A 140,597-nucleotide genomic window follows, 5' to 3' on the forward strand; every position below is an offset into this window, starting at 1 on the left:
AGACAGAGAGAGAGACAGAGACAGAGAGAGACAGAGACAGAGAGAGACAGAGAGAGAGAGAGACAGAGACAGAGAGAGACAGAGAGACAGACAGAGTTTCCTGGTACTGAGAAGGTAAGTAACTTGCCCCTGGTCACACAGCTAATGTGTCAGAAACAGGATTTGGACCCATGTCTTCCAACACCAATGTTGGCCCTCTACCAGCTAAACTAAGAACTGGCTCATTTACAAATTTACATACTTTATACATTTATATACTTCAAATTTTATATTTAGTCAGTCTAAGATTGCTGACTATTTTAGCAACCATACTACGTTGTTGACTCACATTGAATTTATAATCCACTAAGCAGTTGTTGTTCAGTCACTTTTTCAGTCCTGTCCAACTCTTCATGACCCTATTTGGGATTTTCTTGGCAAAAAGGCTGGAGTGGTTTACCATTTCCTTCTTCAGCTCATTTTACAGATGAGGAAACTGAGGTAAATGGAGTTAAAGGCCTTGCCCAGGGTCACACAGCTAGGAAGTATCTAGGATCAGATTTGGACTTAGGAAGATGAGTTTTCCTAACTCTAGGTCCAGCACTCTATCCACTGTGCCCCCTAGCTGCCTTCAATCCACTAAGACCCCTAAGTTTTTCACAAGCAGTGCTGGCAATTCAAGTGTGTGACACTGGATGAGTGACAAATTCTATCTGCCTCAGTTTTCTCAACTATGAAATGAGGATCATAACGGCACCTTCTTTCTGGGGCTGTTGTAAGGATCAAATGAAATACTTGTAAAGTGCTTAGCTCAGTAGCAGGCATGCAGTAGGTGCTTAATATGCTTGTGTTTCTCTCTCCCCCTCTCTCATCCCTTCTTATGCAATTTTTTTAAACCAAAATGCAGAACTTTACATTCATCTCTATCCATCTCCCCATCATTAGCACATCCGGATCTTTTAAAATCTTGATGCCACTGTCTCTCCCAGCTTTGTGCCATCCCCAGACTTGATATGGATGCCATTGCTTTGATCTCAGACCACTGATGTAATGTCAACTAGGGCAAAGAAGAGGACAGACCATGTTCTGTTAATGCCTCCGCCAAAGTCTTACCAGCCCCTGCCTTTCTCACTTCCTACTTAAAGTTCCTGCTTCTGCCCTGGGCACAGTCCCTTTCAACAGAAAAACTGCACAGTTCAGTACTTGGCTTCTAACTGCACATTTTCCCCCTCTTAAAGTTTGCCAGGAAAACTAGAAATAGCATCTGGCACTGGCTGGATCCCAGAACTTTTTTATTTTTCCCAGAATGCTTACCCTCCCCTGTCTTCACATAGGCTTAAAATTGCCTAAGTCTTTGAACTGGATGTTACCAAATGACTTTTATTTTATTATAACATTATTATTAGCAACATTATTACTAATATGAGGTCTTCAACCTTCAAAAGATTTGATTTCACTGGGTCTTCTTCCTGAACTAACAGAGATCACAAATCCCTCCAAGTCCCCCCTCATAGTGAATATTCTTTATGAGCAGCTGTGCCCCCCCCCCAAAAAAAAATCAGCGTATGGTACAGGGAAAAAGAATAGTCAGAGGACCTGGGTTCCAAATCCAACTCTATCATATTCTACCTATATGACTGAGCCTCAATTTCCTTAACTGTATGATGAGGAGACTGGATTAGATGGCATCTAAGGTAGCTTCCAGTTCAACATCCTCCAGAGTAGATAAGACACAGGATTTAGAGTCAGAAAGGTCTGGGTTTGAATACTTTCTCAGACACTAACTAACTGTATGACTGTGGATAATCTTCATCTATAAAATATGAATAGTAATAGAACTCACCTCCTTGGGCTGTTGTGAGAATCCAATAAACACCTGGCATGTCCTAAAGTACTATAGAAATGCTTGCCACTATTACATCTATGGTCCTCACTATCATGGTTCAGTCATATTTGACTCTGTGACCCCATTTGGGGTTTTCTGGGCAAAGATACTGGAATGGTTTGCCATTTTCTTCTCCAGCTCATTCGACAGATGAGGAAACTGGGGACACCAGGTTAAGGGATTTGCCCAGGGTCACACAGCTAGGAAGTGTCTGAGGCCACATTTGAACTCAGGAAGATGGCCACATGTGACCTCTGCATCCACTGGGCCAACTAACTGCCTCTATCTGTGATTCTATGAACCCTTAATGAAGAGCATCTCTAAAATTAGCTAGGCAGTCCTCAGAGAAAAAACACCGAGCCCACCACCATATCCAAATGTAACACTACTTGGAAGAATCAACCAAAGCTTATTCTCCACTGGCAAAACCTTCAAGAGTCGAGGGTTCTCTCCATGCCTCATGGAGACGTTGGAGAAGGACTTCATTGGAAGACCATCATTTTTTATTTGTGAGAATAAATAGCATGATAATTCCCAAACAACGTAGGCATTAATGCCTTTGTCTCTTAAAAAATTGGGATGAGTTTCTCTATCAGAAATTTTGTCAGGGAATAACCTTGACCCTTAGTGGGGGAACAGGAAGACTCTGAAGTCAGCAAAATTCACAGAGAGAGTCCTGGACGTTTGTGGATTAGCACATCTCTATCCTCTGAGAATACAGGTCTAGTTTATAAGACACAGAGCTGTGATTATCTTCTGCCTCCCTGCTGGGTAATAGTATAACTAACACTCTGTCCTCTTGTCCTGCTTTTTTGTGGCTTATCTCTTTTCCTTCTAATTTAGACTTCTATCTCCAACATCTCACCCCATCCCTTATTCACTACATGTTCTAATAAAATAATTTATTCTGTACTTCCCTGGACATGGAAGAAGACACTGGTGGTACAATGTAGGGAAATGTTCTTTAAGAGTTCCATCTATACATTGATTAAGTGAGGAGAGGGGAGGGAAGGAAGACAGCTGGGCTGATTCCTGGAACCTAAGTGGCTGCCCCTTCTCCCCTTAGGCTCAGGAGACCATTAAGAAGAAAAAAACACAGAAGGCTGGTGAAACACCCCTGTGCAGGGTTAATGCACTGGATAGGGTCTAAAGGGTAACTGGGCCCACTTGCCCCTCCTGCCTCCTTGAAATTCCCACTACTGAGTCATTCCTTTGCTTTAAGGAATTGGCCTTCTTAGACCATCATTTAAAATGCACATTTCCTGGAATGACAATACAGTAACATTTATTAACTTGCCATCTTACAAGGCAGTGGTGGAATTGGGGCAGCTAGGGGTTGCAGTGGATAGAGTGCTGGGCCTGGAGTAAGGAAGGCTCATCTTCCTGAGTTAAAATCTGGTCTCAGACACTTAGCAACTGTGTGACCCTGGGCAAGTCACTTAACCCTGTTTGCTCAGTTTCCTCACCTATAAAATGAGCTGGAGAAGGAAATGGGAAACCACTCCAGTATCTTTGCCAAGAAAAATAGGGTCATGAAGACTGAGACAGGACTGCAAAAACGATTGAACAAGATGTGGTATAACAGTGTAAAGAGTGCTGGACCTGAAGTCTGGAGAGAGATGAGATCAAATGCGTTTTCTGATACTTACTAGTTTTATAATCAGGAGCAAGTTCTTTACTTTGCCTCAGTTTCCTCATATGTAAAATGAAAGGATTGGATAAATACTAGACTCAGGAGAGAGCTGAATCCTATTCACTAGTTCTGTGAAAATAGCAAGTCATTTAACCAGTTCTGAGCCTTAGTTCCCCAAAAGAGAAGAGGAAGAGGGAGGGGGAGAGGCTGACTTTCATATTTCAGAGCTGAGGCAGAGCAATTTTCCCTTGTGTTACAGGACTAATATCTACCATCATATGCACAATAGGGGTTAGACCCACCCCTCCTCCTTCCCTCCCATGACAAGGATTAAAGAGACAAAGCTGTCCAAAATTCTCATTGACCCCCATTTCCCTAACTCAGCTTCCTAGTCACCTAAGAGCATAAAAAATTCCACCCAAGTTTAGTATCTACAACTTGGATTCCTGAAGACCATAAGAGTCACCATAGTCTGCCCTGAAGATATCTCTCCATATGGTCAGGAGAGGAGCACATCCCAAGAAGCTTAAGAACCACCTTATTCTCTTTGCTCATCCTCATTGTGTTAGGACAAAGTCTGGTTAACTTCAAAGACTCTCCAGTGCCCCATTTTGTCTCAGCGTTGCCTAAGAGAGTCCTGGTGTTGCCTAAGAGAGTCCAATACCTTGACTCTGGGCTATGTCACAGGGCTGTTGGAAGCCTCTCCCTGCATTCTGTGGGTTTTTAACTTCTGGCACCAAGGAGGGTAGGAATCGCTAGCACTAACCTGTGGTTTACTTGTCTTGGGATCAAAGCTAGTATTTTCTAAGAGTGAATGTTGGTATTTAGGGTTATCTGTTCCCATTCCTTTCTTCTCTCTATTTTCATTTGTTTTTCCTCCTCCCTCCGCCCTCTTTTCCTCATACTCACCTTTCCTTCTTGGTCTTTGCCTCTTCTTTCCCTCCTGTATTTCTATTTTTTCTTAACACTTTCAAAAGTCAATTTTCAGCCACTTTGGAATTTTAAGTTTTTTTTTAAGTTTTGGAAAATTAAGTTTTAAAATGTACATAACAAAGCCTAACATAATTTCTGAGTGACCATGAAGTGATTGGCAGCAGAGCCAGAGCTAGCCTGAGATGGGCAGGCCTTTATCTATGGCACCAGCATCGATGGAGGCATGATTTCTTTCTTTTGGCAGAGCATCAGCTGCCAGACCAATTCTCTGCCTCCCCCCCCCCCCCCCCGTCCTGAGGTTGCCATTTCCCATGTTCACAGCCATCCTGCCCAACCCACAGCACCTACCTTGCTGTAAAGGTAGATGCCCTGATGGAAAAGCCCTGCCTGGCCTGGGTATCCGAGTCACATGCCACATCAATCAGGTTGGGATGGGAGACAGCTCTCCAGTGAAAGTATTGTGTACTAACCAACAACCGTCCTCCTTCCTTCCCCCAACACCCACTTCTCAAGGCCTGAGCCCTTCTGGCTCCTGTGTTCTCTGTTCTACATTTCCACTGTGCCCTCTGGAACCTTCCTTATGTCTCCTTCTAAATCCTTCCTGATTTCCAACTTCTCCATTTCTGTTGAGAGCTTCTCAATTCTTCCACCCTCAGCCTGGGTGACTTCTCCCAGAACCTCCATTTTAAAAGGGCACCTAAATCTCATTTCTTACCCAGCTAGAATCCGATGTCCTTTTCCATGCCCCACAGATAGCTTCCTCTTCCCCACTGCCCCATTTAAGCTTCACTTAAGGTGTTGTCTTCCCCAATTAGAATGTGAGCTCCTTGGGGGCAGGAACCATCTTTCTTTTACCTATATTTGTATTCTTGGCACAGTGCCTGACACACAGGAAGTGCTTAATAAATGCTTGTTGACTGATTAGACTGAGGCCCTCAATCTCACTTCAATTCTTCACTCTCCCTCACTCTTTGGAACCAATCAGTTGCCCAGTCTCCTTAATTTCATCTCCACAATATTTCCCACATCCATCAGCTTCTCTCCAGTCACATCATCCCCATCCCAGTCCAGTCCCAATTGCCTTCTTATTGGGTTTCCTGCCTCCAGACTCTCCCCTCTCCAATCTACCTTCTACACAGCTACCAAAGTGATATCCCTAAAGCATCAGTCTGGCAATGCAGCTCATCCTTCTTTCTTGAAGAGGACCGATGACATCACGAGGGGGAAGTCTTCACTTTTGCGTCAATTAGACTTGAGTTAGACAGAACTGTACAAAGTCATCAGCCTCATTCTCCCCTTGAGAGCTGTGGGAGTTCAGTGATAAGACAAAGGTCAGAATCTTCCTTCCTATTCTGATCATATACCTTGTGCTATTTCTATATGTAAATCATATACTGAAGCCTGCTTTCCCTCTACCATGTTTCACTATCATCCTTTAGGTCATCTGGAATTGTGATTGTTTAGGACTCCAATATTCCATAACTCATGGTCATATAGAAAAATAATGGTATACAAGAGATGGGCTCTTTTTCAATTGGGGTAGGGATATGGCATAACAGAAAATAAAAAATTCATTGAAGCATTTAAAAGAAAATGCAAAGAAGGGAGAGAAAGAAGTTCAGAAGGAAACACAGACAAGTTGGACAGTTTTGAAAGTAGCATAAGAAGACTATCCAAAAAAATTTTAAATCATGCTATATGTAATAGGGCATTGCAAAATTACAATTTCATCATTTTCTACCTACTGTATGCAAGTGCTTTTGAGGAGTGATTGTTAAATATAGAATAAAAAATTTGCTCATAAAAACAGACATCATTTTGGCTCATTCTCAGCTCCTTAAAAACAAGACTGACTTCTCATGCGCTGGGCAGGATCAATAATAATTCACAAAGTCATTTGCCTTCTCCCAAAGCAGTCCATAAAGTAAAATTTTTTTTAAAAATTTAAGATCAATGTTTAAGAAAAAGCACCTACCCATCCCCCTCAAAACATAACTTCTAGCCACATTAAAGAAAGAGATTTAACTCAAAATCAGTTATAAACCACTTTCACAATTCAGGGATCCCTTCAGATCTTTACTACTTTGTGCTAAAAAGAGGTTCCCTATCTTTGCCTTAAAAACTGTTTTGTATTTAAGGAATTTCACAGTCTGTTTGAGCACTTCTGCTTCTCAGCATCACCACTTGGATAATGGAGACCATGTGTACCATATTTTATGATCATACACAATGCATTCATTGAACAGACATTTACAAATGCTGTCTGTGTTCAAAACTCACATAAACTGATCTACAAAATACCATGGAGGAGGATGTGTGCAAATGATAAGCACACATACTTCATAAAACAACGAAATGCAATGAAAGTCAAAATAAATCCACAGAAAGGTTGGGACAAGCCTACGTCATTTTGAAAACATTCACAGGGTGTTCCTGTAATAATCTACTTTCATTATGAGGGATAATAAATCACCAGATTTGTATCCTAACACCTTGGCCCCCAGTGTTGAAATGATACTTAAGGAAAGGAAGAGTGACTGGATCAGACCACGCTTTGAGAATTCATGCTAAAGGCAATACAATTTTGAAAGCTCTGTTGTTGTTGTTGAGGTGTTTCAGTTGTGTACAACTCTTTGTGACCCCACGTGGAGTTTTCTTGGCAAAGTTAATAGAGTAGTTTGCCATTTCCTTCTCCAACTCATTTTATAGATGAGGTATCTGAGGCAAACAGAGTTAAGTGACTTGCCCAGAGTCACACAACTAGTAAATGTCTGAGGCCAGGTTTGAACTCAGGAAGATGAGTCTTTCTGACTCCACAAAAGGATCATTCTACAAAATATTTCAGAGAGGACAAGATATAGAATACAAAAATAATGGGAAAAATCAACAGTTATTACTCCCAAAAGGTGGGGGAAAGAACATCAAAAACTATCATACCCACTTTCTCCTCTTTGTAAATTTTCTAAAAAAATAATCTGCACACATATCAAGGGCGTCCTTGATGAAAATGTGAGATAGGAATTGGCAGGCTTTCCCAAACAGATAAAGGGGCTCGTTATGGGCTGTTTCCTATAACAGCAAGCATGCTCATACATCCAGGATGGCCTGCTAGCACAGGTTCTTAGGTCTGCTTTTCTAAAAGGAAAGAAACCATTGAGAGGTCAACGATCTTCTTTAATCGCATATACCACCAGAGAAAATACTAACAAAGAAGTAAAGACCAACAGACAGGGCTTCTAACTGTCTGACCATAAGCAATACATATATGGCAGATCAACAGACAGATCCAGCTGTCTGACCATTACATATATACATAAATACATACATAGTTACCAAAGACAGAAGCACCAACATCTGGGTTTTCAAAGCCAGGGAGCTCCTTAACGGTCACCCAGAGTCTCATCTGGCACTTGAACCTTCTTCTAAAGAGTAAGCCTCAAGGCATGACCAAGTGCCTCATTAATTAACAAAAGGTGTGAGCCTTTCTATAAAACAAGCCTCCCCTAATTAAGCTTCCCTTAATGGGCTCCGTCTCAAATCTAATAATGGGCAGGGAAGATCTTTAACTTTCATTATGATCAGTATGGGAGCTTTGATTTTCTCTGTTTCTGACCTGGGCTGGTCATCCTTCAGCTACTTGGTAGCCCACAGCTGTTGAGAAGTTAACCATATTAGTGATGGATGCAGTAGAGAAAACCCTCTGCTTAGCTTCCTGCAATTCAGGACTCCCAAGCTCAAGAGATCCACCAACCTCAGCCTCCCTGGTAGTTGGGATTACAGGAATGAAGGGGAAGGAAGGGATTAAGCATTTATTTGGACCTAGTAGGCAGCTAAGTGGTACAGTGGATAGAGAACTGGGCTTGGAATCAAGAAGATTCAATATCATGAATTCAAATCTGGCCAGACACTTACCAACTATATGAACCTGGGAAAGTCACTTAACCCTGTTTTCCTCAGTTTCCTCATCTGTAAAATGAGCTGGAGAAGGAAATGACAAACCACTCCAGTGTCTTTGCCAAGAAAACCCCAGATGGGGTCCTGAATAGTCAGATATGACTGAAGCAACTGAATATCAACAATAGCACTTACCCTGTGAGGCAGTTGTTGTAATTACCCTATTTTACAGTAGAGGAAACTGAGGCAAGCAGAAATTCACCACCTGCCCAAGATAACTCAGCTAGTAAGCCTAGATTTGAATTCAGACCTTCCTCAATTTAGACCTAGCCTTCTATCCTACCTAGATGCCTCTCACCAAGACCAGCAAAAGATCACATCTTTCTAGTCATACAAGTGATAGAAGGGGACTCTCTGCTGCTTAATAAAGAAAAAAATCCTCAGTAAAGCAAAAGCAGATATTGATACAAATAGGCAAATGTGTGCCATCAATTCAAAGTTTTAGTAAGTGATGGAATTTCATAACAACCCTGCCTTAGGGGAATGCACGCTGGCAAGAGCAAACATAAACACTGAGCTCCCAGCACAGAAGGCCACTCTGACCTTAGATACAGAGGTATGAGGGAATAACAAATCAGCCGCAGGGTTACAGAAAAAAAGATCTGCCAAAAGTCAGCCTTGTCTGAATGCTCACAGCACCAGTCACCACCGGTAGACCTTGAGAAATTCTAGTTTTCTACCTGAACGTTGAGGCAAAGGTGTCTTGAAGGCAGAGGCCTTGGGTGGAGAGCCCAGACAAAGCAAAGACCTGACTGAAAGCACAGCTTGAGAACCCAGAACTGTGTGAGTCTGTCCTCTGGCTGCCAAAGGAAAACATTAAGGATACCTTCACAAAAGGACATTTATGGGCTGTGAAATCCATAGAAAGAAATCGCATGTTTCAATTTTTGGACTCCACTCTGCATCATCCCTGCCCCCCTCCCTGCCCCCAGCCTTGTCTTCCTTCTGATTGGAGGGCAAGAGGGTCGGAATACCAAACTCTGCCCAATGTCTTCCTTTATAGAGGGCAGAAACTAGAATGGGGTTGGCACTCTAGGTCCTCAATTGCAACCTGTTGGCTGACTCTTGAGGATCTATAGGGCTCCTCACCCCTAAACTAGACTTTCGGGCTCACTGTGTTTACTGCCTTCCCTGTTTTAACTCCACTGAACAAAATGCCCCTTGGGGTCCCTCCCTTTTCCTGACTCTTTCATGTGTCTTCCCCCATTAAATTCCTTGAGGGCAGGGGCTATCTTTCTTTTTATTGATTGTGCCCCCAGAATTTTAGCACAGTGCCTGGAACATGATCAGTCGTTCAGTCATGTCCAGCTCTTTGTGACCCCATGAACCCTGTCCACGAGATTGTCTTGGCAAAGATACTGGAGTGCTTTTCCATTGCCTTCTCCAGTGGATTAAGGAAAACATAAGCTAAGGATCTGCTCCGGGGTCACATACCTTGTAAGTGTCTGGGGTCAAATTTGAACCCAAGTCTCTCCAATTCCAGGCCCAGTGATTGATTCACTGAGCCACCTAGCTGCCTCACCTGCCACACAGGAGGTGCTTAATATGTCTATTTCATTGAACTGGATTCCTTTTTAGACTGTCCTTTTAGGGTTAGGGGTAGATAATTGAGGTGAATGGCTAATAAGAGATAATTACTGTAATGTACTTTGCAGCTAACTAGAATTATTTGTGAGGAACAGGATGGTATAGATAGAGAAAAGAACCCTGGACTTGAAAACAGAGGACCTAAGTTTGACATACTTCCTGCACTTACTAGTGGGGCTTGACCACTGACCATTCTGTACCTTGGTTTCCTGGTATGTAAAATGTACCTCTAATTTCAAAAGATTGTAAGGAAAATGTTTTGTAAATCATAGTGTTACTTAAAAATAAACTATAAGGATGGAAAAATTAATAAAAATATAAGCTCCTCAAGGGTAAGAAGTGTCTAACTTTGAGGTTTTGTCTCTAGACCCCAGCACAGTGATTTGCCCAGTTAAATACTGAATATTCTCCTCCAGACTCCAACCCCAAATCTCTGCCCTATTACCCCTATGGAATGCTCCACCTGGATTTCTTGTCCCTGAGACACAAATTCAACCCTTCTTCCACCTGCCTTAAATACTTTCTAACTTACTTAGGGATTCTGCAAAACTTAAGCTGCCTCATACCCAGTCCCCTTGAATCTGTTCCTCAAAAGAGAACTTTTTTTCAGTTGTGTCTGACTCTTCATAACCCCATTTGGATGGGGTTTCCTTGGCAAAGATTGTTTGGAGTTGTTTGCCATTTCCTTCTCTGGTTCATTTTATAGATGAGGAAATGGAGGCAAACAGGGTGAAATGACTTGCTCAGGGTCACACAGCTTGTAAGTGTCTGAGGTCACCTTTGAACTCTTCAGAATAAATCTTCCTGATTTCCATCTCAGAACTTTATCCACTAGCTGCCCCCTAAAAGAGAACTCTCAGTCATCAGTGAAATGACAATAAAGTCACAGAATCAAAGCAGCACCTTATTGGAATTCTTTACACACAGAAAAACCCAGCATGCTGTAAAACTGACCCCTGGCATCCGCTCTCCAAGCACTGAGGACTTTCTAATTTGACCAGTTCATCTCCCTTTAGCATCTTTGCTCAAGCCTTCACCAAGTCTTCAAATCCCAGATCAATTTCCACCTACTCCATCCAGTCCTCCTTGACTGACTCCAGCTGGACATGATCTCTCCTTCCTAAGAACTCTCAGGAGCATCTCCTTTGGACCTTTGTCTTATGCTCTAATTCATGTTGGAGTTATTTGTGTTCATGATATCTCCCCAATGGATGATACTTGTGTATAGGTCATCTCCCCTTCTCCACTCCAGACTCCTTGAAGGAAACAACTCTGTTTATAATCTATAGCGTGTTACTTGTGCATAGTAGGTGATCAACATTTTTTAACTGAGCATTTGTTTATGTGGCTCAAGGGGAAGATGTCATACATGAGTGATCCCTACTAGAGAGGTCAAGTGAACAAGAAGAGAGATCTCCTCCCAAGTGGAAAAGGACAAGATGAAGGAAATCTGAATCCTGGGCATTCCCTTAGAGAAGATCTAGCCAATTAAAGAATGTTATGCCCAGCATAAGATGGACCTACCAAAAGAGAAAATAGAATAGTATGCCTCCCAGTCTAGAAGTTCAAGCATGACTTAGTCATCCATCCTGCACGTGCTGCTTTAGACAAGCTACATTAAGCTCATCTTGTAGCCCACGTTCATCAATAGATATTGGTCAACTGTTTACTTCCCATTGTATGGTACAGACCTGAAATTAACAAGTTTCTCTTTCTGTCATTCAGAAGTGAGTAGAAATCCTCTCTGGCTTTGGGCTTGTTCCTGCACATGTGCCTGCATGGATACACACATACACACACACACACACACACACACACACACAGAGTACATACAGAAGGTGGCATTTCCCAAGTTAATTTGACCATAAAATATTTCCTAGGCTTAAAATACATTGATGGAATTCATAACATACTTGAGATTAAGAAAAGAGGTCAGCAGAATTCTGGAACAAATTGCTGGAAATCAGACTGTCAACAGTCTGTCATATGCAGAGTTTGGGGACTTTCTAACATTAATTTTCCTGTATGAGTATAACAGAGGTTTGGCACATAGCTAGATCACCTAAGATAATGGCACCCATGAGGGAGAGCTACTTCTGGGAGGAGATGTACCTATCACATAGTTAAGAGCAGCCTCCATCTTAGGTGATCTGGGCATGTGCCAAGCCCTCATTGCCTAATATTTTAGAGGGGAAAAAAGTCAGTAGACTTAATATTTTCTCATGGGAGCCCTATTTCATACTGCATACAATACTAAGCTTTTACAGACCACTGTTTGGGAAATCCTGCTCCAGAGATTTTCTTTCTTCCTTTCCTATATGTATACATATGTCATAGAAAATTTGATGTGTTCCATTTTCTGACCTGAGCTATTCCAGTCTTCCTTAGGCAACTTGGTTTCCCCCACCCCCCACTCACCCATTCCTAGTATCTCACCATATTTATGTATGACAAACAGTATAGACACTGTTTGGCATGGTCCACTTGAAGCTCAGAACTGTTCAGCTTAAGAGATCCACCAGTCTCAGCCATCCTAACAGGGATGGCAGGCTATGGAGATTTTCCACCCTAGGAACTAGGTGGAAGGTTCATTCTGAACACAGATTTCACTTCCCACACCTCATTTTTAGTCTTGCCTCCTAGTTTTCTAGAAATCCAGATTATAGGGAATTTATTCTTACCTACTATGTAAAATGTAACTATTCTTAATTAGATGGGTTACATATGTGTGTATGTATATGTACTATCCCAGAAGAAAAAAATCAAAACCTTATGGATTCCTGAGAAAAGAGCATGTGAGGTACCCCAAGCACTTGGAAGGATGGGACGACCCTGTTTCTAGAGACTGATTGCTCTGTGGCTCTTCTGGGAAGGCATCTAATAAGAAAAAGCATTAGCAATGTCTGGAAAGTGAGATTGAGGTTATACGTGTAGTTATACACATAGCTGCTTTTCTTAAGGAAGCTTTACAAAGGTGAAACCTCAAAGAGGATTCCCTATTCCGTTGCTCTATTCCCCAGGTCCCACAGTCCTGATGTGTTAAATTGTGATCTGCCTTCTCCAAAGACTTGGAAAAGGAACAATCAAGTGATTTGGGTGTTTGAGAGTTCGTGCTGAGTAATGGTAGGCGAAGCCCCAATTACCCACAGACTCATGTTACCAAAATGACAAAAATAGCATCGTATTCACTGAAAACCTTGAGCAGAAGCCCAGGGAAGGTTCAAATTACGTCATTATAGCAAAATTTTACTTGCATTTTCACAAATGTCTCAAATAGCCTGAATGAACAGAACACTGAGTCCCCAAGAGATAATCACATCTGGGCCCTAGGGTTAGAAGTATTTTGGGGTGGGGGAGTAGTCTCTTACACCTTTAGAGCTCACATGCAAGTAGAAGCAGCTCCGTTAGTTACAGAAGAACCTTCAAGGCAGACATGGAGAATTTGTTTTGCCCTAACTCTGGACTTTCTTATCTTCTGCAGCTATAACATGTGGCTTCCCAGTTCTCAGCACTCCGGCTCCTGGTATCTTGTATAGGCCTTTAACGGATTCTGTTGGCATCCCAGTTCAGGTCCTACCATAGTTCTCCCTTAGAATTGGATGATCTCTGGGTGTCCAAAGATCCCTTTGGACCGCTAGGTTTCTCAGCCAGAATTCAAGTTCCAACCAACCAGTTAGTTACTTGTTCTCACAAATCTAAGCTAGTCGATTAGACCTCTCAACTCCCAGACTCATGGCAGTTCTCTTTCTTAAATAAGATTAGTTGGAAGCTAAGAGTAATATCTTACAGTAGTGTTTCTCAAACTTTTTGGTTCTAGGACTTTCACACTCTTAAAAATGATTGAGGACTTCCTCAAAGATCTTTTGTTTATGTGGATTATATCTATCAATATTTATAGATTAGAAATTAAACCAACCTTGTGGGTGTGTTATTATCATTTTATTTTCATTATTATTTATTATTATTTACAATATTGTATTATTATTATAAAAACAGTTTTGACCTCTTGGACTCCCTGAAAGTGTCTTGGGGACTCCCCAAATTTCTCCAGGACACATTTTAAGAACCACGGTATGACAAAAATGGAATACTACCAGTTAGACTTCCAGGAAGAGAGGGTAGAAGAAAACATTTGAGACTGACAGGTATTGAACAGGACCAGTGGGAAGAATGCTGGTTTGGGATGCAAAAGACCTGAGTTCAAATCCCAGTTCAAAAATTTAGTCTGGAATATCAACAAAATCACTTTCCCTCTCTAGGTCTCATTTGTAAAAATGAGGATATTGGCTAGAAAGCCTTTAAGTTCCACCCCCTCCCCCCCCCCCCAAAGCACTATGAGACTATAACACCAGATCTTCTGCCTTGACTTCATCTCTCCAGGTCCCACTCCTGCACTTTTATTTATGCAACCGTAGAATATCCTCCCCACCTGGACCACATCTCCAGTTGTAGGAATCTATATCCCTTCATTTCAATCAGGTAGTTACATGGAGTAGGATAGAAAGCTAGCCCTAAAACCAAGACCTGGATTCATGTCCTAGCTCTGATACATGGGACTCGGAACAAATGACTTAACTTCTGAGTATGCCAGGCAATTTTCTAAGACTCCATTTTTCAGAGAACGGGCTTGACCTGCATTGATGGAAGGAGCTATCTCATCTGAGAGCTGTGTACAAAATCACAGGCCCAGGCCCTATTCTAGCTCTGTTGGTTAAATCCTATCCATTTTTCAAAGTTCAGATCAAATGCAAATTCCTCTACGAGCCATCTCTGATCTCCCCGTAAGAAGCTCTACTCACAGCAGCTTTTGTTTGTCTCTCACGAACACATCCTATAAGAAGTGACACTGAAAACTCACTGTGTGAACTTTGGACCCCCGGGCCTCACCTCTACGGTTCTCTGGGAAACCTCTTTTCCCATTCTGTCTCTAAAAAACCTATTCCTTTTTCCCCCTGGACTCCGTGCCTCCTCCATACACTTATTGGTTTTTCATATATAAATATTTTCGTCGGTTTCTGTTTTTGGTAAAATAGACTCTTTTGGGGCAGAAACTTTGCCTTATCCCTGTATCTCCTCCCCCACTCCCTCTCCCATGACATCCAGCACCACGTATTGCATATAGTAGGTGCTCAATAAGTGTTGAATATTTGTTGAAGGAAGCAGCTAAATTTCACCTACTTCCTATCTCTCCAGGGCTACCCTGCCCTAGTCTCACCTCTCCCCATAAGGCTCACAGACCAGACACTCCAAGTCTATCTACTCTATACAAAGCCATAAGAAAACAGCTCTAGGCAGGGGACTTGACTGAAGTTTCCATCGAAGTATTCCTCACTTTCGTCCCTAACTGAAGCTCAGTGCTCAGAGGAGAGCAGTGAACAGACTCTCAGTTGTTCCATGAGCTAAGCCACCACCTGCATGTAGAAATCATGAAATAAGTCATATTGTGAAAAGTCCATGTTGTTTTTACAATTTCAGTTCACTGAGTAATGTTAAGTGCCTCCAGTGAGATATAAAGCCCTGCAGTCAGTAAATACTATATAGTAGGCAAGACTCCTTTGGGATAATAGGAATAGAGAGCTGAAATATACAGATGTGAAAGACTGAGGCAGTTGGGTGGTGGAATGGTGGTGGAGCCTTGGACTTTGGGACGGGGAATTTTGTTATTATTCAGTAATATCAGTTATGTTAGATTCTTCATGGCCCCAGTTGGAGTTTTCTCAGCAAAGGTACTAGAATGAATGGCCTTTGCCTTCTCCAACTCATTTTACAGATGAAGAAATTGAGGCAAACAGGGTTTAGTGACTTGTTCAGGGACACACAGCTAGTTAAATGTCTAAGGCCACATTTGAACTCAGGTCTTCCTGACTCTAAGCCTGGAACTCTATCCAACATGTTACCTAGCTGACCATATTGGAACAGGGAGACAAAAGTTCAAATCTTGCCTCAGACTTTTTGCTAGCTGTGGAAAAAGTAATAATAATACAGCTAGCATTTATATAGCACTTTAAGGTTTGCGAAGCTCTTTCCAAATAATACATCTTACTACCCTCACGACAATCCTGGGAGATAGTTGCTATTACTACCTCCACTTTTCAGAGGAAGAATCTGAGTCAGAGAGAACATCAGTGACTTCTCCAGGATTGTATGGCTACTAAAGATCTGAGGCAGGATTAGAATTTATATCTTCCTTAGCCTAAATCTAGGGCTCTTATCTACCGTGCTTCTGAGATCTAGGCAAGACCTTCATCTTTGGTTTCTTCATCTGTGAAATGGGAACAATTATCAAATCCATCTCCCAGAGTTGTTGTGAGGTCAAATAAGAAAATCTCTATAAATTATTTTGCAAATCTTAAAGCCATATAAATGTTGGCTGAAATCCATCAGTGGAAAGGCAGGTTAGAAGACCACAACAGCAAAAAAAAGGGAAATGTAGCAATGTTTGTTCACAAAGGTTATTTGAGTATTGAAAAGAAATTAAATATACATGTGTATATTATAGGGATCTTATTTTTGTTCATTTTAAAGCATAATAATGACAGCCCTGTGTAATGTCTTTCTTTGGTGATGGTTAGTTTTTAGGGTGGTGGTCAAGAGTCTCTGAGCCAAAAGATCTAAATTCACAAACGGCTTGCTGTAGAATCTTGTTTTGTTTTGTCTTGTTCTTATTTTACTAATTTCATTATTTTTAGTGTTCTACAATCACTACCATATAACTTAGATTTTTTTTCCCTACCTACCACACACCTCCCCCCTCCCTCCCCAAGATGGCATATAATTCTATATAGGATCTACACATACATTCCTATAAAATACATTTTCACTACAGTCATGCTGTGTAGAAGAACTAAAATGAATGGGAGAAATCATATAAAAAACCAAAACATAATGCACACACAAAAAATGATCTGCTACATTCTGCGATTGACTTCTATAGTTCTTTCTCTGGATGTGGAGGGCATTTTTGCTGCATTGTCTTGAACAATTACTTAATCCCTTGGGACAGAAGTCAGATTGGAGGAGGTCCAAGAGAGCGTTGGCACAGTACGGAACTGAATCAGGCCATGGGGATGAGTGAGGAACTCTAGGAACAGGAAAGTGATAGAGTAGGGGATAGAAGGAGTGGAGGCGTCCAAGGAGGTGCATTTGGAGAATCTGGGCACTGACAGAAAGGAAACAGTGAGGAATGAGTGATTGGAGGCAAGGGAAAACAAAAGAAGGAGGAAAAGAAAGGAAGAGTTCAGTCAAACCACCAGGTTGTAACTTAGTCACTAAACTGTAAATTCCATAGAGCTGGCGGAGAGCTTAAGAGGTCATCTAGTCCAATGCCTTCATTTCCCACAGGTGAAGTGGCTTTCCAAAGGTCCTTTGTCTCCACATTTAGCACTCTTTCCACTGCATCTTACTTTAAACTCTTCAAAGATCTTCTCTTATGCAACTTTGTATCAATCAAACATTGCAGCACAGCTTCTTACACATGGTAGGTACATCTCCCATATTCTTGAAAAATCCTCCCTTGATCTCACCAGCCCCAGCTTATTGACCCATATTTCTCCATGCTTTTGTTGCTAAATTCTTCAAGGAAGCTATCTATACTTGGTGCCCCTATTTTCCTTCCTCTCACTCTGTTCTTAAGTCTCTGCAGTCTGGTTTCCAAACTCACCATTCGACTGAAATTGCTGTCTCCACAATTTTGTTACTGTTGTCCAATTGGTTTTTTTTTCCAGCTCCCCATTTGGAGTTTTCTTGGCAAAGATACGCAAACGATTTGCCATTTCCTTATCCAGCTCATATAATAAATGAAGAAATTGAGGCAAACAGGGTTAAGTAACTTGCCAGAAGTCACACACCTATTAAGTGTCTGAAGTCAAATTTGAACACAGGAAAACTCATCTTGCTGACTTTAGACCCAGCACGCTATCCACTGTGCCCCCTCGCTGCCCAAAATTATGAGGTACTTCCCAGTTGCTAAATCTAATGACTTTTTCTCAGTCTTCATCCTTCTAGGCTTCTCTGCAGCCTTGGGCACTGCTGATCCACCCCTTCTCCCGGATGTTCTCTTCTTTCTGGGTTTTTGTATTTCTGCTTTCCCTTTATTCTCCTCCTACCTTTCTGGTGGTGCCTTCTTAGTCTCCCTTTGCTGAATCAGCAAGTCAGGTCTACTAATGGTGGATGTCTACCAGAGCGTTTTCCTAGGCTTTCTTCCTTCCACCCTTAACGCTATTTTGCTTGGTGATCTCATCAGCTCTCAATAGATTCAATTAGCATTTCTATGCAAATGGTTCTTAGATCTCTTTATCCAAACCCTAGCTTCTCTCCTGACTTCCTTCAAGTCCCAGCCAAAACCCCATCTTCTACGAAAAACCTTTCGGGATTCCTGTTAATGCCTTCCCTCTGTTATTAATTCCTACAATATCTTGTGTTAATCGTCCTGTATACAAGATATACTAATATCCTGTATATGATTGTACATGGTTGTGTTTTTGTTTTCTCCCCCATTAAACCACAGGCTCCTTGAAAGTAGGGATTGTCTTTTGCTTTCCTTTGGATTCCTATAATTTAGCAGACTACCTAGAATACACTAGGTGCTTAATAAATGCTTACCAACTGACTGTCATTATTTTTCATAATCTAACAAATACCTGTTCTGTCATTATAGACATTCTATAACAACAGACCTCTAAATATCCATAAAAACTCAACCAGTGAACTATATTGGGCCCAGAGCATTATCAAAGACCAAAGTGCTGCCTAAAACCATCCAGACGCAAGATCTACTCATAAACACTGAAGAACAATATTTTTAACAGGTGTCACCATATCAAATGCCCATAATGCCCAAACTCCATGGGGGGAGCTTTCAAAATATACAGACCTAGCATAAGAAATTAAAATCATGTGAGAAGAGAGCTGGATACATATCGTGCCTGTCATCCTGTTTATTACTGGCGTTGTACTGAGGATGCTTCAGCAAGCCTGCTGAGGATGAGCTCCTATCCTAATACTTTGATTCAACCTCAAGAAATAATCATTTTTTTCACCTGCACAATAGTTCACAAAACATTAAATATAAAAGAATAACTGTCATTTGGCAACTTATCCCAGGACTGTTTCTGTCTGAACTCCATGAAAAACATTCAAACAAAATAACAACAACCAAAATTCACCATTAACTAGTACTTCCAGGTTGGAAAGGTTCTTTCCCTGAGTTATTTCATTTGGTGAGACAAAAAGGAAGCAAGACATCTGCGTTCTTTGCCTGGATTTGGTCTGATTGAAAGAAATGAAATCACAGTTATGCACAGCTAAATCCCAGGCAACTAACTCTGTCTTGGTAACTGATTCATTCCGGATGCCCTATAGATTTTAGGAAGCCATAAGATTTCATGCAGAAGCAGACAAAACTACAAGTGCTACCTCTAAAATAAAGATGTCGGACTAGAAGAGGCTGTGGAGTTGTAGAAAGTGTACTGGATTTGGAGCCATGCGATGTCATTTCCAATCCTGACCTTACATAAGTCACTAACTTCTCTGGGGTTAGTTTCCCCCACTGCAAAATGAAAAGATTAGACTGGATGCCCTATAAGGTCCTTGATAGAATGCAATGTATGATCCTCTTATTAAGTGGTAAGTCCCTTCTAGGGTTAAATGACATGATCAAAAATGGTAGACACTACCACATTCGCCCTCATTTGAGTGAGCTCACATAGGGTTGTCACAATATCCCTTAGAAGAATGACTTTGAAGCCTTCTTTTTAACTGGTGGGGGAGATAGAACTAAGAATATTCCTTCAAGTTGAATGTTCTATTATGAGTATCCTATTATTGAGAATAAGTGAATAAAAGACATTAATTATAGGTCGGGATCCAAAAAGAAAATAGAGCAGAAAACAGATCTCAATAACAGAAATGAACACCCACACATAACACAGACAGAAACCCATTGGATATGAGTTCAGCATGACTGTATTCATCACTTTCCCAGCTGAGAAAATCCATTTTGGATCAAGAGTTTCAGTCTTGGAAGGAACCTCAGAAGCCAACTTTTTCAACCCATGCCTGAAAAAAACCCATAAATTTCAACCCAACCTATACTTGAAAAAACAGATACATTTCAACATGCATCACCCAAACTTTGCTTGCAGACCTCCATGAGGGAGAACTCACTACCTACAGAAGCCCCCCATTCCATTCTAGTTCTAATTGTTGGGAAGGTTTTTCCTTCCATCAAATTTAAATCTGTCTCTTAGCAATTTTTCTAGCTCTCTAACTTAGTCATGTGAATCTCCTCACACCCACCCCCAACCTGCACCTTCCTCTTCTAATAAATGAATACAAAAGCATTCATGAAGGGTTTACTATGTAGGTATAAAGGCAGATAGAAAGACCTGAAGTTACTGTGGATGACAAGACCAGGAGCTCCTTAGGTTAGTTAATGTGGTTGGTTGGATGACAGTGCCAAGGTTCTGGAGAGCAGAGGCAAGACAAATAGTAGGTCCTCCATCTTGCCAGCAGGAACAGAGTTGGTGGCTACTATCTCATCCAAGCCATGTGAACAGTGAAGCAGTGTGTTCTGGGCGACCCAGGCTGGACAAGAGAGCAAGGGGAAGAAAAAGGGTCATAGGTTTTCTGGTGGTAGCAGGTTCAAATGGAACTAACTTTTTCTAGCTCCCCTTCCAACCAAAATTTTCTGTCTTACTCTCCAACCTAAGTCCCTCAAACTTGTAGCCCCTTAACTCCCCAAGATTTTTAACACCCAGAAAATATTCTCGACTCTACTGAACATCCAATTCCAATAAATCATTCTTAATTCTCAGTGATTGAGAAAAAAAACCATCTTTGTTTACAGGAAAGACTTCTACCCCTCTCCAAATCCTCTCACCTCTGCCGAAGTAGCATTTCCAACCCTGATAGTGAAACATATCTTTGGTAAACTCTTTCATCCCTGCCTTCTCAACTCATTAATTCTGTCTAGCGTCTTAGATGTTAATTAAGTCCCTTTACATCAGATACTACATCTGTAATCTTTTGTGTGTCATGGATCCCTTTGGAGCTCTAGTAAAGCCTATGCACTTCTTCTCAAAAAAAATGTTTTAAAATTCATAGAATAAAATACACAGGATTATAACACTGGATTTCAAATTGGTTTTCTTTGTATTTGTATTTCTATGTCTTATATGTTATGCATTTAAAAACATTTTCATATACATAAACATTATATATATAGTATACATGTATATTGCATGTGTAATATATAAAGACATCTGCACACAAATATGCATATATGTACATATATGTGTATATATTAAAATATGTACATATATGTTCATGGAACATAGGTTAAGAATATCTGCTTTACATCTTCAACCCCTCCCATTTAGTAAAGTCCTCCTAGCCCATCCTGTCCTCCATTCCAACAAAACTTTCTTTATGTCCTTCACTATTTCCCAGAACTTAGCCCCTCTAGTCAGGCTTTTAAAAGATTTCAAATCTGATCACTTTAATTCCTCTCCATGTTTGGCAGTGACCAGGATATAAAAGGATAGTTAGGGATGCCATGCCACTTTCTAATAAGTAATTCCTTCATTCACCTAATAGTTAAGATGGAGACTAAAAAGATAACCAACTGTAGCAAATTCTTCATATCCTCAATGTGATTTGACCAACGAAAACATTGGTACGCACAGAAAACACCAGCTCATTTTGTATTCACTTCTATTTTTATTGTGCTCTGCTATTGTTTAATAATAAGGGGGAGGAGAATATGCCTGAGCCCTCATCTGCAGCCAGAATTTTTTATTACTAGGGTCTGAAAAAACAGAATAAGCTTTAATTTCTTCCAATTTTATTTCAACTTTGCCAGTGGACATCTGTGCTTGTGGGCTTGAAGTTGAAATACATGATTAACACTTTCCAGGCTTTACTTTGGGTAATTTCTGTGACAGTGAGGAGAAAAAGTTCCAAGTGCATATTAACTGCTCCGTGTTAGTCCTTTCCAGATTCCACCTAACAGAAACACTTTCCATTTATTTAGAGACCCAGAAGCTACGTGGCTTCGGTGCATAGAATGCTGAACCCGGAGTCAAGAAGACCCAGATTCTAATCCAGGTTCCGAGGCTTCCTGGTTGTGTGACTCTAGGCAGTCATTAAACCTCTGTCTTCAATTTCCTCATCTATGAAGTGGGGATAATAATAGCACCTACCTCACGGGACTATGAGGCTAAAATTCGATAATAACTGTAAGGCACGTCACTATCAAAGTAAGGGTGTAGTATGCTGGGAAATGTTTAATAACTGGCTCTCCAGAAAAAAAAAATTGTACCCAGAACACACTTTGAAATTTACATTAAAAATTTTCTATATTACTTTCTCAGGTCTAGAAAATCAACAAAACTCCAAATCAGAGCGTCATCTGTAATGTTTGCCTACTTCCGAGGCGTGAATGCTCACACTCAAAATTTAACAATCCACTCTTATGAGCCTCTGGAACTAACTCCAGCATCATCCTCATTGTATCTCTCCTAATGCTCAAACAAAATTTGTTTCTATGAAACTTCCAGTCATTGCTTATAGTTCTGCCTTCTGAAGTCAATTAAAATATATGTAATATCTCTTCCATGAAACATGACTGCCCTCTCAGCTGCCATTGTTGACAATAATGTACCTGTTGCACAAACACTGGAAAAAGATACGGTGGAAAGACGTCTGGGTCTAGGGTCAGAGCACCTGGCTCCAAATCCTGTCTTTTATTCTACCTCTGCACACTTGGAAAAAATCACTTTGTTTCCTTGGTTCTCAGTCTGTCAAATGAGGGAGTTGTGTTAGAGGGCCTCGGTGGTCCCTTACGGCTCCAGATCTAGGATCATGAAGACAACCACCATATATCCCTTTACGTCTCTTCTTCTCCAGGTTAGGCAGCTCCAATTCTTTGAGCAAGTCCTCTTTTCTTATAACTTGGAATTTCCACTGCCAACAGCCTAGTCCCCATTATCTGGACACGGTCCAGATTGTCAATAACCTTTCAAAAATATGGTGCCCAGCACAGAAGGTAACAATCCCAGTGTGGCATGACCAGACCTCTCTAACTTCTGTCTTTCTAGATATGACATTTCTATTAATGCAGACTCTGACGGCATTACTTCTTTTTTTGAGGCAATCAGGGTTAAGTGATTTGCCCAAGGTCACACAGCTAGTAAATGTCTGAGGCCAGATTTGAACTCGGGTCCTCCTGAGTCCAAGGCTAGTGCTCTATCCACTGTGCCACCTAACTGCCCTGATGTCATTACTTTTTAAGGCTGCCATGATCCAGTACCGACTCATATTGAACTCTGAGTGCATGAAGGCAGACTTACAAAGGGTTCAATGGGACATCCAGCTAAGCCAGTGATGATGAGTCAAGCTGATTGTCTGCACAGCTTCCCCAAATCCTGAACAAGAGCACATTATATATCTACAGTCCATTAATCATCCCCTTTCAGCAAACTCCTGCTCTCGTTTAGGATTTAGAGGATATTTAGTTGAACTCCTCTTTTTACAGATAGAAAAATGTAGTTCTACAGAAGTTAAGTACCCAAGGTCACACAGGGAGCAGGGCTGTGAAGCCAGTGTTTGAACTCAGTTTATATAAGTAGAACTTGGGTGCAGAAGCTAAGTGAGAGAGCCTGCTTCTCCACTGTTCTCCAAAACAATAAGGGAGGGAAGGAGGGAAGGAGGGAAGGAGGGAAGGAAGGAAGGAAGGAAGGAAGGAAGGAAGGAAGGAAGGAAGGAAGGAAGGAAGGAAGGAAGGAAGGGAGGGAGGGAAGGAGGGAGGAAGGGAAGGAAGAAGGAAGGGAGAGAGGAAAGGAGGGAGGAAGGAAAGAAGGAAGGAAGGGAGGGAGGGAGGGAGGATTTATTAAGTCAAAATGTGTCAGGCACTTTGCTAAACTTCCTTTCAAATAGAGGAGGACAGCACACAAAAGAGAGCTGAAAAGGAGGGGAGGAGAAACACTGGCTGAGGGCAAGGTTTTAAATTCCAGAAGCCAGATCCTGGGCAAAAAGGGAATGAAAGCTGGCAAGGAGCTCACCAATGGGAGAAGGGGACAGGCCTTACAAAGAGATGCTCCCTGCAGAAAAGGCCTTAGGGATGGTTGGACGTTCCAGGGTGAGGGGCCCTAGGGGCCAAAAGAAGTTCCAGGATGAGACAGCATGGTTTGGAAATCTGAGAGGCAGGAACAGGGCCCAGAGGGTCATGGATAGAGAGGCTTCTTTCATTCAAAATCCTCCCGGACTTGAGGCCTGCAGAGGCAGTGATTTTCTTTGTCACAAGTCAGTCCTTTTATGCCTTGCTTGCTGAGAAGTGCACTCAGTGACTGAAGACCTCCCAGAAATTTAAGCCTATTTTCCCCAGTGCTGCTTTCCTGGGCCTTCTAGGCCAGCTAGCCCTTCAGCCCCACCCTTCCTAGCCTTCTACCTTAGAAGCACCAAAAACCATGCCAGGCTTATCCCAGGGACTTTTGCAAGCTGGGGGCCAAATGGTGGAGGACTTCTCAGTCTTACCAGCTGCTGTCTGTCTACAGATTCAAAACCGAAGCCCCAGGCTCCAAAATTCATACTAGGAAGATTGTTAACAGCCTACTCTAAATTTCACAGTTGTAACCACACCCATAATTTTGTTGTCACTCTCCGCCTAGAAGCCTTCAGGCTGATGTTTTATTACCCACTTCAAACTTCCCTGAATCTCTATCACCCTTGAATGCAGACCTCCACCCTTGCCACCTTTCTGAGACCTTTGTCTTGTCCCCCAATAGTCCACCACAGGGACTGCCCAAGGGGTGGGAGGGCGCTGTCCAGCATTCACAGGCCATCCACTAAGCTTCCCCAACAGGCAGTCTATCTTTTCTTTTTCCTGGTCATACATTCCTTCGATGACATCTTTTGCACAGCTTCTCCCACACAATTCTTTATTCATAATATACTGCAGTTTATTCATGCCTACTACACATCCTTTGATTGAGCTGTAGCTATAATACTTCAGAGACTGTGATATTCCAGGGCTCCCAGCCACACAAAATAAATGAAAGAATATTGTTGTTTTGGAAAAAATAAGCTTTGAAGCATGATTCTTGTCTCTTGGAAGAGAGATAATGGACTGTGGGTATAAAATGAGACAGGCATTTTCAGACATGACAAATATGTGAATTTAAGAAAAAGATATGTATCTGTCTCCCTCCTTTTCAGAATTGGGGAGGAGCACTTGGACTGTTACCTTCCTCTATCTGGTGCTTCTGCTGAGTGAACGACTTTTCTCTTTCTTTTTTTAATCTGATTTAGAGGATGGCTCTCTGGGCAGGTTGGGGAGAGGGACATATTGGGAAATGAAGGAGTCCTCACTTCAGTTGCTGTTGTGAGGGAAATGTCGTTGTTGTTTGGCCTCCACTCTAGAAGAGGACCATGACATCAGGTGATACCACGACATGCAAGTGAACTGGATTTAAGTGAGGGGCGGCTGTGCAAAGTCATCAGCCTCACTTTTGCCTCCAGAGCCATCTGGGTCCATCAGGAAAACTGGAGATAGCCCTGCTTGAGGGAAATAATTTACCTGCAGAAGAACCTAGATATACTACCTGTATGACCCTGGGCAAGTCACTTAACCTCTTTGTGTCCTAGTCAGTTAACTGTCTAATCCTATAAATTGCAGATAAGGGGCTGACCTGCTTTGGTATTGGGAGTTAGTCACAAGAACTCTTTCTATATCAATAAAATCACTGGTCCAGTTCCTATCCCCACTGAGTCCCCATCCTGAAGAAACTAGAATTAGACAACGTCTTTAACATACAAATTGACCAAGTATTGGAAATGTTAAAAAATAAATAAGACCTAAAATTAAAAGCAAGAATGGTGTAAGTTGTGTCCCATTGTTTGTATGAAGTGAGGAAATGACAAGTCTATCGAAAATAATGTCTCTTGGGAGTCCCACCTCATCTGAGGGTCACTGAGACACAAGGGCTAGGAACGTAAGGTGACAATTCCTTATAAAGAGAATAGATTCCAGGTGACTACATGGAGGAGGGAAGGAAGGAAAGAAAGGAGGGAATTATAATGATTATTTCTTGAAGAGAGCTGTCCCAGGTAAAAGTCAATCAATGGGTGAGTGAAAGAAGCAATTCTTAAACTGTACTCTTATCTGGTCAAGGTGGAGAAGAGTTGTTTTTTTCAAAGGGGGAGCTAGAATAAACTACTGTGCTTCAGCTCAATTCTTTTAAAAGCAGGTGTTAACAATCATAATTTCAGATAAGGCATTAGCAGACGTAGATGCCATCTATCTCTATGAAGTCTTCCTACCATGAGTTCACTCTGAGACTAATTCTACACCACAGGAGCTTCACTCCTTGCTTTCCCTTCACCAGAAAAGTGTGCCTTTGGGCCTCACCTAGCTGGATCAGCCTGCCACGCCACTTCAACCTGCCTGATGTCATGGTCCTCTTCAAGACCGAAGGACAAACAACAAATTACCCAGTTTACCCACAAAGTTGGTATGGTGCCCTTTACTTCATTAACCCCCCTTTTCCAGCACAGTTTGATGTGTTGTCTTCTCCACCCTCCACCATTAAAATGTAAGTTCACTGACTGTCTTACTTTCTTTTATATGTACTCCCTCCTCAAGAGAACAGGAAAAATGAATAATGCTTAAAGAAACAAGATAATGAAATGATGTTAATATTAAATATGTATGCATTGAATACATAGCAAAAGTTAACTAAAATATAAAAAGATCTATGGTAAGGAACTAATAACTAGAGGTGATTCACATTTCTCTTTCAGAGCTTGACAGCTAACAAAGAAAAAATAAGAAGAAAATTACAGGTGAACAGAATGTTGGAAAAACTGGATATGACACATTTTTTGAAACTATTGAATGGGAATCTTAGAAAGAAGATGTATCATTCAGGCTAATATTAGACTTTTATCAAAAATGATCAAGGACTATGGCATGAAGAACTCATTTTCAAATTTCTGCAGAAGAGGAGAAATCTTAAATTCATCTTTTATAGATCATAATACAATAAGAATTGTAATCAACAAACAAAAAAAGAAACCTAAAAGGAGACTAAAAATCAACATTCTAAACAACAACTGAGCCAAAGACCACATCATAGGAACAATTAAAATTATATTAGAAAACAAAGAATAAAACAATATCACTTATAAATATTTACACAAAAATATTAAATAAAATACAAAGGGATTAAGGCAACATATCCCAAAAATTTTTCATTATGATCAAGTTGGATTTATGTCCAAAATTCAAAGACGGTGTTTTTGTACCCTAATGCCTCATACTGCCTTAATAGAAGCTAAATGTTTATTTAATTTAATTGACCATTAGGAAAACAATTAGCATAATAATTCATGTCAGCAAAAATGTTTAAAAAAACAACATAATCATATCAACAGATCACTAAAAAGATTTTGGTAAAATACAATACTAATTCACATTTTAAAAAAAGTACTAGAAAACATAGGAAGGAAATGAACTTTCCTTAATGTGATTTTTCAAAAGAGCCAGCATTATTTGTAATGGAGAAACACTAGAAATTTTCCCAGTAAGATCAGGAATGGGGCAAGGATTCCCATTGTCACCATTATTATTTGATATGGGGTGGGGGTGGGGAAGTTCTAGTTCTAGGTCTAAATATTGGCAAAGAAGAGGCAAAAGTATCTCTTTTTTCAAACTGTATGATGACTTGCTTTGAAACACTTAGAGAATCAATAAAAATGTTCAATAAAAAAAGATAGATGACCTATCAGATTTATGAATAGGAAAAGAGTTTATGAATAAACAAGAGATAGAGTTCATTATGAGATGTAAAATGGATAATTTTGATTACATTAAATTTAAAAGGTTTGTACATATAAAACAAATATAGTCAAGATGACAAAGAAAGCAGAAAATTGGAGGGGGAAGGGGAATCCTACAGTTTCTCAGATACAGACATCCTATCTCAAATAAATAGAGAATTTTGTCATACTTATAAGAATATGAGTCCCCAACTGATAGATGGTCAAAGAATATGAACAGGTAGTTTTTGGATAAAGAAATCAACGCTACATGTAAAATGTGCTAATGTACTTTAAAACAACTTTAAGATACCATCTCATACTATCAGACTGACTAAAATGATAGAAGGGGAAAATGCAGATGATGGAGGAGATGTGGAAAAATTGGGACATTAATACACTGTTGGGGAAACTGAACTGATTCGATCATTTTGGAGAGTAATCTGGAATGATAAAGAGTTATAAAACTGTCTATATACCCTTTTAACCCAGCAATACCACTATTAGGTCTGTTTTCCAAAGTGATCAGGGCAAAAGGAAAAAACCTACATCTTCGAAAATATTTATAGCAGCTCTCTTTGTGGTGGCAAAGAACTGGAAACTGGGGAATGGTTGAACAAATTGTGGCATACGATTGCGATGGAATACTACTATTCTATCAGAAATGATAAGCAGATTGATTTTAGGACTAACATAGAGTTAGTTACTCCAGAAATAACATACAGTGAAATGAACAAGGATCAAAAGAACATTGTATTATACTAGCAGCAATATCGTTAGAGGAGCAAGTGAATGACTAGGCTATTCTGAGTTACATGATATTCAAATCAACTTTCTATATAAAGGACCCATGAAAGGAAATGTCATCCACCTCCAGAGAAAGAACTGTTATATGGAACTATATATAGTATACTTTCACATATACATCTGTGTCAAATGTTGGCCTCCAGTATGGATTTGGGAGGGAGGGAAGGAGGGAAACAGATTAGAATTCAAAGAAAAAAAATACAATAAATACTTTAAAAAGAAAAAAGATAGCTTTAACAAAGTAGCAGGGTATTAAAGGATCTATAAAACCCATCCATATTATGTGTGTTACTAACAAAAACTCATACTTGGTTGGATCAGATCCAACAGAGGCAAGGAACTTGCAAGACTTAGACCAGGAGGGCAGTACTCCACCTTTGTCCTAGGTCAGATTGATTTGAGTTCACTGAAAGCTTGCAGGTCCTGCATTCAGCACCCCAAGAAAGCAATAGTAGTTCCCAAGAGGACCCAAAAAAGGACCAAGTATGGCCTGAGCATTCCTTCCAAAAGGACAAAAGTTTGGCCCTAACATGAAGAAGGAAGTTAGGAAGTAAGGCTGCAAGAACAACAAACAAATCCACAAGAATAGAGAATCCCACCATCCGGAGCTATTTTTATAACAAAGACACTCAGGACTCCTTGAAAATTAGGATGGGCCAAATAGAAGTTAATGACTCCATGAGACAGCAAACAATATTCAAATAAAGCCAAAAGACTAAAAATAGTAAGTACATAAGGTATGTCATATAAAAAAATAACTGACCTTGAAAATAGATCAAGGAGAGATCATTTAAGAGTCCTCATACAACCATGACCCAACATAGAAGCTAGATATCATATTTCAAAATATGCCCAGATCTCTTAGAACAAGAGTATAAAGTGAAAGCAGAAAGAATTCCCTGGTCACCTCTCGAAATACTACATGGTACCAAAAAAACTTGAAAAGTTGTCAGTTTTTAACCCAAATAGATATTAGCTGCTATCCACCAAAATATATTCCTATCAAAGTTTATCAATAATTAATACTCTGGCTCTTTGTCCTGACATTTTTAAAAAGTTTATTGATGATTCCAAAGGACTCATGATGAAAAATACTATCCACTGGAGCCAAGATGGTAGAGTAGAAAGATACAAATATGCTAGCTCCAAGCCCACAGTCCATAAATTACCTGTAAAGAAGAACTCCCAACAAATTCTGGAGCAGCAGAAGCCACAGAACAGTGGAGGGGAGGAGATTTCTGTTCCAGAGAGCCCTGAAAAACCAACATGAAAGGTCCCTCACGCACCGGACCTGGAGCAGAGCCCAGCCCTGCCTTGGCCGAACGGCACTGAGAGGAGCAGATCCGAACAGGCTTCAGGAACAGAATCTCCAGTGGCCACCATGCAGGTCCCTCCACCCACAGGTGACAAGGGTTGGTGAGAGAGTCTTTTTGGGTGGCCAACAGGGAAGTGGGGTGTCTCCATGGCTCAGGCCCTCTCGGGAGGCAGCAGCGGTGGCAGCAGCAGACAAGGGCTCCCAAAGGAGGCAGGAGCTTGGATCCATTGTTAAAGGTCTCTGCATAAACCCCCTGAGGGAACTGAGTCCCGTGTGGCAGCTCTGCCCCCACCTGAGCACCTGAACTTAATCTCACACTGAATAGCAGCCCCGCCCCTGCCAAAGCCCTGAGGCTGGGAAGCAGCATTTGAATCTCAGACCCCAAGTGCTGGCTGGGCAGATCTGGAGGCCAGGTGGGTGTGGAAAGGAAACTCAGAAGTCAAGTCACTGGCTGGGAAAATGCCCAGAAAAGGGGAAAAAAAATAAGACCATAAAGGTTACTTTATTGGTGAACAGATATCTCCTCCCTTCCTTTCTGATGAGGAAGAACAATGCTTACCATCAGGGAAAGACGTAGAAATCAAGGCTTCTGTATCCCAAACATCCAAAAGAAATATTCCATGGGCTCAGGCCATGGAAGAGGTCAAAAAGAATATTGAAAATCAAGTTAGAGAGATGGAGGAAAAACTGGGAAGAGAAATGAGAGAGATGCAAGTAAAGCATGAAAAGCAGGTCAACACCTTGCTAAAGGAGACCCAAAAAAATGCTGAAGAAAATAACACCCTGAAAAATAGGCTAACTCAATTGGCAAAAGAGGTCCAAAAAACCAATGAGGAGAAGAATGCTTTAAAAAGCAGAATTAGCCAAATGGAAAAGGAGGTTCAAAAGCTCACTGAAGAAAATAGTTCTTTCAAATTAGGATGGAACAGATGGAGGCTAATGACTTTATGAGAAACCAAGAAATCACAAAACAAAACCAAAAGAATGAAAAAATGGAAGATAATATATGGAAGATAATATCTCACTGGAAAAACAACTGACCTGGAAAATAGATTCAGGAGAGACAATTTAAAAATTATGGGACTACCTGAAAGCCATGATCAAAAAAAGAGCCTACGCATCATCTTTCATGAAATTATCAAGAAAAACTGCCCTGAGATTCTAGAACCAGAGGGCAAAATAAGTTTTCAAGGAATCCACCTATCACCACCTGAAAGAGATCCAAAAAGAGAAACTCCTAGGAACACTGTGGCCAAATTCCAGAGTTCCCTGGTCAAGGAGAAAATATTTCAAGCAGCTAGAAAGAAACAATTCAAGTACTGTGGAAATACAATCAGGATAACACAAGATCTAGCAGCTTCTACCTTAAGGGATCATAGGGCATGGAATAGGATATTCCAGAAGTCAAAGGAACTAGGACTAAAACCAAGAATCACCTACCCAGCAAAACTGAGTATAATACTTCAGGGGAAAAAATGGTCTTTCAATGAAATAGAGGACTTTCAAGCATTATTGATGAAAAGACCAGAGCTGAAAACAAAATTTGACTTTCAAACACAAGAATGAAGAGAAGCATGAAAAGGTAAACAGCAAAGAGAAGTCATAAGGGACTTACTAAAGTTGAACTGTTTACATTCCTACATGGAAAGACAATATTTGTAACTCTTGAAACTTTTCAGTACCTGGGCAGTGGGTGGGATTACATACACACACACACACACACACACACACACACACACACATAGCACAGAATGAATTGAATAGGATGGGATCATATCTTCAAAAAATGAAATCAAACAGTGAAAGAGAAATATATTGGGAGGAGAAAGGGAGAAATGGAATGGGGCAAATTATCTCTCATAAAAGAGGCAAGCAAAAGACTTTTTAGTAGAGGGAAAAAGAGGGGAGGTGAGAGAAAAACATGAAGTTTACTTTCATCACATTCTACTAAAGGAAGGAATACAATGCACACTCATTTTGGTATGAAAACCTTTCTTACAATACAGGAAAGTGGGGGAGAAGGGGTTAAGCAGGGTTGGGGGGGATGATGGAAGGGAGGGCAATGGGAGGAGGGAGCAATTTGAAGTCAACACTTGGGGAGGGACAGGATCAAAAGAGAGAATAGAAGCAATGGGGGGCAGGATAGGATGGAGGGAAATATAGTTAGTCTTACACAACATGACTATTATGGAAGTCATTTGCAAAACTACACAGATATGACCTATATGGAATTGCTTGCCTTCCAAAGGGAATGGGTGAAGAGGGAGGGATGAAGAGAAGTTGGAACTCAAAGTTTTAGGAACAACTGTTGAGTATTGTTCTTGCACACAACTAGGAAATAAGAAATACAGATAATGGGGTATAGAAAGTTACCTGGCCCTACAGGACAAAAGAGAAGATGGGGACAAGGGAAGGGAGGGATGATAGAAGAGAGGGCAGATTGGTGATAGGGGCAATTAGAATGCTTGGTGTTCTGGGGTGGGGGAAGGGGACAAATGGGGAGAAAATTTGGAACCCAAAATGTTGTGAAAATGAATGTTAAAAGTTAAATAAATTAATTTTTTAAAAAATGCTATCCACCTCCAAAGAAAGAACTGATGGAGTTGGAATGCAGATTGAAACATACTATTTTTCACTTATTTTTTCCTGGGTTTTTTTCCCTTTGTGTCTATGTCTTCTGTCACAACATGACTAATATGGTAATATGCTTTGCATGGTTGAACATCTGTAACCTATATCAAATTGCTTACTGTCTCAGGGAGGGGAGAGTTGAGAGGGGGAGAGAGAAAAATTGCAATTCAAAAAAAATTTTTAAATAAATGTTAAAAATGGTTTTTACATGTAACTGGGGAAAAATATTATTTGAAAAAAGTTTTTTTGATGTCCTTTTTGTCTTTCATGCCCCAGTCATTTCCTGCAATAATTTCCACTTCAGCACTCCTTCTTCATAACAAAGAAAAATAGCTAGCCAAAACCAGAAGACACAGCAACTACATCTGATAGTGCATACAGCATTCAGTTCCTGTAAACCCCCTCACTCCCCATCTCTCTACCCAGAGATCAGAAGTATACTTCAACTGAGACTCCATCCCAGAGTTTAAAATTCTGGGAAACCTCTTTAGTTAGCTCACTTCTGAGGCATGTAGCTGCCTTCTGTGTTAGAAAATGATGACTCCTAGTAGCACTGAAACATAAACATTTATTCATAATCAAACTCAGTAACAAAACAGAAAGAAATCAGTTGAGCACAATTTTATTTCCCTCCATCTCCCCCAGAGCAGTTTGAATCTCAGTTCTCTCCAAACAGACACTACTGATAGCAGCAGTGGAACTCTAGGCAAAGTCTCTTGTTGGAGGACTGGGGAGAGAGAAGTTTAGTGAAGACTTCAGCATCTCTGTGTCGACATGGTCATTTGGCATCAGTTCTCCTTTGGTAGTCCTTCTCAATTTTGGAACGATGATGAAGCTTCCTCTTCAATTTGACTACCTCCCTGGCCTCAGTTTAGCAAGTGGCTCCAGCACGTCTGTCATACCTTGATTCCACTTTCCTCCATTTCCTCCCCTAGCCTCTTGCTTGGTGCCTCCTCGCCATGTGCCTTCATGCCAAAGTGCTTTTGGAGCTAAGCAAAAGCAATTCACTCACAATGAGAGCTGCATTCAAACAAATTAAAGGGTTAATTAAAATTAAACTAAAATTAAAAGATTAAAAGGAAAGCAGAAAACTGGGGAGAAATTTTACAGCAAGTTTCTCTGACAAAAGCCCCATTTCTCGAATACGTAGAGAACTGTGCAATGTGATTCATTAGGACCCCCACTCTATTTTAAACAGCATTAATGTTTGCTATTTTACATAAATCATAAGGGATAACTAGATAAGATAGGTGCTTATTGTAAGCCTTTATAGTGGGTCTTAAACTTTAGTGTAAACTACTTGTTTGCCAGCCATGAATCTCCCTGGCACAACCACAAGAATGCTAACAAAGATATCTCCATCCTGCTCTACTCAAATTCCAGGTCCCAAACCAGCATGGACAGGATGCCCTGATTCTTTGGAAAGTCCTCCAACTATTTTTGTACCTCTAGACCACCTTTTCTTGCCCAACATGAGCAGGTGACCATCTTATAACTACTTGGTCACTGGGTATGACTCTTCCATTATCCATCTCAATTTTTGGCCCTCAAGAGCAAAGTCTATCAACCAATGAGATTCTGTATTTTACCATGCCTCTTTTGCATATTTGGGTATCAAAGCCTGTAAAAACAAGACCCAGGGGACCAGGGGCATCTTAGATTGTGAGGAAGATCTGAGATTCAGTTTATTAGAGGGGACCATAAACTCTTTAATCAAGTGCCATTGACTCAGAGCTTTGCCTCAGTTTCTTTTATTATAGGTTGGACAATTTTAAAACTCCACAGAACTGAGTCAAACTTAACAGAAATAAGAGCCATTCCTCAATCGATAAATGGTCAAATGGACAGTTTTCAGATGAAGAAGCTATCTATAGTTATATAGTTATAGTTATATATAAAAAATGTTCTAAATCACTATTGATTAGAGAAATCCAAATTAAAATCACTCTGAGGTACCATCTATCAGATTGACTAATATTACTGAAAAGGAAAATGATAAATATTGGAGGGAATGTGGGAAAGTTAGTACACTAATGTACTGTTGGTGGAGTTATGAACTGATCTAACCATTCTGGAGAGCAATTTGGAATTATGTCCAAAGAGCTATGAAACTACCAGATCTGTATCCCAGAGAGATTTAAAAAAAAAAAAAAGGAAAAAGACCTATATGTGGTTGTAAGGAATTGGAAATTGAAAGGATTCCCATCAATTGGGAATGGCTAAACAAATTGTGGTATATGGCTGTGGTGAAATACTATTGTGCTATAAAAAATGATGCTCAGAATGCTTTCAGAAAAATCAGGAAAGGCTTACATGAACTGACGCAAAGTGAAGCAAGCAGAACCAGGAGAACATTGTACACAGTAACAACAATACTGTATGATGATCAACTATGGATGACTTAGCTCTTTTCAACAATAAAATAATCTGAGACAATTGTGAAGGACTCACAATGAAAATGCTATCCACCTCTGGAGAAAGAATTGATAGAATCTGAATACAGATTGAAATTTCCTTTTTAAAAAAATTTTATTTTTCTTGGAGCTTTTTTTGGGGGGGAGGAGGGTTCTGTTTTCTTTCACAACATGACTAACATGGAAATACATTGTACATGACTGCACATTTATAGCCTATATCAAATTGCTTGCCTTCTCAGTGTAGAGAAAGGGTGGGAGGAAATTTGAAACTCAATTTTTTTTATGTTAAAAATTGCTTTTACATGTAATTAAAAAAAATAAAAGATTTTTTTTTAAAAAAAAGAGAGAAAATTGTATTGATTCTTGCAGGCAATTCCAATGATGTCTAGGATTTCTCCCAAAGGCTACATGGACCAGAGTGAGTGATGAGGCAACCAGGTTTGGTTTGGTTTGGTTTGTTATTCTCCCCAGCTCTACAGGGTTCAAATCCCTCACCTGGCATTGTTCTTTTCCCTCACTGTTAACTAGAGTATGATGAAAGGTGCAGTGAAAAGAACTCTAAATTTCAACTCAGAAGACCTCAGTATGTTCAAAGCCTTGCTAGGTCACTTATTATCTCTGTGATTCTGAGGAAGTCACTCTCTTCACCTTTAGAATGAGATGGTTGAAGTCAATGACCTTTGAGAGTCCTTTCAGCTCTAAATCTCTTTATTACTAAGACAATGTCTTTGCATTTCTTCATAGGGTAGTACCCAGTGCCTTCTCTCAAAGTCTCTTCAAATACAAATGGCATAAGAGGGACCACCCTTTCACCATGCTTTTTCCTTCCCCCCTTGGGAAAATCCACACATCCAACCATCATGCCACCACAATCCTGTCATTTGGGGATTGTATAGCCATACCTCCTACTATACTTCAATTTGTTTTAAAAGGTTTGTGGCATATAAGCTCTTTAGAAAATCATTTCTGGAAATCTCTCTGTGTAAAATCAGTTGTGAGCTCAGTTTATGGTCAGAGTCAACCTCAGGTAAGTAGTGAAAAGTCATCACTTGCCAATAAAGTTATAGACAGAAGAAAGAACAGAAAATTAAAGGATTTCTCAATGCATTAAAAAAAAAATTTAAAAAGATGAAGAATCTTTCCCAAATGGGAAGGAACCTAGTTCTTCCTTTTTCCTCCTCCTGCTTCTCCTCCTTGTCCTCCTCCTCCTTCCACTCATTGTTCCCGCCACCTCCTTTTTCTCCTCCTCCTTCTCTTCCTCCTTTTTTCCACTTCTCCATGAAATCAAGCAGTCCAAGGGAACAGTTTGTACTTTCTATCTGACTTGGAACTAGGAGCCAGATTTAAAGTTCAGGGTATTCCTTTGATCAGAGACATTCGTAAGAATCTCAATGGGGTAGTTAAAGGAGCAAGCAACAGGGACCTGGGCAACTCGGTTTATTATGAGACCATGCCTGCGATAGGCTGGGGAAAAGAAAGGAACTGGACTCTGAGGCGTGAATCAGTGTGATTCAGTGCGATTTGATGAAGAAAAATTTAAGAATTAGACAAAGGGGCACCAAATCATACCTTAAGCATTTATTTATTCCTCTAAAATTTATTGCTCTAAAAATATGGTTTTTGAGTTGTGTGCTTAGTGTTCAAATTAGTTGTGTAGAGCTGTTTATTCCTAGCTGTCTTAACAGCTATGTTGTTGATAATTAAAGGTTAGAAGTTTCTGAGTTGTAAACAGAAGTTCAGCCAAAGCATATCCTCTGTAACTGGTCCCCAAAGCCCCATGCCTTAGCTGGAGGATCCAGTTTTCAAGGGTGAATAAATCTCTTGAGGTTTAAGTTTGAAAATCTAGAGTAAATCAACCGCATAAAGTGTCAGAACACCAGGAAAATATTCTGCTCCAGTCTCCATATGTTGAAACACAAAACATGAATGTCGGGTCCTAAGGGAGAAAAGGGCATCAGGGCTTTAGGATAAAACAGAGACTCCTCCATCTTGCCATGAAGGTATTCTGCCATCCAACCCCAGTTTCCCTTTCCAGCCTTTATTTCATGTCATTCCCCTTCACGCATTCTGTTTTCCAGCCAAATTGGATTACTGTCTCTCTGACTTAACCAGCTACCTCCTACCTCCATATATGTGTGCAGGATATCCCCCATTCCTAAAACTGATTCCCACTACACTTTCCCCTTTCAGAATCTTTGTGTTCCACCTTTCCTCAGACATCCTCTCTGAAACCTTCCCAATGTCTTCTCTCCCCCATGAACATGATCTCTCCCTCCTCCAGTTTCTCTAGAGCACTTTGTTTGGATCTTTACATTCTACCTTATATTATACTCATCGGTATATCCATCATACACCCACCCCAGGACAATCTTTGATAACTTAGAGATCGGCTCATAGATCAAGTGCCACAAAGGCCCTCAGACAAGTACTAGCTCTTATATGGTGGGGAATTATTTTTTAATTAAAATTATTTTTTATTTTTTTATTATTTTAATTAAAATTTCTTAAATTTAATTAACAAATTTAAAATTTTAATTAATAAGTTATAATAAATATAATTACATTTGTTATTATTATAAATAAATTAAATTTAAAATTAATCAACATTATTTTTTAATTTTCATATTCCTAGATCAATTCTTCTCCTCTTTTATATCATGGTTCTGTTTGTTGAAACCTATGGACTCCTTCTCAGAATGTTTACTGTTTATATTCCTAGTTGAAGGAAATGCTAATTTTCAGTTAGAGCTTAGTGAAAACAAGAGATGCAATTTATTTTCTCATCCCAGTTCACACACACACACACACACACACACACACACACACACACACACACACACACACCCCACCACCACCACCACCACCACCACCAAGGAGTCCATAAGACCCCAGGTTAATAAACTCTGCTCTGTTTTTAAACGGTTTCTTCCCCTGTAGTGGGTGGTCAGTATAATTCCGGTCACATTCTAGCAACAACTAAGCAATAACTACCAATAGCTAAAAAATAGTTCTCTTCATCTCCTACCAGCCTGGCTTTAATTGGGAGAGGGATTGGACCAGTGGTTTTATTTATACAGGGAATTTCCAGACCAGGAGTCTCCCTCTACCAAGGCAGACTGGCACCTTCTCTGTAACTTTCAGTCTTAAAAAATTGCCGGGAGACACTGACAGGTTAAGGGGTCACCCAGCCAACACATATCAGAGATGGGACTTGAACTCAGATCTTAATTTCAAGGCCAGATCTATTGATCACTATCCCAAGCTGCTTCTTAATGGCTAATAACTAACCAATATTTATATAGCACCTAATGTGCCAAGCACTGTGCTAAGCTCTCTATAATTACCTCATTTGATCCTCACAGCTCTGGGAGGTATAAGTGGTATTATTATCCCCATTTTACAGATGAAGAAATTGAAGCAAACAGAGGTTAAGTGATTTGTCCAGAGTCCAGAACTACTAAGTGCCTGAGGTCAAATTTGAACTCAGGTCTTTCTGACTCAGGCACAGCTGGGTGGTTCAGTAGATAGAGGGCCAGGCCTGGAGTCAAGAAGACCTGAGTTCAGATTTGACCTCAGATACTTAACTGTGACCTGAGCAACTCACTTACCCCTGTTTGCCTCAGTTTCCTCATTTGTAAAATAAGCTGAAGTATGACAGACCAATTTAGTATCTCTGCTAAGAAAAATCCAAATGGGATCCTGAAGAGTCAGACGCAACTGAGCAATGCCATACACACGCTGTGCTTCCTGACCCAGGCAGCACTCCATGCACTGTACCGCCTAGCTCTTCTTGGAATTTAATGAAAATGCGTGCATTTTAGGTGCTCAAATCTATTTCACTAATTGGCTTCTATTACTTCAGTTTACAAAACCAGTATATATGTTGCTTGAACCTGATACTATTTTAAGTTTCATGAGAGAAAAAAACAAACGTAAATTAATATTTGGAGCCAAGAAGGCTGACATTTCTTTTAACTCAACCACGAATCTCAGAAAATATTCTCAAATTGAGCACTCAGAAGCTCCAGGGAGTCTCCCTTGGCATTTTCTGCCAAGGAATATGCTCTTTGGAAGGAAAGAAATAGAAATCTTTTCCTGGGAATCAGCCTGCCAGAGACAGCTAGATGGCAGAGTGGACAGAGCACTGCATGTGGAGTCCGGATGAAGCTAAGCCTCAGACATTGTGACCCTGGGTAAGTCACTTAATATCAGCCTCAGTTTCTCCATTTTTAAATAGAGAGGAACACAATCCTTACCTTTCAGAGTTGTTTCAAGAATCAAATGAGATGTAGTAAAATGCTTTGCGCACCTTAAAGCACTATTCAAGTATGAACGGTAACTACCGTTATTACTCCTGTGATGCCATCGAGGATGGAATCCCCTAGCCTTTCCCCGTCCTCACTTTCAGCCACTCTTTGCTATTCAGAGCTCGCAATCACCTACTCCTGGCAATTATCTTCTCCTCTCTATGACTTCTATGACAGTGGTATCCCTCCTAATTCTCTGACTGATCCACAATATAGTGGAGAGAGTCAGAGGGGAGTCAGAGGGGCTGGATTCAAATGTGACTCTAGTTGGCTTCCTGTGAGAACATGGAGGAGTCGTAACAATCTGGGCCTCAGGATCCTCATCTGGGAAAGGAGGGGTTTGGACTAGGTAGTTTCCAAAGTGCCTTACAGCTTTAACTAGATTTTTTCCTGTTGTTATTTTTTTTTTTAATTTCTCTTTCTCTGCCATTGAAATGACCTCTGTAACCTCCATTTCTTGCTAAAGGAATAATTCCCAGGGAAGCTCAAAACCATGAGTCACGCTGTCCGAGTAAGACCAGCAGCGATGGCCCAAAGCCCCTTTGCCACCTGCTGGAGAGTTGAAATATCAACTTGCAGCCAATTCCCCAGGTGTTCCTCTCAGCATGAGTCAGGGCCAGTTCAGAACCTTGACCTAGATCAGTTCCGAGCTCCTCACTCCCTCAGTCCTTGGCTGCTTCTGTTCAGCCCAGATAAGAACCCTCTAAAAACCTACAAGCGTACTGTCTGGGGTGCCTCTTTCCATCTGAGGCCCCAGTATCCTGTGCCCAAATCCACTGGGACCCAAGACCTAGGCCCTCGAAGACCTGACCTGTTTTTATCTCCCCCAACTACCTTTCTTATGCCCTAGATAAAGCTGGCTTGCGGTAGGTCATGTTTCACATCTTCTTGTACTGTACTCTTGGTATCCTGAACCTTAAAAACCTGTATCAAGAGCCTCATGCCACATGGGGGTACATGACCCTCGCCTTTTGGTGAGCTTACTCACTCCCCCAACTTTATCACTTGTATTTCTTTCTCCCAAATGTATATCACTAGCAAAGACCTCCCTAGCACTCTAGTTCTAGATTTCCAGCTGCCTGTGGGACACTTGGATATCCCGTCATTACTTTAAACTCAGAATATTCAAAACTGAACTAATCCTCTTGCTCCATTCCCAACTCTCCCATTTCTGTTGATATCCAATTGTCTGATTCTTCTCATAACTCCCAACCTAGAAAACTTGGAGTCATTTTTTACCCCTTTCTGATCTACGGGGCAGATTTCACCAGCTTGCCCTTAAAGAGAGCTGAACTAAGCCAGAGCCCTTTATCACTACCCATCACTGGAGAGATACTAAATTTAGATCCCAGCGTCAGTTAAGGAAGCTAAATGAGGAAATGAAACTTCAGAAATGGTCAAAGAACTTCAGTAGTCAGGGCCCAGAGCATATAAGTGAATATGAGGGAATTAACTGAAATGGTCAGCTCTTCCAGAAACTCTAGAGTAACACCCCCCCCCAAAAAAAAAAAAAAGAAAATAGCAAGTGAATGAAGGAAGGAATGTCAAAGCACATTTATTAAGTACCTACTGCGTACTAGGCACTGTGCTAAGTGTTAAGGATACCAAGAAAGACTTGAGTCCCCACTCTCCATTTAACGCAGGAGAAAACATGATTGTAACCGTGTATAAACAAGTGATATACAAAATATATTAGAGATTATCAACAGAGGGAAGGTACTGTTAAGACAAATCAAGAAAGGCTGGGATTTTATCCAGGACTTAAAGGAAACCAGGAGGCAGAGACAAAGAAGGAACAAGTTCTAGTCATTCATAAATGGAAAGTTAGACCAGTGTCACTGGATAGTAGAGTATGCAGGAGAGCGAGCTGTAAGGTATAAAGATGGAGGCAGGGGTCTGCGTATAAAGAGCTATAAAGAAAGGGTCTGATCCTGGAGATGATGGGGGCCCTTAGAGTTTATTGAGTAGGGAGAGAAACATGGTCAGACTGCACTTTGAGAATTTCACTATGAATTAATGAACGAATGAATGTTGATTTTATACACTTTAATTAGATTCCAGGAGAAAAGCAAGACAGTCCCTGTTTCAAGGAGCTCATATTTTATTAGAGGGAGATAATGCGCAAAGGAAGTTTCTGCCCATTGTTAAATTTTCTGTGTGAGCATTTACACATTGAAAACTGACAAACGCTACAAGTCAGGGTTGATCCATTGTTTTGTTGATTGTCTAGACTTAAGAAAGTGACGGAGGATATTTTAATAAGGCAGATTAGGCTTAGAAGTGTGCTGTGAGTACTTGTTTTTGAGTTGGAAAGCCGGTTGATAAATATTTACCAGCAGATCTCTAAGTGCAGCTCAGCAGTCCTTAGGGTAAAGCCGCAAGACAGATAGATGGTAATGTATCTTTTGTGTCATTTCCGTTGTTTCTGATGAACCATCTGATGGTGCCAGGGACTTTGAAAGAAATGACACCAAACAAACTGACTTCAGTATTTGGATAGCTCTGTGGTTTCATTAGTATGGGAATACGTGACTGCACAGACTCCAAAGTCTGGTAGAAAGGGAAGGAGAAACCTCAGTACTCTGTGCCTATACACCATGGTGGGATGAGTCAGACAAGCATCTTCTCATAGCCTCCTTCCTCTATTTCCTTCTTCTTTCTGGCTTCCCCAATCCTCCTTTTAAAAGTCTAGCTCTAGCCTAAGATGATATCTCTATGTCATGTGCCCGTCTGTATTCTCCAAAGACACACAAAACTTTCCTGGTTCCAAAGCATGGGAGCTGGGGCAGTTGTCCAGGTGGATTAATTCAATGGGCTGCTCATCCACTTACATGTCACCATAATAAAAATTAACATTTATATAGCACCTTAAGATTTGCAAAATGCTTTTAAAATATCTTACTTGATCCTTATATCAACCCTGGAAGTTAGGTGCTATTATTTTCCTCATTTTACAGAAGAGGAAACTGAGGTGGACAGAATTTAAGTGATTTGCCCAAAGTCCCATAGCTATATTTAAACTCTGATCTAGTATGGCTCTACCCACTGAGTGACCCTGTCTGGACAATTAATGGTTTTAATTACATTTTTTCCATGATAGAAACTTTTTAAATTACTTTTTTATTTTTCCATGACAAAAACTTAAACAAAACTCCTCCCTTTGCTGTAGGTTTTACTGAGATGCTTACTCTAGGGTTCATTGCTTGATGAAAATAATATAGTATTCTCAGCAAATAAGAGCACCAGGACACCCTTGACACCAATAGGAAATCTTTCTTGTGCTTAGACTCTGCAGAAAATCTTCCTTTATACCTGAAAACATCTTTGCTATTTCTCAGTCCTCTTTACTTCATGATACCTATGTACCATTTGACACTGTTGACCACCCCGTCTTCCTGGACACTCTTTCCTCCCTGAGTTTTTCTGACACTTCTGTCACCTAGCTCTCCTACCTGTCTATTGAACTCTTCATTCTTTTTAAGATCATCACCCATGTCTTACCCTTTATGTACGGGTACATTTCAGGAATCTATCAGGAGTCCTTTACTCATGAACCCTTTCTATCCTTTGCTTATTTCATTACTTCTCATGGATTAAACTATAATCTCTGTTCAGATGACTCATAAATCTATATGTCTAATGTATATATATGTATATATACATATAATATTACTTCTTTCCTGAGCTCCAGCCCTCCATCTCCAAATACCTGTCAAACATTTCCATTTGAATTTTCCAGAAGAATCTCAAACTAAACACTTCTAAAGCAGAACTCATTTTCTTTGTCCTTCACTTTTCTGTTTTTGTCAAAAGTACTATCATCCTTGATAAACCTTGGGTTTGATTTAAATTTGATTTAACAGAAGAAAGACAAATTACCAGTATCAAAAATGAAAATGGTAAACTCACCTCCAATGAGGAGGAAATTAAAACAATAATTAGAAATTAATTTGCCCAACGGTATGCCCATAACTTTGACAATCTAAATGAGACAGATGAATATTTTAAGAAATATAAATTGCCCAAGAGTACTATCATCCTCCCAGTCACCCAGTTTCCTACCTTAGGTATCATGCTAGAGTGTTCACTCTTACTTACTCCTCATATCCAATCAGTTGGCAAGTTGTGTTATGTTTGTTTGTTATGTCTGCCTACAGAACATATCTTTCATCTGTCCCTTCTTCTCCATATACTCGGCCACTATTCATTCAGACCCTCATGACATCTGGACCACATAATAATAATAAGTTTCCTTACCATTACCATCATCTCCTCCCTTACCATTCAGCTGCCAAACTAACATTTCCAAAAGGTAGATTTAATCTGTTATTGTCTTGCTCGAGAAGTTCTAAAAGCTTTTTATTGCTTCTAAAATAAAATTCAAATTTACAAAATTACAAATTCCTCTGTTTGACATTTCAAGTGTTTCACAAGCTAGCACGAATCTATCCCTCTAGGCTAAACATATTCATCTTCTTCTATGATCCCTCCGAAGTGACCTACTTGCTCACAAAATTCTCTCCCACCACTATACCTTTCCACACACTGTTCACCTTGCTTAAAATGTTGTCTTTCCTCACCTTTACCTTTTCAAATCTCTAGCTCTCTGAGAAGTTCAGTTCACATGCCACCTCCCATAAGAGACTTTTCTTGACTCTTCCTTTTAATGCTTTCTGAAATTGCTTTGTTTTTCTTTCATAAAAATTTTTGCATTTACATATTGGTGGACATTTTAATTCCCCTCAGCATAATATAAGTTCTTTGTTTGTTTTTCTATTTGCATCCCCAACACAGTTACTGGAAGATAGTAGGTGTTTAATAAATGTTTTGTTAAAGTTTGGACATGGAGAAGAAGTGAGAAAAAGTACTCATCTGCTTTCTCTGCATAGATGGAGGACTAAGAGTCTTCACAGAAAAAAATCCCCTTAAGCAAAGGATTTGTTCTATAAAACTTGGCGTCAGTCAAAAGGTCCCACCCAAAGATCTAGAAGGCCACATGTGGCCTTGAGGCCACAGGTTCCCTACCCCTGGAACCAATACATACATTCTCAGCTCTGTAGGTGGATTGGTTAATTCTGCTTTTCTCTTTTCTTTTTTCATTCTTTGTTAAAAGAGATAATTAGGTAGGATAAAGGGAGGAATATATTATTAAGTGAAGGTAATGTAAAAACAAAAGATATTAAAATTTTAAAAAATAAATATTTATTTAATTGAATATACCAGAAGTATACCTTCCTCAGCTATTAAAAAAAAAAAAAAGGATTGTGTTAGATGTCCTTTAAAATCCCTTCCTGTTCTATGCATAATCCTGTGATCGCTCAGAACACAATACACGATAGGCAGTGAGGACTGGATATATGGTAGGTTGGAAAGAATGTTAAGATGATTGGGTGCTAGTTTTGTTTGCTCACTGGTGAGTAGCATTATTTCCTATGGGCTTGTGTGCGAGTTCTGTCTATTTTCAGTAATTTATAAATAAAATGGTTCACGTTTGGAACCTTGTGAGTCTGTGAGTTGTTAAGGAGAGTAGATGATTATATTGGGGGGAGGGGTGGAAATAATAACAGAAACTGAAGTTCCCCGATCACCGGAGTTAGGGGCAGCTAGCCACAAAAATGAGAAGTCCTCAACATTTCCAAAGCCCTTCACGACAGGAGGGAGCCCCAAAATCATGGTATGGTATGTACAGCAAAGGCAACAGTAGTTAGAGCCTCTCAAGTTATTTAACCTAAGAGGCCAATGCTGCATGCATAAACATAAAAGCTAGCTTTGATGGAACACAAAGTAAAAAAAAAAATGTGCTTTGTCAAATCATGTCTCCCAATTGTTGATTCATAGATGTTTACTATAGAAACATAACATGGTTTCTACTTCCTCTTTTTGTGTGTGACATTCACTGGAATACATAATAGACATCTAAATACTTGCTGAATGATTAAGAAAATCTTATTACAGTGAAAGATTCCATTTACGGAAGGCATCTCATACTTTAGTGGATGGTCAGTACCAGTATTTTGGTGATCTGATGATAATTCCCCATAATATATAATGCCAAAGAACTAAGGCTTTTCTTGGAACCTCTGTATGTATTACATCTATTTCTAAATAAAATACCTGACAGTATGCTGTTTTTACTCTGGGCAGAAAGAAGAGAGAGAAGATCTGAACTCTAGCTCTTCAAAGTTCCACCCATTTTATGTGAAGCCTTAATTAACCTGGTCTCTTCCTTCCCAAACAAATCAATTAATTACCCCTCCTTTCCTCCCTTTCATCTAATTTCCTCATGGAGTAAAAACATAGCTCTCAAGACAAATCAAAAGTTTGAGAGGAAATTGAGTAAAGGATGAAAAGAGAGGCATGGCACTTCTAAAATTCCCTGATTGAGTTCAGAGTACTTATTTGAGCACCAGCTCTGTTCTACCCCCTGTAGATTGGGAGGAAGGAATCAAATGGGTCTTTCCCAAAAGAAAGCTACTTAGAACCATTTAAAACCATTAGGGCCATTAGCTCTGGCTTGAGCTAAGTACACTACCTAAACCTCTGCCCATGGGGAACTAGTTCTGGTGTCTCCAGAGTCTGAATGTTATATAAACACTTTCTTTCAGATTTGACTGTTGCTTCTGGCGTATGAGTCCTCTATTAAAATGTATTGACACCAAGTTCCTTTTGAGTGGTCTCCCATGATTCGGTGTGGAACTAAGCTGGCCCTGTGTGAGTTGTTTCCACATGAAGGCTGTTGCGCAGCCATTACATATTAAAATTCTGTTGCAACAAAACGGTTTGAATGCCTATGGAATTTCTTGCAGTAATCTGAAGACTGGCCATTAAGCATCCCCTAAAATACAGATTTCTTTCTCCTGTAGCAATGAGAGACCAGCTCCTGAGCTCTTCACTGCTGCAGGACTGCTACAGGACTCTCTGAGAACTGGAGGGACTCTGGGAGTTTGGGGGACCAACGAAGAGTCCTAAGTCTGGAAAGGGAGGAGGGCTCAAAGAACTGACAGCTGCCTAAGCAGTTCTCTTCCTGCAGGGACCCGGTTTTGAGAAGGCTTCCTGGGATGTTCTCCTGGGGACGTCCCCTCAATTGGTCAGGTCCTCCTGAGGTCCTCCCCTACAATTCATGAACATCTGACATAAAGTCACTATTGTCACTATTTATTGAGTATAAATATTCACATTTAATTTTTCAATAATGAAAACTTAAAGAACAATCCAAAAAGAAATGGAAACTGAACACAGGGTGGGTCACTCTTGGTCTCAAAGAAGTAACATGAGAATGTCCTACTTTCCCTTCTAGGCAGAGGTGAACGCATATGGAACACTGCATTTACATTAAACTTGGTTTTTTAATTAGTTTTACTGAACTACTGGGTTTTTTCTATTTTAATTCTTTATTATAAGGGATTACTTTGAGTAGGGAGGGGTGGAAGCCAGTTCAGCTCTCAGCCCTTTGTTAAATTTTCACCATCATCACCCCACTGGGAAAAAAACCCAAAACTATAACAAATATTCGTAGTCAAGCGAAACAAATTCCTGCATGGGTCAAGTGAGAAAACTAGAGCACAGAGAAGTTCTAGCTAGAGAGAGACTTTGCAGACCAAAAAAAAGTGAGGTGTGGGGGCTCCAAGCAGTGGAAATGACTGTGCTCTGTGTTTGGAAGATCTTGTCATCTGAGGCAAAGAAGTCTTTGTGAAGGAGAGAGAGCCTTCTAGACACAGCTCAGAAAAGAAAAGCAGACCTCATGTTAAAAAGAAAAAAAAAACCAGGAAAGATTCCCTGTCCCTACCCCCAAGGAAGGTTACCGTTAGTTTTGTTTAGTCTCCTAGTTTAAGTCTTGGATGTGACTATGCTTCAGCCTTTTTATTTTTAAGAATCCTGTCCCAAGAAAAGTCTCCAGCCTTTAAATGAGAAGAGCCTTGGTGGGGCCCACTCAGTCTCCTTTTGAAAAGAGCCAACAGCTGGGAGCAGAGAAGCATCCCCCCCACTCCGTGCTCTTCGGATCCATGCCTGGCCTCAACCAGCAGTGACCTTCAGAGCATGAAACAATGGTAACAGCAGAAACCCTGTGCCAAGTGAGATGAATGGCCAGCAGGTCTGATAGGAGAAAACGAAACAGAGCCCACAGCTGTTGATGGCCCCACTACCAAGCCATCTATAAGCATTTAGCAATCACCAAACATCTATTTAGCACTTACTGTATGCCAGGCACTGTGCTAAGCACTAGGGATACAAAGAGGCAAAAGGCAGGGCCTACCCTCAAGGAGCACACAATCCAATTGGAGGAAACTACATGCAACCAAATACATACAAAGCAAGCAATATACAGGATAAATAGAAATTAACAGAGAGAAGGCTTCCCGTAGAAGCACCTACTATGTGCTAAGCACATACAAGGACAAAAGGGAAACATTTTTTAATGAGACAATGTGTGAGAGAGAAAGAAAGAGAGAGAGAGAGAAAGAGAGAGGGATATATTCACATGTTGTGTGAGTTCATATGTATGCATTTATATGCATATGTATATACAAAAATCCTGCAAAGTAGATACAACATAACCTGGGGAGAGGGGTGGGCAGGAAAGGCCTCCCACAAAAGATGACACTTGAGCTCGTTTTGATAGACACCAGAGATTCTAAAAGGCAGAAATGGAGATGGCATTCCAGGCAAGGAAGCAGGAAGTGGAGCTCAGTGTTTGTAGGAAAGCTTATAGGAGGAAGGTATGAGCTGCACCCTCCCTGTGTCTATCTTAGCCACACATGTTCCCTCCATATGTGCCTCTGTGTGTGTGGGCTCTCTGTATATGCACTCTTCCCATTGATGTTATATATTTATACATATTTATGGGACAATGTACCTGAAGTTTAAGTTTTATTCTTTTCTTACTATGCTATTAATTAAATCCACAGTATTCAAAACTTCTCCATTTGCTGTAACAAATGGTTCGACATACAGGTGGTGTTTCTGGCTGATGAAGCACCTGTGTTTTCTTGGGTGCTAATTGTTAGGCCAAAATTAGCATAAGCAGTAGAGAATTCATCCATATTCTGTTGTATCTCAGCTTCAGAGGCTGCACTGAGTGCACAATCATCTGTAAACAAAAAATCATGCACCAACTCTCACTTTACATTAGTCTTGGCTTATACCCTTTTCAGGGTAGACAATTCACCATCAGAGCTATAGCTGACCTTGGTGTTCTGTTAATCCCTATTGAAGGTGTCTAACAGCATTGCGGAAAACATTATGCTAAAAAAGCATGGGGCAAGCACACACCCTTGCTTCACTCCATTGGTGATTGGGAAAGCACAAGAGCACCATCCATTATCCTGAACCCAGGCAAGCATGCCATCATGAAATTAATGTACAATACTGATGAACTTCTCTGGGCAACCAAATTTTTTACTTCATTTTCCATAATCCCTCATAACTGATAGTGTTGAAGATCTTGGTCAGACCAACAAACATTGTGGACAGACCTCAGTTCTGCTGCTGGTATTTCTTCCTGGAATTCTTGGGCCACAACAACCATTCCTCAGCCCTTTGTGAAGCCACCCTGGCTCTCAGGTAGATGATCGTCTTCCAGGCAAAGGAACAGCCTATTAAGGAGGACTCTGGCCAGAATATTGCCAACAATGACTGAGAGGAGCCACTGTGATTGTCACAAGATAACCTATGTCCTTTACTTTTATAGAGATGGACAATGGCTACATCCTTGAACTCCTGAGAGAGAACCTTCTCTTGCCATATAACCTGGAAAATTTCAGTCAGCTTTTGTATGAGCAACAGATGCCCCATCTTGTAAATCTCAGAATCAGCACCAGGTGTCTCACCCTAGGAGAGGAGCTTCCCTAAAAGACTGTTTTATGAAGAATTCAACACAAGGAAGGTGCTCACATGGTGGCCAGAAGAAGCAATACAAGAATATTCTCAAAGTCTCTCTGAAGAACTTGGAATTGATTGTGTGACATGGGTGATGCTGGCAAAGGACCACCCAGCATGGCATCAAAGAAGGTACTGTCCTCTATGAAGGAAGCAGAATTGCAGCAGTTCAAAAGAAACATGAGATGCACAAATGTAGAGCCATCTCCACCCCAAATGTTCATATGAACTATTTGTAACCAACCTGTGGTAGAGCCTTCTGAGCTCATAACCATCTGATCAGCCACAGTTGGATCCACTATAACTTGACTTCAACACAGTAATGCCATTTTGGTCCTCTTTGAGAATGAAGGACAATAACCAACTTTATTAAATGCTTTTTCTTTAATTGTACACTCTGGCTAGCTTATAGATATAAATACATTGGTGGGGATAATGAACCATGTCCTTGATTGAATATGGTTGCAGAGAGAACCTTGAACATATGATAGGTATTTCAGCTGGAGCCACTTTTTGAATTGATGGGTGTCTCCAGGTGTTATGTATATACAATATTTGCTGCGTAAACTGTTTTGCACAAATTGTATTTGGACATAATATAACAAGTATAACATAACATAATATAAAATAACAAGTTAGCTTCAGGTGAGACTATAGTCACAACCATTCAGAATAATAAAAATGCTTTCCAGTTGGACATCAGCCACCACTGCTGGCTGTATTTCCACCATTGCCACTCTCAGTACCAATACTGACACAGAGTGACAAAAATAATATATTTCCTTAGGATGTGCACCTAGAGAATGCTTTTAAAGCAAACATGTATCAAATGCTCAGTCCTAAAGGATATTGTTTTAATTCATCAAACTAAAAGAAACCAAAAACTTAGCTAATTTCATTTTAAATTACTAATTATACTTTTTAAATATATCAATACTTTTAAATACAACAGAAGACACAATTTTCTCAGTTTTTGACGTATCTATACCTATGCCAATACTATTACTGCCTCTAAAACTTCTGCTACCATTAGCACCACTGTGATGTCATTGTGATGGCTAAAGCTGATGATGGTGATAGGATAACACTGGGCTCCCTCTGTACACTCTAGCTGGGCTCTGGGCCACTAGCTGTTCTCACTGGTTCATTGTGGGTTTTGAGTAATCAAGTATGCAAATTTTGGCTCAAACTTCCTGTTCACAAACCACAAATCAAATAGCAAAGTGAGCGTGTCCTCGTCCTTCATCGCCAAAGCGAAATGCCTAAGACTAAAGAGCAAAGGAAGGCACATGGGAAAATGACTGGGCAACAGAAGAGAACAGCCGCCTCTCTGATGCAATGCATGTTACCAACGGACTCCAGCATCAGCACTGAAATTTCTCTAGGTTTCTCTGGTTTGGCTTGCCATTAAAAGCAACCTAAGACATTCAAGGGCTCTACAAATACTGTGCCTAATCACCTCTCCAGGTCAGGTGACTTCAATCTCCTCTCCCAAAATGCATGCCTCTCCAACTCCTGACACAATCTCAGTCTTCTAATACAGGTAATAAAACTTTATAACATCCTAGGGCTTTCCCATGTGAAAAGGCTCCATGGTTTCATCATTAGAGGCACTTGAAATCAAGCAGAAGAGCTACATTATGGAAAAAAATGTTTTGTGCCCATATAACAAGAATAAAAAGCTATTACCAAAAAAAAAGTCTATCTTCATATTAAAAAGGTCTTTTCTATCTTTAAGGGTTATTGTGTGTCCAACATGGAGTGCCACTTTTCCTATTTAACCTTACAACTTTGAAAATAATGTAAAGTTTAGGAGGCAGAAGGCTGAATTAAAATCTAGCACATAGGAATGTGCCTTTGCAATTGACTTTTAAATTATGTACGTTCTATGCTTTTATTCTTAGGAACCTAGTCACTTCAATACTTACTAAAAAAAAAAATCATAATTTCATCACTGTAGGTGCTCTCTCCACTGATGTAAACCCCTATCCCTCCTTTCTTAAATAACCTGTTTTATAAGTTGCTCTGACCAAAAAGACCCAATGCCAACCCTTAAGCAGTCATTGATAAACTGATCCTCTGATGACTGAGACACAGCCTGTCCCCATTGAAAATAAAGGAATGATGGGTTTCTTAACCAAGGATGCAGTATACCCAAGGAAAGCTAGTAAAAATACTTTGTCGGGAGTCTTGCAATCTCTTCCAAAAGATGTTAAAATGAAAAGGGAAGAGGAAGGAGAAAATTGCCTATGGCATTCATCCATCAAGTTGCAGCCCCATATCCCCATCTGCTAGAATAGAGAGCATGTCGAGTAGCTTCAACATTAGAAATATATCAATAGACATTTCTAGTAATTCAGAGAAGACAAAATGCAAGAAAGGAAATACCAGTAAAACCCATCACCTGAGATATCCATACACAAATGCAGAACATATGACTAACAAAAAAGGTAAAGTAGAGATCTTAATACAAAAAATTAAATTTTATCTCATTGGTATTACCAAGACTTGCCAGACAAGGACCCATAGCTAAAATATGGTCTTGGAAGAACATACTTTGTTCAAAAGGAGGCGGGGGCAGAGAATAGAGAAGCATTACATACTAAAAAGATATTCTCATGTAAGGAAAATCCAGGAATCAGAGTGAAATAGCCCAGTCAAGAAAACTATTTGGGGGAAGAAGGAAATAGAAGTTATATTGTCTTGGGAGTATACTACAGACCACCTGAACAGAAGAAGTATATAGAATGAGAATTCAGGAAATAGAAGCATTACATGATCGTGATGAGGGACAAGACTTCAATTATCCAAACATCTCCCATAGCTCTCTATCTGCCAAAAGCAGAGCAACTAACGAATTCTTGGCTTTCCTTAATTATGACAGTGATTTTATCTTTCAGATGGTCAAAGAAGTAACGAGAGGAGTTGCTATTCTGGACTTGATTCTGATCAACAAGGAAAAACTTGATGCTAAAGTGGAAAAAAGAGAACCTTTGAAAGGAGTAACCACAACATCTTGGAATTCATGCTAGAAAGGAAGGAAGTCAGGGACAGTGTGACATGAATCCCAGATTTGGGGAGAGCATATATTTCAAAGGGTTCAGGAAAAAAGGATAATTAAGATGTCATGTCCTAAAAAATTTGCAAGAGGGATGAAAACTCTTCAAAAATGAAATTCTAAACATAAAGAGAAACAAATCAAGTGAGGTGGAAAAGAAGTAATACTGAGGGATAAAGGAAGATGAAGAGGGCACAGGACTGTTGTAGCTGAAAGTGGGTGGCATGATAAAGAATACCAAGGAAAAGGCAAAACTACACCATTATTATTTTTCTGTTAAGAATTACTTGTGGACTAGAAAGGACAAAACAAAAATAAGTAATTGTGAGTTTAAACCCAAGATAAGAAAAGGAGATAATTAGAAAGAACCCATGGCACTTGATGAAATCAGGTCAGTTGGTCCAGATAAACAACATCCTTGGGTTGTAAAACAATTGGAGGATGTGATCTCTGAGACACTTTCATTGATCCTAGAGTTAGGGGAACTTCGGTAGGACTATAGAGCAAATGTTGCCCTGATCTTCAAAAGAGGAAAAAGAATGAAATTTAAACAAACATATCCATGAATTGAATAAAAAATATTTATTAAGTAGGGAGAAAGGAACAAGCATTTATTAAGTGCCTAGTATGTGTCAGACCCTGTGCTGTGTTTTACAAATATTATCTATGTGTATAATATAGTCTACTACTTGTATGCCAATGATCTTGACTTTGATTCCTGGCAAGATTTTAGAACATGTTGTCAAAGGGATGATTATTAAACATCTAGAAAAGGAAGCAGGGTTTAGAAAGAGACATCATATCTTGATGAAGACCATGGCGTGCCAGACTAACCTCATTTCATTTTTTGATAAGGTTACCAGAATGATAGATCAGAGTTATATTGTAGATTTCATTTTCTACATCTGCAAGGAGATTTTGAGAAAAGTAATAAAGTCTCATATTCTTTTTGAAGACAAGATAATAATGCTATCACCTAGGCTACAAATTTCTAAGTGGATTTCTAAATTATTTGATGATTGAACCTAAAGAATGACATCATTAATATGTCGAGGTCAATGTGTATGATCTTTGATGGAGTAACCAGACACATCCACCTAGCCCTATGTTATTTAATATTAATAAGTATCATAGCTATTACTAATTTCATTGACTACCTGTCTATGTTCACCTAGTCATGCCTTGAGTTGTCTATCTACTTAAGTCTCTCCTCAGAAACCACATTACTCTATCTCCTTCCCTTCCTCGCCACTTCCCAAAAATTAGATCCTCCATATACCATTTGCCCCAGTCCCTACCTGAGCCCTGAAGATGATCTGCCCAAAGACATCTCAGGAGAGGTAAATGGTCCATTCAGTTTAGAAGCATCCATATTAACAACCATGCTCAGCCAACTCCTATTTGGAAAAAAAAATTACCTGATACATGTTGCTTCTCTTTCATAGACAGAACTCAAATGTTATTAATTAGCACTAGCAAAATTTATTGATTTATATGCCCATAAAGCTGACTGAAACACAAAGGGAATGAGCTCACTTCTGCTGGGGATCTCTGCTAAATGATCAGGGCTTTACAGAGTCAGCATGAGGACTTATAGCTCAAAATCAGGGCCCTTGGAAACTAATCAAACACTGCTCCAACGAGTAACCTGGACAGGCCATTGCTGTCTTCAGGGACCTGTTTTCCTACAATGAAACTAATGGGCAAAAAAGAAAAATGCCATCATGGTTGGCATCAGGGCAGTGTCCTGCCTGATACTGAGCATATTTGATATCAGTGAAGCTGGCAGTATACCTTCAGGCTAAATATCTACAGTTTCCCAGATGGAGGGAACAATCCTGAATATTGAATCTGTCACTTTCAGAGCTGGTGGCAATGGATCTTGGCAACAGATCCTTCCATAAGTATCTCTAGCCTCATAAGTCTCATTTATTCACTTCCAGCACCTTGCAACTTGAACCTGAGCACCAATTAGCTGATCTATCCTACTAATACAAGCATTTTTTTTTTAACAAAACACTAGGACATTCTTAGATGATATGTTTATCAAATTTTCATATAACAGAGCCAGGAGGAATCAGATCCGGTAGTATGTATTGTTCTGTGAAGGCAAGGAATGTTTTTGGTTTTTATCTGTCTTCCATGTCTCACATAGTACCTGACATATAACAGATGCCTAATAAATGCTCGCTGAGTCAAAGTGAATAGGAAACATATTGGATGCAAAAAGGATTTCTGTGGTACACAACACTGGGACCAGCTCTGAGAGATGAAACACAATATAATAGTGATCGTCAGAAGACCCACTCTAATACCAGCATCCTCTTAGTTCAGGTTTGCAGTTGGGAAACAGGGAGGTACTCAAAAGGCATTGAATATTTAACCCAAGGAGGTTTACTTTACTCTAACACAGAAAGGTTATGAAACAAGGATATGGTAGCACTTTGTTTCTCCCGAAATAGCCTCCCTCTTCTTACTTGATGTTGTGGGTGGGATGAAGAAAGTCATATCAGTGAATTACTTGTCCTATCATGGTGATTAATGTAAAACCTTAAAACTGCATTTAAAAAATCCACTTCATAAACACAAGACAAGGGAGGTATGGCCAAATAACTACTCATCTGAAAAATATGAAAGGGAAGGAAGAATGGACAGAAAACTCAAGATATGTAAACCGTGTGGTTTAGAAACCAAACAAGTTCATGTGATCTTAGATTACATTGAGATAGGTAGGATGTCTCAACCAAGAAAAAGGATAGTTTCATTGTAGTATACTCTGGCCAGACCACCCCTGGAGCACTGTGTTCAGTTTCAGACACCACATTTTAGGTAGGGCATTGTTAAGCTAGCAAGCATTCAGAATAGGGTGACCAGGACAGTGAAAGACCTTGGGATCATGACACATGAGAATTAATTGCATGAAGTATAAATGTTTAGCCTGGAAAAAAGAAAGTTTAAAGTATACATATGTTAGAGGGTTGGGGAAGAAGGAATTCTAGTTATCTTCAAGTATTTATCTGCCTTGACCCTCAAGTATAGAAATGTGGTGAATTTTGGTGGATGAAATTTGCAGAGAGGTACATTTAAATCTTCAGTCAAAAAAAAAAAACTTTGTAAAAATTAGAGTTGTCAAAAGTGAAATTGGGCTGGCTCCGGAACCAAGGGTTGACACTAAAGGTCTTCCCGTAGAAGCCAGATGGCCCTTTGTTGGGTTCCTTGCAGAGGAGATTCAGGTATATGTTGGGCAAAAAGGTCCCTTCTAACTCTGAGATTCATGATTCTATAACTCTCTCCTTTCAGGTTTACTGGTAACCATCAGTGTACCCTCAAGAACTCACTGTCACCACCAGGCTGTGATGAGGCTTCAGTATAGATTTCACATATAGATTTTATAGGACTTTAGTATAGATTTTAGAGGATATAAGATATTATTAAACTGAATCAAACAGATATCATGCTTATTCCTAATCAAAAGATGAAGAGCTAGTTTCAGAATCTAATTGCACTTACAGTAATGTAGGAACACTTTCAGATTCCTATGCTATTTTAAAAAGGAATTTATAATCCAATCTCCTTTTTCAGTCTGGAGCTCTTAAGATTGTCACAAAGTCTCTCAATACAAAACCAAGACATCTGGCTAAAAAGATAGAATTCGGCCATCCAGTGGCTCACTCAGGTATATCTAAAGCTGGTGTTTTCCTGACATAAGCTAAATGGAGTATCTGGATAGAATGATTTTTTTGTCTCTTTATGCAGATGTTTCATCCCCAAAATACTCAGAATCAAACTGTTGCAAGGATTTTCTTTTATGCTTCCTAGACTTAAAAAAGCAAGAACAGTGGTATTGCTAAATAAATCTGGTGGCCATCATTAGAATTTGTACATTTTTATGAAAGAAAAATTTTACAAATATGTGAAATGTTTGTGGCTGAAAAAAATGGACATGTATAAGGAGATAAGAAGTGATGGATGGCAGGCGATGGGAGCCTGGAGAAAAAATATGCAGAGGTAAAAGGAAACTTGTCTCGAAAAAGTATAAACACTTTTTGGTTTCCTAGCAACATAATTTCTTTAGATTTCTCAGTTATTTGTAATTGTCGCATTTACTATTTAAATCAGGGCAAGAAAAAGGTTTTAAAAAGGATGACTGTAATCAATCTCATAGCAATTCTCAGTTATCTACCTCTGTATTATTCACAACAAATATTTTCATTTGGAAATCTTGCTTTCAATTTCTCATTAGAATACATCAGCAGCTTCACCTTTTACTTAAATCCTTTGTTGATGACACCACCTCCTTTTATCTTCCTCTATCATGAAGTATATAGGTCATCAGGAACTAAAAGGGAAAAAGCCCTTTAAACCAAATCATATGATCATAAATTTAGAACCAGAAGAGACCTTCATAGTCATCTAATCCAGTCTCTAAATTTTACATATGAGGAACTGAGACGCAGAGACAGTGACTTGCCCAGGGTCACACGGGTGGTAACTAGCAGAACCAACATTTAAACTAAGGTCCTTAAAGTCCAGTGTTCTTTCTATACACGAGGCTGTGATATCATCAGCAAAAAGTGTTGGACAGGGGAAGGAGTAGGTTCCAGCAGAACTAGGAGGCTGGTAGAAAGAAGCCATACATTATCAAAGCTCCACAAGACAAATACTCCTAACCATTCATTAAAGGCAAGAACAGACCCTAACAGTATATTATCATTTGGCTTTGGGATCCTTTTGAGCCCTCTCTGCCTCCAAGGAGAATTTCCGAGAGTAGCACATGTGGACCCCTCCCACATGAGATCCCTGAATGCTGCCTCTGGTTCAAGGCACATTGTAAGCAGGAGCTAGCATCCCTAAAGCCACAGCTCAAGAGCCCTTTCATTGAGATAATTAGAAAGGACACATCAATTTGCTCAACACACCACATTAATGAAAGAGCTATCTAAACCCCTGCTTCTGTCAGGCTACTTTAAATACCTGTAGCCAGGAAAGGGGCTCCCCAAAAGTCTTAGACAATAATAGAAAACTGAGGAATTTAACTCTATCAGTCAGCATGGACCACATCCATAACTGTCTCAACGTTCCACTCTTCTTGACCAACAAAGTTCTGCCCCATGGCTGCAACTAGTGAGGTCCAGGGACAAGATTTTTCTAGTCTTGCCTATTTTAAGGAGTATCACTCCAACTCTTTCAACCTCACAAAATGCTAGGGAAAGGGTGATTTGATACAGAGAATGGGTGAAGGACAGTGATCCCACCATGATGGAAAGGTAGAAATGTCTTCCTCTATTTCCAGGAGTGATGGGGAGTGGGATTTACCCTACCTTTAATCATCACTCTAGGCATCCAGAAGAATTTGATGGCACCAAATTCATACCACCATCTGAGAGGTCCTTCCCATTCTACAAACAAGATTCTCAAACCGAAGTACTTCAGTAGGCATCCTTGAACAGGAACAGTTTTCCCAGGTCACGAAAAAGAAATCTCCCCCTCCCAGTTTGATTCTCTAGAAAGAAAGAAAACTACAGGTGTTCTCCTTCCTATCTGGGTTCGTCTATTCTCTGCCTCAGCTAATCTCTTGCAGCCTGGCTTGTTCTTAAAGGAACCTTCAAAGCAGTTTGAGAGATGAGACAATCTATCTCTAACAAAGAGGAGTGAAGAGTTAAGCAAAGGGTAAAATGAGGTGACTGGCCAGCTGGCCAGCTCTTCCTTACTCAGTAATTCATAGTATGATTTGCTCATCTGAAATGTGAATTTTCAGAATATTAGACACTTCAATATACAAATATAAGAACTAAAAATGCTTCACAAATTGTGCTGGTTGGCTGGTTTGGGATGTCTAGAGATATTTGGTCAAGCACTCTGGGGACACTTTGTGAGCTTCTTAACCTGGGTCCATGAACATATTTGTATATATTTGATTTATTTTAGCATTCATTTTTTAAAACTGTGACTTCCAAATTCTCTCCAGTTCCTGCTCTACCCACTAAGAAAGCAAGCCTCCAGCCTGTCAGTGGTATTTGAGGCAATGAATTTCTCAGCAGTCCTACAGTGTAGGACTATTAAGTTACTTGTTGGTCCCAACCCTTCATTTAGGATCAAAACCAACCCCACAGCAGTAGGAGACACTGAGGAAATAAAGAAGACACAACAAAGACAGTAGTGGAAGAAAACAAATTGAAAGCTTTACAATTTTTTTAAATGGCTCTGGAAATTTTGATTTTGAAACTTCTCTACTTTTTCCATCACCCCAGAAAAAAAGGGGTGTTCACTTTCCCTATGTATTTTACATCTGGAAGCCAGATAGAGAACAGATGGAGACAATCCACGGGAGCTCTTTGACATCCCCCTCCTGCCAACATCTTGGAAAATTAAGTTGTCTAGACAAGGCTAGGTAGGACTTTACATTTTTTTTAAAACAAATCCTTTTATAGAAAACTGAGCCAGCACGTTCTACGAAAAGTCATTTTGCACCATGTAGTTATTATTATTGAAAAGATCTTTATCACCTCCATGTACCATCTTTTCTCATTACAGCCACACATTGTTAAAATAGCCTTTGTTTTACCCAGGGCAACACTATAAAAGAGTGCTTAGCAGGAGAACTCATTCATGACTCCAGTCAAAAAAAAGTCATAACCCAGATTTTCTCTGTAGCAAATTGAATTCTAGAAGAAATGAAGAGGTCAAACGATCTTCCTGCCTTTGGATGATTACAAAGTTCTGGAGAAAACCAGTAAAAGTAAGATTTATACATTTAGGGATTCTAAGGACAGGATATATGTTTGTATGTATGTATATATGTATGTACACACACATATATAAAATTCTAATCATATGTAACACCCACTCTCATCCACGCAAGGTGGGGGGAAGAATATTCCTGTGCTGAGTGCTACATACATGGAGGAATATGTGAGTCCTGATTGGCTGAGAGAATATTGAAGCATCCTGTGCCTTCTATAAGGTTAGCTGATTACAGAGACATCTTGAGAGACTTTAGCTTGTGACAATGGAGTGCTTTTATTTTTCTTCCTAGAACATAAATAAATATACATCTAACAAGAAGACACCCTGGCTCAGACTAGCAGTGCCATTTTGCTCTCAAATATTTGCAGGACCCGACTGTAAGAGGAACAGTAAAGTGGAATAAAGAAGGGAAAAGCAGGAAGAAAGGGAAGAACTAGTGGTCTTAGGATCTTTTCTTTCAGGAAAACAAAATTAAAGTTCCCCATAGATCAACTTCCGGGATTTGAGAATGTGTCTGAGAATGGTTTTTCATTTCCCAGTTTCCATATGTAATTCACATCTACCTTTCACAAATGATGTTGCAGTGAAACCATTGTTACAAGCAAAGTTTTCCCAAGCCAATCTGGTGTCAAATGGGACCAACACTAAGCAAAATTATGAAGGAGGTGAAGCTTTCCTTTAGCTTCTTTCTCCTCCATTCAGTGTTATCTCTCCCCAATGTTATTTGCATTTTAATAGGCTATGTAAGACAGAAAAATTTTCTAGGCACAATGGAATTAATCTCTAATGGTGAAATTTCAGGTCCTGCAGTAGGCAGTCAGGGGAGAATGAGCATATGTCCATCTCCCCTTGAATAACATTGGGCCCTTCAGTCAATGTCTCAATGTTAATAAATCATAATTCATTCCTCCTCAAAGTTACAAATGCAAACTTAGTTGGAGGAATTTAAATCTGCTTCATTGTCATCCCAACGAAACATGACAGATTGTGGTTAAGCCTTGGATGGAATCACTACCCACATATTGGGGTTTCTTCTCCCCTGTGCTTAAATTTACTTTGTGGTATAGGTTGTAATGAGCAGGCTATCATTAGCGAGAACAATTCACTACTGTCTTATGGAAGAATTTCCAAGCCCCAGACAAAAGCTCCTCATAATGATGTTTTGTTGATCTGGTTAAGACTAAATTTCCAAAAAGGAATCATTTAGCAGAAAAAAATACTTTCTCCTGTCTGTTCAAATTATAGTCTTTAGAATGGGGGGAAATGTCAAAAACTAAATGCCTGACATAGCACGAGAACAGCAGGAATTTAAGCATTCTGGAAAGTTGTGACAGAGACCTCATCTCTCCATCTCTTCTCCTCTCCTATCTATTACTTGCAAGAGAAAGTGGGGATTAAACAGTAAAGACAATGAGGCCGTGCCCTGCCCTCAAGGAGTTTGTATTTTACTGGGGGAACGCAACATGTATTCTAAGTGAATATGAAATATATGCAAAGTAGATAGAACGTAATTCTTGGAGTAGGAGCACCGGGGAAATAATGCTAGCCAGACTTTCACAGCATTAAAAGGTTTACAGCATGCTCTTGTGTTATCTCGTAGGATCCTCACAACAACCCCTGGAAGGGAAAGTTACTATTATCTCTATTTTACAGATGAGGAAATCGAGGCGTAGAGGTTAAGTGGCTTGCCCAGGGTTGAACAGTTAATAAATCTCTCAGGTATAATATGACCTCGGGTCTTCCGGACTCTGAGTCCAGTACTCTATATGTTGAACTACCCAAGAGCTTAGGGCATCAGAAAAGACCTCCCATAAGTGGCTCTTGAGATGAGCTTTAAGGGAAGGTGAGGAGACAGAGCATTCCAGATACAGGAAATTAATGAAGAGCTATTGGATAAGAAGAAATTTCTTGATTTTTAGATATTATTCCTTTTTCCTTTTAGAACCAATTTGGGGGGGGGGGCGGTGTCAGGGAGGAGATAAAGAGTGGAAGCTTGTTGTCTCTTCCTGTCTCATTATAGTGTACCAAATGCTACCTCCTCAAATGATTCTTTTACCAAAATTTCCTTACTACAAAGCACTTTAATTCCCCAAGAGTTCATTTGAAAAGGATTTGACCTGAGTGAAAAAGAAAGGGTTTTGATTTTTGCAGCCTATGAAGGTGCCATTTACCTGATGCTATAATGCACGCTACGGTACAGTAGTGGGCACCGCCAGGGCTTGAATTTCCACCAGAAAGTGCTTTAGGTGAGGTCTTCATGATTCCAAAGAGAAGAGGAGGCAAAACTGGTCTGATACAAACACATAAGAAACAGATATAAAGTCAAAAAACAATTTATTCCAATAGTTGTTTTCTATAATAAGAAAAGAAAGTACCCTTCTAATCTCTTTCTCTGATACAAATATGGTTTTGATATTTAAACCAGGGAGAGACAAAGGAGAAAAATAACAAAGGAGAAAAATAATAACAGACTAAGAACCCTAACGAACATCGATGCAAAAATTTTCACTTAGATTTTGGCAAGTAGGCTACAACAACATAACAGGAAGTTTGTACACTCTGACTAGGTTGGGTTTATACCAGGAAAATAATGTTGGTTCAATGTAAGGAAGAATAGATATAATAAACTATGTTAATAATAAAAATAACGTAAAAAACTCCATGATTATTTCAATAGATGCTGAAAAGGGTTTTTGGCAAAATCCAAAACTCATTTCAATTAAAAATTCTAGAAATCATAAGAATAAATGGATCTTTTCTAAGGATAATAAAGGATCTAAATCCACGAGCAAATATTATAGGGAAGTGAAAAGTTAGAGGCCTTTCCAATAAAATTTCCCACTACAATCCATCCTTCATCAGCTCCCAAAATGATTTTTCTAAAGTACAACCATGTATGTCATCCCCAGTCTGAGGCATTTGATCCTGGAGATCTATTTGGCATTGGGCAGTTGGGAGGTGCCGTGTATAGAGTGTTGGGTCTAGGGTCAGGAAGACCCCTCTTCCTGAGTTCAGATCTGGCCTCAGAATCTAACTAGTTATAATGACTCTGGGTAAGTCACTTAACCCTGTTTGCCTCAGTTTCCTCATCTATAAAATAAGGTGGAGGAGGAAATGGCAAAGCACTCCAGTATCTCCACCAAGGAAACTCCAAAAGGAATCATGAAGAGTAGAACACAACTGAAAACCATAAAAAGCTCTGTTTGGCATTCAAAGCCCTTCACAAACTAGACTCCCCTCCTATCTTTCCAGTCTTATTGTACCTTATTCCACTACAAACACTCTTCTATCTAGTGACACTGGCCTCCTGGCTGATCCTCAGACAAGACACACCATCTCTCAGTTCCAGGCATTGCCTGTAATGATCTCCTTCCTCAGCAGCATTTACTGACTTTCCTATCTTTAAGTCCCAACAAAAATCACATCCTTTGTAGGAAGCCTTTCCCAATCCCTCCTAATTCTAGTGCCTTCCCTCATTAATTATTTCCTCTTTATTTTGCCTATAGCTTGTTTTTGATATATTTGTTTGCATGTCGTCTCCCCCATTAGAGTATAAGCTCCCTGAGGGCAGGGATTGTCTTTTGTCTCTTCTCCAGTATTTAATACGGTGACTAACACATTATAGGATCTCAATAAATGTTTATTGATCGATTAATATCAGGAGGAAGCAAGGATTCTCATTATCACCACTAGTATTTGACATTGGCCTAGAAATGCTAGCTTTGTCAATAACACAAGAAAAGGAAATTGAGGAAAAAAGCATAGGCAAAGAAAACACTTGTCACTTTTACAGGACGTATGATGGTACACTTAGAGAATGCAACCTCAACTAAAAAAGTCTTTGAAATAATTAATAACTATAGCAAAGGTCCAAGATACAGAGTAAAGTTACCTAAATCATAAACATTCCTATATATAACAAAACCTAGCAAGAAGAACTAGAAAAATAAATTCCATTCACAATAACTACTGAAGCTTTATAATATATTCAGCATTGTATCTGTCAAGATTCACATAGAAACTATATGAATCTAACTAAAAGTCACTCTTTGTAGAAATAAAGACAGACCTAAATAACTGGAGAAACATTAATTGTCCATGGGTAAAACTAATCAATACTATAAATATGCCAAAACTACCTACATTAATTGATCTATTCAAGGCTATGCCAACCTTACGAAAAATAAATGAGTCACTATTTGATTAAAAACAGCTGAAGGAACTAGAGAGCAAACTGGCAGAAATTAGGTTTAGACCAACACTTCACACCATATACCAAGATAGACTCCAAATGGATTCATGACATAGATACGAAAGGTCATATCATAAACAAATTAGAGGAGCAAGAAGAAATTACCTTTGAGATCTATGACTAGAGAATAAGGATAGAGAAGATCACACAAGATAAAATGGATTTTGATTATATAAAACTTAAAAATTTTTTCACAAGCAAATCCAATGTAACAAAATTTAGAAGGGAAACTAGTAAATGTTATAAAAATCTCTGCAATGTGTTTCCCTGATGAAAGTATCATATCCAAGGCATATAAAGAACGATTCAAATTCATAAGACTAAATATCCAGTAGATAAATGGTCAAAGGACATGAACAGTCCATTTTCTTTTTTTATTATGAATTTATTTTTAGTTTTCAACATTCACTTCCATAAGCTTTTGATGAGCAGTCAATTTTCACAGGAAGAAATCCCACCTATCGATAATCATGTCAAAAATGCTCTAAATCACTAACAATAAGAGAAATGTCGATTAAAACCAGTTTGAGGTTCCACTTATACTTCTTTCAAACTGGCAAAGATGACCAAAAAAAGAAAATGACAAATATTGGAGGGACTATAGGAAAATAAGTACCTTAATGTTGGTGACTCTGTGAAGTAGTTCAACCATTCTAGAAAGCAATGTGGACCTATTCCTGGAAAGTTATCAAACTGTTCCACACACTTTGTTGAAGCCTTACCACTACTAGGGTTACGTCCCCAAAGGAATCAAATAAAGAGAAAAAAAGATCCATATGTACAAAAATATTTATGGCATCTCTTTTCATGGAAGTCAAAAAATTACAAACTAAGAGAGTGTCCTATTGGGGAATGGCTAAACAAATTATGCCATATGGATAAAATGGCATATTATTATGCAATAAGGAAGGATGAAATAGCTTCAGGAGAAACTGAGAAGGCATTCATAAACTTGTACAGAACAAAACAAGTAGGACTAGAGGAACAATTAATATGATGATAACATTATAAAGACAAGGCAATTTAGAACTCTGATTAAGGCAATGATAAATCCATGACTCAAAAGAATGAAGATGAAGCATACCACTCACCTACTGACAGAGGTGATAAACCTAAAATGTAGAATGAGGAACATTTTTTGGATGTGGTTAATATAAAAATTTGCTTTGTCAAAGTATGTGCGTGTGTGTGTGTGTGCACACGCGTATGTGTGTGTGTGTGTACACACACATACTAGAGGACTGGAAGGTTTTGACTGCTTGTTGGATTTTTTAAAATTTGTTCAGTGGAGAGAGATGTTAATTTAAAAAAAAAACCTTTGTAAAAAGTAAAAACAATAAATAATTTTTTAAAGAAAGTAATAAAGAGACTTAGGAACCAGTGTTACCTCAAGCCAAACATGAGTCAGTGATGTGTGTATCTGCATGATGACAAATATCTTTATGAATAAGAAAAGGACCTGTGCTTGTATTGGTGTGGGGAACCTCTGGTGAAGAAATCACCTCTGCCAATAAAAGCCAAGGCCTTCTTTTCCATTTGTATTCTCATTCAGTGTCCAGAGCATGGACAGTGAATGATTTGCCAGGGTCACAAAACCAGTTACGTGTCAGAGATAGGACTTGTATGGATATCTTTCTGACTCCAAGACTCTCACTCTCTCTCTCTCTCTCTCTCTCTCTCTCTCTCTCTCTCTCTCTCTCTCTCTCTCTCTCTCTCTCTCTCATGCCAGCCTGCTAGTAGAAAACTGAAAAATTGAGTCAACCCTCTGAGTGTTTCCAAATATCTGGATGTTTGGCATCCAAATGAGTGGGTTTTTTCCCCTAGTTTTCATCCAATTAAGTCCTGTATCAAAAATTCCAGCCTGATCCTAAGACATATAAAAAGGAACATGGCATCATTATGTATAATTTAGTAAGAGATTCATGATTGTCCATCTGTAAGCAGCTCAGGAATATTTCCAAGCTGTGTTTATATGATGCCAAACATCTGGGTGAAAACTAAAAAAAATAATCAATTTGAATTGGAAACAAAACAGAAGTACAAAACCACAGCACATCTGCACTTGGAATTCTGAATACTGATCTGATCTTTGTAGCTCAAGAATGGCATGGAGAGGCTAGAAGAGGTCCTAAACTAAAATGATCAAAGAGACAAATATATCCTTCTTATTTTTTAAGGATTCTAGTCTGCTCAGAAGGTATGTGATTCAAGTCTTTATAAATAGGATCATAGATAAAGAGTAGGAAAAGAACTTGGTGGTCAACTAATTCTGCCTTTCCATTTTACAGATGAGGAAAGTGAGATCCAAGGATGTTAAATGACTTGCCCAAGGTGTCACACAGGTAGCTAGCATCAGGGGTGGGATTTGAATGCTGGTTCTCTGATTCAAGAGCTCTTTCCACTGTACCACACTGTCCCCCAAATAGGATATGGACTAGTGTGGACCAGTTTTGGCTTTGCCACCATCCAGCTCTGGGCAAGTGTCAACTTCTGTGGGGGTCTCAGTTTCCTCATCCAAAATGAGGGCACCTGACTAAATAACCTCTGAAGTACCCATATCTATTTATAATATATTCATAAATTGGGGGGAGGGGGAGGAAGAGAATAATGTGTGCCATTAGATGTGGAGTCATGACGAAAGTTACGATTTTTTCTTTTGATACTCATTATCATGTGGGAATCACTTAATCTTTTTGAGTTTCAATGCCCTCATCTACAAAATGGAGATAATACTGCCAGCAGGATCTACCTCAGGGTTGTATTGAAGCACCTTTTAGGTTATAAATGTCAGCTTTTATTATACTAGAATTAAGAGACACTTCTTTCAAGTCTGATTTTAATTTAATTCCATAAACATTCACTGAGGTACATTATGATCAGGAGCAGGGTTAGGTCCTGGAGACAGATGAATTAGCCCAAGTTTTTTTTGTTTAGTAGAGAAGTCTCAGAGAGCTGCCTGAGGCTTCGCAAAGTTAGTGAAATGTCAGAGGGAGGATTCAAACCCATGTCTTCCTGGCTCCAAGTCTTCTAGTACTCTGTTCACTAAGACACATTGCTTTAGACTGGTGATACAAAGATGAAAATGAAAGTTCTTGCCTTCAAAGAACTTATATTCTCCTAAGAATGCTATATGCTCTTGATGCCACTGGTGGCACATGCATAGACTACTGGAAGATGAGTTCAAGCTTGGCCTTAGATGCTTTCTTATTGGATGACTTTGGTTAAGTTACTTAGCTTTTGTCTAGTCAGTCTCCTCAACCGTAAAATGGGAATAATAATAGCCTCTACCTCCCAGGGTAGTCAGAATAATAAAATGAGACATTTGTAAAGTTTATCTCAGTGCCTGGCATACAGGAAGTGTTTAATAAATACCGTTGGAATATTTATTTGGCAGCTGGCTGAAGCTGGACATTCAAGCCTCTATCCTTTCCCCTTTCACTTGGCCTATTGTAATAGTTCTTGATCGGTATCTCTTCCTTCAGCTTCTTTCCTATCTACTCCATCTGTCACCCAGTTGCCTTCCCTTCCCTCCACCTTTCAGAATCCTTAGCTCTCTTCAAGGTTTAGTTCAAGTGATGCCTCCTACTGGCTATTCAGTAAGAAGTAGAAAAATGAAGACAGATACCTAGGATCATAGAATTATCTATTTGAAGCTGGAAGAAACCTTGGAAGCCATCTAGTTCAATTCTCTCATTTTACAGAAGAGGATAAATGACTTGGATAAGGTCAGAGCTGAAGTTTGCTGTTTTGGAAGTAGACTCAAAGTGACTAGGCAGCTGATTAGATATTAGAGGTGAGGGAGGGGGGCATGTTATGGATAACCCTAAGGTTACAAACCTGGATGACTAGAGGGATGGTCGTACCCTCAACATAAATAGAGAAATTTGAAGAAAGGATTGGTTGAGGTGAGAAGATAATGAGTTTCACTTGGGGAATGCTGACTTTGAGATGCCAGTGAAATATCCAGATGGAGATGTTCAATGTGATGCTGCTTAGGCACGATGGTAGCTCAAAAGAGAGATTTGACTGATTCAGTCTGGATTTGGGATTAGAGATGAAAGAAATCTGGTAATCAATCATCTGTGGAGAAATGACAGTCAAAGCCAGGGCATCTGATGAGATCCTGAGAAAAAAACAGAGAGAAGAGAAGAGACCAAGGGGAAAGCCTTGGGGGACACCTACAATTAGTGAAAGGGAAATGCTTGATCATCCAGAAAAGAAAATCAGAAAACATCAGTGGGATAAATAGGAGAGCCAAGGGAGCAGTGTCAAGAAAATGAAGGGAAGAGAGATTATCCAGGAAGTGGGTAGGACACAGAGAAGGAGTCGTAACATCAAAGCTACGTTGAGGCCAAGTAGAGTGAGAAGCAAGGTGGGGCAATAAGAGATCATAACTGGAGCGAGCTGTTTCCTTAGAGTGATGGGGAGGGGAGATGTTGGGGAGAGTGCTAAAGACAGGTTGAAAGGTGATGAAAACTGAGTAGGAGGCAAGGAAGTTGAGGCAATAACTCCTGATGGATGAGGATAAAGAGGAGAGACACTAGTTCGCAAACAGAATGAAGTATAGGTTTAGGAGGAGGAAAATTTAGAGCTTAAAGTTGTGTACACGGGGCAGGCAGACTAGACCTGGGATCAGAGGTCAAGCTTGCACCTGAGTCATTCTCATCTAGTATGGGTAGTAGACATCAAAGCTCTCTCTAGCAGGGGAGTGATCAGGGGGTGCCCTTCATCGGACAGTGCCCAGGCAGCTCACTGAACTATGTTACTCCTGAGATCCTTGAAGAACACAGTATTTAGTGCCCGGAGGTAGAAATGAAACAACCCCAGATAATCCAAGTCAGGACTAAACAAGGACCCACCATTCCTTCCTGGAAGGGCATAGAACCTAGCACCAACACAAATTCACAATTCGGGAAGTAAAGTTGGGGAAAATAGCAAACAAAAAAAGACACTAATGATGAAGAAATGTTATGGATTCAGTAACACTCAAGACCAAAAGCCAGAATAAGAAAATAACCCCATAATATTTACAACCAAAGTTTTCAGACACAATTTCTAAAAGTATTCGTAGGTGTTAGATACCATATTTTTTAAAATTATAAATGAAAACTTCCCAGATACATTAGAACCAGAGGCCAAAATGAAAATAGAAATAGTTCACTGGTCATCTCCTGAAAGAAACACAAAAAGGGAAACTTCCAGAAATGTCATAGCTAAAATCTAGGGTTTTCCAATAAAGAAAAAAAATAACAAAAATAGACCAAAAGAATTCAAGTACCAAGAAGCCAGTCAGGATCACAAAAGCCTGGGCAGCTTCAAATGTAAAAGAGAGGAAGACTTGGAATATGGATTCTTCCAAAAGAGAAAAGATAAAGCCTTACAATCAAACATAAGCTATCCAGCAAAGCTGAATAGAACGGGGATGGGGAGGAGGGGGGCAGCAGGGGAGTAATGGGAACTTAATGAAACACAGTACTTCCAAGTATTCCTGATGAAAATATCAGAGCTGAATAGAAAAATGCTTCCACAGGAGTCAAGAGAAACAGAAAGTAACGAACTGTCACCAAAGGGTAGCATCAGTTAAAGAATGACTAAACAAATTGTGGCAGATAAATAAAATGGAATATTAATGTGCCATAAGAAATGTGGGAAGGGAGGATTTCAGAAAGTGTGTATGAAATGATGCAGAGTGAAGTGAACAGAAAAGGGGGAAAATTCTACCATAACAATATTGTAAAGAAAAACAATTTTGAAAGGCTTAAAAACTCCAATTAAAGCAATTACCAATCAAACTCCAGAGGATCAGAGCATTCTGGGCCATGTGAGCATTCATTTTTTTTGATTGACCACGCATATTCATCACAAGAGTTTTCTTTTCCTTTTTCAATTCAAGCGGGATAGATTTGGAGGAGACATAATATTGCCAGAAAAGAAAAGGGATCACTGGAGCATATAAAAGAAAATGAACAGAAGAGAACAGAAGAAATTTCACTTTATATATGGAGCTGCTCTTTTTTAGATTTTGCAGAGTACAAAATAAAAGAAAAAAATTTAAAGACTTTTTTCAAAGGATAGGTTTAAGAAGAATGAGACAAAGGAAATGATGTACAGGTAGGAGATCATGATAATGGAGAGGAATGTTAGTGTTCAGGATCACAGAGGCAACATAATAATGGGTGATGGTGAGAATATATTCCTATTATATATTATGTTATAGCCATGTAGGTGACTCAGCAGATAGCCTATTGGACATGGAGTCAGGAAGACCTGAGTTCAAATCCAACCTGGAACACTTATTAACTATTACAACCCTGGGCAAGTCATTCAACTGCTCTCTGCCTCAGTTTCCTCATCTGTAAAATGCGAATAATAACATTACCTACCTCCTATGGCTGTTGTGAGGCTGAATGAGGTAATATTTGCAAAGTACTATATCAATGTTATCCTCATCAGAATTATTTAATGTGTATGTACATGCATATGTACATACATAAGCATAACAAATAGACAATGAGTTAAACCTAGAATTCATCAGAAGAAAAACAAGTTGAATGGACTTTGAAAAATGGTAAAAATTCCTTTAACGATGCCAAACTTCTCCCTGAAATAAAGGCTCATTTTTGAAAAACACATATTCTGCAGGAGTTATTCTATGGCTATGAGTCATGCAACACAACAGTCTTTGAAAGAGCTGAAAATGAACATCAGTCACAAGGCAACGAAAAGCTACGTGACAGGTGTGGGATTACCATAACACGTAACATGGAACAACAAAGGAGAACAGGAGTGAAGGGCATCGTCCAAAAAGTGCATGATCCCCAAAAAAGTGTGTTGGTCATGGGTGAGAGTGAGGGATGCTTGGGCTCCATCTGCTTCATCAATAAATATCCTTGTGAAGTCAATGGAAACGTAGGATGGCCACCGGCCATCAGATCACAGAATCATGTGAATACTCAATATCATCCCTTGCTGGATAAAGGATCTGAGAATGTAAACACAAGAAAGCAACAAAGGAAAATTTAATAATCATCCCCAAAATTGTTCTAACTCATTAATACTCAGAGAAATGCAAACTAAAACAACTCTAAGGTTTCACCTTACACAAAGCAAATTGGCAAAGATCGTGGAACAGTGAAATTTAGCGCTGGGTGTGATTGTGAAAAAAGCTACACTGCTGATGGAGTCGTTAATTGGTGCAAACATTTTGTAAAGCAACCTGGCAGTATACAATAAGAGCTCGAAGCTTCTCACGCCTTGTAAGCCAATTACCAAGACTACGTTCTAAAGGTGTTGTTTGAAGGGGGGGGGAGCAAACGGAGCAAAAAATATTCATAGGCGCTATTTCATTTTGTATTTATATCCCCAGCAACTAACACAGTGTCTTGCACATAGTAAGTACTGAATAAATGTTGGTTGGATTGAATCAAATTAAACTGAACTGATAGCGACTTTATTTTAATAATGAAAAATCAGAAACAATTTCTACGTAAAGTGATTGGGAAATGCTGCATCAATTGTGGCAGGGCAATATAATAAAATATCATGATGCGATTAAAACGACAAATATGAAAAATGCAGAGAAACATAGAAAGCTGTGATACAAAGGAGGGAAACCAGAAATCAGTGCCATTTATATTGACTATGAACATATAAAACGATCAAAAGAAACACATAAGTAAAAGAAATGCTATGATCCTGTTAAAGTGTATATAAATAATTTCTTACTTTTAGCAAACTGTAAGTAATTTTATGTTTGTATTATGCATTTTTGCTTGGTTTGTTTATTTTTATTGATAGATATTAAGTTCATCTTTTAAGACTTTAAGGCCTCATGATTTTGTTGCTGTACATACTCTCTGCTAACACACACATGTATGTGTGCACATACACATATAAACATGTGTACATATAACTATGCACACACATGTGTGTATGCATGCATCTATATATACATATGTGCTTACACACATGTGTATGTATATTGGTGGTAGACATTCTTTGAAAACAGCTGTAGCCAAAAAAATTATCATTGGTAGCCAGACCCAGTTAGGTTGAGGCTCTGATGATAGACATAGATTCCACTGCTAAGTCCATGTTCTTAGCCTTTCCACCTTAGTAAGAAAGTCTTACAAGACCAGAAAGAAGCAGTGCTTCATGAAGACTACACATCTGGCATTTGTGTTGTCAGTCTGAAAAATAAACACATCAGTGGGGGCTTGTGAGTTATGGTTTGGAGTGGATGTGGGCTCACAGAATGCCCTGAACCTGAAATAGCCTTGTCTGGAGGTCCCACATGTAAGTAGAAGGCATGCCACCTAGGTGCTACTGCTACTACTACTACTACTACTACTACTATTACTACTACTTACACACACATGCATACATACATACATATATAGATAGACAGATAAATATATAATTTTTAAATGTTTTTAAAGGAAGAATTAAAGGATATAAATTTCTGTAATGGAGAAGATAGTTCAGGAAGAAGGAGTGAGAATAAAATCACTTTTTAAAAAAAGCAAAGATCCAGATATGTAAGAAAAGTAAGGCAACTGGCATGAATCCATAAAAAGATCCATGTTAGCTATTAAGCACTGCAATTGTAAAGCTTGGAGTATAGACAATTGATAGAAAACATTAGATTCCTGGCTAATGAGTTTGGAAGCAGAAAACACCTTAGGGATCATTTACTTCAACTCTCTTATTTTATGAATGACTGAAGCAATTGGTCCAAGATTACACACAGCAGATTAATGGCAAGGCTAATACTAGAAACTAGATCTTCTGACTCTTGATCCAGTGATTCTCCACAATACCACACACTTTCTCTGTTTATCATTACTATGATAAGCTATAGGAAGCTAATGTAGGTTTCCAGGAGAAATAATATCATGTTAAAAATATTTCAGGAAGATTTCACTAACAGCTGTGGGTAAAAGATGGGCTGAAATTGGAAAGAGATTTGTGGTAAAAAGACAAGCTCAGCAGAACTTGTCGCAATAATCTAGATTCACAGTAATGAAAACCTAGGCCAGGATTATGGTTGTGGATATGGAAAGGAAGAGGAAAACCAAGAGATGCTGGAGAAAAAGAATTAGTAGGACTTGATGATTAAGTGGATAGGGAAGGAAAGTAGAGACAAGTAAAAAATCATTCCAAGACTGTGAATTTGAAGGACTGGGAGAATATGAGTGTCACAGACAGTGACAGAGAATTTTAAAAAGCAGGATTTAGTGAGAGGCAGCTTGGTGCAGTGGATGAGAGCCAACCTCAAACACACAATGTCTCAGGATCAGATCCTGCCCTTGAAACATGCTACGTGATCCTGGTCAAGTCGATTAATTTCTCAGTGATCTAGGACTACGAGTTGCAAAGAAAGAGTTGACTTTTGTAGAGGGTTTCCTTAGCTATGAGTTCCCTCTAGTCACAAAATCACAGATCCAAAACAAAAGAACAGGACTTTTTAAGGCCCGAGGGAGATATAATGGGGACCCCATTTCAATACCTAGTGGGCTGAGTGTGATGACAATAGGAAAGGTTATTTCTGATTCCTAAGGTCACTTTCTTTCCCTGTCAGGATCTTTCCACTTTCGTGCACATCATAATTTCCCACAATAATATCTGTATTGGGAGACAAGGTAGATACCCCGAACTTCAATATAATGGGAAGAGAACCCCAAAACAACTTGGGCCATGGTCTGGAAAGTTATTACAGAAAATGAAAGGATTGGATTAAAGAATGTATAGGGGACTGGGATTCTTGGTAATTATGAAATAGCAACAATCCAAATTGGAAGGGAGCAACTGAGAACCTGGAAGGATCAAAGAGTGCAATTCTGCTGAAAGGAAATATGATGACAAGGTGTCTTCTTTTGGAAAAGCCAAGAGATCACCCTATCAGACTCACTTAAACACAAGCAGTATTTTGCAGTGAAAGTTTCAAAAAGGGATCTGAATAAAGTCAAGGATCAGGGAGCATGTAGATTTTAGTCAGTGAAAAAGGGTTGAACGTCGGCTACAAATTTGATTGGAAAGCAATAGCTTTTGTGTTAGAGAAGGTGGAAATTCCCCTCTGAAATAATATCAAAATGATAGATTGACCTGAAATAAATTTGAGGTTTGGGGCCTTGAGAAAGTCTTCTTAAGAATTATTGGGATTTCGGAGGTTAGGGAAGGATACTCTGATAAAATGCCTCAAGAAAATCCACGGCTCTGTACTAAGGTACTCAGCATAGGCCTCTGCTCTACAAGAGAGGTCCAGGCCAGCCAGCTCTGTGGATGAGCTCTGATCTAAGAAGAGGGTGGGATGTGCTCAGCTGGGGTCCTTCAGTAAGAAGCAACTTTCTTCTCTTTTGTGATTTATTGTGAATTTGAACACCAACAAAACCAGTTTGCAATAATATATTTGAATATATAAATTTTAACATATAAAATGTGCATAATAACTTGTTAGTTACGCCCTCTGTCTCATTTAGCTATATTTTTGTCTGTTCATCCCTATTTATGTATATATGTATGTATATATTAACTTTTATATATAGTCAGAGTGTATGGTGTTTTGATGTTTTCTCTACTTCACATTATTCTATATAGGTCTTTCTAGATCTCTGATCCAAACCCTCTCTTCTCTCCTCAAATCTCCCACGCTACCCTTTCCTCCTACCTTCTCAGAGGATTTCACCTCATACTTTTCTAAGAAAATAGAAAGGAGAGACGGAAGGAAGGAAGGAAGGAAGGAAGGAAGGAAGGAAGGAAGGAAGGAAGGAAGGAAGGAAGGAAGGAAGGAAGGAAGAGAGGGAGGGAGGAAGGAAGGAAGGAAGGAAGGAAGGAAGGAAGGAAGGAAGGAAGGAAGGAAGGAAGGAAGGAAGGAGAGAAGGAAGGAAGGGAGGGAGGCAGGAAGGAAGGAAGGAAGGAAGGAAGGAAGGAAGGAAGGAAGGAAGGAGAGAAGGAAGGAAGGGAGGGAGGCAGGAAGAAAGGATGAAGGAAAGAAAATAGAGCCCACTCACCTGTGAGATCCTCTTAGCTCTTTCTCTGTGTCTCAGAACCCCTTGGTATAACTTCCTATTCTCTTCCTTGACTTCAGTCTCTAATGAAGGGGCCTTTGCCTCATTAAGGCCAGCCTCTCTCTTTGTACCCTTGACCTCAATCCTTTTCTTCTCTTTTAGCAGGTTTCCCCCATAATCACACCCTCTCTCTCAATCACCTGTCTATCTACAGGCTAGTCTCTGTCAGCTACAAATGTGCCTGCATCTCTCCATTCCTTAAAAAGTTTTTTAAGTCCTCATTCGGCCCTACCATCTCCTTAAACTATCATTGTATATCTCTCCTTCCTTGTTGCCAAACTCCTAGAAAAATCTGTCTTCACTCATTGTATTTACTTTCTATTCTCTCGCTTATCATCTTACAGTCTGGCTTCTGACCTCAGCTGAAAACTGCTCTCCAAAGTTACCAATGATCTCTTTTTAACCAAAAAGAACTCCTAAAATATTTTGTTTTCACATCAACTACATTACAAATACATCCCTCCTCCCCCTCCCAGAGAGCCATCCTTTATGATAAAGTATAACCCAAGTCCCAAAGCCCACTGTGATGGGACTGTCTCCTCATTGATGGAGACCAATGCCTACACCTGTGTGAGAGCAGGGTAAAGTTGGCTAGGACTGGAAAGGGAAAGTTTGTCGGTTTTTTGTCAACCATTTGAGTCTCTTAGGGTTCTACGGTTGCTTTGGGCACTTCCCCCTTCTGGTTTTGAGAGAGAAAATGGAAAATGATAAGGCCTCTTCAGGTTACTGATGGAAAAGACTGGGAAGAAGGTGACATGAAAGGAGTTGGCAGTCTCCATCACGCCCCTAACCACAGGTGACTCTCTTGGTTGAGCTGAATTACTTCGCTCCCAATGGGAGAGCTCCTATACTCTGGATTATCTAGTATATATTCTTCTAGGTACACTTTCTCTGATTTCTGTTTTGCTGCGATTTGCAAAAATTGGTTTCTTTGCTGCTTCCTGAGGGTGTTCACTGTGGATGTGCTATCTGGTGGGAGGGGAATCAAGTCTTAGATACAAAGCTTCAGTTGTCCTTCCCCCAAATAATGAAACCAGTCAGAAGTTTAGCATGAACCTGAAAACTGTAACTCCTAGACTTATAATATTTAAGTGAGCAGATAGATATAATTCTAGCTCTATACCCTGCCCTCTAAGGAGAGCAGAGTGGCTTTCTGTTTTCCTTCCTGGCAAGAATTAAAGTCTTCCTTGGAGAAGCTGGGGGGGGGGGGGGGGCAGGGGAGGAGAAGAGGCTAGAAATGACCATTCTGCCTCCCTTTGAGTCACACAATATCCCCATGCTACATTTTGAGGCCAGCCATCACTACATAAGAATTTTAAAAAGAGGAAGTGGGGAAAATAGTTCAGCAAAACTAGCCAACACTTCAAAAAATCTGGCATGTGCAGTGCCCGTAGGAGATCCAGAGTCTTCTGCCTTCCACCTATTCCTCTCTTATTTGAGGTCAAACCTTCCAACGCATTCAGTTTCAATTGTCTTGTTGTCATCTCCATTTATGTTGTTGGAATCACTGTGTATATTGTTTTCCTAATTCTGCTTATTTCATTTGCCTCAGTTCATATGCATCCTATACCAAAGAGATCAAAGAGAGAAAGGTCCGACATGAACAAAAATATTTATAGAGGCAACTTTTGTTAGAGCAATGCTCTGGAAATGAAGGAGATGTCCAACAATTGGGAAATGGCTAGAAATGATTACTCTGGGTAAGTGTGTGGGGTGTGTGTGTGTGTGTGTGTGTGTGTGTGTGTGTGTGCGTGTGTGCGTGTGTGTGCACGTGTGCGTACACACACTACATATATACACACTATATGTATAAAATATATATACATGGAATATAAAATAGAATATGATTGTGCTGTAAGAAATAAAGGAATGGTTTCAGACCAACCTAAGAAGATGTGTGAACTGATGAAGATTGAAGTGGGCAGAACCAGAAAGAAAATTCATACTCTAATAGCCACGTTGCAAAGACAAACAACTATGAAAGAGTTCCGAATTCTGATCAGTGAGTGAGTGACCACCCATGATTCCAGAGGGCCGATGAGGAAGTTCCTCTTACCCTTGACAAGGCAGTGACAAATTCAAGGTGCAGAATGTGCCAAGCGTGAAATGTTGTCTCAGGTTCACTATGCATATTTGCTACAAAGGTGTTTAATCTTTTTTCAGTGGGAGAAGAAAACTGGACGAAGGGAAGAGCTATAGGGTTGCCCCCTCCCTAAAATAAGGCCATTTAAACATTTTGAAACACGGAGAAGAGAACAGAAGGAAGTCCAGAAGGAAACACAGGCAAATAGGACAGCTTTGAAAGTTAAATACTGAATGTATTATATACTTAAAAGAATAACCAAGCTATACTAATGACATAGTATAAATCTGTAAGTAAAATCTTGTTTTTCTGTTCTACTTTGAATAAGGAAATGCTTGCTTTATTTGGTGTTTGCTAAGTTCAGAATAAAAATATTAAATCAAAATTGAGCTTAAAAAAGCAAAAGTCTATAAATATTCATTCCATACTTCTTCATAACCATCTTATTCATTTCTTATAGAGCAATCCCATTCCATTATATTCATGTCACCATTTATTATGCCACTCCTCGAGAGATAAATAACTACTTTTTTGTAGTTCTTTGCTACTATAAAAGCTGCTGTCACAGATACTTCCATGTGTATGAGACATTTTTTTTTATGTTGTACTTCCTTGGGGTATTGGGCTAGGAGCAGGATCTCTGGGTCAAAGGATACGAACATTCTAGTCACCTTCTTAGCATTATTTAGAAATGCTATCCAAAATGGTTGGACCAGTTCAGAGTTCCACCAATAGAACATTTGTGGGCATGTTTTCCAACAACCCTTCCAACGCTGACTAATCCCATCATTTTTCATCTTTGCCAATTTATTGGCTGTGAAGTGAAACTTCGGAGTTGTTTTGATTTGTTTTTTCTTACTATGAATTATTTGAAGCATTCTTTCATACAGTTGTTATTAGTTTTTCAATTACTTTTTACCAAAGTATCTTGTGGAGTATGGCTTTTGGTCTTAGACGCACTGAAACCTGGGTTTGAAGACTGCTATCAGTGATATTAGGTATTTTCTCCCCAGTAGACCACTTCCTTTCTTGTCCTGGTTGTACCAATTTTGTTGGTGCAAAAGCTTTTCAAATTTCATATACTTAAAATTATCTGTTTAATCTTTTGTGATCACCTCTGTTCCTTGTTTGATTAAGAAGTCTTTCCTTCACCATACATTCAGGTCATATATTTATTTTGAGTTTATTGTGGTATACAGTGGCCTCAATCTAATTTTCATCAGACTACTTTCCAGTTTTCCTAGCAATTTTCATCAAGCACTAATTTCTTTCTTCCTCAGTTAATTTGTGTCTTCAGAATTATCTATTATTTCTGGATCTTTTTTGACTCGTCTAGTCCAATGACTTACTTCTTTATTTTGTAACCAGTATCAAGCAGTTTTGATAATTGTTACTTTATAATATCATTAGAGACTTGGAAGTGCTTTTCTCCCTTTAGTCACACATAGTTTTCATTGTTTCCTCTGATGATCTAGATAAGAGGGAAGGACCAAATCTTCCTCACAGATGACCTTCCCTACATGCTGGAGTTCCACCTGGAGGTTTTTTAATGCATCATTGGATTCCACTGCCATGGTCAGGAACTGTTTGTCCTTCACTCATGCTACATGCTCTTCTAGCCTCCTTTTACAAGCATGTATTTCTTTGATGATATCCTTTATCAGAGCTGTACTTAACAATCAACTCTCCCCCCAAAAAGACATACTTTTAAGTTTAATCTGCATTATTACATTTCTTAAGTCTAGACAATCAACAAAACAATAAAGCAAGCCCTGATTTGGGTTGTTTTTTAATTTCTAAGTTATAAATTCTCACACTGAAAATTTAACAATCATTTCTCACTAACGGTATATGCTAGGTCCAGCACACCCCTGCCTTTTGTGGGGTTTTTTGGGTGTAGAAGTCACTATTTGTATACATGCTTTAGATTCCCCAGACCTACTCTATGCCACTCCATTGCCCTTTAGATCACTTTCAGTGTGCATTCTTTGGAGACCATGTTTTCTTTCATGGTCTATAGACGTATAATACAATCAGAAAAATATCTATGTATAATAAAGGGGGGGGGAGATTTGAGGGATTTCTGTGGCAACAAGTTTGAATCACTGAACATATCGCATAATTTCCTAAGTGCAACATAGTCTAATCTCATTAATTCTGAGCCCAGCTCATCTGTCTGTGATACCTATCCATGAGATTTGTTCTAATTAACTAATTCAATGTTCTGCCTAACTTATTACATTCTATAATCGAGACAATAGTCTTCATCCATTTAGTTTTTCTGTGTGAATTTTAGGCCATGGATCCCCTTGAGGAGTTCATACAGTATTCTGGGACTTGATACAATCGGCATAATGTCATCTGCAAACAGGACTCTATAGGGAACCTCATCATTTACAGGGGAGCTCTGTTCCATTTAATCTGTACAAAGTATTCTTTGAACACAGATATGCACATATGTATATGTAAAATGTACATATGTATAACACAGACTATCCCGGCCCCACTGTCTGAAGGCCAGATGTGTCACATTTCACCCCTCCTCCAGAGTTTTTATTTATCCTTAAGGAGAGTAGGGAGGTCTAAGTTCTCTGCAAATGGCTCCAGATTTCACTGATGGTACTCACCCAATAATAGAGGGTGGACCCTCCCCTCCTCACCCCCACACCTCAGTTCCATTTAGCCACTAACAGCTGAAGTGGCTTTTACAATGAATACTTATTCCAAAAGGTACATAATCACATATATTCAGACTTACTGCCCTAATACCTGGGAAGTACAGTGCCCCTCTCCCCTTACACCACCTCAGTCTCTAGGAAGGAGGAGGGAATTAGGTTCATAGGTTAGCCCGGTTCCTACAGAGTACAATACCAGGTCCAACTACAACCCCATCCCCATCCTGCCACTTCCCAGTCCCAAGCACCCTGGCTTCTCTGGGCTTCCATACTAGATTTACTGACTTCACCGTCCCACCTGCTATCCTCATCTCAAGGTCCTTGTCATGGCTCAGCCTCAGGTCCAGTGGAGTTTGCACCTGAAACTGAGAGAGAGACAAATAAAACAGAACAGAAATAAACACACCCCCAGTCCCATTTCTCAGAGCCAACAGAGGGAAGAAGTCCATCCCCATTCACCGATTTAGTATATGGTGGCCATGCCGTGGGTGAACTGGGATCTCCACCCTCTGAGTATAGCAGGAAAAGAGGCAGAGTGATTGTCTCAGTCTTGCCTGCTACAATTACACAGCCAATTAAAGGAACCTAACCCACACCCCTCACCTACGTGGTAGGGGAAGAAGAGTGCCCTCATGTTAAGAGATCGGGCACAGCAAAGTAAGCCCTCTTAGGGCATCTCCATGTGTGGGGATCTGGGCATGCCCAGACAAGCCCAGGTAACACTATGACATTTCTTTTTCCTAATACTCTCCAATATTTTATCAATGATGGGATTATTGGGTTAAGGAATATGATTATTTTGTAACTTGTGACAAAACGTTTGTTATGAGTTTTTTCTTTTATTTTCTGAGTGGGAGGGAGATAAAATAAATTTTTGTTCACTGAAAAACATTAAATTGAATTTAAAAAAAAAAATCCCCCTGCATCCTTGGGTTTTTAAACCAGCATCCCTTTTACCTCCTCATTTAACAGAGTGAATAAGACAAACATATATTAAGAATGTATATTCATACAAGGTTCACTGGGAACACAAGAGAAGAAAAATAGTAAAGTGGACTGTATAAAAGGATCAATGGAGGGAAAAACAAAAGGGATATTTTCCTGAGTACATGCTACTATAGCACCTGGGGCATGGGCTCACACACACACACACACACACACATACACAAACACACACACACACACACACACACACACACACACACACACACCAAGATTCTTCTCTTAAGGCCAATCCCCAATAAAGTGATTCTTTTCTATGTGTCAGTCTTTTAAATACGTGAATATGCTTCTCATATCTCTCCTTGGGCTGTTTTCTCCTATGTACTGGTTTCCTAATACCTCATCATCCTAGTTGCCCTGTCCAAAATAAACTCTAGTTTGTAATACCCATCCCCTTAAAACTGAACACAATAAAATAACAGTAATAATAATAGCCACTAGCAGCTAGATAATGCTTTAGAATTTACAAAGTGCTTTATAATTATAATCTCATTTGATCCTCATAACAACCCTGGGAGACAGGTGCTATTATTGCCAATTTACAAATGGGGAAACTGAGGTAGAGAGTGGTTAAGTGAATTGCCCAGGGTCACCCAAGCTAGTGTCTGAGACCATATGTGAACTCAGATCTTCCTGACTCTAAATCCCACATTCTATCAGTTGTACCACCAATAGCCTTAATATCTTAAACATTGTCTAGCTATCACAGTGGGGACTGTTGCTTGTCACTATATTTACATTAATCTATTAGAGTTTTTTAGCAACTGAATCAACCTATTAGCCCATATTAAACACTTTTATTCAGCTAAAACTCCCAAGTTTTCCATACTTGAACTGCTGCTAAATCATTGCATCCATACCCTGTGCATGTATCATCACAATCTGCACTGTGCATTTGTCCCTGACAAATTTCATTGTGTTCATTTCAGCACGGTACTCTAGCACATCAAGACAGTTTTATCTCTTGATCTTTGTAATTTATCACATTCAGTGCTAGATGACATAGGAGCTGGAGCCCTCAGTCAGAAATTCCTATGTTCAAATTCTGCCTCAGAAGCTTCCTTATTGTGTGAGCCTGAGCAAGTTATCTAACCTATCTCCATTGCCACTATTAAATGGGTATGATAATACCCCACAAGACTGTTGTGAGGATCAGATGAGAAAATGAATGTAAAATATTTTGCAAACTTTAAGGCACCATTTATTATATCTTAAGATATTTGAAGACAACACAAAAAAGGAAGCTGAATGCCTTATGGTACCTAACAGTTGTTTGTTATTATAATTCCTGATTTGTATCATTGGCAAATTTGGTAAGAATGCCATCAAAGTTCTTCATTCAAGTCAGGTATAAAAATGTTGAACGTTAACAAAGCTGAAGACAGAACCCTATAGTACTCCAAAAGACTTGGCCTCCAGGTTAACTGACCATTATTGAACGAAACATTTGGAAGGATAATATTCACAAAATATTTGTATAATTTATATTATGTAAGTGGGCACATGGCATGTGCTTGATAAATGCTTGTCCCCTTTCTCTCATTCCATTCATCTCCATTAATACTAACCTTCTAGTGTGGTTCTTCATCCAAGTATAATCCACCCAAAAAGTATGGTCACCCAGTGCAGTCCACATTTTGCCATCTTGTCAATAAGAATATTATAGATAATGACTTTGTCACACATTGCTGAAATCAAGATAGGACAGGAGTCTTTTTTGTAAACAGTATTTCTTTTTTCCAATTACATGTAAAGATAGTTTTCAACATTCACTTTTATAAGATTTTGAGTTCCAAATTTTTCTCCCTCACCCTCACCTTTCCTCAGCACGGCAAGCAATGTGATTGAACATGCAATCATGTTAAACCTATTTCCACATTTGTCATGTTGTGAAAAAAAAATCGAAGAAAAGGTAAAAACCATGAAAAAACAAAGGAAAAAAGTATACTTTGATCTGCATTCAGACTCCATAGTTCTTTCTCTGGATGTGGATAGCATTTTCCATTGTGAGTCTTTTGGAATTGTCTTGGATCATGGTATTGCTACGAGCTAAGTCTAGCATAGCTGGTCATCACACAGTGTCTCTGTGACTGTGTACAATGTTCTCCTGGTTCTGCTCATTTCACTCATCAGTTCATGCAAGTCTTCTAGGTTTTTCTGAAATCTGCCTGCTCATCATTTCTTATAGCACAACAGTATGCCATTATATTAATATACCACAACTTGTTCAGCCATTCCCCAGTGGATGGGCATCCCCTCAATTTCCAATTCTTTGACACCATAAAAAAAGATTTTTGTACATGTAGGTCTTTAGGCCAGGAGTCTTAACCATGTTTGTGTCGTGGACCCCTTTAGCAGTCTGTTCAAGCCTGTGGGTCCACTTCTCAGAATAATGTTTTTAAATTCATGAAATAAAACACGTTGGAATAAAAGGGAAATCAATTACAGTGAAATACAGTTATCAAAATATTTACACAACAAATTCACAGACCACAAGTTACGAACTCTAAGAGAAATGTTGTTACTCTCTGATGAGGATATAGATAATCTAGTGTAATGCTTTAAGTGCCCATGCTACAGCATTGTTGTGGTGCCCAAATGAGACAACAAGCTCTGAGAGTTTGCCTTGGCGCTCCTCAAGTCATCATCACACTTTCCAGTCAAGGTCTCTAGTTCCTCAAATCTTCGCTGCTACAGGGCCTCAGCTTTGCTCCTCAGGGTGATCTCCTTATCCAGGGTTTTGACCTTGAATCCTGAGAATGCTGTCCAGATCCAGACAGTGATCTATTGTCTTCAATGGGTTCACCATGAACAAATTATGACAATCCAACCAGACTGTTTTTAATAGGATTAAGAATAAAGTTAATAATTCTAGCATTTATAGAATGCCATATGTACACACATATATGTATGCATTTAGACTGGGCCTTTGATCCATTGATAAAGGAACTCTTGATGAAGAAATTCCCTTTACCAATAGGCACTAGGTCTACAACTTAAAGTCTTAGAGAGTATATAAATATAGCCCCAAAGCTACCAACGATCTCTTCATTTCAATTCTAATGGTCTCTTTTTGGTGCTGATTCTTCTAGACTTCTCTGTTGCCTTGACACTATCAGTCACCCTCTTCTCCTGGACACTCTCCTCTTTAGGTTTTTGTGAAACTTTTCTCCTTGTCCTCCTCCTACTTGTCTGACTGCTCCTTCTCAGCTTCCTTTTCTGGATCTTCTTCCAGGTTCCACCCACTAACCAAAGATTTAGTTTAAACCTAAGGGTTTATCATGGGCCCTCATCTCTTCTCTTCTCATTCTATCCCACCTTGGTGATCTCATCAGCTCCCATGGGTTCAATTGTCGTCTCTATGTAAATGATTCTCAGATCTATTTATCCAGCCCATCCTTCTCTTCTGACCTCTAGTCTTGCATGACAAATTGCCTTTTAGAAATTTCAAACAGAACGGTCCATATCAACATATAAGAGAGGAATATCGTACTATCCACCAAGGGATAAAGTGTGCTTCTTTGGGGGTTGCGTCAATCATGCACAACCAGTTTGCAGAAGGCAAAAAGGATGTAGTCAGGCCAGAAAACATACAGTGGGTACTCTCTCAGTTAAGCGGTACTCAGCCCTCTAACAACAGTTCCTTTGTATGACTTTTGAACCAACATGAGTGCTTCCGAAGCAAGACGTAACCCTTTAGCAAGACTGGCCAGGATTGTACATGGGCTGGACAGCATCTTTGGCCCACTGTTTTTAGAGCTAATTTAACTGTATCATCCACTTAGGAAGCTGTCAGTCTCTAGAAGAGTCTACTGACTTTTGGGGCTGGGGGATACAACCCTATTGCTTCTTACCCTACTGAGAATGATGATATTGAGCAGGATGTCAGGAAGTATACTGGGAGGTTTCCATCCATTCAGTTTAGCAAACATCTATTCAGCACCTGTTACATGCAAGGCATTGTGCTAGGCACTGAAAGTACAAAGAAAAAAACGAGGCAGTACCTGCCCTCAAGAAGCTTCCTTTCTACTGGTGTATACATATACAGATAGTATGGTGGTACTGGAGGGAGAATTGAGGTTAGAAATCACTAACAACTGAGGAATCTGGGGAAGTTTGACAGGAGAGAGAACAGCTGAGCTCAGGCTTGAAGTAAGACAACGGTTCTGAGAGGTGGAGTTGAGAAGGGTAGGTACTATAAACATGGAAGCCAACTTGTGTGAATCCACGGAGGCAGGAAATGGAATGTTAAGAACATGAGAAACAGTTAGCAGAAAGTTAAGTTTGACTGGAACATAGAGTTCTCAAAAGGGTCATATAAATTTGTATCCTTCTCCTCTGTTAATTTATGTAAGCCCCCTCCCTGACTACTGGGTCAGAAAATAGGGCTTGTTCTTGAAAAACCTATCATTAACATAAATGTCTTCACTTATGTAACAATGACCTTGTTGGATATTAATCCTTTTCTTGGCTTTCTCCAGAGAAGAAAGAATGAACTCAATTTTTTTCTATCACATTAAGCAACATGTTCCCTAAGAAAAGAGAGGGAGGGAGGACCCATCTCTGTGCCCTGTCTCCAAGACTGTCTCCTGGATACTATTATCCTTTTGGAATCAACATATAGCCAATTAAAGTGGAGAAATGTTGTAACTATGCAAAAAACCATGCTTCCCAGTTTTTCTTCAGCTACTTTCAGAGGCTTGAATCTGGAACAGAAACAGAGACAGTTTTGTCAAGGTAGTCAAGGTAGAAACAAAGAAAGCTACCCATTAATAGGTTAAAAACAGAGACTGTCCCAACTAAACCAGCTTCTTCTAAACCAGCTTCTTCTTGGACTGCCACTTTACCCTAGCACTGAACCTGAAGTTAGGAAAACCTGAGTTCAAATCTGTCTTGAGATACACTTGCTAGCTGTGAGACCCTGGGCAAGTCACTCGACCTCTGTCTGCCTCAGTTTCTTCATCTATAAAAGGAGGACAATAATAGTACATACCACTCAGGATTATTGAGAGGATCAAGTGATAATATTTGTAAAGTACTTAGCACTATCTCCACAGTGCAGAGCATAGGTCTGAAACTAGAAGGGACTTCTAATCCAAACCCCTCCTTTTACAAATGAAGAAACTGAAAGTTAGGGATGTCAAATGACTTCCTTAATGTTGTATGTGAATTAAGCGTCAGAGACAGGATTGTAAACCAGGCCTTCTAACTCAAAAACCCATACTCTGTCCTCTACGTTCAATAAGCTGCCCTCCATCTGGTGGACAGATCCTCTCTCTAGGGCTTATGAACCTGAGGAACAGAACAATTGTAAAAGAGAGAAAAGAAATCTCTCACTTTTACATATACAACTTCTGAAACTGATGCTGACTCATAACCATCTTTCTATCCAGTAAGTGAGAGAGAGAACTAGTGAAAAATGGAGATGGTTTGGATGAACTAAATATGACTATATTAGAAGGAATGGCTCTTGTTTATTATTTGTGTTTCTAAACACAGATACACTTGCAAAAAATATGATTACAAAAATACAAAAGATATATTTCTCTTGCTTAGCTGCTATGTTCCTTTAAAATATTATTTAGTCAAGTAAAAAAAAAATCAACAGTAATATTTAAAAGTCCATGTGCTTCTCTCGGTGGAATTGTGAAATGATGCGACCATTCTGGAGAATAATTTGGAACTATGCTCCAAGGGCTATAGAACTGTGCATACACTTTGACCCAGACAAAGAATCGGAAATTGAGGGAATGCCCATCAACTGGGGAAGAGCTGAAGAAGTTGAAGTTTAGATTGTGATGGAATTACTACTGTGCTATAAGACGACAAGGGGGGTGGTCTCAGAAAAACCTGGGAAGACTTATATGAACTGATATAAAATTAAATGAGCAGAACCAGAAGAATATTGTACAAAGTAACAACAATACTGTAATGATGATGAAATTGAAAGACTTAGTTACTCTGATCAATACGATGATCCAAGACAATTTCAAAAGGCTTTTGATGAAAAATGCTATCCACTTCCAGAGAGAGAACTGATGAACTCTTGAATGAGGATTGAAGCAGACTTTTTTCACTTTCTTTATTTTTCTTTTTTTATGTGTATGTATGCTTCTTTTGCAACAAAGCTAATATAACAATATGTTCTGCACGATTTCATATGTATAATAAATCTCATATTGCTCACTTCTCAAGAAGTGAGGAATTTGGAACACCAATTTTTTTAAAGTGAGTGCTAAAAAAATGTTAAATGTAATTGAGAAATATTTAAAGGATAAATAAAAATATTTTAAACATTAAAATTTACCTCCTGATATTTGATTGTAAGGATCTAAAGAGATCTTACCACCTGAGCTTGAGTATTTTTCAGAAGGATGTTGGCTGTTATCTCGTCCAGTGATTCTTGGATACTATTTTAGGAACTTCCTTCTTGCACACAGATTTTTCCATGGTGAAGATAACTGATAAGGTATTTTCCCCTAATGTTCCTCATCCCTTTACATAATTGAAACACATATACACATGCCAATGACTATTTCCTTTTTGCCTCGCTCTCTCATGACAATGGACTGTGAGTGTCACATAGGAAACTAACAAAAGCCTTATTTGGCTTTATTATTCAGCTTCATATTCTGTTGCCCATTATGCAACTATACTGCTATCCTGAAATTAGTCATTATGACATTTACAAATTGGGGAGAGAGGGGAAATTTTTTACTTAAATTAGCTAACAACCCACTTAATAGATTTTTCAAGGCCCCTTAGCCATGTCCCACAGTGCCTAGCCCAGGGCCTTACATCATAAGAGGTGCTCAGTAAATATACAAGGATTGATTGATTGTTGTTTCTCCAAATGTGCTCTCCTATTATTTTCTTTACCTGGCTATGAGTTCCAATAAATCTGGTTCCCCATTGGCTCATTCACTGCTACATTTTGAATTAATGTCTCTGTGGCATTTCTGAATCTCCTACACCCGTCAGTCCCTTTCTGAAATGCAACCATGTCCACAAAAGTTTAGGAAACAGGGTCTCAATGATGAAAGAATGTTTTGTGTGCTGTCAAATATTGGAGAAAACACTAGGAAAAAGTGCTTTGCAAACTGAAAAGTATTTGTCTGTCATTCCCAGTGCTTACCACTAAGCAACAATGCTTATTGACTGAATAATGCACTCTATATGTGTGTAGTTATTGAAGCTGGAAGTCCCATGTGTTGCCAAGGTATCCAGAAGGCCATAAGCAAAACAATCTGGGTTCAAACGCTTTGTTGGCTTTGTGACTTTGGATTATCAGAGCTTTAGCTTCTTTACTTGTAAAAATTGAATAACTGAATGAAAAAGCATTTATTATGTGTTTATAATATGCAAAGCATGGTGCCTCCTCTAAAGGAACTTCTTTCTAATGGGGAAGGCCACTTTATTAGCAGCAGGAGCCTGAGAGGGCTATTTTCCTTTGGAAGGATGGTGAATGAAGTCATTGGGAAAGAGAATGACACACCCTTTCCAGAGTAGGATTAACAGGATTCTGGTATACAGGAGGACCAGGCAGCTTCCTAGGCATGGAGATGGGAGGTGGGGGGAGAGAGAAGCAAGGAGAGAGTGAAACATAGTAGAGAGGGGGTAAACCAGAGCTAACCAAAAATAATGAGACATTCACTAATGGTTGGGGGGGGGGGGGGTAAGGGGGTGTTTGTAGCTGAAAGGCCATAATATACCTCCAAAGTATATAAATATCTGCTTTACTGTACAGTGGAGGCACAAATGAGATAATATTTGTAAAGCACTCTGTCAACTTTAAAATGCTGTAATATATATAATAAAAGATAAACTATATATAAAATTCTATAATAAATGATAACTATCGTTATTATCAGATTTGGGGATGTCTTCTGCTTCTGTTACCCCCAGCACTTATCGTAGTGCCTAGCATATGGCGGTTGCTTAATAAGTATTTATTGACAGACTGATGGATGGAAAACAAATTCCAATCAGTTGACTGTTCACCTCACAGAGACTTTAACCAGTAATTTTGGCAAACGGAACGTTCCCTCAAATGAACAAACTTAGTTGTTGGAAGACAAGACTCCAGGATGCCATGCACCAAGGGAGAGGCACGGTGACACAGCCAGACTGAAAATGGGGAGTGAGACAAAGCAATACAGCTGAGAGCTTCCTATCTGAACTCTTCAGACTAATTGAATGTTAAATTCAGTGGATGCTACCCTGCAGGAGGGCTATAAGCAGCCTCAAATTTCAGAGCCCTGGGCAAAACTGATCACCCCATCTTAGTTCCCTACTTTACCTCTCCTAACTCTTTTCAGATACAGTCACTTCTGAAAAATTACTCTTGCCTGAGGCCTGGCAGAGTGATGAGATTTGAGGGACACCTAAAAGCTTCCCATCCAAGCTGTCACAGTGATTGAAATTGTGTGGCTCAAAGCATTGAAGACTTTCAAAAGCACTTATTTTAGCTGTACTGGCAATACCTTATGTCTTCATCATCCAGTACCACCATATTGAGGATTTGTTTGTTAAGTTTCCTAGGAAGTTTCACAGCAAGACCTTGAGGTCATGTGAGTTTTAATGAGGGGAAAGGGAGCAGGAAAAGCCTAGCGGAAGTTTCAGGGAGGCAAACTTCCTTAAATAATGGAAGAACTTTCTAATAACTGGAGCTGTCCAAGGATGGACTGAGGGGCCTGGTGAGGCAATGATGCCTCTGTCATTGTAAATGTTCAAATACAGGATGAGTCAGAGTTGGGAAGGTTTTAGAGGGGATTTCAGCAGGAGATAAGAAGGGCTGGGGGACCTGTGGCCTCCAGGCCACACGTGGCCATCTAGGTCCTCAGGTGCGGCCCTTTGACTGAATCCAAACTTCACAAAACAAATTCCCTTAAAGAAAGGATTAGTTCTGTAAAGCTTGGACTCAGTCAAAAGGCTGAACCCAAGGATGTAGAAAGCACAAGGCCTTGAGACTGAAGGTTCCATCCCTGGACTAAACCCAGAAAAACTGCTTTCAATTCTAAAATCCTAGAGTATAGATAATGATGGTGATGATGATGATGGTGGTGATGATGGTGATGGTGGTGGTGATGATGGTGATGATGGTGATGATGGTGGTGATGATGATGTGAATGATGGTGATGATGGTGGTGATGATGATGATGATGATGATGATGGTGGTGATGGTGGTGATGGTGATGATGGTGATGATGGTGATGATGATGGTGATGATGATGACAACTAGCATTTTTGTAATGCTTTGTTTGCAAAGTATTTTACAAGGGAAGGGAATAAGTATTTACTGAGTCCCTAATATGTGGCGGGTACTGTGCTAAGTGCTTTGCAAATATTATCTCATTTGATCTTAACACATCTTCTGAAGTGGTGCTAATTATGTCGATGTTTTGTGGAGGAAACAGAGGTTAAGTGACTTGCACACATTTAGAAAGTTCCAGAGGCTGGATTCCAACTCAGAGGTACTTTTCCATCATTCAGTCTTCACAACTATCCTGTGAGGCAGGTGGTGTTATTATCATTTTACAGATAAGGAAACCAAGGCTGAGAGGGATTAAAGGGAATGTCCAGCATCACACAGCTATTAGGTGTCTGAGGCAGGATTTATCCCCACAGATTGAGAAGAAATGGTGCAGATCATTTGAAAGAGGGAAATGAAAAAAGTCATTTGTTTGGCTTTGGGGTGTATTACACGTTTCCATTTTCTAATTACTTTTTTGCTAAGGTCAATAAACAATTTAGTTTGCATCCCTAAGCACACTGACAGCCATTAGCCATTTTCAGGCTCTAAGCAATCAGCAAATTTTTTTTTACCGATTCTGACATCAACTCTTGCAAAATAGATGTGTTTGGGTTAAAGAACCAATATGATTCACACTTATGGAAATATTCTATAAGAAGAACCTTCCAAAAAGCAAACCTCTCTCTCTATCAACACAGAGTAACCAAGAAAAGAGTACACTTAAGTCTGGACTTGTGTTTAGATGGTAGGGAAAACCTCTGGTTTATGTAAATAAAATGCCGTCGGTGCCCTTAAATATTTGTTGAATTGAATCAAATTGAATAATTCAGGAGAATGGAAGTTCTCTGAGAGGAGGAACCTTTTCTTTCATCTTTGCATACCCTGAGCATACCACAGTGGACACATAGTATGTTTTGTTTTTTTTTAACAGCATAGCGGATATGGAACTAGATTTAGTCAGAAAGACTTCCCTCCGATACTTAGTAGCAGTGACCCTGGATAAGTCACTTAACTTCTCTGAGCCTTACTTTCCTCATTCCTAAAATGAGGGGGTCAGACTTGACAATCTCTAAGTTTCCTTCCAGGCCTAAATGTGATCCTGTAAGCTTCTAGAGGTCAGGGACTGTTTCGTTGTCACCTTTGTATCTCTAGGGTCTAGGACAACGTCTGGTACACAGCAAGCGTTTCATAACGAATACATCCTTGTTGTTCCCTCCCACAAGACAGTCCACCTCCTAACTGGTCGTTTTCATTGACCTTCGTTTTCACTGATCTTCCCCCGAAGCTGGAATTCTCTCCCTTACCCCCTCTCCCTTTTTATTGGTTGAGGAGGGGAAAAAAAGACAGCCAAGCTTTTAGAACATACAACTGACTGCATTAATCATTTATTCGCAAAATCAGGAGCTGTCTTGATCAACTTTTGTCTCCAGGTAAAAGGAACTACTCTTTCCACGTCCAGCTCGGGGCCAGGAGCTGTTAAGTTACTCCATCTGCTTCCACTTCGGAAAGCAGTGAGAAGCCTGGCATCCACACCGCCGGCTTAACCGCCCCATTCACCCGGCTATTCCCAGGCCCACTGATCTCTCCCTGGGAGAAGGGGAGGAGGGGATGAGGCGGGGAGGAGGGGATGAGACGGGCCGGAGGGAGAAGTGTATTTTCCGTAAGAGCCTCTTAGCGACCTGGCTCCGAAATAGGGAAGCGGCGGTTTCGGCAGGAGCCAGGCAGCAACTTCGGCTGAAGCAGCGGGCAGGCGCGAGGAGGGGCCCAGGAGGAGGGCAGCGCCTCTGGGGTATTTAATGGAAGTCTGGCAACAGGCTTCAAAGAAGGCTGCTCCCTCCTCCCCGCCTCCCCCGCACCCCCCCATCATCCCCCGAGCCCCAACCTCCCCCCGCCCCCCATCACCTCCCTTTCTCTCTTTCCTGTTGCGTCCCAGCTCTCCGCCCCGCGCTCTTTAGCTGGCACAGACCGCCCCAGAGCTGCTCAGCGCCGCTCCAGCCTGCCGGGCAGTGCCGGGCAGTGCCGGGCAGTGCCGTGCAGTGCGCAGCTCCGCTCCGGGGAGCCGGGGAGCCCCAGCCCTGCGCTCCCTTCCATTCCGGGGCCGCTCCCCTCCTAAGCCGCAGGCGCTGCCGCCTCCGCCTCTGCCTCCGCCGTCTCCTCCTCCCCGGGACGCCCGCAGCCAGCCAGACGGTGGGCAGGGCGGACCGGTACCGGAGGGCGAGCGGCCCGCAGCATGGATTCGGATTCCGGGGAGCTGAGCGAGGGCGAGCCCGTCTCCGCGGCAGGTAAGCCCGGAGCAGCCGGGGCTGCTCAGGGGAGGAAGGGGTAGGAAGCAGGGGGAAGGAGGCGGGGAGAGAAATCGCAGGGATCTCTCCGGCAAGACTGGCTCGCACAAGAAGGAATTAGTTGTGTAAGATACAATTTTTTAAGCAGCTGGTTGCGTGTGTGTGTGCGTGTGTGTGCGCGCGTGTGCGGGTTTTCATCCTTCCTGGCTCCCAATCAACTTCTTTAGTTGCGGAATGTGTCAGGGGTGCCAGTGTGGAGAGGTGTGCACGGGGCTAGGGATTCCCCAAGTCGTGTCCTGGAAGCAGGAGGGTGGGGGATGTTCGGAGAGTCCTCGTAGGGTGCCGCAGGAAGCATTGCAAAATCTCTGCCCTGTGAATCTGCCTTCGGCCCTTGGGCAGCTCCCTAGGAGCCCGGAGACAGAAGGGCTGGGAGGTACCGCAAGTGACTCAGGTCTGAAATCAGCAAAGATCAAGGTGGAGTGGAGAGCAGTTCCGGGGAAAGTGACGAGCTTGTCTATTCTGCTGGCTACAAATTATATTTCCCCCATAGTTCTGAGCCTGGGTATATCCCAAAGCTTCAAGGTGGGGCAGAAGGTGTAAGGGAGCTCTCTCGGGGGAGACGAAGACGTGGAGAGAGAGGTGTGCACTGTGGGGGCGAGGGAAGGGGAACAGACCGGCGGCTTTTTTAACATTGGCTGACTGATGTAAAGGCTGAGGATGGATTGTCATCCACCCCTTCACCCCTCCCAAGGTTCTGAACTGGAAGAATTAGGAAGTAACCGGCATCCTCTGGTGATCTGCCGACCATTCACCCTCTCCTGCCCACCCACAGTCGTTACCATCCAAACATCAACTTACTCTTTTAAATCAAGCCCCTCTGAATCTTCCTATCTCCATGACCGTTCACCGACGCTCTAACTCACCAAATCATGATCTCTCTCACCTAGCCTTCCCACGTAGTCTTCTGAGTGTGAGGATCTGTGAAGATATATGTAGAGATATTCAGTCCTGGGGACGAAAGGCAGGGAATAGAAAAATTGGAGGCTTCCAGAAGCCCAGCCTCCAGTTGTTCTAATTGATGTCTGTCAGGAAGGAGTCTCAGGAAACCAGAGGATCCGTGCCAGTGGACCTGGAGTAGCCAAAAACTACTCCCAACACAAAGCCTTAAACTCTCACTCCCACAGAAGGCAGACTCCTGTACTGTGGCAGGTCCTTCCTGTTATAGACACAGAGTCCTGGGTTGGTACAAACTAAAGTTAAACTAGGGTCCAAACGTATAAACCAGAAGACTGACAACCTCCTAGAGTGGCCCTAGTCCCCACACATGTGACAGGTGGAACGGAGCAGGATTTCCCTGGTATCTCTGAGTGCTACTTGTTTATGTATTTGGTCTATATTTGTGCTCCTGTACATGCATATCTGTACATCTCTGAGGCATGACCAGAAATTGAGACCCATCTTCATATTTCTTTTAAAGAATTGATCTCATTACTTCATAGTCACGCCTTATATTTGGATATATCTACGTAATATATTAGAGGGTGTATGTATTTTAAGGATTTGGGAGGAGGTAGAGAAATGAGAGAGAAAGGACAACTCCTAGAATGTTCTTCCAACCAAAGGAAAAGTGGAAAAAACCACTGTATTTGGAGTCAGGACCTGGGTTTGAATTCCACCTCTGTTCCTACTATTTGTGTGACCTCACATCTCTGAGCTTCCGTAGAAGGGGGGCGGGATGATCAGGTGGTGTCGAAGGTCCCACCCAGCTCAACAATCCTTTGACTTCATCACCAAACCCTGACAGCGTTGCTGAAGTCCTTTCCATTTAATACTGTGGCTGTTTGGCGGGAGAAGAGGTAGGGGAAGAAGAAGAAAGGGGAGAGGGTCAGAAAATTAAAAAGGAGGGGAGAGAAAGATAAAGGGATTGGAAAGGGAAGGAGGGAGTGGTAGTCTAAAGTAGTCTGAATCTTCTTAGATGAGCAAAAGCAGCAGATCTGAAGTATCCACTCCCTGTGTCTTTAGCCCCTACTGCCCCCTTCTCACTAAAGCAGGACTGCTTGTGTGTATCTATGAATAATAATTATGTCAAGAGGACCCTGAAAAGCTACCAGCCATTAATTAGCAAACTCATTTGGGTATGAGTTACATTTCTTCTGTCAATCATATAAATTTTTTGCTTGAATTGTCTACAGTCATGGAAAATATACTTTATCTCATAAGTGAAACAAGTATATCATGGAATCTAAGAGTTTAAAGGTACCTCAGATGTCATCTCATTTAACTACTACATGACTCACCTGTATAACATCCCTGACAAATAAATGGTTATCCACCAGTGGCAAGGAACTAACTCCCTCCTAAAGCAGCCTACTCCACTTTTGGACAGTTCTAATAATTTCTTTCTTTTTTTTTTTTTTTGTATACTGAGTAAAAAAATTGCCTCCTGGCAACTTTTGCCCACTGATCCTTTGGAGTCATTAAAAAAAAAAACAATCTAATTCTTATTTCACATGATATCCCTTCACATATTTGTGAATATGGTAAATCATATCTCCCCCCAAGTTGTCTCTTCCTCTGGTTAACTATCCCCAGTCCTTAAAGTATCCTGTGACAAAATTTCAGTCATCCTGTAGCTTGATTGTAAATCTCATTCCTGGAGGCTCTGTATCCTCATCAGGTAGCTTAGTGCCCAGCACATAGATGTTGCATAATGAAAATGTACTGGCCCCTCTGAATGATAGACATTGGAGTATACTGAGCAGAAAGGACCTTGGAAGCAAGTACTGGGTTTAAATCCTGCCTCCAAGAAATACAGATCACATAATCTATTGGTTCCCCATGCATTAAACTCTCTAAAACTAGCAGTTACAGATGATTTGCTAATCCCCATCTGTGAAGGGAATTTCCACACTGGGAGGTCCCCACACCCCTTTTTTTCCTCCCCCCTCCAAAAGATTCCCCATAAAACATATATCTGTTTAAAAAAACCTAAAATAAATACTTGAACTACTCACATTTTTTGAGGACAGTTTTCATGAAGCATAGACCCATAATTTAGCAAGTGATTATCCTTTAAATTTAATTACAAACAGGATCCTAATTAATGAATTTGCTAATAATTGTTCCCTGTTTATAAAAGCATAGGATCATATATTGAGAGCGGAAATGAACCTTAGAGATCATTTAGTTTAACTTTTTCATTTTGTAGATGAGGAAATTAGCCTTCATTATAACTTCAGGTCTTTATATGTATGTGTGTGTGTGTGTGAGCATTTATTTTTGTAGATATATGAACCTTACTGTATTGACCCTAAGCATTTATTTATATCATCTATGTCATTGATTGGGTATGCATGACAGAGTATGTGTACCTTCCTGAGTGCATCTTTCTCTGTGTGTGTATATTTGTGTGTGTTTGTATGTGTGTATGTTTCTGAGTGTGCTTTCACATGCCACATCAGTAGCATTCAGACTTGTCTGTGAAGACCATCTTACTTTAGTCCGTAATCCCATCCCTTTCAGGACCGTGTTAAGTTGTTGGTAGCTAGCTTCCCATCCTTCCTTTTTAGTCTTTTTTGGGGGAAGTGAGGGATATCTTGTTTGCATATCACTTTCATTTCTGATTATAACCCTCCATCAAGCCTTCCATCAACCTCCAACCATCAGGCCTTGTAACAAAGATGGGGGGCAGGGGCAGAGGAGAGAAGAAAAAAACAGTTCAGCAAACCCAAACAACAAATTGACAGTCTGTGACAGGGTATGCAGTATTCCACATCCATAGTCACCACCTCTACAGAAAGGGACGGGTGCATTTTTCGGACTCTTCTCTAAATATTGACAGGCGAGTCAGAGCATCCATAGTTCTAACTCTTCTCTTAAGCCCCCCTTCTCTGAGCATTTTATCCCCAGTGTCTGTTATACAAATTACATGTCCTGGAACTCCCTGCAGCTTTGGTAAGGGGAGGGCTTAAAATTTTAGTTTGTCTTTATGTGCTATTTATCCTTCAAGAAACATATGCTATTTCACAGGATTATAATGTTTAAGGGAGAGGGGACCTAAGAGGCCATGAAGTCCAACCCCCTCGTTGCACAGATGTGGAAAGTGAGGCTCAGAGAAGAAGTGACGTTACTTTCCCTAGTAAATGTTTGAGACAGGATTAGAACTCAGATCTTCAAGTTCAGAGCTCTGTTCCTTGTGCCTGTCATTCTGCTTCTTTTAGAGCATTTTTGTATATTCCTGAAGTTTTATAGCTTCCATGATTAGGAAAAAGCCAGGGTTTATGGAACACTGGAGTCTTTCCAGAGACCCAACTTGGCAGTCTTTCCACCAGCAAACCCACCATTAACCTCTCAGACACGCTAGGGATTTTTAGCTTTGGAGTGGTAGAGAATTTTTCCTGAGAAGCAACTGCAGAATCACTGTTAATGATTTGACCCTCCTTTTCTGGCTCAGAAGAATGCTATCATGTACCCCACCCCTAGCTGAGGGAAGAAGAGTGTCCCTCAAACCTTCCCTCCCAGATTTTCCAGGCAATCAAAGGTATGGCCCATTGGCACTGCCCTGTCTTCCCTGCTGTACAGTGGCTGAGATGAGGAATTTTTAAACACTGAAAACCAGTGCATAGAAGTGCTTAATGCTGAGCAGAATTTGTATAGTAATGCCTGCTATTCCTGCCCTACTCCACCTCAGGTCACTTACCCCAAGCTTGGCCATGTGGCCCAGTAAGAACAAGGCAAAGGTGCCCTTCTTTGCCTGGGAGGGGGCGTGTTATAGTGTTGACTTAGTGGACTGAATGCTATACTTAGGGTCAGGAAGGCCTGGTTCGAATCTCACCTTCGTCACTTAGTAGCTTTGTGACCCTGGGCAAGTCATTTAACTTTTATGCCCTCAGAAATGATCTAAAATTACAGGTTGCAGAACACAGAGTTGCTTCACCAGGAATTTTCAATGCCTGTTAAGTCACAGGACCTCCAAAAAAGTGACAAAGTGATCATTGAACTGGAGGCAGCATCATGTAGATTTAGAATCACAGGACCTGAGTTTGAATCTTGTCTCTATATAACTGCCACTGTGGTCTTGGACAAGTTACTAAGCTCTAGGCTTCAGTTCCTTCTGAAGTGAAAGGAACGAGTTGGATCAGCAAATTTCTAAGGGATTTTTCAGCTCTCAACCCAATCATTTTAGGAAATATCTATTAAATGTCTCATCCACTGATGCTGTGTTAAATACTATTCAAGAGAAATATCATTCAGCAAATATTTGTGAAGATGTGAAGATGAAGTTAGCTGTGAAAGGATGAACATGAGGAACCCCAAGAAACATGGGGGGCATTTTTATGAACTGATTCAGATCCCAGAAAACATTAAATATGCACCATGGCTACAAGAATGGAAATGAAAAACATAACTGAAAGTCAAACTGAGTAAATGGAAAAGCCATAAAATTACCAAAAATAGAAAATGAAACGTGCCTCCCTCCCCCGGTGGTGAGGAAGGGGACTTCTAGCGCTGAGTGTCAGAGGCAGTCACTGGATCAGTTGCTTTTGTGTAATTGTCATACATTGTCTTTTCTGGAGAGGCGAGGGAGGGTGTTTTTTTTTCTTTCTGTTCCCAGAAATGACTTTGGTAAAGAAAAATGCATCAGTTAAATGCTGTTTTTTAAACCAAGTTCTAGGGAAATAAAACTGACACATCGGAGATAACAGCTTTTTTCAGTTGTGTCTGACTCTTTGTGGCCCCATTTGGGATTTACGTGGTAAAGATGCTGAAGTGGTTTGCCATTTCCTTCTCCAGCTCATTTTACAGATGAGGAAACTGAGGCAAACAGGGTTAAGTGACTTGCTCAGGGTCACACAGCTAGTAAGTATCTGAGGCCAGATTTGAACTAAGGAAGATGAGTCTTCCTGACTCCAGAGCCAGCCCTCTATCCACTGTGCCACCTAACCACCCTAGAGATGAGCAGCTGTGTGTTAAACTACATGATACTGACTCTAGAGCAAGATCATTTTGAATTCGGGTTCATAAGCTCATAGATCTCAGGCTGCAAGGGACCTCAGAGGCCATCTGGTCCCACTCCTCATTTTCCAGAAGAAGGACTGGGTGAGATGCTGGGGGATTAGGGGATGTGCCTCAAGTCATACAGGTAGTAGTTGTCAGGAGTGATGTGAACCTAGGTCTTCTGACTCCTGAGCCGGTGTGCCCTTTTAATGGTGTCCCCACGGGGCCCCTTGGTTGTCAGAGATGGCTCTAAGGAAGAGGGGGAACTTAAACGGTATTTGGAGACGTAACAGAAGGGGTGACATGAATATCTTGAGCAAAGGCAGAGTAACTGTGGTAAAGATGAGAGGCACCGCACAGACTAGCCTGACTGCTGTAGGATGTGCTCCTGGGAGCAGGAACAGGGACTGGACCTGCGATGTGATTGGTATCGAAAACTTCTCGTGCCATATTTCTGTCAGCCACATGCTGTAACCCACTTTAACCCAACATGGCTCTTGACATTGTCCTTGATGTGTGAGCCATTAAATATATTCCCACACACGCATGCATGCACACATGCTCACACACATACATGTACTACTCAACAAATATTAAAGTCTACGTCATTTATAGTTTTTTGTAATGCACTTAAATTTTACAGATACAAACGTCAGTTTATCAATAAAGGCAGGGACTGGTTCCGTGATTTCATTATATAAAAATGCCTTCTATCAAAGCAAGTTGGGACTCTCAGCAACGTAAAGTCTTAGAGAGTTGCCCAGAGTAATGATGTCAGACTCAAGTAGAAACCGGCCAGCAAGCTATACGTTAGGACCCCTCCTATTGACTTTGAAAACCGCGTATTATCTATGTTCTAGTGTATTTTTATCTATTTTGTTAATTATTTCTCAATTACGTTTTCCTCCTACCTCCCGAGGTGGTTGTGAGACTCCAGTGAGATGACAGCTGTCTTGAAATGGTGGCCATCACTCTTCATCATCACCATATTGCTATTATCACTGCTGGTTCATCTGGATAGAGCAAAGACATCACACATGAGCCACATTAAAATGCAGTTGAGAAATAGTTAATAAAATAAATAAAAACGCAATAAAACACAGATAATGTTACATTTTAAAACTAAGTCAATGTGGGGCTCCAGGGATCCTCGTGTCTGGATTACTAACCCCATTTCCACTTGGCACACTGGCCTAGTGCCCTTGGAGCTGAAGGTCACATTGTGTCAGAGGTAGGATTCGCACACAGGTTTTCCTGGTTGCAAGGCCAGTTCTCTTTCCACTCTGCCATGCTACCTTTCTTTGGAGAATGATGGGAAATAGTTAAATACATGGGCTGAAGCCTGATCCAAGAGTGTTCTGAAACCCAGTCAATCAAACAAGCATTTACTCAGCTCCTACTATGTGAAACCCTCTGGATACAAAGGAAGTTACTTTCTATTCCAGAGGGGGTGGGAGACATGTTTATAGATACAAAAGATATAGGTACGGAAGGATCTCAGTGGATACAAAAGACATACAAGGTAATTCAGAGGGATGGCAGCTCCCAGAAACTAGGGGGATCACAAAGGGTCTCCTCTAAGAAGTAGAGTCAAGCAGAGATTTGAAGGAAATCTAAGAGGCAGAAGTGAAGGCGTACGATACATTCTAGGCTTTGCTGTTGTTTAGTTTTTAATCATGCCCGATTCTTTGTGACCCCATTTGGGGTTTTCTTGGCAAAGGTACTAGAGTAGTTTATCATTTCCTTCTCTAGCTCATTTTATAGATGAGGAATCTGATGCAACAGGGTTAAATGACTTGCCTAGGGTCACACAGCTATAAGTGTCTGAGGTTGAATTTGAACTCAAGTCTTCTGCCTCCAGGTCTTACCTTTTATCCACAGTGCCACCCAGCTGCCCCATTCTAGGCAAGGGAACAGCCTTGTACAAACGTCCAAAGGAAGGAGACAGAATGTCATGTGTGAGAAACAAGCAAGAAGGCCAGTTTGGTTGGACCATAAGGTGAGAAAAGACAAGTCATGTACAATAAGCCTAGAAAGCTGGACCCTGGCAGAGGTATTCGGATTAGATGTGATAAGCAAAAGGAATCCATTGGTGGTTCTTGAGCAGGGAAGGGACATGGTGGAAATGTTTAAGGAAGACCAGTCTGGCAGCAGTGCAGAGGAGTAGGGGACAGACGGAAGACAAGCTCAGCTGTGAAACTCGTGCAACAATCCAAGCATGACATGATGAGGGCCTGAGCCACAGAGATAACAGAGGGGATGGAGAAGGAAAGGCAGATTTCAGAGGAAAAGGTTCCAAAGGATTGGATGACAGGATACAGTGACAAACTGGATGTAGGGTATGATGGAAGAGTCAAAAGTGATTCTGAAGATTTTAAGGCGCTTCTGACAGCCATGGGGAATGATAAAATCCATCTCCATTGTGTGAAGCTTCTGGTGATAGCAAAGCATCTGAGGTGGAGGTGTCTTGTAGGCAGTTGGAAAAAATATGAAGTACAGCTGAGATGTCTGGCCAGATGATCTCAATTCTGGTAGGAGGTAAAGCCATCCACTGAGATTTGGGGGGGACGGTGATCAGCCCACACACCTCCACAACACTCCAAGGTTTACAAAGCATTCTCCCCACAACAATCCCAGAAGGAAGGGAAATGTTTTCCGTTTCTAAAGTGGGGAAATGGAAGCCCAGAGAGGTAAAATTTACAGAGAGAGGAATGGGAAATTTAATGAGAGACAAGGTCTAGAATAATCTTTGTGGTAAATGTTGTTACAAAACTCTTCACATTCAGGTCAGCTTACTGTCCCAGTCTTTACTACACACTCCTCCACTTTGCACACTCAAAGCTCAACTAATTATCATTCTTCACACATCACTCAGCTTGGTTTTGTATACCCAACACCTGTCACATAAAGAATAGGTGCTTAGTAAAATAGAGTTAGGTATTTAATAATAGCACCTGCTTTGGATAATCCCTATTCCGTTGCACAGGCTGACCCCATACCTGGAATGGAATATATTCTGTCTTCACCTCTGCCTCTTAGAATCTCTCATTTCCTTCCAAGCTCAGCCCAAGTGATACCTCCAATGGAGGCCTTTCCTAATCTTCTCAGATGCTAGTGCCTCCCCATTCTCAAATACTTTGAATTACTTTCTAGATATAGTGTGTCCCAAAAATCTTAGTAAGGTTGTAAGTTGTTTTTCTTTTTTAAGCATAGGAATGCTCCATGATGGCAGGGGCTACTTTGTTTTTACCTTTGTATCATGATGCCTTGTACACAGTAGCTTACTAAAACTGGTCAACTGATTGAAAATACAAAGAAGAAGAAAGGCTGAGAACAGCAGCTGGGGCCAGGTAGAAGCTGGACACCTTCAATCTGTGCCTTTTCCTCCAGGAATGTTATAGAGAAGAGGAAAGCAAACAGTGGGGATGACGGGGCAGCATGGTCCCTTAGAAGATTGGGAAAGTAAGAGAGTTTAGACTTCCTGAGAAGGGGACATTCATTCATGTAGCTGGCCAAGAAGTCTTGGGTGGGGTCTAGGTTCAATGCAGTGAATGAGCGAAGACTGACGGGAGAGGCTGAGTGATGGACTGAAAGTCCAAGTGACGAAAGTGGGCGAATACTGAGCAAGAAGGCAAGAGAGAGCAGGTAGCAAGGTGTTGGTAGAGGGGATGTGTGCTCATGAAGTGATCCCCGAGTAAGGAGCAGGGCCTTATGGAAACCAGGTCTAGGGAAGGGCTTTGAACCTGTCTAGAGTCACGGATCCTTCTCATGAGGCCTGTGGATCTCTTCTCAGAATGAGGTTTTAAAATGTGTAAAATGAAATATGTAGCATTATGAAGGAAACCAATTATATGAAATAGAGTTATCACAATATTTTTTAAAAGGTTTTGAGACCTCACATTAAGAAACCCTAGCCTGAAGAGGGTGGGAGAGTTATGGTGATTTCTGGTGAGTGAGTGATTTGTAGGGATGGAGAACTGCCACCTTTACTGCCTTGCACGTGCTATGCCACCAGGATGGATATTTTCCTCCTTCCCCTCTGTCTCTCCAAAATCCTGCCCAACCTTTAAGACCAAGCTGGAGCCAAGTTTGTCTCATCCTTAAATATGCCCTTCTTTTTCCTACTTTGGCTCATTCTACTCACCCACCCCACTCCTAGCCTGCATGCTCTGCTTTTTTCCCCCCTACCCATTATTCAAGGTCTAGGCCAAACCTTTGTGGCATAGTAGAAAGGGTTCAAATTCAGACTCTAGCTGCGTGACCTCAGGAAAGTCACAGCCTCTCTGAGCCTCATTTTTTTCATCCATAAAATGAGAGTATTGTACTAGATGACCTCTAAAAAGCCTTTTGTATCTAGATTTATGATCCTGTGATGAGTTCTATCTCTTCCCTAAAGCCTTAACCACTTTTCCAGCCTATGTTGGTTCCCTGCCACCCCTACTTCTGTTTCTCTTAGAGTTTAAATAGCTCATTTTCATATAAAGAATGGTTGCTTCAGTCTAGCTAACTAAATGATCCTGAAGAGGCCAGATTTGGAGCAACTTTTCAGCCCTGTTAGATGGCTCAGCAATCATCGTATGAATGGATGATCTCATGAGGCATGTAGAAGAGCTGTCCCCACAGAACTTTGGAGGCTAGAAGAACAAGCTGTGAATACTTCAAAACAGTATTTGTATTTTTTAAACAACAACCTTCATGGATGGTTTCCAAGGAGAAAAATAAAGCAAAAGAATTAGACTATTTTTTGCTTTCTACATTATATATTGGCCTACATATATAAATCTTGGCTTTCAAATGCAAATCCAAAGTGGAGAACAAGGCGGAAGGAACATTCATTCCATTCTACGTGCAGCCTTTGAACATTTCCTATGTGCATATCACTATGGGAATTCTAGAAGGAAAGATGTGGTTCTTACCCCCACTGAACTTGCAGACTAGTTGGGGAGAGAAGTTAGACACATACAAAGCTAATTAATGGTATAGAGACGTCGCTGCTCAAACAAGGAAAACTTCCTGGAATATCATGTCTGTTTGCTGATGATACAGTAACTCAAATGAAATCAATGCCTTCCCTAACCTCCCAGGCCACCTCCAAACCTCTGTCTCTCTTCTGTACAACCACCTCCTTTAAATTAATTATTGTCTGCTATCAGCTAAGGTCATCGATTTGGAGCCAGAAGGGACCTTTGAAGTCAGAATATTCCAAACTGTTCATTTTTTGGAGATGAGAATATTGAGGCCTGGAGAAAGGTCGTGCAGGTTGTAGGTGTCGGACCCAGGATTCGAACACAATTTTCCTTGACTTTATGGCATGGAACCCTCTTGACCATTATCTGTTGCTACATGTTCTAACCCCTTATCGTTATCCCTAACCTTTCCCTCTTCTCCTTTCCCCAAGTATCCCCATTCTGTCTCTGGCCCTCTTTTAACATATTCTCTGCTGTGGCAAGCTCATTTACTCTCCTTCAGTTGTTTCTGTAACGATGTCTTCCAAATTAGGCTTTCAAGAAGACAGACACTTATTTCATGCCTACCTATTAAATGCAAGGTGTGACATTAGATACTACAGATACAAAGACAAATGCAAAAGAATCCTGGCCTTCGAAGAGCTTAATTTTACTTAATTTTACTCCATCTCTAGCCTTGACTTCCCTTCAGAGTTCCAAACCTGCACCTCTGAATCACCTTCAGGCTATCACCACCTGCATGTACCATTTTCACCTCAAACTTAACACATCCAAAATGAAACTCTTCCCTCCTTAACCTCTTCCTTCTCCTAACTTTACTCTGTCAAAGTCACTTCCTACCTGTTGGGAACTTTGAGATTACCTTTAATTCTTTCCTCTCGTATCCAAAAGGGGATTCTACCTCTACAGCATCTCTTCCACCTCTGTACTCTCATTGTGGACACCTCATAACCACTTGCCTGCACTTACAGTAGCTTCCTCGTAGGTCTTCCAGTTCTCTTTCCCTCCCTTCATGACAGTGCTTGTATAAAGGATACCTTCCTCCCCTTATCTCTCCCTCCAATGGCAACAATACAAAACAAAACAAAAATACCCATCACAACAAACACATCTAGTCTGCAAAACAAATTCCCACATTGGTCATGTCCAGAAATGCATATCTCGTTCTGGATTTTTAAGTCCATCATCCCCTCCCTGGTAGGAGGTGTGGGCGGTGTGATTCATCTTCAGTGATGCTCTAGGCTTTTCTACCTTAATGCCTTTTGTTCACTTGTGCCTGAAATGTTCTCCCTCCCCCTCTTTACCTGTTGAATTCTTAACCATTCTTTAAAGCTCAGCCCACACACCACCTCCTTCTTGAAGCCTTCCTTGATCCCAGGTTAGTAATGAGTTTCCCTCTCAGATCTCACGTTGCACTTTATTGTGTATGTACCTCTTATAATATTTTATATTATAGTTATCTATATGTCTTAAGGTCCTAGGATTTAGAACTGTAAAGGACTTCTGGATAGTCTTTTGTCATTAGAGACAACATATTTCTTGGTTCTCCTAAAGTATTCCTTCTCATCCTTCCCCCAGTTCTTTATAATATGGATTCTCTGCCAGTCTGTCTTTGGCAGTTTGTCTTCTATACATTCTCTCTTGTAGTAAACTCATTTACTCTCATTCAATGGTTCTCTAAGGATGGTTTCCCAACTAAACTCTAGTACAAAATGCTCTTTCACCCTACTATGTTGTCTGCCCTACTAAGCTATGAGCTCCATAAAGGCAGGGGCAGAGGTTCTAAAATTCCTACCTCCTTCAACACCTAGCATAGTGCTTTTCATAGACAGTGGATGGATGGATAAATGCAATCAATTATACTGAAATATAGCCAGGGATGTGCTAGGAAATGTTTAACAACCCACTCTCATATATACATACATACATACACATATGACATACATTTAAGTCTAATTTGCATTATTAATATGTTCTCCATCTCTCTCAAGTCTAGACAATCACCAAAACAGTAAATCAAGCCTTGATTCTTAGTGGCGACTGATTTCTGAGGTGTAATTGTCAACGGAAAGTTTAACAATTGACTTCCAGCTTGTACAACTGGCTCCAGCACACTCCAGAATATAGCTATCAAAAAGACTTTTTAAATTAAAAAAAAAAAGGTTCACAGACTCCAGGTTAGGAAACTCTTGATGTAGAGCTAGAAGGTCCCTTAGCAACCATCTGGTTCAACCCCTTCTTTTGCAGATGATGAAACTGAGACTTGAGGGAAGTCACTCAGGCAGTAAATGGCACAGATGGGATTTGAACCCAGTAATCTGGGTCAGTGTTCTTTTTCACTGTACCACAGCCATTATCGTTATAGATGATACAATCTGCCATATAGACTTCATTGTACTTTGTTACATGTGTTGTATTTTATTTCGTCCTTGTACTTTTCATTCCCTTTTAAAAAATAAAAAAACCTAACACCTGCTTTCCGGTGCATTAGGAAAACTATATCATCATTGCTTTTCAGTTCGTTCATTCAGTCATTTATTTTTTTGTTGAGTTACTATTAGCTCCCATTCGAATGCCCTTGCAAATCTCTGTAAAGATACCACTTAGCTGATTTTATTTGATTTTCAGTCTCTTGTCTTCTCTTCCCCTTTACGTAAAAATACTTCTGTAGGTGGGTGTTTGGTCTGTTTTCTGTACCAGTATAGAAGTGAAAATGATGAAGATCCTAGAAAACATGTTTCCCTCAACAACCCAATTAAAGAGATTTCCTTAGGCAAATTAAAGTCCTTTCCCCACATATATTGAAGTATGCTAAATTAAAAATACCTTTTCAAAAATTGTGCATGAAATGCTCTTTTTAGGCAGCTGCATGGCATAAATCCTGAGGCCTCTTTAGGAAAATGTAAAGCACTTCTTGGGTTTCTCCAGCATCACAGTCTGTGAATAAATTTGAGCCTGTTAATGGAAAATCTACTAGTGTGTGGACTGTTAAAAAAAAAAAAAAAAGACCAGCTTGGCAGCACAAAAAGTGCTAGACACACCCTAATACAAACCAGCATTTTGTAACTTAGTTCTCACTCATGGAAAAAAAAATCCATACTTCTATTGTATCCAAATTTTTGAAAAGCTGCTGAAAAGCCACGTAGACAGCCACTAGCTTCTGGGTTATATTTTCATCAGTAAAATATATTTCTATTAAATTCTCTTTTTGCCCCTCCAAGAAAACAGTCTAGTGAGATTCTCTTGTAAGGATATACCAGCCATGGTAACAGCTTGTACGTACATGGTAGGAGAGTCAAACTGATACCTGTGGCTTTCTAAAGTGCAACCCTACTCGAACCTCTGGTCCTCGAAATCAGTAGCTGACAGATTATAATTGCGAAGTAAATTTTTTTTTAATAGAAGGAAGCAAGTTGTGTTGAAAGCCATGCAACCATATATTGTGCTCCTGCTCTGCTAGTTCTTGACCCCCCACCCTTACCGTGCCCTGGTTCCCTTTCTGCTTAGACAGAAATAAGAAAGTCTGGGACCCGAGGCAAGGGTGAGGTTTGTTGGAGCAGAAGAGCAGGCAGGACGAGGCAGGGTGGTGATGGGAAAAGCCAGGGAAGCAGCAGACCTAGACTCTCATCTTGGCTTTGCTGTTAACTGACTGGTAACCTTAGACAAACCTCAATATTAGCTTCAGTTGAATTCTAGCTTAGAGTTTAAGTCTATAATCTTTTATGTCCAGTGTCTGTTCTCCTGATGCTGGTGCCATAAGGAAGGAAAGGCAGGCAGTGGGATACAGTGGAAAGAGGGAGAAGACCTGGGTTCGATTGCATTTCTGTAGTCAGTATTACTAGTACCAGCAGTGCTGGAGGCCTTAGCGAGGCAAGAAGCAGAAGTAGACAGGATATTGGAAGGAGTGGCAGCCCTGGCCCTGGCTCTGGCTCCTACAGCTGTGGCAGCCAAGTATGGCTGTTGGACAGAGCTTTCAGTCTGGAAGTCACTGTGGGTCAGAGTCGGTGATGCTGATGATTTGCATTTCCTTGAGGAAGTCACTTGAACCTCCCTGGGCCTCAGTTTCCTCATTTTGGTCTAAATCAGAGATGTCAAACACGTAGGCCACAACACTCCTGAGTGTGGCCAGAACCAGATTAAAACAGAATTGGGAAATATTTAATATATTAAATGAAATATAATAAAACATAGATAACATTACATTTTAAAACTAAATCAATGTGTGACTGCAGGAATCCTTATATATGGATTAGTATGGCCTCCAATTTCTATTTGAGTTTGACAGCACTGGTCTAGATGGCCTCTGAAGACCCTTTCAGCTCCAAATCTATGATGACCTCTGCTAAGAGTGAACTCACAATGGACCAAAGCAGACCATTTGGTTTTTTGGATATATCTAATCTAGAGGTCTTAACCTTTTTTGTGTCATAGACCCCTTTGGCATTCTGGTAAAAATCAATGGACCCCTTCTCAGAATAATATTTTTAAAGACATACAACAAAATACATAAGATTAAAATTTGTGTGACAAAGAAAAAGAAACTGGGAATAGTCTCCCCATAGATTTGGGGAGAATAGACTTCAAAATGTTCAAAGAGTAGGTAAGATCCCATGGACTAAAATTCTGCTGGGGAAGTCAAGCAAAAGATGGATGGGAAGCCCTCAAGAATCAAATTATGAAGTCACAGGAAAAAAATTCAAAGAGAAAGGAAAGGAGGACTCCACCCTAAGTTTTAAAAGATATATACAAAAGATAAGATTGCATAAGATTCAGTTATTTTTTAAATAAATATGTACTTTTCCCCCATCTAAATTCATGAGCCTCCCTCCTCTGAAATCTACCCTTAGACCCAGTGGAGGTCTGCACCCAGGTTAAAAGCCTTTGCTCTAACCCTAGGAGGATATCCCTGACACTGATCTCACATCTGCATCTCTGCAACTTTTACTCCCTATTCCTGGTTCTGCTTTCTAGGGCCAAACAAAACGAATCTAATTTCTCTAATCTCAGAATCCTACAAGTAATCCTAACCTTTAAGTACAGGAAACCTAATTCCAGTTCTGCCACTGACCTCTCCTGACCTCAGTTACCCATTTGTAAAACAAGACCATTGCACTGTGTGGTTTCTAAGGTCTCTCCAGTATTAACAGTTTGTGAGTTCTATAAGATAGGTGTATATAATTAAAACCTCCAAGAGAGGGATGAGACTTACTTCCTGAGAAATTTGAAAGACTTGGGCCAGAGCCCAGTACCTCTTTCTCTAAACATCCTTCATTGTGCCTATGGTATAGGACTCCCAGCAAGGTCTAGAAACCCAAGTGAAGAGATCCTAGTCATACAAATACTTGATGCCTTCTACTTCAGATTTTCTGCTTCTCATTTCAGTCACAAGCCACAGGCTCCATCATGCTGGATATCATGAATGAGAGCTCCCTGGGCATTTGGATTATGGCTTTGCCCCTTCAAAATTCCTTCAGCAAAATGTAGATCTCCTGTCAATGAAGAAAACTAATTACTACAGAGGATGCGTAATAGGTGCTATAAACAACATATTACAAATTCATCCCTTTCCTGCTCTTTGGAATTCAAATTGATTGGGATCCAAAAATGTCATCATAAAATTCAAATTTCCATAAGAAACATTAAATGGAACATTCAGTAACACATAATGCCGTCTGCTCAATTGTCTCTCATCCAGAAGAACCTTCTGGCTTCCTCTTCATCATTTGTTCAATTCAGGAAAATGGTATTAGTTAATAATTTATCCTTCCTTCTAGTAAAATTAACTGAAGTGAGAGTTTAATTCATTTTGTTGTCAGTGCTGTTTTGGGGAGAGGAGGAAGCTAACCTGTGATTTCAGCCCAGGAACTCTGCATGTGGAACCCCTCCACTGATGTGGATCAGATAACTATTCTGTGACTTGTCTTGGGGAGTAGCTGCCTGCCTTTCAGAAATTAAATGGCTTGCCCATGGTCATAGTATAGATAGTATGTATCAGATGTAGAACTGGAATCCAGATCTTTCTTATTCAAAGGAAGGTTATTTACTGTCTTTGCCCATATTACCTCTCCACCTATTGTGTAATGGTCTAAAATTGGAAAATGATATAGCTTTTCAGTGTCAATAAGTCTTCTGTGTCTACAAGTATATACTGTGTTTTGAAAGATGTTTTGTTTCTCTTTTGTAATAAAGGACAGGCATTGGTCCAGTTTACTGTTTAAAATTTCATATCCTGAATCCATATGTATTCAGAGACTTTTAAAGGCAAACTACTTTGGCATTTTTATTGAATTAATCCATTTACCAAAGTGGTGCATTAACAAGTTTTTGTCCCTGCTGATACAAGGCCCAGAATTTGTTAAATTTTTCACTGAGACTGGATTTTTAGACAGTACAGAAGGAGGGAATCACATAGGAGTTGCCACAAAGGAGATGGGATACTTCAGAGAATCAAAAATGCCTTTTGATTGCCTGCCTCTCCTAGGTCCTGAAATATCATGGGAGTGGGAAGGCAACTGAATGAACAGGCTATGAAGGAGGTGAGCTGCTGCTGAACTGCTTGTGGAATTAGAGATTTATAATGTCTGTTGATGAAATCCCCCAGCACCCCTAGGTGATTGATTCTGCTTGTTGGGGCTGGACTAGGCAGTAGAGAGTCTGGGGTGAAGTGGAGAAAAGGTTCAAAGTCAGGAGAAGAGCTTTCTCTTGATTGTTAGAGGGCTTAGTGAAGTTGCCTAAAAGAAAAGAAGGTTTTATGCTCAGAGAGATGTTTATATATGCCTTAAGTGGAGAGTGGACTTCCAAGTAGGAGAAAGGTAGAGTCATTGCTTTTAAGGAAGACTTAAGAAAGGAGATGAACCAGGAGAACTTTGTACACAGAAGCAACCACAGTGTGTGAGGATTTTTTCTGCTAGACTTAGAACTTCAATGCAATGCAAGGACTTAAAAAATTCCCAATGGTCTTTTAAGGCAAAATGCCTTCCACATTCGGAGAAAGAACTATGGAATCCAATCACAGAATGGAGCAGATCATTTTCTTTTGTATTATGTTTTGGTTTGTTAATATGATTTCTCCGATTCATTTTAATTCTTCTATGCAACATGACTATGGTGAAAATGTATTTAATAGGAATGTATGTGTAGAACCTTATATAAAATTGTATGCCGTCTCGGGGAGGGAGTGGGGAGGGAGAGGGGAAGGAGGGTCATGGAGGGGAAAAAAATCTAAGTTATATGGTAGTGATTGTAGAACACTGAAAATAAATAAAATTTTTAAAAAAATTTTTTAAAAAAGGAAGACTTAAGGGTAGACCAGAAAACCCCAATCAGGAGAGCAGAAAGGGTGTTTGATTTTTTTTCTTTACCAAGGTGAATTTGTATTGGATTCCATTACAGGAGAGGGAGACTGATTTTTTTCTGAGGGGCAAGGAGGAGATACAGGATCTCACTTCTACCAGGAGAAAAATATCTTTATCTTTGAGTCAAGTGTTGAAGGAAGCATGTGCCCCTGAATGGTTGGAGCATAGAAAAGTGAGAGTAAAGTGACTTCTCTCTGTCTTAGAATTAGTGTGGTAGAGAAAAAGAAACTGGGAATAGATTTGGGGAGAACAGATTTTAAAGTGTTCAAAGAGTACGTAAGGTCCCATGGACTAAAATTCTACCGGGGAAGTCAAGTAAAAGATGGATGGGAAGCCCTCAAGAATCAAATTATGAAGCAAAGAAAAAAAACTGTTTCAAAGAGAAAGGAATGGAGGAGGCATCTTAAAGGATTAAAAATATATACAAAAGAAAAAAACAGAGATAAGTGAAGAGGATACATACAAAAGTCTGATGTAGTTCTTTGAGAAATGTGTCAAAGCTTCTAAAGTTAAGAATGAGATGAGGCAGAGGAAAAAAGTTAATAACAAAAGGGAATTCATAAACTATGTTGGAGGGAAAAGGAATGTTAAGGAAGGGACCACAGCTTACATGGATGGAATGACATGACAGAGAGCTGAGCTGTTAAACTCTGTTTTGTTTCCTTTTTTTCTGCCAATGAGAATGATCTTACTAGTGAAAAAAATTGAATAAAAATTGTTAATAGGGGATTGATACGGAAGATAGTTGCAGAACATAATAATAGCTAACTTTATATATCACGTTAAGATTTGCAAAGCATTTTACAAATATTATTTCATTCTTTCCTCACAACAGCCCTGGAAGGTAGGTGTTATGAGGAAACTGAGGCAAATGGAGGGTAAGTGATTTTCCCAGGATCATACAGCTAGTGAGACTCTAAGGCAAGGTTTGAATTCAGGTCTTCCTTACTCCAAATCCATCACTCCAACTATTGTGCCACCTGCCTCATTAAAGCAAATCAGGATAACTTAATTGGGGAAAAGAGGCAGTGGAGATACAGAGGAGACTGTATGAACTCTACATCCTTGGTGTAGACCCTGACTAGGCTGGTTCTCTGGTAGCTTAGATCCAATATTAAAACCAAATGAGCCATTCATAGGTCATTCAACAAGTAATAAAAGCAAGTTTTCTTAGATGAAACATAGAAAATCTAGTTAACAAGGATATAGTATGGCATTCAGCTCAGGTAGACCCTCTTTGCCTCCATATGAAATGAGTCAACAGAGCAGGATATGGTGATGTATTGGACCTTGAGGCCTGGGCCATGCCTGAAGGATCACCATTCCAAATTGTCAGCTCTTTTTATACACTTACTGCAGCCTTGCACTTAGCGAGGGCTTAAAAAATGGTTATTGACTTAGTAAAGAGGAGGCCATTGTCTTGGGCCTCAAGAGCGAGGTACCTTGAACCTTAAGCCCCCTGGGCCAATGGAGTCTTGGGAATAGCTTTTTTACCTTCTAGAAGAACTAGCCTAACCTACATGGCAAGGGGAGGAAACACTGGCCTCTCAAACTTGGGTGCTTCAGTAACTGACAGATGTGATTTCTGAGCTACCATCACTGATTGTGACAGCTCATGGAGGTCAAAAGAAGCACTGACGGATCAGAGAACTGCACATTCCTGACTTGAAAAAAAAAAAGGAAAGATCTAAGTCTGCAAACCATGGACGAGTGAACTTGACTCGATTTCCAGGAAAAATTCTAGATTACACTATGAAAAACTTAGCTTGTGGACATTCAGAAAAGGAAATAACGATCACCAACAGTGATGCCAGGCCAACTTTATTTTCTTTCTGACAAAGTTACTAAATAAGCAGATAAAGGGAATACTGTAGCTCTATTTCACATGGATTTTAATGAAGCATTTGACCAAGTCTTTCATCTTTGTGCAAAAAGATGCAGAGATGTGGCTAGACCTGTGGTATCTTATTCATATAGAAAGGGGAGTCACTCCAGAAATAAAGATTCCCCATGGGTCCCATGTTCACTTCGTTTTTAAATGTTATGTATGTTATATTACATATTTTATTTTGTTAACTATTTCCCAATTACATTTCAACATGATTCGGGCCCATTGGTTCTTGCATATTTGACACCTCTAGGCTAATGCCCTGTAGCTAGGTGGATTTAGAATTAGACCCAAAGGAATAGTCATTCATGGTTGTCTCAAATTACCTTGAAGAAGGTTTCCAGTAGGACGCCTCTTCTTTTGCTGTCCACGCTTTTGTCAGTGACTTGGATAAATGCATAAATGGCGTGTTTAGCAAGTTTGCAGATGATACAAAGTTGAGAGGGATAGTTAACACATTGGATTGTCAGGAGGAAAGAAAGAAGGAACAAAGGAAGGGAGGGAGGGAGAGAGGGAGGGAGGGAGGGAGGGAGGAAGGAAGGAAGGAAGGAAGGAAGGAAGGAAGGAAGGAAGGAAGGAAGGAAGGAAGGAAGGAAGGAAGGAAGGAAGGAAGGGAGGGAGGGAGGGAGGGAGGGAGGACAAATTTATTAAGTGCCTACTCTGTGCCAAGCCTTGTGATAAGCACTTTACAAATTTTATCTCATTTGATCCTCACAACAACCCTGAGACAGATATTGGTACTATCCTCATTTTACAGTTGAAGAAACTGAGGCAGAAGTTAAATGATTTGCCCAGGGTCACAGAGCTACTAAGTGTCTCAGGCTGGTTTTGAACTCAGGTCTTCCTACCTCCAAATTCAGGCCCCCTAGCTGCCTCATTAGGCCAAATCAATTAAGATGATTTGGTTGAGGAAAGAGAGGAGGCACTGAAAGGAGAGGAAGATCTGGACCTGTGACTTCATCACTATGGAGAGGTCTCTAATTAGAAATTCCTTCCCCTAGTTCAGATCAACAGCTCAACTCTATCTTAGTCATAGAAAGTGCTCAGCGCACCGAGGGGTTAGTTGACATCCCCAGGGTCACATAACCAGTATATGTCAGAGACAGTAACCTGAACCTGTACTTTCCCAATTTGTGATAAAATTTAATTTGGTTAAATGTAAAAAGGTCAACTTCACAAGTATGAGATGGAAGAAACTTGGCTAAATAGAAGTTCATCTGAAAACATGGGGGTTTTAGTGGATGATAAGCTTAATACGCGTCAAAAGTGTGATGTGGCAGCCTGCAAAGTCAGTGCAAGCTTAGGCTGCATTAGGAGAGGCATAATTTCAAGAGTGAGAAAGGTCTTGCAGTAGTCACTCCCCCTGTTTGAACCATATCTGCAGTTTTATGATCATTTATTAGTGTAACATTTTAGGGAGGAAACTGATAGGCCAGAAAGAAGGTGACCAGGATGACAGTCATAACATACCTGGATTAATTGAAGAAACTAGAAATGTAATTTCCAGGACTCCTCTTACCCATCAACCCTCTAGAATCCTTTCAAAATCATAACTTATGAGCCCCCTACCCAAGAATTTATTTTTCCTTATCTGCCAAGTCATGGTTAAAAGCAAAGAAATTAAAGAAATAGTGTCAGGCAATTAAAGTGACCACAGAATATCTCTCTCATAAACCTGGAACTCATTTTCCTTCTATACATCCCCCTTAGTGGAAAGAGCAAATATACATAGGGATAATTCATAGGGCATGCACATGAGGAGCATACATATGGCAACTCACAGCTCTGATGCAGACCTGCCAGTATCTTCTGGTGATACCATTGGGCTGTTATCTACAAGGGATCGTGTCTATTGCAAGCAATCTTCAGAGCTAGCTAATCATCTCTCTACCTTTCTGGGAAGTGCTATGGTTAGTAAGCCTCTCCCCTGCAGAAAGGGGATAAAGCACTTCCTGCCTCTTAAGTACTTCCTAAGCCTTACTTGTATCCTTCAACTGAGGTTCTATCTTCAAGATCACCTGCCATCCATTAGGAAATGCTGAGGTTAGTATATCTCCCCAATATGGGAGAACTATGGCCCTTTCAGCTCTTCCTGAGCCATTCAGAAGGTGGAAAATACTCCTGGATAAGAACACATTGCCTCTCTGAATGATTTTTTTCTCTGACTCATTTGAACTCACATTTAACTTAACATCAGAAATCCCAAAACAAAATGATTTCTCCTGAACAAACTGAAACACTCCTCAGAATAACTGTTTGTTAAAGGTCTAACCTAAAGATTCTCTGTCTTTCCAGGAATGGCCTTTAAAATCTTTGTTGCCTCCCCAGACTTGTGTGGTATGGTTGTGGGGAGGGCTGATCTTGGGGTTGGTGGGTGGGTGGGCCAGCTCATGCTTGAGCTTCTTGCCCCCAGTCTTGCAGCACTTGCGCCCGTTGTTCCAGGAGATCCCTGAGGTCAGCATGAGCTGCCTAAAAGGTCCCAGGTTAGGAATTCATGCTGTAATCTCTCCACCCTAAATTATCTTCACGTTTTTCCTATCAGAGTCCTCATCCTATAGCCAGCTAATTCATCTCTATATTGTTTTCTACCTTTGCCATCTTGTCCTATTGTTGTACCACTGTTACCCAATCTTAACCAAGGGTGACCCTCACCATCTGCTCTCTGTGCTCTAGCTTATTAGCTGCCGAACATTGCTGGAGGATATCACACTACTGTGCTGAATGGGTCCAATACATATCGATACTGATAAATCTTAAATCTGGTTTCTCATAGCTAGAGGGCAAATTCAGTAACCATGGAAAAACTACTTAGACTTATTGCACCTCAATTTTCCCATCTGTAACGTGGAGACAATAATACTTGCTCTACCTTACAGAGTTGTGAGGAAAGCACTTTAAGGCTTACAAGGTATAAATGTAAACTATTATTATTTACTATTTTCCCAAGGTCATCCTGGTAGTCCGCTGGGAATGGAATCTGTGTCTCCTGGCTCCTCATCTAGGACTTTTTTTTGGTACATCATGCTGCCTTTCTCTCCACCCTTCTTGCCCACTCCAAAAGCATTAAAGTTAATGCATCATCCCTGGAGCTGACAACCCGGGTTCTCGTTTGTCAATGCAGTTTTCTTATGTTTTCTAGTACTATAAAGGAAATAGTCGTTGTGGGAATCAGTGGCAGCTGCTGTGAGATCAATAGTAGATGTGTTTGTACCCCTGGTCCCTCTGATGTCCGACTTTAGGGACTTCAGACCAGCAGAGTTGACAAATTTCAGAAAGAAGAGTCCATGCTTGTGGAGGGAATTATGATTTTGAGTGTTTGTAAGGAAGTGTGTACTGATAAGGGGACTGATGGGTTTGTGTCTGAGCTGTACTTGAGTGTTTATTGAGTCTAAGTCTGCAAGCCTGGACAGGCACTCATCTATAAATGAGGAAGGGAGATTTGTAGTCTGACCAGAGACAGTTCCAGAGGTGCAGGGAACGGCTTGTCGAGTGTAGATGAAGGGAAAGTCAACTTTTAGGCAGAGCTGCAGTTAATGATAGCTAATTCCATAGAAACTTTAGTGTAACTGAAATCTACATCTAGTGTTATTGAGTTAATGAACATAGAATCAGGTGAGAAAGTATCATATTAACATTCAACTGAGAATTCAAGGACAAGCCTAGTCCAGGAGTTGGACTGGAACAATCAGGCTATGGCGTCCAAGTACAAATGGATGCCCCTCAGGTGTTGTGTTCTCACCCACACAAAATAACCTGAGGAGAACGATTGTTTGTTTTTCCCTTCCACAAATGAGAATAGCTGAGGTTAGGACAAAAAGAGCCAGGGGTGAGGCTTTCAGGGGCAGTGCTCCAGCAGGCTGTACCCAGATCATATCTTCAGGGAAGGGCACACAAAAGGCAGACAGAACCAAATGGGAAAATCAATAATTAGGTGTGGAGACAGCTAGCTGGATCTTGAATGACAGTAACAGACACATCGTGACTTGCCTCTCTAAGTGGCAAACTTGGGTATGAGGGTTGGAGGGATGGAGCCAGTGATCAAGGGACGTGGGGGGGGAGGGGGCGGGCAGAGAACGATGATAAATGGATTTCTGGAGGACAATAAACTGGGAGGCCAGGGCCACTCAGGTGGTGTCCTGAAATCTTATTAGCTTCACACTCATGACCTAAGAAGCAGACAGAGCTCTGGAGCCTAAATGTGTGGGTGAGCCAGAGGTGCAAGGGACAGTGTTGTAGATTGAATCACAGGAAACTAGCTGCCAGATGATGTAGGAATCTTTTGGGGGTTAGGTAGAGCCCATACAGAAAAGACAGACCCCCCCACATGGATGAAAATGGATACCAGGATGCAAGCAGGTTTTTTTTAAAGGTGGCAGAACAATGTTTAAACTAAAAATGTAGTGAAAGAGATTGTGAAAGAGCACTAATAGGAGGTTTGTAAAACCTTCACTCAAGGTGGTCAGGAGGTGATTTGCTAGTATAATTGAAGATCCAACAATATAGTCATACTGGATCTGACAAAACCCCTTTTTCTCCCTCCTTCTCCCCCATGTGGGACAGAAGTGGGAAGCAGTAGAAAAGTAGAGCTAAAATACTCACATTCCTCTTTTTAGACACAAATAGCAAATAAAGATTGCTATGACTGGCGTTGCAGAAATGTAGTCAAAGACAAATAAATGGGACACTGTCTCCAGAGCAAAGACTGGTTGCCAAGTCAGAGTGGCATGGTGGATACAGTGCTAGGCTTGGCATTTGTTGGATTTGAGTTCTAATCCTGCAACAGGCACTTAAAAATTGTGTGACCCTGGGCAAGTTGCTTGACTTCTCTGAGACTTATCTATAAATGAGGAGGTGGGACCTAGGGACTTAGGAAGCCCCTTGTAGCTCTAAATCTATGATACTGTGATAGGAAGGAGAGACTATGGCAGACCATGGTAGTACTGTAAAAAATCTTGTTTGAATAAGAGACTTGCTGTACAGGTTAGTGACAACAAGGTGTAGTAGATAGAGCTGGGAGTCAGTGAACCTGGGTTCTTCCCCACTGTGGCCACTGTGTGAGCTTGAGTGAGCCATCTCTTCAGGCTTCAGTTTCCTCACTTGTAAAATTAACTGTCTCCTTTTACTGCCCCTTCTGCACATCTATATAATATACCAAACTCCTGCAAATCTGCATTCTTCTCTTATTTCTTTCTACCTTGAGTTAGAGTTATGTATGTTATGTGTCATGTCTCTCCAAATCGGTTGTAAGTTCCTTGAAGGCCCAGACTGTTCCTTCCTCATATTTGTTTCCCCATCGCTCTTTATCCCTTGTAGGGTCTCAGTGAATATCTAAGTTCAATTAAATTGAAAATTGATTTTCAAACAGTGACTCCCAAAGCACTTCAAGATCCCAAAGAGCCTTCTGAATTACCAAGAACAAATTGATTCATGTTCACTAGCACCACTTGAGTATATTTCCCATATTTCACCGTAATCCACTGAAGTGATTCTCATTGATGTAGAAAGTCCTGGTCACCAAGAAGGAATCACACATTTATTAAGCACATATTATGTCCAGGTTTCATTAGGTGTCAGTGACCAGATTCTGAATCGCTGAAAATTGGTGAGGTATCATTCAATCAACATACGTTTATTGAACATTCGTTCTGTATCCAGTTCTGTGCTAGGCTTTCTGGGGATATAAAAACAGTAAAATAAATTATCCCTGCTCTCAATGATCTAATCTATGTAGAGAAATAAGGGTAATACAGATGAACAATTATGGGCCAAACTCAAAAATATTGTGGAAGAGGGGGGATGTGAGCTGGGTCCTTAAAGTTACAATTTGGGTAGCAAAGGGGAGAAAACATTCCAAATATGATTGGGATGGAAAACAGTATGAGCAAAGTTTGAAAAGCTTAGAGATATCGTATATGCGAGAGGACTGGATTGACTGGAGAACAGAATTTCCACTGGGAAATATTAAATAATAAAGGGGGGGAGGTTTTGTTTTTAAACAACATCCCAATCACCCCCCTTCACTATAGAAAATCAACCACTGCTGGATGAAAAAGAGTTGGGTTAGCATGTTTTATTACTCTTGCAGAGAATAGCTTAGTCTAATCTAATTTTTTCTCTTTTTCTGTAGGCCCTGACTTATTTAGCTCAAAGAACCTTGCCCTTCAAGCACAGAAGAAAATTCTGAGCAAACTAGCTAGTAAAACCGTGGCCAATATGCTCATTGATGACACCAGCAGTGAGATCTTTGATGAGCTCTACAAAGTCACCAAAGAACACACTCGCAACAAGAAGGAAGCCCATAGAATCATGAAAGACTTAATTAAAGTGGCTATCAAAATTGGGATCCTCTACCGAAACAATCAGTTCAACCAAGAGGAGATGGAGATCGTGGAGAAACTCAGGAAGAAGCTGAATCAGACAGCCATGACCATTGTGAGCTTCTATGAGGTAGAGTACACTTTTGATAAGAATGTGCTTTCCCAACTCCTGAATGAGTGTAAAGACCTGGTGCATGAACTGGTGGGGAGGCACCTGACTGCCAGGACCCATGGACGCATCAACCATGTCTTCAATCACTTTGCAGATGTGGAATTCCTCTCTGCCCTCTATAGCCTGGATGGAGAATGCCGACTCAACCTCAAAAAGATCTGTGATGGAGTCAACAAATTGCTGGAGGAAAAAATTCTTTGAATTTTTTCCGTTTCCTCTTTCTTGATTTAAAATGACAGTCACTGAGTGTCTCTGATGAGACACAACAGCGACAACAACAACAATGCAACAAGAACCCTGTAACATGTGTCACTTCTCCGTCTTGTTCATCCACCAGATGCTAGCTTCCTTTGGAGTCCAGGTGTGCTCCACGGAGCTCCCTGAGGTTGGATTTTAACGTATGTCTGTTTGTTTGCAAATGCTTGAAATAAATGGCATCTCCAAGTCTCCTTAAGGACAGCTGATAACATATCCCAAGCAGGAGAGCGACTCTGTTGGACTGAAACAAAATCAAGGGAGGTCCCCGTTTCAGCTTCTCCAAGCATGTGAAAGGTGATGAGTTCAGGAGGTAAAGAGGGAAGAGAAACTGAAACAGAACCTGGCTTTTAAATGTCTCCTTCTGGGTGTGCAGGTTTTTAAAAAATAATAATAATAACCTAGAAATTTAAGGAAATGTAGCTTTCCAATACCAGAAAATGTATTCCCCACCCTGGCCCAAGCCCCCAAGCAACTTGGTGAGTTAGCGTATAGATCACAGACTTGCCACGGGAACATGGGAAGTAAACATGCTTTCATTACTTTGGCAGGGGGACGAGAGCTTGCCTATTTCAGATGTTGTAGAATCCATGGGGAACAATTTCAGGAGTATATGTCCATAGTCCCTAATGAGAGGTAATGCCCCCAAGAGGTACACACATCTCATATCTGTGTGGCTAATCAGCTATGGTTCAAGGAAACTCTACCTGACCCAGGCACACAACCAGTAAGGGTTTACACTCATGCCCAAGTGAAAATCAAGCAGGAGGAATCTCTTCCCTTCACTCTGGACCTTCCTAAGTTTCACAGCGCCATTTTGGGGGGTCCATTAAACTAAACAGCCCTTTGAACAAAAGAGGAACTTGTGATTATGATTCAGAAACAAGAACCACCTGCCACGAGATGCTTCCCCACAATAAGAGCAGTGGAAATGACAGGAGAGAAATCCAGATGTCAGAACACATGCCCCGCTCTCTGTTCCTTGGAACAAGAATGAGCACACTGTTTCAGATCCTGATCCAAACCAGCCGTGTAGTCTGTCTCTGGTAGCAGTACCCGTGCATGGATGGATGACTTGTGGGAGGTCTTGGTGGCAACATGAGCCAAAACAGCAATGGCCCAGATGCCAACGAGTCAGACTTGAATTGCTCCCATTGTCAAAGTCTATGAAACACTTCAGTGAAAAACAACATTGTGCAGGTGTTGAATTTTTTTTTAACCAAGAGAGATTTTCAGCCTCTAGAATATCATTTTTTAAAACTGAAATGGAGCAGGGAGGGACAGAGGTAATGGAAATGCTGACACATCCTCTTGCTCCCATGTTCTCAAGAATTGTCCTGGCCTTTGATCACGAAGGAGGAATTGAGGCACAGTACTTGCTGCTTGCACAGGTATTGAGAGCGGTTCTGTTTCACCTTGCCACCAGGGAGCAAAGGTCAATGAAGTTCAGCCAACTGGCATCTGTGGAAGCTGCCGGAAACAAGCTTCTAGCCTTTCCCATGGCACCCGCTTACAATCCCTGCCTCAACAGAGACCTATTTGCATGCCTGACTTAGTGATTCTAAAAATGCCTTACAGTTAGCTGGGTGACCTTGAGGAAGTCACAACCTCTCTGGGCCTCAAGTTGTGTCTGTAAACTTAAGAACTGAAGTAAAGGTCTCTTCTAGGTATTAAACGTTCCATTACTAACAACAGCACCTTCTGCATCATTCTTCATTGAAAAGGCATTTGTGAAAGAGGCTAGGCCCATGCTTTAAAAGAATAGGACCACGGATGTCCGAGCCTTTGCCCATTACTTAAGACCATGAGAATGATTGCTAAACAGCAAGTTAAGACATCTGCTTTGAGTTTTCACTTAGCAATAGGGTCAGACCATCTAAAACTGCTGAACTGTTTCCTTGGTTCTTTGTATACTTCCTACTCTTTTTATAAAGATAAAAATCAAAGCCAAGAAGGGATAACAAATGAAGAATTATTTTTTGGTTTGGATCTGTCATTTCTTTGGTGTGGGAACTCCCTCCATTTATTTGTTTTCTCATTCTTCTTGAACCCTTTGGGGGAGGGGTGTTACTTGTCAAGGATACTTAAGTAGTTTGCCATTTCCTTCTCCAGCTCGTTATATATATGAAGAACCAAGGCAAACAGCATTAAGTGACTTGTCCAGGGTCACACTGCCAGGAAGTGTCTGAGGCCAGATCTGAACTCAGGAAGATGAGTCTTCCTGATTCCAAACCTAATGCTCTATCCACTGTGCCACCTAGCTGCCTCCCTCCATTTATACACCTGGGCACTTTTGAGGTCCTTATGGTACCTAGGTCTAGGAAGGGTTCCAGGAAGCCATGTAGTTCAGTATGACTCATTTTACAGATAAGGAAATGGAGGCGCAGGAAGCTTAAGTACTTTGTCTAACAAATTTGAATTCATACCCTCTTTCTCCAGAAGCACTTGAATCACCGTCCTCTGTATCATTCTGCCTAATCATAGAGAATTACATGGAGAGGGCAAATGAATTGTCCATCATCCCCAAGTGGTTAATATGTCAAAAAGCACAGCTTAAGGGCCAGGTCTACCTGGTTCCAAGGCTAGCCCTTCTATCCACTATTTCCAATATTCTCTCAGGACAATTTTTCTTACATAGAAAGTCAAAAGAACCAAGATTTAAATAGACTAAACCTACGTAGCATTCCCTTCTGGAGGGTTTGGACAACCTTATCTCTTCTTCACAGGTCAAAAAACAAAGCTTAGTTGACAAGATTCTTCCTTCTAAGGGGAGGGAACACAAGCAGTGGGCATTCACAAGGGGTACACAGCGAGATGCCCTCATTATTAGGCAACAGTTGGTGGTCTCCTCTCCCTAAGGATGCACCTCTGGGCACATTAAAGGACACCAAAGTCCTGTATGTTGAAAGTCATCACCTATCCTAAGACTGGTGTGATTTGAACATAGCTATATACATCACTGCTTCTACTAGGGGAATATCTGGCTTAAGGCAGACACATCAAATTCAGGAAGCAGCAGGAAGACTCAACCAGAATCAGATTAAAATGTAACTGGGAAATGTTTAACAAAATAAATAAAAACACAATATAAGCCATATTAATTTGTGGTTTTATAAGTCAATACGGAGCTTTGGAGGACCCATTTCTATTTATGTGACATCACTACTTTAGGGCAATTTATTGTAATAGATGGAGAACCGACCTTCAAGTAGTCCTGGGTTCAGGTGGTGACCCAAATAAGAATTACTAATAATTCAGCAATCTACAATAGGGTTCTTAATTTTGATGGACTCCTCAGAATAATGTTTTCAAATGAATAAAATAAAATACATAGGATCACAAAAGAAACCAATTATATTCAAATACATTTATCAAAATATTAAAAATAAATAAAGTTCCTGAACTCCACTAGGTTCAGACCTGATAATCTAGGATCTTGAATCAGGGACCTAAAACCATGAATTTTAAGGGAGGAACCTTTAAGTTCAAAATGCAACGTGGAAAATGTGGAATCAAGAAATAACATGAAGGCTAGCAAGATAATTTCCTAAAAAGAGCACACAACTGTTTAATATAAGCACCAGCCATGAGTCCATCAGTCTGCTGAACACTAGAACCTGGGAGAAGAGTGGATCTGCTCTTTTAATAAATTGTCTGAAATTGTCTGACCTAAAGGAAAATTTCCGCTGATTTGGTTGCATTTAATAGGTGAATTTGATGCCACTATTAAGATAAGAAAACCAACATGATTATATTCATGTGTTCTGTACGGTTACAAAGTAATTTGCTGTATACCTCTCTCCAATCAATTGAATATTCCACTTTTAAATGGAATCCTATGACAGACAACAATTTCCACCTTCACTTCATCTTCATCCTAGAAGGCAGACATTTCCATTTTTTGTTTTAGGCACATGCATTCATCACTGAGTTGAGTTAAAATTTGTGTAAAAAGCATAAGAGGAGATTACATCATATATGTATATGTATATACATATATTATATATTACATTTTGCATATTTTGGAAGATGTTTTCTTATCCTAAGAAACAGCCCATTCTCATGGTGATTTCTGATCCCTTCAATGCTACAAGAATTCACAGGTCTCCAACCTCCCTAAACCAATATCAGAAAATAAGATGGTCTCTCAATAAGAGTAGCAAATATAGAGCAAGAGAATCCTAAGTATTCTCAAATATGAAAGCACCATTCTCTACTAATATACTTCCAAACAGAATTCTGGGATGAAACAGCATCTCTTTTTGTACATTCATGACTTTTTTCATTTGTTATGGAAGTCACCATCTACTTTCTGGACTTGAGTTTCATTTTCCGAATATGAGTTCATGGTCGACCTGGGTTAGAAGACACCCGGTAAGTTACGCTCTGCCATCATGTATGAAGAATGAGCTTTTATCTTTTTCCACTTGGAAACTGAACCCATGAGGAGGATAATAATGCCAGCTCCCCTGTTCCCTTGCAGCTCTACTATCCTGGGGCCTCTGTAGGAGATGAAGGCTACACCCCCACATTTACTCACTCTTTGGAATTAGTGCTAAGGTCTTCTGTGACCAGTCCAATGGGTCACTTAAACACAGATGCTTTTATTACAGTGGGTTCAACCAAGTCAATTCAATGCTGTACACCCAGGCAGTGTCACCAATTGGTATCCCAGGCGTTTGCTTGCACAGGTAGACTGGCTTTAAACATTCCTGGAGCTCCATGGGCCCCTGGCTCAGGTTAGTGAGCTGTTTGGTGACCTGGAAATGCTCTGGCATTCCCCCAAACTAAATAAAACGGTTGCCTTGGACACAACATACAGTTTTGCAGTTACTGCTTTTTTTTCCATTTCTCATCTTTCAAATATTTAAGTGTTGACTAAATTAACTATTTAGATATTATCCACTAAGATGAAAGAATTGCTTTGGTTAAACTTGCTAAATATATTCCCCTGGATTCCCTAGACCCTTTAATAAACAGCCACATCTAGCTACAGAGCACATACAAATTTAGCTCCCCTAAGCACTTTTTATACCCAATGCCCCAGTCACTATAATATAGTGTTACGTATTGGGCATTCTGCTTGGCACTGGAGAAAAGACACCCTCCCTTCCCCCCCCCCTTCAAAAATCACCAGCCCTTGCTCTAAAGGAGTTTATATTCCATCAAAAGAGGACAATGTGGAACTTGGCCTTGTAAAGATATTTTCTACTCATTGCTGTAACTAAGAGTGGGCAGCTACCCTATGCACTGACATCTAAGGGGAAAGGGAAGGTGCTACACTGCAAGTTACAGACCTTGGTCTCAGTCCCTTGAGGTCTTCCATTGACTCATACCCATAGAAGAAAGAAAGCAGGCCTGAGAGGGATAAGAATTAGGATGGTAGAGATAAGAAGAGAACAGGGTGGAGATGGGGGTGTATTTCAGGGCCCAAGGGTCTCCTGGGAATAGGAATTGGGTCTTTTGGGGAGAGAAGTGGGGAGCAAGTAAAAAGGCTACTCTTAGCCAAGTGCTTCCTAATGAGAGTGGCAGTATAGCTCTCCATCATCCCAGGAACAATAGGCAGGTGGAGATGTGATTTTCTAAGGAAAGGTAGCTTGGGAATCAGTTAATGGAGGGGGGAAGGGCAGGGTATTTGGGAGGAACGTCAGAAATGGAAAGTTCCTATGTGTGAAGGTATAGGTTGAAGTGCAAGACTGAACCAGGTACTGAACTTAAGAAAGGAGGAAAAATTGCCTGAGAACTAATAGGTGTGTTCGTCCTTTGTTGCCGAAGAAGACCATGCCATCAGAGAAATAATGATATGCACTTGACTTTGTTTTGAGTGCAGACTGTGCAGGTCACCAGCCTCACTTCTCTTCCAGAGCAATCTGAATCCAGTGACCAGATATTCATTAGGATGACTGGAGATGACCCAGGATGAGGCAATTGGGGTTGTGACTTGCCCAAGGTCACATAGCTAGTAAGTGTTGAGTGTCAAGTGTCTGAGGTGACATTTGAACTCAGGTCCTCCTGACTCCTGCCCTGGTGCTCTATCCACTGCACCACCTAGCTGCCCCAGGCAGCTCATGCTGAGAACTAACAGGTAACAACAGCCAGGATATAGATAGAGTGACAGATGGAGGAAGAGTGATCTTCCAAGGAGAAGTTGCTAAGTGATGGTGTTATAGAGAGGGTCTAAAAATAGTAATGAAGGGCAAAGAATATATCTTCTCCTCATCCTGGCCTATTATATCAGAAATATGAAAGAAGGAACATTCAGCACTGCAGAGAGTGGTCAGGAATTCAGCTCTTCCTGAGAGGAACCAGTTTTCTCTAAGTGCAAAAAGATGGTACGATGAAGATATTTAAGACAAAGGGAAATTTAATAGAAGATTTGGTCCAGGTGATGCAGAAGAAAAGAGCCAGAAATGTGTCCTGAGATAGAGGAGAAAGTGGATAAGGAAGAAGACTTGGTAAGTGGTAGCATGGAAGGGGAATTTTCACCTAGTCTAAAAGAGAATTCATAACCTTTGAAGGACAGATTTCTTCCCCATACTCTATCCTCCACCTTTAATAAACAATGTGCCCCAGTGAATGGAACTCCTAGTTATAACTCAGGTTAGACCCCACTGCTATGGAAACAGGGACTTATTAGGGATAATAGCTGTACTCAGTGCCCTTTATTAACCTCTTCCAGAGCCAGAGGAAGGAGTGACAAGTCCCAGGACTCACCCCCACCTTTGTTTCTCTGGCAAAGATGACATCACTGGCTGCAGGGTGCTGGGACCTTGGGAGTAGGATTCTGCTCTTGGTCAGTGTCAGGAAATGTTGCTCTGTCATACTAGACAGGGAAATGTTACTCTGCAACCTCAAAATGTTCCATTTTCCCTTGCGTGAGACCAGCATTAGGCCCTAGCTCAGGTTAGCCAGCTGTTCGATGACCTGGAAATAGTTGGGAATTTTTAACAAACTGAACAAAACAGTTACCTGGGACACAACAGTGCCCTTTCTCATCTGCGTGTACGCATATCAACAACAGTCTCCCCATTACACACACGCGCACACACACGCACACACTCCAATTCTCCAAATGAACGGGTTTCGAAAATTAGTTTGAAAGAAGGAAAGGGTATATCTTGTGTTCCTACTAGCTGCTGAACCTCAGGAATGTACCTGCCTTCTTGACCTTGTCCATGTCCTGACACATGGCTGAATTCAGCCTCACTTTTGTTTTAGTATCGTGGACCTCTCTGGCAGTCTGACCAAGCCTATGAACTCCTTCCCAGAATAATATTTTTAAATACGTAAAATAAAATAGATAAGGTTATAAAGGAAGCCAATTACATTAAGATAGTCATCAAAAATGCTTTAAAAATAATAATCGCTATCACATTCTTTTAAAGCTGACATTAACAAGGAAGGGCTTTTAAACTCCTTATCTTCTGCCTCTGGGCTTCCTTCAAATCTCAACTAAAATCCTACCTTCAGCAAGAATCATTTCCTGGTCCTCCTTAATGCTACTGCCTTTCCTCGGAGATTATCTCCAATTTATCCTGTACATATTTTGTTTGTACAGAGTTCTTTGCATATTGTCTCCCCCACTGAATCACGAGCACTCTCAGGGCAAGGCTGGGTTTTGTCTTTCTTTTTATCTCCAGTGTTTAGCATACTACCTAGCACATAGTTGGCACACACTTGATAAATGCTTGCTGACAACTCAACTTGACCAACTCCCCTATTTCCTGGGACTGGTCAAAACTATGTTACCTACCTCCAAAACAACGAATTCAGTTCCACATTTATCAAGCACCTATTACGTAGATGGCACAGTGATAGGCTATAGGTATGATGCAGACTGGTAAGATTATTCCCTCCACCCTGAAGAGGGAGATGGGAGATGAAGGGAGAAATGCCCAAAGTGACTGGAGAATATCCACATGTGCAGCTGTGGTTCCTAAAAGAACTCTCTCCTCTACTGGGATTAGCTGCTTATCCTAAGATTGGTGCACTTGTAATACAGCCTTCAGCACCCAGTGCTGTGTCTGCCTCAGTATAAAGCTGCCCAGGATGCTCATATCTGCACACCATCCAGAGGGCGTCAGCTACCTGGACGGAGCTGGTTTCCTGGAGTTCACCTACTTTGCATCTTCATTTTCCAAGTGAAAAGGCCAGGTCAAACAGGGAACCTAGGCATGACTGTGTATGAGTGAAGATAGTCGCTAAATCACTTTGTCTGCTATCAGGTCATCCTGCAATTAGTGTGCCTAGATGCCTTAAAATCACCAAGCCTAATAATAACGGCTCACATTTACGTAGCACTTACTGCACATGAGGCACCGTATTGAGAGCTTGGTAAGTTTGATCTCATTTGATCCTCACAACAACCCTGGGAGAGAAGAGCTATGAATTTTACAGATTAGAAAACTGAGGTAAACAGAGTTTAAGTGATTTGCCCAGGGTAACACAGCTAGTGAATGTCTGAGGTGAGATTTGAACTCGCATCTTCCTGACTCACAGCCCAGGACTATTCACTGTGCCAGCCTGACTAGCATAGAGTACAAAGAAAAAAGCTGATACCACCCTGCCCTCAAGGACCTTACAGTCTAAGAGGGAGGATACAACACCATACAAACAAGCACAATACAGGGTAGGACAAGAAAGAGCACAAGAGAAATCCAGAGGTTGTTCAGTGGAGGAGGAGAACAGGCAGGGCTTTCAAATAATGGGATTCATCTCCAAGAAAAAAAGTCACACCAACTCTCAGGAGTGACTTTTAGGACTTTGCCACACTCTGTAACTTCAGGTTTGCTTCTCTACCGCCACCATTACCTTTACTGCCATCCCCACTAAAAAAAAAAAGAAAAAAGATTGGGAGAGGCACAGAGTAAGGGCATGGTGATCCTGGTAAACACAGAAATAAAGGTAGAAACAGATGATAGACAGAGTTAGACAGATGTTAGAGAAAGACAAGGATAATAGAAATAGATGGAGGACATACATATTTCCAATCCTGAGCCTTCCTCATCTTAGGAGACAATTTAATGAGACACCATGGCCAACAATATTCATCATATGGTGTCCATCATTCTGGTGATGAACTTAGCTTAGCTAGTCCGCCCTTAGATGACAGTCTACTGCCTGGCCCATTTCCAAAGCCTTTTCAGCTTGATAGGACCTGCCAGAACTTCTAGTGGCTGTAGTGTGGAATGCGACATCTGGATTTGAACTCTCTCTTAAATATTTACCAGCTAGAGGATCTCGGACAAATCAGTTAAGCATTCTGAGGATGTTTTCACATCAATAAAATGGGAATAATACCTGCGTGACTGATCTCACAAAGTTGTTGTGAAGGAAGGCTTTGCAAACCTTCAAAGTGTTACATGAGTGTTAGTTATTATAATCACTAGTTTTTCATTGTTATTATTTCTTATTTTGGCTTATACAAGCCAAAATATTGGTTTTAATTTAAATTTAATTTAATATTGGTTTTAATTTAAATTAAATTTAATTTAACAAAGTATTGGTTTTAATATTGAAAACATCTTAATAACTTTGGCGTGGCTCATCTTGAACCTATCCAGGGAAACGAAGGGAACATTAGGCAGCTAGTGCCACAGTGGTGCTGGACTTAGAGCCTGGAAGTTGGGAGTTCAAATCTTCCCTCAGATTAGTAACTGTGTGGCAGTAGGCTAGTTAGTACCTTATCTTTTCAGCCTCAATAATAGTGCCTTCTTCATAAGGAAGTGAGGCCCAAAAAAGATCATTTCTGTAAAGTGTTCTGTAAATTCTAAAGCATGTTGTAAATATTAGCTGTTACTATCACTGCCTCTGAGCCCTCCCTGGCCCTTGTAAGCACTCTACACTGTTTTCAACAGGTTTATTAAGAACTTGCATCTGGATTTGGTTCTATTATTACACAAATCTGGCTTTATTACTATACATTGACTAGCTGCATGACCCTGGGCAAGTTATTTAACCTCTACTTGCAAGTTTCCTCATTTGTAAAATAGGGATAAAAGCACCTGCCTCTCCAAGTGGATGTAAGAAAGTGAGAAGATAATTGTAAAGCACTTGGCAGTAAGTGCTACAAAAATATTAGCTACCCTTATTATTATTATTACTTTTGGGAGTAATAATAAAAGGAAATAAAAATGGCCCATCTCTCAGGGAGCACTTATCTGTTCCTTCTTTCAAGGTCTGCCCCTCTACCTAAACTCAGGGCGACAATTACTCAAGCTCCTGCCTCGCACACAGTTCCTTGAGCACATCTAGCGTCAGTTATATTTCTCCTTCACTGCTCGCCTGCTTCCCCATGAAATCGGCTCACTGCCTTGCTCCAGAATCCATTGCCTTTATCTTGGCTCCATGTTGCTGCCACCCTCTCTTAGTTGGGTGCCCCATCCGTCTAGTTCCTGCAGTTCCCAGCTTGGCCCAGGATCCTATCGGCACTCCTCCCAGCAATCAGGACCACCACTGACTCCCATGCTGCATTGAGGACTCAAGCCCTGTTCTGGCCAGTACAGCCAGGAAGGGAGGGGTGACCCAATTCCTTTAAGGTCTTTTTGGCACACATCCTCTTGGCACCTACTTCCTACATAATGGTAATAATAGCTAACATTTACACGGCACTTTAAAGTTTGCAAAAACATTGATTATCTCATCTGGGCCACACAACTGCCCTGGGAAATAGGTACTACAGGCATCATTGTCATCTCTTTTACTTAGGAGTAAACCGAAGCCCAGAGAGGTTAAGTGACGTACCCCATGGAGACACACTAGTGAGTGTCAACACTATCCACCAAGACCAACTTTTGTAATCCCAGGACCATAGCAAACATTGGAATAGGTTCTTAGTGCAGATTCCTCCTATGGCGCAGCTATGTGTCCCAGTTGGGAAGATCTGAATTCAAATCCAGCCTCAGACACTTACCTGCTATGTGACGTTGGGTGAGTTGTTCAACCTCTATTTGCCACAGTTCCCTCATCTCTAAAATGGGGATAATAATACCGCTACGTCTCAGGGTTGTTTTAAGAAAATGAGATAATAATTGGAAAGCTCTTAGTACAGTGCCTGACACACAGTAAGCATGACATAAATGTTAGTTATCATTATCTGTTATTACTGCTTTTGGTAACTGAGTCAACCAATTGAGGTGCCAGGCATCTCCCTATACACAATGAGTTTTGACAGCATAAGCAAGAGATATCTGAATTCCCAGTTCATCAGACATTCGGATCTTTTCATCTTGAATTACAAAGGCAACAGAAATCCTGGGTTTCAAATATTAAATTTGGAAGTTACTCTTTTATGCTCTCTTCCCCCTCCTCACCTCCACCATGTAGTTTATGTGTTAATGATCTCTTAGCTCAGGATAACCTTAGGGTAGGTTAGCTGGCTGTTTGGTTTAGTGTCCAAGATAAGCACTGGACTTGGGACCATGAAGACCTTAGTTCAAACCTTTCCTCAGACAGTTAGTGGCTCTATGACCCTGAGTACCATTTAACATCGCTCAGTTTCCTCATCTGTAAAATGTAATAATACCTAAGCCTCAGGGTTGTTGTGAGAATCAAGTAAGGTAATATGTATGAAGTGCTTTGGAAACCTTGAAGCACCATGTTAATAATTATTGTTGGGATTGTTATATTCCCAAGAGGTGCTAGCTTTGGAGTGTTTGAAGGAAATAGCTATTCATTAAGTATTCCTCTTGAGCCTTCCCTCCCCCCGCCCCTTATAATACCCAGAGTAAAAATCCTAACTGAGGAATAGGATTTCCCATCCTAGTCCCAGCTGAAATACAAACAAGTCGATTCTCCCCCTCTCACTTTATTTCAGTCATGGGAGACTTTGGACTCCTCCACTAGAAAGCTTTGGTCCCTTGCCAAGTCTCTTGCCTCAGCACAATAGCTGCAGGACCTCACTCAGTTCAATGTGTTTAGAAAAGCAGTGTGTTTGTGGCATGTGAATAAGGGTGCCAGCCTTGGGAATAGTCCTGGGTCCTCATTACTCAGAGCCAACTCTTTTTCCTATTGAAGGTTTTGATATTTACCTTTATATGGGTCATCTTACCCCCTATGATACTGTAAGTTTCTTGAAGAGGCACTATGTCTTCTTCCTTCGTGAGCTCTCATATTCCAGTGTACCGGGTATATCTCATGTACCCAGTACGTACAATTACAGTCATCAATTGTTATTGTGTGATTCTTGTCCGTGTCTTTCTACAAATCCTTCCGAAAGGATATCCTTTAAGCTCTTTTCTGACAACAATCTTGAGATAAGTTATGATCACATCCAATGTATAGATGAAGAGACTGAAGATTACAGTGAGTAAGAGACTGCCAGGAAGCGTCAAAGCTAGAATCTACCCAACAGGCTAGAAATCTTTTTCTGAGTGTTCCAATATCATATGGCTACAGTGTGCCGCTCAGACAGTTCATCTGTTATCTCTCACTACATGATCATCCCATCTCTTTTCCCAGTCATATTTGTCTTGGTTGACATCTTCAGAGTGTCTAGTAAAATGCCAGGAACAGAAGGAGTTAATTTCATTTGCGTTGAGACTAGGATGAGAGAAAGCAGACTTATTGGCAGAAAGGATTTAGAAAGAAAACAGTCAGGTGTGATAGCAACACCTGGAATGCCTGCTACTGGGAAGGCTGAGAGGGATGGAGTTCTGAGCCACAGTCGAACTAAGGCCAAAATGGTGTTCACACTATGTCTGGCAACAATAGGATGAGGCTCTGGGTATGGAAGGCCACCAGGCTCTCCTGAACCAACCCAGGTTCCAAACGGGAAGGTCAAAACTCCCATTGTTCAACAGTGGGGTTGGGCCCATCAGTGATCATTGTATTTCCAGCCTGGGAGAGATAGGATGACCAGCTCTCAAAAAAGCAAAAACAAAAAATAGAAGAAAAACAGAATTGCAAGTCATTGACTGCACTAAAGTGTGATTAAAGAGTCTTCTGAAATTGAATGAGTATTCTTTTTATCCATCTATCTTTTGATAGAATGGGTGGATTGTAGCCTTTCCTACAGATAAGAGATGACAGTCTACAAGTTTTATCTCCCTCAAACTATGTATCTCAAAACAAATTCCACACTTGTCTTCTACCATCCCCCAAAGTAATAAATATGAAGTATCAAAGAAGCATAAGAAAGAGACAATTGTTTGAGGGGCAACAGCACAGAGTATGATTTGGGTCATCTAGGTAGGCAACAATGCCAACCAAGGTAGGTAACAATTTTGTTTTGTAGTTTTTAAAAAAGGAATTTATAGTCGAAGAGCCTATACTTCTGATCATAGAATTTCTGAGCTGGAAAAGGCCTCAGAGCCTACCCCTACCAGTACTGGAAAACAAATTCTACAACATATCCAAGAAAGACCTGAGGAACCCACTGGTGGTAGGAATGGTATCCTAAGGTCCTATTCATGCAGGTTAGGCTAGTTTTTTCTTTAAAAGGTGTTCAAAGCACTATGGAGACAATTTTCCAAGGGGACAAATCAAACCATAAGAAGTCAGGAGCTCCTCCCTCAGGTTTACTCACCAGAATGGCCAACACAGAGACAGGGAAGCTGATCCCAAATGCCTCAATGATATATCCTCACTGAACATCCTTTCTATGTTATAGCTAAGTAAAATTCTTTTTGTTAGCTGCTAGATGACACAAGTGTCTCGTTTCATTCCAGGCCTGAATCTGAACTACCAAACCATCCTGAGTCAGGCCTGGTACATACCACCATTCCACTTTTGGACAAGTGTTAAGAAATTTTTTCTTATATCATGCCTAAATCTTGTAACTTCCATCCACTGGAGGATCATGAAGCTACAGCTGGAAGTGACCTCAGAGATCACCTAGTCCAACCCCCTCATTTTACAGATGAAGATTTGAAGCCCAGGGAGGTCATGACTTACCCAAGTTCACAAAGAGAGTAATCATCAGAGAATCACAGATTTAGAGATAGAATAACAATAATTATAAGTATTCTACCCACCGTGCTACCAGCCGTCTCATTTTACAGATGAGTTACAATGAATGTTTTGTGAAACAGTGAATTTTTAGCTTTTGGCAGTGGATCCAAGGAGGTACAGTGGATGGAGTGTGGGGCCTGGAGTCAAAAGACCTGTGTTCAAATCCAGCCTCAGACATTTACTAAGTATGTTACTTTGAGCAAGGAAGTCACTTAACCACTATTTGTCTCAGTTTCCTCAACTGCAAAATGGGACTCCTAATAGCACTTACCTCTCAGGGTTGTTGTGAGGACCACATGAGAAAATCATTATAAAGCACAGTATCTGGCATATGAATGTTAGTGACTATTTTTGTAACTCAGGTTATGGTTCATGCCCAGGGCCTCTCAAAAGGGCAAGTAGAAAGGGACTCAATATGGGATAGTCATTTATTTCCTATACACAAAAGAAATGCTAAATAAGCAACACACACACACCCAAGACAGCAGGCATCTGACAGAAAAAAACAAGGGAGCGATAGTATTAACTCGCATCACGCGTACTCTGCTGGAAGGCTGCTACTTAAAGCCATCTGAACATAGAGGCATTTATAGGACGCTAGCTAAGCATTTCATATTTCACCTCAGCTCTATACTGTCTCTCTCTAAATCCCTGGCAAACCAAGCCAGGGGTTAAGCCCCTTCCCTGCCTAGGATATCCTCTCCTTCCACCAAGTCAGCTCCACGCAGTGAACTTCTTCAATTCACAAAGCAGCCTCCAAGCCCAGACACACCCATCTTGGGATGGACAGATGAGCTTTCACATGATGCTACTTAGGGCTAATGAAAGAAAGACCAGGGATAGAATCATTCCTTTAAAAAGTTTAAAAAATGTTTTTATTGATGTTCTTTTGCTTTTTTGACATCACCATAATTTCTTCTAGTATCCCTTTCCCCCTCCCCAGAGTCATCTTTTAATAAATATTATTTTTTTAAGTAAAAAAGGAAGCAAAAGGAAGGGGGAGGGTAGAATCAACATAATCAGCCAATATATTGAGAAGCCTAAAATGCATGTACCCCAGCAATCCAGTCCTATAATCCTCTGGAAGCCAAGTCTCTGTTGCTTCCTTCTCAAAGAGGACCATGACATCAGGGAGATGATGACATGCCTTGCAGTTGGCTTTGTTTTGAGTGAGGGAGGGCTGTGCAAGGTCACCAGCCTCACTTTCTCCTCCTGAGCCACCTGCGTCCAGTGGCCAGATATTCATCAGGATGACTGGAGATGGCCCAGGATGCAATGGGAGACCTTGGCCCTTTAAGGTCTTTTCAGATTCTCACTTTGAGTGAGGTAACGCCCATCCAGTGAACAGGCCTCTTTAAGAAGTGAGTCAAAAGATGGTCCCTTTGATTACAGTTACCATAATAACCAATCCTATAAAATTTTAAGATTAATCAGAGTATTCCATAGTGCACTTTGCTCATGACCTACAGAAATTCCTGCGGATAAAATGTATTTTCTATTTCTAGTGAGCTAACACTGCATAGAGTCTTAGCTGTTTGTCTTCATTTTCATCATCAAAACCTATAGAGAAATAAAACACCATTTATATTTCCACTGAACCACATGTGGATGCTGTAATACAAAGACAGAGATTAGTACTTGACTTAAGTATCTATTTTTGTTTCTTTTTATTTGACTATTTAAATTTTATGGTTTATTAAAAAATCAAATTTTAAAAAATGTATGTGATTTTCTACATCTGTGGACCTCGTACCTCTACAAAAGAGTGAGGGGAGGTGCCTTCTCATATCTCTTCTTCAGAACCATGCTTGTTCTTTGCAATTTTGCAACACTCTCTTTTGGTTATTTTGTGGTTGTGGGTCTTTCCATTTGTATTGCTTTCGACAATATATATTGCTTTCTTGGCTCTGCTTGCTTCATTCTATATCAGTTCACGTAAGTCTTTCCATACTTCTCTGTATTAGTCACATTTGTCATTTCTTATAGAACAGTAACATCACATTAAATTAATGTACCACAATTTGTTTAGCCATCTCCTAATAGATGGGGATCTACTTCATTTCTGATTTTTTGCGATCACAAAAAAAAAAGTGGCAACAAATATTTTGTTGTACATGAATTCTATCTTCTTATTGAGAAACTCCTTGGGGTATATGCTTAGCAATGGAATCCCTGGGTAAAAAGGCATGGACATTTTAGGTATGCTATGTGACTAATTTCAGTTATTTCCAAAATGGTTGTACTGATTTATAGCTTCACCAACAATGCACTAGCATGTTTTTCTTCCCACAAACTTCCTGCAAGTCAATTTTTTTCTTTAAAGATTCATGGAGTCCTTGACTCTTCCTGCTTAGGAGTCAAAAAGTGAAATACTTCATTGTCTCTGAAGGTCCCAAAATGCTGAGTCACACATGGCTGACAGGAAGCAGTCAGGTTGTTTGTCGTCCTTAAAACACCAAGCCTCCCCAATGCTAAGTCATTCAAGGTCTGCTAGAAACAGAAAGGTCGTATTGGTGCACACTCTGTTCAACCCCATTATCTAATTCCAAGTTGTTTATAAAAATGTTAAACAGCTCAGGAACCTGAGGTTCTCCATCTCAGGGGGCATCAAGACATTAACCATTTTTTTGTGCGTCTAGCCATTCAAACAATTCTGAACCCCAACACACTAGAAACTCTTACATTGGGCAGGGGTTTGGTAGAAGGGGAGGAGGAGGAAGAGAGAGTTTGATTCAGAAGTGAGATTGGAACACACAATACAACCTTCATACTATCCATTATCCCACTGGAGCCAAACGAAAATAGAAAGGGATCCCCTGCAGGCTGTATGTTGACTTAGAAAACTACAGGTTAACTGTTGTATTATATTTTTATTTTATTAAACATTTCCTAATTACATTTTAGTCTGGTTCAGCAGCACTCAGGAGGGAGACTTTGACATCTCTCTCTTACACCATCCAGCTATCCTGACCCTAGTTTGCCCAGATGGACGTCAGAATCAAGGAGGAATTGTTCCCTCTTCTTTCTACAATCCCTAGAGCATAGAGGTCTGAAGCCCAGAGCTGTTGAGAAGCAATTACACACTTTATATTATTTTACGATTATTATGCCACCCATTTTTAGACCTTGCAGCTATGACAGCAGTTTTTCAATTCAACTGATTTTCTATTTTTCTCTGGTTCCTACAGACTTCATTACTTAAATAAAAGCCTTCTGACCCTTAACTCCCCAAATCAGGAATCCTTTGTTAATCAGACCTCCTTGTCCAAATGTCTGTATGATTTTTCTCTCTTATTTGACTTTTACTCTTTGGTAATAAAAGTAATTTATTTGCAAATGAGTGGAGGTATCATAATTCTCTACTTCTCTAAAGTCTTTCTGAAAAACAAAATTTCTTTCCTGGCCTCTTTAAAACATCAAACAAATAAGAATGTCACCATTCCAATTTTTATCTCCTTTCTGTAATTTGGTAGATAAGTTTTAGAGATCTACATGGGGCAGGATTTGAACTCAGGTCTTCTCGATCCCAGGTCCAACACCCTCTGCACTACATTAGGCTGCCTCCCTTTCACAGTTCAGATCTATTCCTTTACAAAACCATACTACACACATTGAACAGAGTTCTCATATTTCAATTATGGGAGAGACTCTGTAGTAAAATAATATTTTCAGTTGCCATTTACGGAAACAACAGTGACTTCACAGCAATAAGGGTCTATGTACACAAAGGCTTAAATGCTAGTATTTTAAGATATAGCTAAATGCTATTTATTTATACATTTAGGAAGCACTGAACTGGAAAAAGTATTATTTTCAAAGAATTTATCCTATTTGTATACCTTATTTATTCATCCATTGCTTTTATGAAGGTGGCAACTTCATCCAAAATCTCTCTAAAATATATAAAGAATCTTGCCAAATCTATAAGAATACATGTCATTCCCCGATTGATAAGTGGTCAAAGGATATGAACAAGCATTTTTCCAATGAAGAAATCAAAAAATTTATAATCATATAAAAATGCTCCAAATCCCTACTGATTAGACTACTAAGCAGGGTTGGGGAACCTGTAGAACAAAGATTCACATGTTCTGTGAAGTTTGGATTCAGCCAAAGGGCCGCATGTGACCTCAAGGCTGCAGGTTGCCCTGCCCTGCCTACCATCTGGGTCTGATCCCCACCCACCTCTTCCCTTCTTTCTCCTTTCTCTCCCTCTTCATGGACTCAGCCCAGTCTCTCCACAGGCATAGAGATAGCATCCTTTCTCTTCCTCTGCCCTCTTGGGGTACTCAAAAGACAGTCCTATGCAAAAGCCAAGACAGGCTTCTTCTTTTCTTCTGAATGCAGAGTACTAGTCTTTCCACATCTTATTTCAAACATATCTTCTGATACCCAAATCCAGAAGCTCTCCTCTGTCCCTTCTTCCTTTGTCTCAGTGCCAATTCCTACATGTCTACCCATGGCCAGTTGCCCAGGTAGGCTGGACCACAAGGATGCTTGCTGCAAACCCTTTAGCCAAGGGAGAAGGGTGTAGATCCAGGATCTGGTCTGAGTGGGATAGGGAATGTAACTTTTGAGTGAATGAACCAAGACTGGAAAAGCAACAGGTGCAGAAGCAGACTGAGAGTAACTGAGGAGAATAAGGGACACAAAAATTAAAATACAAAAGCAAGAGCAGGGAGAGTCCAGGAAGTGGAAACAAAAAGAACCTGAAGAAAAGACAAGAGCTTTATTCTGTCAGTACCCAGAGAAGCATTCAAAGTGAAAGGCCAAGGCTAAAATAAACAAATTGCAGGGTTTGGCCGGGGGGTTGTTTTTTTTTTTTAAATCAAGTTCTCTTTTTTAAAAAATAAATTTATTTTTAGTTTTCAACATTCACTTCCACAAGATTTGGAGTTCCAAATTTTCTCCCCATCTCTCCCCTCTCCCCGCCCTAAGACAGCATGCATTCTGATTACCCCTTCCCCCAGTCTGCTCTCCCTTCTATCACCGCCCCCTTCCCTTCTATTTTCCTGTAGGGCAAAATAGATTTCTATACCCCACTGCCTGTAAATTTTATTTCCCAGCTGCATGTAAAAACAACTTTTAACATTGGTTTTTAAAACTCTGAGCTCCACTTTCTCTCCCTCCTCCTTCCCCACCCACCCACCTTTGATGTAGGTTATACAGGTGTAGTCATGCATACACTTCCATGACAGTCCTGTTGTGAAAGACTGACTATATTTCCCTCCATCCTATCCTGCCCCTCCATTTATTTTATTCTCTCTTTTGTCCCTGTCCCACCTAAAAAAAAAGTGGGCTTCTGATTATCCCTCCCCCATTTGCCCTCTTTTCTATCATCCTCCACTCTCTTATCCCCTTCCCCCCTACTTTCATGTCGGGTAAGACAGATTTCCACACCCAACTGAGTATATACGTTTTTCCCTCCTTCAGTCAAGTCTGATGGGAGTATGCTTCACTCATTCCTTCTCACCTCCCCCCTCTTCCCCTCCAGTATAAAAGCTTAAAATTAAAGGCACTATTTCTTCAGGCATTTGGACTATACTTAAGATAGAGAGGAAGAGAAACTAATCAGAAATAATTTGTAGGGTGGATAAAATTATTTAAAAATATTCATTAAGTTGTTTTTTAAAAATAAAACAGATGAAGGTCTGTGTTAAATTTAAACAAGAGGGAAGTGCAGTGTTGGAAGATGTAGGCTTGAATCTATCACTTACTCTCTGTATGACTTAAGGCTAAGTCACAGCTTCTCAGGGTCTCAGCTTTAGGTGATGGACAAGATGACTTCTACCATCCCCTTCTAGATCTAAAAAAATGACTGATGAGCATTGAATCCAACTTGCTAACTTTACAGATGAGGAAACCGAAGTTGGTCTTGGTGAAGTAACTTTCCCATGTGGATAGAAAGTGGTGGAGGTGAAACTTTCAGGTCTCCTCAATCAATGAGCATTTATTAAGTACTTGCTTTGTGCCAGATCTTAATTCTGGGAATACAAAGAATAAAAATAATGATGGTTGCTAACAATTTATATAGCTTTTACTATGTGCCAAGCACTGTGCTAAGTGCTTTGCAATTTATCTCATTTGACCTCACAACAGTCCTGGGAGAGAGGTGCTATTATTATCCCCATTTTACAAAGGAGGAAAACAGAGGCAAACAGAGGTGAAGTGACTTGCCCAGGGTCACACAGCTAGTAACTGTCTGAAGCCACATTTGAATTCAGACCTTCCTGACTCCAGGTCCAGCACTCTATCCAATGCACCACCGAGCCAAACAAATAAATAAATATAATAAAACCAGACAAAGTCCTTGATCTCAATGCGCTTACATTTCTAATGCGGAAGACAACATATAAACATCTAGGTACATACAACATCTACCCAAAGTACATGGAGGTAATTGGAAAGGGGAAAGCATTAGCAGTTGGGGGGACTGGGAAAGAGCTCCTGCAAAAGGTGGGATCTGAGCTGAGTCAGAGACAGAGATGAGTTACCAGAGCATTCCAGACATGGGAGATCACCAGTGCAAAGGCTCCAAGATGGCAGAGTTCTGAGTTCAGAGAACTGCTAGTCTCCTGCCTCCCAGACCTTCCATTCCATCACTGTGCTCCAAGCTATCATCATGGAATAAGGATTAAACCTTCTAATTACATGGAAACAATATATTCAAGCAACATTTTTAGAAGAGTTTTATAAATAGATTAGGAAGCCAATCCCACTCAGGCCGAGTGGGAAGCCACTTCTGTGGCATGATTGGAAGAACAAGATGAAACACAGGATGTCAAGATCTTCCCCCCCACCCCAGATGGCCATTTTCTCAAATTCTACTTTGAAGAGTCCTTCTCTGGGTTAAGGCGGCAGGATTCCTGTTAATTTCTTGTTAAAGCAGGAGTTTCCTGATGCCTCGGAGAGGCAGCCATTGACAGCTCAAACAGATTGGTTTATCAGGGTACGTAGCTGTCACCTTGAGTGACAGCATCTGATGCTTACGCTGGGTAGTGGGGTCAGAGGAGAGAGCTATGCCTGTGTTACAAAGGAGGCCCAGCTGTCTCCAGAGGGAGCATTGTAATGAGGGGACTGACTCTCGGTAGGGGAGGAAAGTCTGGGAGCTGGGGAACAGGGAACAGAAAGGGAAGATCGGGAGGTGTAAAGAAACCTGGACCCACTCCAGCACTTTTCCCACAGCCAGACTTGCTTCTGGAGTTCCACAATAGGTTGATTATAGAATGATTATCAGCAAATCAATACTCAGTCTTGATCTTATCAAAGCATCAAAAAGATACTTGGTCCATCTCCCAACAAGACAGACAGAGAAGGGAAGAGGAAAGAGTCACCTTTATAATCCAGTATCTAAAATGGCTCATAGCTAAAATGCTTCATTTTGATACTGCTGTCCAGTCATCTCAGTCACGTCCAACTCTCCATGACCCCAAAAGATGCTGCAGTAGTTTGCTGTTTCCTTCTCCAGCTCATTTTAACGGATGAGGAAACTGAGACAAACAGGGTGAAGTGACTTGCCCAGGGTCACACAGCTAGTAAGTGTCCGAGGCCAGACTCATGTCTTCCTGACTCCAGGGCCAGTGTTCCATCCCCTGTGCCACCGAGCTGTATGTCCCAAGTGATTCCTTTAATTTGGGGAGTTTTTTAAATCACAATTTATACTTATGGTTAATTTTTTTTAAGCTTTCATAGAAACAGAAGAGGATCTGAACCTTTGATTTCATCAGCTACCTATGTGGAAACTTCCCTCCTCCAACGCAGATCAGTAACTCCTCTGTATGTATAGTATTAGAAAGTTGTATGTGGCACTGAAAGGTTAGATGACTTTGCTCGTGTAACAGTCAGGAGGTGTCAGAGGCAAGGCTCACAACCAGGTCTTACTGGCTACAAGTCGGTCCTTTGTCTACTGTGCCATGCGAGTAGACATAAATGCATATCTTAAAAATATTTATTTTATTAAAAATAATTGAACATGTTTTATTGCTTAAAAATATCCAGAATACATAAGCTGGTTGTTTTAATTAAACCAAACAATTTAGATGTTTGTTTATGCTGAAGATTATCCTCCTCCTAATACAGCATGGCAAAAAATAGCCATAAATAGCCAACTCCCCACAATTAAGTTGTTCAATTGAGGATG

The 140,597-nt window shown here is 40.4% G+C and overlaps 1 protein-coding gene and 1 long non-coding RNA gene across 3 annotated transcripts; one reads left to right on the top strand and one right to left on the bottom strand.

Annotated features, from left to right (window-relative positions):
• Window positions 1–33,089: 33,089 nt before the first annotated feature.
• Window positions 33,090–85,038, bottom strand: LOC140513370 (uncharacterized). 2 transcript variants are annotated; one of them, XR_011970149.1, is made up of 4 exons: window positions 81,590–85,038; window positions 79,318–79,384; window positions 61,115–61,233; window positions 33,090–33,558 (listed from the first exon to the last, which is right to left on the bottom strand). It is a non-coding gene; the product is annotated as an uncharacterized lncRNA (long non-coding RNA). The 2 variants fall into 2 exon arrangements; XR_011970150.1 differs by lacking the exon at window positions 33,090–33,558 and adding an exon at window positions 53,379–53,593.
• Window positions 85,039–91,020: 5,982 nt separating this feature from the next.
• Window positions 91,021–120,479, top strand: TNFAIP8L3 (TNF alpha induced protein 8 like 3). The gene is made up of 2 exons (XM_072624936.1): window positions 91,021–91,556; window positions 117,891–120,479. Exons 1-2 carry the CDS (start codon window positions 91,505–91,507, stop codon window positions 118,451–118,453), a joined length of 615 nt encoding a protein of 204 aa, XP_072481037.1. The 5' UTR covers window positions 91,021–91,504; the 3' UTR covers window positions 118,454–120,479.
• The last annotated feature ends 20,118 nt before the right edge of the window (window positions 120,480–140,597 follow it).

Source organism: Notamacropus eugenii, chromosome 7 (genome assembly GCF_028372415.1).
Source record: "Notamacropus eugenii isolate mMacEug1 chromosome 7, mMacEug1.pri_v2, whole genome shotgun sequence".
Lineage (NCBI taxonomy): Eukaryota > Metazoa > Chordata > Mammalia > Diprotodontia > Macropodidae > Notamacropus > Notamacropus eugenii.

Excerpts from the sequence above, each read along its gene's own strand:
- TNFAIP8L3 (XM_072624936.1), top strand. The coding sequence starts at position 91,505 with ATGGATTCGGATTCCGGGGAGCTGAGCGAGGGCGAGCCCGTCTCCGCG. Across the intron at positions 91,557-117,890 it reads CGAGCCCGTCTCCGCGGCAG|GCCCTGACTTATTTAGCTCA; the intron begins GTAAGCCCGGAG and ends CTTTTTCTGTAG.